Source organism: Lasioglossum baleicum, chromosome 9, assembly GCF_051020765.1.
Source record: "Lasioglossum baleicum chromosome 9, iyLasBale1, whole genome shotgun sequence".
In the NCBI taxonomy this organism is placed as follows: domain Eukaryota; kingdom Metazoa; phylum Arthropoda; class Insecta; order Hymenoptera; family Halictidae; genus Lasioglossum; species Lasioglossum baleicum.
The window spans coordinates 265,657-409,835 of NC_134937.1; the positions used below are offsets into that span (position 1 = coordinate 265,657).

The window sequence follows — 144,179 nt, forward strand, 5'->3', positions numbered from 1 at the left end:
TTCCGAATCTGTCCTTAATTTTGCTCCTATACGCACAGTTTTTGAAAAACATGGCTTTGAAAAAAAATATATTTTTCAACTTTAAACAAATATTGTGATGGTATTATAAAAGATATGGAATTGTTCTTTACAGCAAAAGATTCTGTAGACTTTCCCGAATACAATGATATCCAATATTAATACATTATGATTGTTTAAACATGTTTAAACAATGATTAAAGACGGAGAGACGCCACTTTTGCACCAATTTTTGAGGATATTTTTCAATTTATCTCAAAAAATTAGGGTCCAGCGGAAAATCGAACTATACCACGCGATAGAGCAGACTTTTATCTTGAAAAACCCCCGTTTAAAGTTTGCGACATCGACGTTTTTTTCGAACCAGAAAGCAAAATATCTTCGCCCGACATGAGTTTCCGCCAGTGGCGCTCGGGACAGGATACGGCGCAGCGACGGGATACGGAGCGGCGAACGACCGTTCTGGTGGTGAGCGCCACTGGTGACAACTCATGTCGGGCGAAGATATTTTGCTTTCTGGTTCGAAAAAAACGTCGATGTCGCAAACTTCAAACGGGGGTTTTTCAAGATAAAAGTCTGCTCTACCGCGTGGTATAGTTCGATTTTCCGCTGGACCTTAATTTTTTTAGATAAATTGAAAAATATCCTCAAAAATTGGTGCAAAAGTGGCGTCTCTCCGTCTTTAATCATTGTTTAAACATGTTTAAACAATCATAATGTATTAATATTGGATATCATTGTTGTTATGTTGCTAATAATTAGGTGAACACCGCTTCAAGTTAATAACTAGTATATTGTATACATATGATGAAAGGAGTACATGAATAGACTGGTGGTACAACACGCGTGCCTTGCTTACGGCGATATCAGCGCGACTGACGCGCCCGGTGATGATCATCCGCATACACATACATACCCACTGATACCACAACTCTCCCGCTCTTTTAATTGTTGAGCAACCGTGGAGAACGCCGCAAGGAAGGCATTAGATTTTTACTGCTCACGATCTGATCATAATGCCTTTTCTGCGTTACATTATCTTCATCGCGTACAATAAATGTCGATGGTAAGACTTGTTTCTCTACTACACCTTGAATACGCTTGTCGCCTCTCACCTTATGATTGTCGATCATGACTTCATCGCCAACATCGACATCTATTTGACGCTTGCCGTTTCTCGCTACAATTTGCGCCCGTTGTTTCTTGTCTACTATTTCAGACACGCTTGGTCTAAGTGTATTAAATCTTGTCCTTATTTCGCGGCCGAACATTAACGATGCTGGGCTTCTACCAGTGGTGCAGTGTGGAGTACTACGATAATCGAATAAAAACTTATTAATCGCATTTTCTACTGACTCTCCCCCCTTTACAATTTTTTTTACTTTGTTTTTGAAACATTGTACGAAATTTTCTGCAGCTCCATTCGTTGCAGGGTGGTACGTAGGGGAGAAACTGCACATTACCCCGTTTTTATGTAAAAAATTAGTAAACTCTACGCTTCTGAATTGCGGCCCGTTGTCTAAGACGATATGAAGCGGCAATCCATACTGTGCGAATAATCTGCTGAAGACATCAACGAGTTTGGAAGCTTTTATATTTTTCTTACAATTTACAACTTCCGGCCACTTTGAGTGAGCATCTATGATCACTAGGTACATGTCGTCGAAAAATGGCCCTGCGAAATCGCAATGGACTCTATTCCACGCACGCGATGGCCACGGCCATGTAGATAATGGAGTTTTGCTGGGTTTTTTGCGTTCGATTAGGCAAATTTTGCATTCTTTCACTAGATGTTCAATATCGCTATCTAATCCCGGCCACCATACGTACGATCTTGCTAGCATCTTTATTTTGACAATTCCCATGTGGGAAGCACGAAGTTCCTTTAAAATCAAGTGCCGCATCGCTTCTGGGATGCATGCGCGAAAACCCCAAAACAAATACCCCTTATCTACGGTTAATTCTATTCTTTTAGTATGAAACATTTTCTCTACCTCAGATAATTCTCTCGGATTTGGTCATTCACTTGAAACATATTTGATAATGGATCGTAACGTAGGATCTTTTTTACTTTCATTAGCTAACATTTTGCTATCAAAGGTGGTCGTGCCTTCTTCAAAGTAAAGAATGTGTGAGAAATCGGTTTCCGGTAATTCGGTGCAATCATCTATGGGTAGCGTCGCAGTTGGCGTTTGCTTTTGACTTGATATGTTCTATTTTGTATCTGAACCCGGACAAAAAGTACGCGTAGCGTTGTAATCTATTATAAGCGGTAACGGGTATACCTTTATTTGGACCTAATATGTGTTGCAATGCTTTATTGTCTGTTCTTAAAATTATCTCTCTGCCAAACACGAATTGGTAGAATCTGCTAAATCCAAAAACTATTGCCATTGCCTCCTTATCAACAATTGCTCTTTTAAGTTCACTTTTAGGTATCTTTTTAGATGCATAAGCAATTGGTCGTTCCGTGTTATTTTTATTATATATTTATGAGAAAGAATTGCGGACAGCCCGTAATCTGACGCATCGCACGACAGGACTACTTGTTCTTTTGGATCAATTAACGCGAGTACTCGGTCTGAAGTCAATTCAATTTTTACTAGGTTAAATGCGTTTTCACATTTGGTTGTCCATTTAAATTCTCTCTCGTTAAGTAAGTCGTATAGTGGTTTCAATTTAACCGAACGGTCTTCTAAGAACCGAGCATAAAAATTTACGAGGCCCAAAAACGAGGCAAGCTCCTTAGAATTTTGAGGCCTCGGCGCATCCACCATTGCCTTGACTTTAGACTCGGCCTTATGCAACCCAGACTTGTCTATTACATAACCGAGGACTTCGATTCTGTCTTGCATGTACTTGCATTTTGCTTGGTTTAACCGTAATCCACATTTTTGTAGTTTTGCGTAGACTCTTTCTAAATTTTCCTTATGTTCTTCATCTGTCTTACCCGTAACATAAATATTATCTAGGTACGCAATTACATGATCTATTCCTCGTAGACATTCGTCTAATTTCTGTTGAATATCGGAAGGTGCAGGCGAAACTCCTTCCGGAACTTTTGTATAACGAAATAATCCCTTGTGTGTAACTATCGTTAGTAGTTCCCGACAGTCTTCCGCGAAAAAGAGAAAATTTTGCCTCGCCGGTCATGTCGCTATCTTCGCTTTGTTCGGTAGCGATCGAGTCGGGCTTGATCTCGCCAAGTTTCCTTAGTTCACTTCTCAATAGTTCTCTCAAATTTTCGAACGTATCATTTTGTCGAATTCTACACCGCACTCGCATAAACCCTGTATGCATCTATCTTCATTGAATCCTTTTTGATTCAGTTCCTTTAGGCTGACTCTGCTGGACATTCGCGTTACGTAATATCGACAGCTCTTCACTTGCAAATGGCGCCGTCCTTTCCTCACACGTGCATGCACTTATCACTTCCTTGGAGAGGCACTTGAGTTCGTAAAATCCTCGTCGCCAAGTTTGTTATGTTGCTAATAATTAGGTGAACACCGCTTCAAGTTAATAACTAGTATATTGTATACATATGATGAAAGGAGTACATGAATAGACTGGTGATACAACACGCGTGCCTTGCTTACTGCGATATCAGCGAGACTGACGCGCCCGGTGATGATCATCCGCATACACATACATACACATACATACCCACGGACATCACAACTGTATTCGGGAAAGTCTACAGAATCTTCTGCTGTAAAGAACAATTCAATATCTTTTATAATAACATCACAATATTTGTTTAAAGTTGAAAAATATGTTTTTTTTCAAAGCCATGTTTTCCAAAAACTGTGCGTATAGGAGAAAAATTAAGGACAGATTCGGAATCAGCGCAAAAAACTCTATAAGAAGGACCCAACGAGAGGCCTTCGATGGCGCACAAGACGATGGCGCACAGCTCTTTGGCGCACACGGCTGTTTGGCGCACAGCGGGATTGCACACTACAGAATACGAATTGCGCACATGTAGAATTGGACACAAAATGGATTGCGCACAGAACGAGAATTCAGCTGTTGTTTACCATCGTGAGTTGTGCTGGGTGATTAGTTTATGGTTATATTTCCTAGTTATATTTTCTATATACAGAATTTTTCAGTGATGTTAGTTTTACAGGTTATTGTGTAAGATGTTATAAATTATAATATTATAAATTAAAAGAGATATATACAGATAACTCCCTAAAAAAAGTATGAGCGAAACAAATATTAAATTTTCAAATTTGGATATATTTTATGTGTTGCAGAAATAATTTTTGACGCTACCTGTCATTATTGGAAAAACTTGTAAGTACACAAGGTGTATTATCTAATTTATTTTAGAAATTCTTAAGTGATTTAATGTTATTTATACAACATTAAAAGTAAATAATGCTTTCTTGTTTCACGTATTACTTACCATTTTACTAATTTTTGGTTTTGGAACGGGTCCTGTGTATTTGTAATATATTTTAAAATAATTATATTGTTATATCCAACTATATTTATATACATAATATAATAATTACGTACATTAATTCTTGAAAAATTGTTTTAGGTCATCGTGTCGTCACTAAGATATGCTGCGACTTTTCTTCCGCCAAAAATGCTGGTCCAGTCTAGTCCAGGACGTATTAGTACATATATATCGGCAACATGTTCAAGAGAATATGAGACGAAAATCAAGAAAAAAAATGGTGATATTTGTTTTCAATGGATGAAAATCATCAATATGATGTTAAAATCTGATTCAAATATTTTAGATAAGTAAATTCTGTCTATGAAAAGTTAGTTCAAAAGTAATGGACACGATACTTTGTGATTTCTTTAATTATATTTTACAGACGATGCAATCTGTGCCAATTACAATTATCTGATATTGGAATGCTGGAAAAAATTAAAATTCGGAAAGATGGTGCAAACTTGTTGCATAAAGAATTGTAAGGAATCACAAAACCGTGTTGACGATCCTCGTATGTTAAGAAATATCTCGTAAGTACAGGCAAAGTAAACACAATCTATCTTCCGTATTATTCAGCTTTAAATCTGCTGCTCCGCACCTATTCAGGCTACATTTAATATTTGCCTATAATATTGTAATAAAGCGTTTATAAATTAACTTCATATATATATTATATAACATTTTTTTCGTATTTTCACTTGTAGATCATGCTCCTACAATCTTGCCGGAAAAGTACCTTGTATATTAGGATGCTTCTTTAATTTTTGACCAACGAATTAAATGCACCGCACCTCCCCGAATTGTTCCTTTAGGTGAGATAAAAATTTGTGCAAAGTTTGAGATCGATCGGATAAAAGGATCACCCCAAAGCGATTGAAAATTTTGAAAATTTTGAAATTCACCTCAACTATGGAACATGGCACATCGTTGGATTTTGTCTTTTTTCTGAATAGGAATATGGAAAAATTATATGACTTCCTTTAAATAAAAATAACAATGACCTTGAAATTTCGAAAATATGATTTCCACAAAATTTTTTTATTTTGCCATTATATTTACTTTATTGAACAGTACAAATTTCTCCTCTGACATTTTTTCGTACAATCACAAATAACAGAGATATTTAAACATTTTCATGTGTTACATTTTATTTATAAATACCTGTACTGAAACAAGACTTTAAGAAGCCTAAAGTGACAGAGGAGAAATTTCTACTGTTCAATAAAGTAAATATAATGGCAAAATAAAAAAATTTTTTGGAAATCATATTTTCGAAATTTCGAGGTCATTGTTATTTTTATTTAAAGGAGGTCATATAATTTTTCCATATTCCTATTCAGAAAAAAAAGACAAATCCAACGATGTGCCATGTTCCATAGTTGAGGTGAATTTCAAAATTTTCAATAGCTTTGGGGCACGTGATCACGTGATCCTTTTATCCGATCGATCTCAAACTTTGCACAAATTTTTTTCTCACCTAAAGGAACAATTCTGGGGGGGGGGTGCGGTGCATTGTATCTCGATAAAAAATTTTCACAGGTATAGCTTAGAAGCACCCTAATGCATACTTTGGTTCTCATTTGGGGTCCCAGCGGGATGAAAATGTTTAATAAATCGTTGGACGACATTGAACCTACCTACTCGTTAAAATCCACAAGGGCATTTCTAATATCCGCCCTATGGAATTATCGAGTAGAAGGGGTCAATGCCCTTTCACTTCTAAATTGTTCTCACACATATCCACAAATCCTTATCCTCCACTATAATTGTTCGTAACACCATACATAAAATGTATCCATTAGGTCCGTAAATGTTGAACAAATTCCTCACAAATGCAAGTATCCACAAAAATGCACATGCGTACCGGAATCGTTCACAGCTATGTATTTAATTCACGTTTGATGCGCGTCAATTTGACTTTCGCACACGAAAAATAAAATATCAGTGAAATTAATGTGAAGTACATCCACTTAATTAACATCCTAATTCAACGTTTTAAGAAAATGCATTTGTGCAAGAAGAATCGTACGTAAATACACGCTTGCTTGATAAAACAAATGAAGATCTACAGCAAACTCGCTCTCAAACATCGCGCGTTGCTATACCAATACATTGTCTATTTATCCTGTTTTCACGAATTTGGCGATTCTTTATCATTCTGTACGTAATCGATAAATATCTCATGTGTGTGAGATTGATCACATCAGCTGTCTCGAATCAGGGTGTATACGGATGCTAAATAGTTTGTACGGACGATTCTTCGTCAAATTGACGTGCATCAAACGTGAATTATTTACATATTTAGCTGTGAACGATTCCGGTACGCATGTGCATTTTTATGGATACTTGCATTTGTGAGAAATTTATTCAACATTTATGGACCTAATTAATGGATACAATTTTATAGTGGTTTGTACCAGTGTATTATGTATGGTGTTACGAACAATTATAGTGCAGGATAAGGATTTGTGTGAGAACAATTTAAAAGTGAAAGGGCATTGACCCCTTCCACTTGATAATTCCATAGGGTGGATATTAGAAATGCCCTTGTGGATTTTAACGAGTTCAATGTCGTCCAACGATTTATTAAACATTTTCATCGCGCTGGGACCCCAAATGAGAACCAAGGTATGCATCAGTATGCATGCATCTGTCACTTGTGATCAGTGCAATGAACTTGTGATACATGACTGTCATACTATGACATGACGACTATGACGTTCGCAATGTACACCTCTGTTGGTCGCGTTGCAGCATGTTACGTGGATTTTTAATTGTTAATAACTAAATAACAAAGCCGAAACCGCATTTTTTTTATACTTCATTTTTGTCTCATATTATCGGCGAGAACCACCCCTTAAATTTTCTCCCACCTGTAGTCGAACACCCTGTATATATAGGCTACTTTTCCGGCAAGATTGTAGGAGCATGATCTACAAGTGAAAATACGAAAAAAATGTTATATAATATATACAGGGTGTCCCAAAACTCGTGAAAATCCCGAAAGGGGGTGGTTCCTGAGACCATTCTAAGAGACATTTTCCTTTGCACCAATGTCAACTGCGGCTTTGTTTAGGAGTTATTAACGAAAAACACGGACCAATCAGAGCGCGCCCTGGTCCGGAGCGCCACGCCGCGCCGGCAAGCGAGTGTCGGTGGTACGCCGCGACATCGCAACGAACAAGAGTTTCTCGATAATGTGAACCCTCTCCGATTTCGATGAGCTTTGGATATGTTGTCAAGACCATGATTCTGAACAACATTTCTCTTTAGACTTTTTGGCGATCGGCTTTAGTTTACGAGATAAGTAACTTGTAATTGTAAATCGATCGATGTACTATCTGAACTATCTCCTCTACGATTTCGATGAGCTTTAGATACGTTGTCAAGACCATGATTCTGAACAACATTTCTCTTTGGACTTTTTGGCGACCGGCTTTAGTTTACGAGATAATCGTAAAAAAAGAGAAGAAGCAGAAACTGATTGAATTAAAAACTCACGTATTCAGCCGTAAAACCATTTGCTGCTTCGAAATGTGTGTCACTGGGTCACTCGGTGACGAACTGCACAGATGTCTTCAGGTATACGGCAGTACCGAAAGTCAAGGGACGTACGGCCAGGTCGACGAACTGCACAGCCGGTGGTAGAAGGCCTAAGGGATGCGCGGTCAAGTCGACGATCCAGAATTTCACTTTCACTTTCGAATCGATAAATAATTCGTATGTTTATTTCAAACAGATGCCTTGAAATTTTTCCACACTCACAATCACTGTTCACATTTGTCAACACATAGTTATGCACTAATAATAATTGCCATATCCCTTGTACTGCTTCACAAATCACAACAATCAGGTAATGCAATCACTAGACTGCGGATTTCATGCGTTTGTAGCAAACATGAGTAGGTGCATTTTAAGACAGTAGAGAGATTAAAATAATTTCAAAGCACCAATGTATTATTTTCAAATTCTTAAAATGATCACAGTAAGAATCAAATATCTGTGTGGCTCCCCTGTCCCTTGTAATAGCGGCAGCCAACATTCATTTTGCATAAAGATTCGCAGTCTAGTGATTAGTTTAAATATCACTATCAAAAACACAGCTAATAGCAACCGTTAGCTTTGAATTGACAAGTCTTTGGAGATGTTCTCTCTACCGCGGCTCGAACGACACTGATTTTCCGCAAGATTTTTCTAAAGAATTTAGGAAGGGCATTTAGAGTGTCGAAATTCGAAATGCACGCTGTAGCACGAGAACGACGGGACGGTTGGACGAAAAACAGAATGCGAGAAGGACCGCTGTAAGCTTTGTGGCATTCACATGTTTAGTTTTTCCTGTAGATTGGTACGCAGAGTCGATGGGTAACCGTTCGAAAACGTCGTCTGTCCTTCTTTTAGAAAGTTTCTTAAGGAAGGTATAGGACAATAGGGATGCTCTACGCTGACCTGACATTTTTACCCTTTGCTGGGTAAAAGGACAGATGACGTTTTCGAACAGTTACCCATCGACTCTGCGTACCAACCTGCAGGAAAAACTAAACATGTGTTTGCCACAAAGCTTACAGCGGTCCTTCTCGCATTCTGTTTTTCGTCCAACCGTCCCGTCGTTCTCGTACTACAGCGTGCATTTCGAATTTCGACACTCTAAATGCCCTTCCTAAATTCTATAGAAAAATCTTGCGGAAAATCAGTGTCGTTCGAGCCGCGGTAGAGAGAACATCTCCAAAGACTTGTCAATTCAAAGCTAACGGTTGCTATTAGCTGTGTTTTTGATAGTGATATTTAAACTAATCACTAGACTGCGAATCTTTATGCAAAATTAATGTTGGCTGCCGCTATTACAAGGGACAGGGGAGCCAGACAGATATTTGATTCTTACTGTGATCATTTTAAGAATTTGAAAATAATACATTGGTGCTTTGAAATTATTTTAATCTCTCTACTGTCTTAAAATGCACCTACTCATGTTTGCTACAAACGCATGAAATCCGCAGTCTAGTGATTGCATTACCTGATTGTTGTGATTTGTGAAGCAGTACAAGGGATATGGCAATTGTTATTAGTGCATAACTATGTGTTGACAAATGTGAACAGTGATTGTGAGTGTGGAAAAATTTCAAGGCATCTGTTTGAAATAAACATACGAATTATTTATCGATTCGAAAGTGAAAGTGAAATTCTGGATCGTCGACTTGACCGCGCATCCCTTAGGCCTTCTACCACCGGCTGTGCAGTTCGTCGACCTGGCCGTACGTCCCTTGACTTTCGGTACTGCCGTATACCTGAAGACATCTGTGCAGTTCGTCACCGAGTGACCCAGTGACACACATTTCGAAGCAGCAAATGGATTTACGGCTGAATACGTGAGTTTTTAATTCAATCAGTTTCTGCTTCTTCTCTTTTTTTACGATTATCTCGTAAACTAAAGCCGATCGCCAAAAAGTCTAAAGAGAAATGTTGTTCAGAATCATTGTCTTGACAACATATCCAAAGCTCATCGAAATCGGAGAGGGTTCACATTATCGAGAAACTCTTGTTCGTTGCGATGTCGCGGCGTACCACCGACACTCGCTTGCCGGCGCGGCGTGGCGCGCCGGACCAGGGCGCGCTCTTATTGGTCCGTGTTTTTCGTTAATAACTCCTAAACAAAGCCGCAGTTGACATTGGTGCAAAGGAAAATGTCTCTTAGAATGGTCTCAGGAACCACCCCCTTTCGGGATTTTCACGAGTTTTGGGACACCCTGTATATATGAAGTTAATTTATAAACGCTTTATTACAATATTATAGGCAAATATTAAATGTAGCCTGAATAGGTGCGGAGCAGCAGATTTAAAGCTGAATAATACGGAAGATAGATTGTGTTTACTTTGCCTGTACTTACGAGATATTTCTTAACATACGAGGATCGTCAACACGGTTTTGTGATTCCTTACAATTCTTTATGCAACAAGTTTGCACCATCTTTCCGAATTTTAATTTTTTCCAGCATTCCAATATCAGATAATTGTAATTGGCACAGATTGCATCGTCTGTAAAATATAATTAAAGAAATCACAAAGTATCGTGTCCATTACTTTTGAACTAACTTTTCATAGACAGAATTTACTTATCTAAAATATTTGAATCAGATTTTAACATCATATTGATGATTTTCATCCATTGAAAACAAATATCACCATTTTTTTTCTTGATTTTCGTCTCATATTCTCTTGAACATGTTGCCGATATATATGTACTAATACGTCCTGGACTAGACTGGACCAGCATTTTTGGCGGAAGAAAAGTCGCAGCATATCTTAGTGACGACACGATGACCTAAAACAATTTTTCAAGAATTAATGTACGTAATTATTATATTATGTATATAAATATAGTTGGATATAACAATATAATTATTTTAAAATATATTACAAATACACAGGACCCGTTCCAAAACCAAAAATTAGTAAAATGGTAAGTAATACGTGAAACAAGAAAGCATTATTTACTTTTAATGTTGTATAAATAACATTAAATCACTTAAGAATTTCTAAAATAAATTAGATAATACACCTTGTGTACTTACAAGTTTTTCCAATAATGACAGGTAGCGTCAAAAATTATTTCTGCAACACATAAAATATATCCAAATTTGAAAAGGGTATAGCCGGATAAGGTAGTCAAAACTGCCCTTGAACCGAATTTTATCGACGATGTGCCATTCGATAGAGCACCAAGAAAAAACATACTGTGGAAAATTTCTACCCTGTATCTCGATCGGAAGGGTAGTTATGGGGTAAAATCGAAAAATCAGTTTTTGGCCTATTTTCCCTAATTAATGACGTTTAGAAATTCTGAAAAAAATCTGACACATGTCAAGAACCCAAATACATACTTTGCAAATAGTTTCAGATTTTTAAAATGGAAATCCTCCTTGTAAAAAATCAAAAACCTCAAAAAAATCGAAAAAATACAGATTTCACATGCAAGTTCTCGAGTGTCCACTTTTATATTTTTACAGTAGCAGTATATTGTTATAAGTATTGTTCATGAATTTTTTCAGATTTTTCGGTTTGGTGCGCCGTTGTTAAAAAAAATAAAAACCGATTTTTTCGACGTTTTTTCCGCGAAGAACTAAGCTAACCTTAAAATTGTTACGTTCTATTTATTCTGTAAGTCTATCAGGCTCTGATAAACCTTGAGCATTCTACAGAAGTAATTAAAAAATGAAATCAACTTAATTAATATTTCTACAGTATAATCATTACATCTAGAAATATAAATCACGTTTCCAACAATTCAGTTGGCTCAGTGCGTTAGGCGTTCGATTGTGGACCGGCCTATGCTAGGTTCGCTCCCTGCATAGGTATACATTTTTTTTACTTGATTAATTCTTTTTTTTTATGTCTGACTATATAATAATCAATGGTGTGTTTGTAGATTTCTTTTAGAAGCAATATCTACATATTCAAAAAAAATATTATAGGTGAAATTCGCAAAAAAATTATAATACATAGCTTGTGCGGATCTTAATTATCTCAGATTCATTTTATCGTGTTTTCTGTAAAGCATATTTTATTTTATCGATGAATTGAAAGATTTATTTATGTTGAAAATTGGAGGAACTTCTGGCAGTACTCGACATTTTCAGCAGTAATTCCATTTATGTGTCTTCGAGTTTTAAACACTTTGTTATAGAGAAAAGAAAGAAATTCAAGTTGTAGAAATGGCTCTATTGTTGTTTACTGCTTTGGCATTCAATTTGGTACCTCGTCTCTTATGCGGAACAGCAATTGTTGTGTATGTACTACTCAGGGTTGCTAATGATATATTTCACAGTGAAAGCAGATGTTCCGATACTTGTCAAAGTAAACTAACGAATCTATAAAAGCATATTTAGAATGACAAACTTTTGATGTTTCATTAACTTTTATCTTTGTTTACTTTTATACGTTTACCTTTTCTTTTCTTTACTCGCCTTACGACTCTGTTAGACACAACTACTATATTGGTGTATTTTACCTTAAAATACTTTTTAAATATTTCAATATTGCTTTTAAAAGAATTCTACAAAAATATCCTTGACTAGTGTGAAGTTAGATATAAAAAAAGAAGAGAATTGATGAAATAAAAAAAATAGACCTACGACGGGCGCGAACATAGCATAGGCCGGTCCACAATCGAACGCCTAACGCACTGAGCCAACTGAATTGTTGGAAACGTGATTTATATTTCTAGATGTAATGATTATACTGTAGAAATATTAATTAAGTTGATTTCATTTTTTAATTACTTCTGTAGAATGCTCAAGGTTTATCAGAGCCTGATAGACTTACAGAATAAATAGAACGTAACAATTTTAAGGTTAGCTTAGTTCTTCGCGGAAAAAACGTCGAAAAAATCGGTTTTTATTTTTTTTAACAACGGCGCACCAAACCGAAAAATCTGAAAAAATTCATGAACAATACTTATAACAATATACTGCTACTGTAAAAATATAAAAGTGGACACTCGAGAACTTGCATGTGAAATCTGCATTTTTTCGATTTTTTTGAGGTTTTTGATTTTTTACAAGCAGGATTTCCATTTTAAAAATCTGAAACTAATTGCAAAGTATGTATTTCGGTTCTTGACATGTGTCAGATTTTTTTCAGAATTTCTAAACGTCATTAATTAGGGAAAATAGGCCAAACACTGATTTTTCGATTTTACCCCATAACTACCCTCCCGATCGAGATACAGGGTAGAAATTTTGCACAGTATGTTTTTTCTTGGTGCTCTATCGAATGGCACATCGTCGATAAAATTCGGTTCAAGGGCATTTTTGACTACCTTATCCGGCTATACCCTTTAATATTTGTTTCGCTCATACTTTTTTTAGGGAGTTATCTGTATATATCTCTTTTAATTTATAATATTATAATTTATAACATCTTACACAATAACCTGTAAAACTAACATCACTGAAAAATTCTGTATATAGAAAATATAACTACGAAATATAACCATAAACTAATCACCCAGCACAACTCACGATGGTAAACAACAGCTGAATTCTCGTTCTGTGCGCAATCCATTTTGTGTCCAATTCTACATGTGCGCAATTCGTATTCTGTGGTGTGCAATCCCGCTGTGCGCCAAACAGCCGTGTGCGCCAAAGAGCTGTGTCCAATTGAGCGTGCGCCAAAGAGCTGTGCGTCATCGTCTTGTGCGCCATAGAGCCACCCCCGTCCCGGCCCACCATTTGTTTACATTTTGCTTGTAAACACGCTGCGGAGATGAGAGAAAAAACAGGATCTCACTCTGACCATACATATATAGGGTGAACTTTCAGTTTTGAAAGACTACTCCTACATTTTCGTATGCGTGGTCGCTCTCCGCCCCCCCCCCTCCACCTATCCCTAACTAATTCTGATCTCATGATTTCTCCATTACTAGTTCAAATTCTGTATGACGGTTACAGTAATTCTTCCATCGAAGTCCTGGGTCGCCTGTACTATCGAAGTCCAGTGCCTACTCACTCCACTGTATATATGTATGGTCAGAGTGAGACCCTGTTTTTTCTCTCATCTCCGCAGCGTGTTTACAAGCAAAATGTAAACAAATCGTGGGCCGGGACAGGCTTACGTTGCCGCAGAGCATGCAGAAATACGAAAAATTCAATACAGTATTAGCGATAATTTTTCGCAAATATCTCGAAAACTAAAATCGAGCGGCGCTAACATGTATAGGAAAAAGTTGTTCAGAATGATGAGTTTGACAACATATTCAAATTTCATCAAAATCGGTGAGGAAGCCCTGAAAGTAAATAATTACAATTAAATTTAAGGCATATGGAGGTCAATACATTTCTACTCAGAATTCGAGTCTATCGATTCATGATACAAAAGGTAGATCTTTCGTTTTAAAAAAATCATGGTGACCTTGAGATTTCCTCTATGCCTCTGTTACGAGCCAGGGCCGCGAGTAGCATGAGTGGCCGGCGAAGGGTTATAAACCCAGGAATATGGTATCAATTTGTTAGTTAAGGTACGCGGACGAACCCAATGCGAAATTGGGGAGCCGCTAGGAATGTAGACAGTGAGGACGAACCTGACGCGAAGTCAGGGAGCCTCTAGGAATGGAATCAGACGCAGACGAACCTGATGCGAAATCAGGGAGCTGCTGGGAAGGCGAAACTTCGTGAACGAACCCAATGCGAAATTGGGGAGTCATTAGGAAATGACGCGCAGACGATCCCGATGCGAAACCGGGGAGCTGCTAGGAGGTTGTAGAACAGCGCGGACGAACCCAATGTGAGATTGGGGAGCCGCTGGGAGGTTGGATAAAAGCACAGACGAACCTGATGCGAAATCAGGGAGCTGTTAGGATGCGGACGAACCTGACGCGAAATCAGGAAGCCGCTAGGATGGTATAGTTTTCGTGGACGAACCCAATGCGAAATCGGGGAGCCACTAGGTAGGAAAAATCTCTATTTGGATAATTGGTAAGGCGCGAACGAACCTGATGCGAAATCAGGGATTCGCTAGGATAGTTAGTAGGCCTCGTAACTAATATAATCTAAATGATACAACCCGAGCGGTAAGGTTGTATCGTGTGGGAACGTTCAATTACTATATAAGGATTTTGGACGATAATTATAGGTTCAATGAATTTGCTCTAACTTACCCCTACAATGAATGGAATACTTTGTTCATTATCTAATCGCGCTTAGAGATTAGGGCTTAGGGCCAGACTCTCATTTTTGTCACTTCTAACGAAATCGGAGCCAGAGCTCGGTCCTAAATCAAAGGGTTCGAAAGGTTATCTAGGACGCTTCCCGCCAGAGACGATCTGGAAGAGATTCCTGTGAGAAAACGAACGGAATATATTCTCTATCCGTAACACCTCCACCCACGCAGAAAATGTTTATGTCACAACATGTCCCCCTCTATACCGCGCAAATTTTGTCCATAACATTTTTTCATATTGTTAAAAATAAAGGCAATATCCCAACTAGAAATTCAGTTAGGCATGCCTAACGACGAACGTGGGCCTAATGCGGAAAGCATTGGTGTACGCCTAAGTTAGGCATTCCTAACAGTTGCCATATGTGGACCTAATGCGGAAAGCATTGGTGTACGCTTAAGTTAGGAATTCCTAACAGTTGCCATACGTGGTCCAAATGGGGATGGTCGTGTGCATGCCTAAGTTAGGCATTCCTAACAGGTGCCATGCATGGTCCAAATGGGGATGACCGAGTGCTCGCCTAAGTTAGGCATTCCTAACAGTTGCCATACGGGGTCCAAATGGAGATGGTCGTGTACATGACTAAGTTAGGCATTCCTAACAGGTGCCATACGTGGTCAAAATGGGGATGGTCGAGTGCACGCCTAAGTTAGGCATTCTTAACAGGTGCCATACGTGATCCAAATGGGGATGGTCGAGTGCATGCCTAAGTTAGGCATTCCTAACAGGTGCCATACGAGGGGTCCTAGGCTCTGTGGCGCCGACAGTGGAGACTCTGATCCACTGTCGGTCCGTTCTCCCTATTTGAGGGATGTCACAGAGCTAAATCCTCTCGCTCCACCTCCTCGTGGTGGACCCTGGGGCACGGCACTGATGTATACCAGTGTCGTGTGCGAACGGAGCGAGGGGTGAGTGGGTGCACTGACGGATCTCTGTATGGCAGTAGAAAAACGAACGCAGTGCACCCCAGTGACGGATTATTGTATGACGACTGAAAGGGCACGTAGGAGAGTTTGTTTAAATGACACCGCCTAAGTTCCCTTTGAAACAAGTTTACGGTGCAGGGGAGGGATACCCCAGTACCGGCGGTGGGGACGTTGCGCGAGCGTCCCCGGCGTCGTCATCCGGCAATCGCGAGCTCGGGTTGGTGGACCACTTGGCCACCCGAGAAGTAATGGCGACAAGCGATGCCTCCGTGAGCGGAGTTGCCTCCCATGCTCTGAGCGTGGGAGAGGTCCCAGAGGTGGGAGTGGCATCTGCCAGTGCCACCCCATCTCTGGACGTGGATAAGGCAGGAGGTTCGACGGGATCGGCGGGCCGTGTTACTCGCCAATCGTCGAAACCTGCAGGGATTGGCGGGCCAATGGGAGACCTGGGGTATATCATCATCGACGACCCCGAAGACGTCCCCGAAGACCCTGAACACGATCTGCCGTGGCTGGGTGGCGCTGGTCACTTGCTGACGGGTGGAGGGCCAGACAAAACGTCAATGTCCGGAAGATCCCACAAGAGGAGGCGGGAGTTCACGGACAGCAACGACGAGCAGACCCAGGGGGACAATAATAAGCAGAACCGGGGGAACCAGAAGACCAAGCCCTCCAAGTCCTCCAAGAAAAAGGACTCCACCCCGGCGGTGGAGGAGATGGCGGGGAGGATCAGCGGCCTCTCCACGGGCGACATAATACAGGAATTCTTGGAGAGGGTTCGCCTCGTGGAGTGGACCGCCCTTAAGAGTGGAAACCTTAAGGGGACGTACGTGCGGGACCTTAAGTGGTTCGCACGGTACGCGGAGGCGGCGCTGTTAGAAGTAGTGCAGAGAGGGGAAGAAGATCCGGCCCCCCCCAGCGCCGCCCTGCCCGTTGCCGCCACCTTCCCTCCCACGCAGGATGCAGAAGCTTGAATACTATCTCTGCAAAAGCAGAACGAACACCTGCGGGGGAAGTTGGCGAAACTTGAGGCCACTATCGAGGCCTACAGGGAGGAGATGATGGCGATGAAAAGGATGAGGGTTGCAACACAACTCCTCCCCCCTCCCCAGTCGTCGTCATCATCTCCCCCCCGGGAGGGACGCACTCAGGAGGGCCCTCCTCCTCCGCCACCGGAGACTGGGTCCGGCTCGACGGGGCTGCTTGAGCAGCTTGGCGCCCTATTGAACGCCAAGCTTGCCCCGATCAAGAGGGTGCAGGCGGACCTCAGTAAGGCGGTTTTTGGAACCGCCCGCTCGTCCCCTGCCCCTCCGCGTCGCTGCGGAGCGCCGGCGGATCCCACGCCCTCCCGCCCTTTTCCTCTGCCCGACGCCCAGGAAAAGGAAAAGAAGGGCAAGAAAAAGGAAAAGAAGAAAGGGCAACAGGCAGCGGCAGCCCTTATGCCCCCCCTCCACCCCCCGCCCCCAAGGATCAGCCGACGAAGTCGGCCCCGGCCAGCAGTGAGCCGGCCTGGGCAGAGGTAGTGGGCCGGAAGGCCAAGGTAGCGGGAAAAAAGGCCGCAAACCCTCCCCCCAACCCAACCCCCTCAAAGGCCCCCCTAGGGACCCCAAGGGGAAGAGGAAGGGAGGAAAGGTGCCGCCCAGAGTGCCCCCCCCCCTCCGAAGATGGCGGCGATTTCGCTGACCATTCCGGAGGGGTGCAAGACCACCCTAGCGGAGGCCATGGCGGCGGCCAAGGCCGCCATCAAGCTGGGGGAATTGGGAGTGGCGGAGATCCGCACTAAACGGGCGGTGACTGGGGGTCTCCTGTTGCAGATCTCCGGGCCCGAGGGGACTGCAAAGGCGGATGCCTTGGCGTCCAAGATGGCCGCTGCGCTAAGCGGTCTGGGGGTGCGGGTCAACAGGCCCCTGAAGACGGCAGATCTCCGTCTGAGAGGCCTGGATGACTCCGTCACCCCCGAGGAGGTAAAGGCGGCGGTGGCTGAGGCCACGGGGTGCCCACCCGACACTATCAAGGTAGGGGACATTAAGTCTCCGACCACGGGGTTGGGCACCACGTGGCTGAAATGCCCCGCCGCGGCCGTCCGCCAACTGGCGAGCGCGGGTAGGATAAGCGTGGCTGGTCCACCGCGAAAGTCGAGGCACTGGCCGCGAGGCCGTTGCAGTGCTTCCGCTGTCTGGCTGTGGGACATGTCAGGCAGCGGTGCACTAGCGCGGTCGACCGGAGCGGCCAGTGCTACAAGTACGGTGAGACCGGCCACCGGGCTAATGCGTGCTCGGCCGCCCCCCGGTACCCAATATGCACCGAGCTGGAAAAACCGGCCGGGCACATGGCGGGGAGCGGCTTATGCCCTCCGCTACCGAGGAAGGGGCGAACAAATGGGGGAAAGCCCCCTAAGGTTCCGACCGTACCGGTGAAGGGGGGACCAGCACGTCCCCCTCCCGCCCCTACGAGGAACCAGGAGGATATGGAGGCGGACCCTCCACCCCCAGAGCCACCCGACCCTGAGGTGGCCGAGCCGGGAGCGTCTACCGCACCATAATGACCATGACGCTCCCGGTCGTGCAGACCAACCTGAACCACTCCCGCCGGGCCCAGGACTTGTTCGTCCATGGCCTGGCCGAGAGACAGGTCGGGTTGGTCGTTGTCACGGAGCCCTACAGCGTCCCCGACTCCTCCCCTTGGGTAGGGGACGACGAGGGCTCCGTGGCAATATGGGCCCGAAAGGGCGGGGACTTCCCCCCCCCGGCACCGTGGTCGAGCGGAGCCGAGGGGTAGTGGTGTATAAGTGGGGAAGGTTTCTGGTCGCGGGATGCTACTTCTCGCCCAACTGCGGCCTCGCAGAGTTCGAGGCATTTTTGGACCGGCTGAAGGTGATGATCACACCACACCTAGCCGGTCCAATGCTGGTCCTGGGGGACTTCAATGCGAAGTCCACAGGTTGGAGAAACCCCAGGACCACCTCTCGTGGCGAGGCCCTTGAGGTTTGGGCGGGGGGCATGGAGCTCCTGTTGGTGAACCGGGGCTTCGTACCCACGTGCGTACGGTGGAACGGGTGGTCAATAGTCGATCTGACTTGGGCCACCCCCGCTGCAGTACGCCGTGTGTCCGCCTGGCGGGTGGCCACTGAGTGGGAATCACTCTCGGACCACCTCCATATCATCATGGAGGTGGAGGCCACCCAGCAACAACAGGCGGACTTGCTCCCCCCACCCCCCACGTAGCACCCACGCAGCGCCTGTGAGATGGGCACTGCAGCGACTGGACGAGGATGTCCTGAGAGCCACAGCTCTCGCCTTCTCCTGGATCGAACCCAAGGAGCGCGGAACTGACGAGGGGGTGTCATGGTTCCGGGGCGTAATGAAGTCGATATGCTTCGCTTTGATGCCCCGGGCCGAGAGACACCCCCCGAAAAAGTCAGCGTACTGGTGGTCGGGCGAAATTGCGGACGTGAGGGACACGTGCGTCCGCGCCCGACGCCAGTACACCCGCGCACGTCGACGCCACCCAATTGGAGGCCGCCCAGTGGCCGCCCTTTATTCGGAGTATAGGGCGGCCCGAATGGCTCTCCAGCGAGCAATTGCCGCTGCAAAGGCCGCGGCCTGGGATGAGCTCTCCTTGGAACCCTGGATAGGGATCCATGGGGGGGGGGCGCCTACAAAGCGGTGCTCAATAAGCTCCGCCCATAGGCGCCCCCCATTACAGAGGACTTAGACCCCGAGTTCCTGGGGCGGGTCCTAAGCACACTCTTCCCCCCTTCGGAGGGAACGAGAGAGAACCCGCCCCCCTCGGTCCATACCAACTGGACCGACGAACTCGGGGTCACAGAGAGTGAGCTCTCCCGAGCCGTCCAGAGGATCCGGGAAGGGGGCAAGAAGGCCCCCGGTCCCGACGGGGACCCTGGACGGGTATTGGCTGGGGCCCTGGACGTCCTCGCCCCGGTCTTCATACAGACGCTAAACTCCTGTATGAGCCGGGGAGTCTTCCCCAGTGAATGGAAAGTCGCCAGGCTGGTCCTCCTCCGCAAGGCAGGAAAGCCCGCGGACACTCCCTCCGCGTACCGGCCCTTGTGTCTCCTCGACGAGGCGGGTAAGATCTACGAAAAGATCATAGCCGACCGCCTCGTCGAGCACCTGTCCCAGCATGGTGGTCCCGATCTGAGTGACAGCCAGTTCGGTTTCCGGAGGGGGCGATCGACGGTAAATGCCGTCGGTCGCCTCGCCTCCATTAGGAAAGAGGCTGTCGCTCAGGGCAGGGTGTTGTTGGCGGTGAGCCTTGATATCACCAACGCCTTCAACACCCTGCCATGGGATGAGGTAGTGAGGGCCCTGGATTACTACCAGGTGCCCTCCTACCTCAAGGAAGTCATCCGGGACTACCTGAGGGACAGGTGGTTTGAATATCCGGGCCGGGACGGAAACATCCGGAGGGAGGAGATGCACCGCGGAGTGCCACAGGGGTCAATCCTTGGACCGCTCCTGTGGCTACTCGCATATGACACGGTGCTGCGGGCTCACCTTCCCCTCGGCGTCCGCCTGATCTGCTATGCGGATGATACTCTGGTGGTCGTCGAGGGGGGGACGTGGAGGAGGACGCTGAGCCTGGCGCAAGCAGCGGTGGGCTGCGTCGTCGGTGGGATCCGGAGGTTGGGGCTGGAGATTTCTGCAGGCAAAACCGAGGCAATGTGGCTACACGCGTTGCCTCGGAGCCAGCAGCCACCCCAACTCTGGATCCGGGTAGGTGATGCCTCTGTCGAGGTGCAAGGCGAGATGAGTTACCTCGGCCTAACCCTCGACAGCCGCTGGTGCTTTGAACAGCACTTCGACCGTATGGCCCCCCGAGTCGATGGGGTGGCGGCCGTTATAGGACGGCTGCTGCCCAATATCGGGGGGCCCGATGATCGGATACGTCGCCTCTACTCGGGGGTGGTGCATGCTAAGTTCCTTTATGGAGCCCCCGTGTGGTCCGAACAGCTACTGGCCAGCCGGCGTAACATGTTGCTCGCAAACCGCGTGCAACCACGGCTGGCCATTCGGACCATACGGGGCTATCGCACCATCTCCGGGGAGGCGGCGTGCCTCGTCGAGGGTATGACTCTCCTACATCTCAGGGCGGTGGAGCAGGCAACTACTTACCAAATTGCCTGCTCTCTCCGCCGTGGGGAGTTATGCCCGGAGGGGGAGGAGGTCGAAGTGCTGAGGTGCCAGGCCCGACAGGACATCCTGGTCCGGTGGCGGGAGGAATTCGCTTCCGCCGACTCGGACCGGCCAATTGTCCGGGCACTCCTGCCCGTTCTGGAGGAATGGTGCAGGAGTTGGGTAAGGCTCACCTACCATGTGACGCAGATGCTCTCCGGGCACGGATGCTTCGGGGAGTACCTGTGTCGCATCGGGAAGGAACCGACGCCGCAGTGCCACCACTGCGAGGAGGCCCAGGACTCTGCGCGGCATACGCTGGAAGAATGTCCAGCGTGGTCGGCGCCGCACAGGGTCCTTAGGGGCGTAATGGGGATGGACCTCTCGTTGCCGGTCGTGGTCGACCACATGATCGGCAGCGAGAGGTCAAGAGCAGCGTTTGCCTCCTTCTGCGAGATTGTGATAACGCAGAAGGAGGCAGCGGAGAGGGAGAGGGAAGCCGACCCCCTCTCCGCCAGGAGGCTAGCCTCGGCGGGGCAACCCCGACGAGGCCGACGGCCCCCTGTACGGGGCCGCAGACGTAATGGCGGCGGTGGGACTACTTAGTACTTCCACCGCCGCCAAGGGGAGCTGGCCGTTAAGGCGCCCCCGGGGTGGGCAGGTCGCTGGGGGCGAGGTGGAGCAATAATCCCCTCCCCCCGCCACAACTAGCGGCCAGCCGGTCGAACGACCTCCTTTTTATTTTATTATATTTTATTCTATTTTATATTTTATTCTAAATTATATATTTTATCTATTTTATCTTTTATTCCCCTTTATTTTGCCCCCCCTTCTTATGTTTGTTGTGTTTTTGTCCATTTTATTTACTTACTTATTATTTATTTATTTATTGACTTTTATTAACTTCCCGATTATATAGGGAAATTATTGTAATGACCCCGAAAATCGAAAATCGATTTTTTAGCAGATCTTCACGTTTCATGGTCATTGGGGTCATTTTAGACTATTTTTATCAAAATGTTCGTGTGTGTGTGCGCGCGCGTATGTCTGTTTCTATGGTATCAAATTTTTCGTTAACGTTTTCTGAAAAAGTAACAACGCCATCAGAATGATGAATGATGCAATCGATGTGCCCCGTCGTAACTTAGAGCTGATTAGATTTTGGTCCATTTTGGTCCAGTAGTTTTTTAGTTTTTTTATTTTTTTTCGAAAGGAGTTCATTCAAGAATGCAATTTATACGAGAGAACGGAAAGTTTCCACCGAAGAAACAAACGTAATTACACAAAAAATTTTTTTTTCATTTCTTCAAAATTAAAAAAAAAATTTTTTTTTTGTACCTTACGCTAATGTTTCCGCTTACAATAATCGAAAATTATCCCAATGCAAGACTGAGTTAATCATCTCTACTCCCAAGAATACATTTTCAAAGAATATCGATGAAAGTACAAAAAAAATTTATATTACAATCTTTAAAAAAACAATCAGTTCAAAACGAATTATTAACTGAGATTAAATTGAAAATTAATATAAACAATATGATAATTATTAATAACATTAATGTTGAAAACGGATTGGTTAATGGAGCACACATGCGGAATATTAAAATTTATTACTTTACAAGAAAATACTAAAATTCCGTCTATATTGTGGTTAGATTTTCAATTGCCCAGATTACGAGTGAAAGTAAGATCTCGTTATCGTGATTGTTACGGATGACGAACAGGTGTTCAATATCATCTCTGGCAGGAACCGTCCTAGATAAACGAACAGAGTTTTTCCCTAGATAAATCTACATAATTGTTTAGGTTAGTTTAGGGCCCAAACGTACGCACGACCAACTGGTCGTTGACAAAATACGAATGTTCACTTGAAGGGTACTGACAAGTACCACCCGTCATTGCAGGGCTATATAAGCCCTTACATTTCTACTCTCGGGGGCTAGTACTGTCGTAATCACGAATAGTGTCGCGTCGTGCTGCATCTCGGAAGTCAACTACCAGTGAGATCGGACGTTCGTTCCTTTTGAATCAAAGTTTAACCGTACAGATTCCGCGAGTTCGGTCTAAAATCTGTTAGGCAGTGACAAGGTTGCTCCGAGTCCCCCGCATTGCCAGTGCGTCAACACCGTGCGTCTTAGCTTAGGTAATATCACCTTTCAATTTCTTTCCTATTCTAAATTCAGTTCATTCGCGACACAAGTACACTTGTAGAACGAAACTCTATAGTAAGAATATATTTGTCTTCTTTGATAATTAACTCAAATTCATTAAACCCATAATTATCGTCCAATATCCTAACCAAGTAATTGAACGTCCCCACATGATACAATCTTACCGCTCGGATTGTATCAATTAAATTATACTAGTTACGAGGCTTACTAATTATCCTAGCAACTCCCTGATTAACCATCAGGTTCTTTCGCGACATTCCAATTGTCCGAACAGAGATTTATCCAACCTAGCGGCTCCCCAATTTCTCATTGGGTTCGTCCGCATCCTAACAGCTCCCTGATTTCGCATCAGGTTCGTCTGTGCTATTATACAACCTCCTAGCAGCTCCCCGGTTTTGCATCGGGTTCGTCTGCGTTTGACTCCATTCCTAGAGGCTCCCTGACTTCGCGTCAGGTTCGTCCTCGCTGTCAATAATCCTAGCGGCTCCCCAATTTCGCATTGGGTTCGTCCGCGTTCCTTAACTAACAAATTTATATCATATTCCTAGGGTAATAACCCTTCGCCGGCCACTCGTGCTGCTCGCGGCCCTGGCTCGTAACAGAACTGGTGACAGCGGTGGGATAGTTCAATTATTTTAGGATCACTTTAATTTTGGGTTTACTACGTTAAATTACTCGTACCTGAGTATTGACAATATACTAGTTTTCCTAGTTACGTCTCAATATTATTAGCAATATACTAGTTTTCGCTAGTCACGCTTTTATACCAATAATATACTAGTTTTCCTAGTTAAAAGGTTTCGATAATATACTAGTTTTCTCTAGTTACATTCATTAAAAATGCCGAATTCAGCTGCAAATATTTCTTTCGTTGACATAATGAACTTGACGGTTTCGCTTGCAAACTCTATGTCGCTGTTGACGCAAAAGACATGCTTACAGAATGTTACTTCGACAATTCCGACCTTTAACGGGGAAGACCCCTCTTTGATTCGTTTCGCGCAAACTTTAGAGGACGGGTTAACTTTGATTCCGGAGGGTACGGAAACCGAGTATCTGGCAATTGTTCTTACTAAGCTCGTCGGGCCAGCACGTAGATGCACATTAGAGCACAAGTTTACTACCGTAAAAGCGTTAATTCAACATTTGAAGAAACGGTTCGCTCCCGGCAAGAGCCTATCATATTATCAAGTGGAAATCGCGAAACTACATATTCGCGAAGGAGAGAGCCTACGACAATACATCGATAGGACAGGCCACTTGGTCTACTGTACGCGCGGAGCCATGAGGGAAAAATACGAGGCACATGCTGAAGGATTTATCAAATTGATGGAAAAGGACGTCATTGAAAACTTCATCGATGGATTACCGGATCGGATTTCCCTGAAGGTGTCGGCTATCTTGAAGGATATAAAAAATCTGGAGGATGCTTACGACGCCGTGCTACAGATAGATAAAAGATTAAGGAATCGACGACAGTCGCCTCGGAGTGAATCACCATCAAGGTGGTCCCGCCGAGATTCATATGACCAGGACTCTCGCTACCGCGATCGTGAAGTGTCATATCCCTTATCTCCAAGCAGATATGACCGACACAGGGATCAACGCACGAGACCATCTGGTTTTGAGGAGGAGAGAGAAGGACGAGCGTCTGCCTGGACCTTGCGTCACAGGAGCCCCTCCGGTTCCCCCTCCAACCGTTCGGATTCGTCAATTGTGAGAGACGGAGAGAAACGGTATACAATTTTAAAAAATTCCGATAGGAATCGCATGTCAAAATCGTATTGTTGGCATTGCGGAACATCCGGACACGATGGAAAATTCTGCAAGAATCGACCGCGTAGTCCGCGATTCCAAAGAGATTCGCGAGATTCGTCCGTGGAATCGAACAAATCTTTAAACTTCGATCGCGCTCACCGTACAGGCGACACGATGAGCGAAAACAAAGAAGTTCGCCAAAGAACTGTCCGCTTCGAGGAAAAACCCTCATCAAGGAAGCTCCAGCACCACGAATCAAAATCAAAATCCCAGAACTGGAATCAGGCACGGGAGAATTTCTAATTGATGGTGGAGCATCCGTAAATTTAGTCGTTCTTGACGTTTTAGGAGAAGGAGCAGAAATTGTTTCACGCGAAGAAATTGAAATAACTGGTCTTACTACAAATCCAATTCGCACTCTAGGAACTACGATACTTCACATACACGAAGCTCCTGCGTTTTTCTACGTAGTGAAGCGCCTTGCAATAGAAGCAGATGGACTTATAGGAAGCCCATTTTTAAAACAGGAAGAAGCAGAAATTTCTTATTACCATGGGACACTGGTATTAAAAAATAAGCCCATCAGGCCTATTCGATTTTCAAATTACCAGCAGGACTCAGATGTACGGACCAAACATCGCATCGATGCCCGAACATCTCAACAGATTGCCATAAGAATAGCTAATCCAAGGATAAAAGAAGGCTATTTACCACGCATAAAAACGCACAAACAACTCTACATAGGAGAAGCCGCCGTCCTGAACGACGGAGGAAAATGTCATGTTATGGCAACCAACACTAGCGAGGAAGCCATAGACGTAGAAATAGAGCCACAAATCGTGGAACCTTACGACATTTTGAGCACATCAGATGAAGATATTTATTCAGAGGTACGTCAACATTGTAATTTCAAAAATAGAGAAGATAGGATACAGGGAATCTCCGAAACGCTAAATTTGAGTCACCTGAACAAAGAAGAACGGTGTAGCATCACCGCATTGATAAAGGAATTTCCCGATCGATTTTATCTCCCCGGAGATAAATTAGGGAAGGCATCTGATTTCAAGCACTCCTTACATACAACTGATGAGATTCCGATTAACACGAGACAGTATCGCTACCCTCCTGTACACCAAGAGGAAATAAAAAAGCAAATCAATGGCTTATTATCCGATGGTATTATTACTCCGTCGAAATCTCCGTACAATTCACCCTTGTGGATTGTACCCAAAAAACCAGATGCGCAAGGAAACAAACGTTGGCGCATGGTAATAGATTTTCGTGCGCTTAACGAGAAGACCATTTCCGATAAATATCCACTGCCTCAAATTACGGAAATATTGGATCGTCTCGGAGGAGCCAAATACTTCTCCGTTTTCGATCTTGCCAGTGGGTTCCACCAAATAGAAATGGATCCGAAAGACAGACAGAAGACAGCTTTCACCACCCCTAATGGACATTATGAATTTTCACGAATGCCGTTTGGTTTGAAAAATGCACCACCTACTTTTCAACGCCTCATGGATCAGGTATTAACTGGACTCCAGGGAACGGACGTTTTCATTTACCTGGATGATATCGTGGTTTACGCTGCGTCATTACACGAACACAACATTAAAGTCAGGAAATTATTAAACCGTTTGCGAGAACATGGTTTAACTCTTCAAACCAATAAATGCGAATTCTTACGAAAAGAAGTTGCATACCTTGGACATATTATTTCAAGACAGGGAGTAAAACCTGATCCCCGAAAATTAAAGGCTGTCAAGGATTTCCCAACGCCTACCTCACAGAAAAATATACAACAGTTTTTGGGTTTAGTAGAATATTACCGAAGATTCGTACCAGATTTCACTACAAAAGCAAAATCTTTAATTGACCTTCTAGGAAAGGGCAGAAAATTCAAATGGACTGAAGAACAGGAAAACAGTTTCAAGCAGTTACGTGAAGAACTCTGTCGAGAGCCTATTTTACAATATCCAGATTTCAGCAAACCATTCGTCGTTACAACAGACGCCTCCGAATATGCCGTTGGAGCCGTGCTTAGTCAAGGCGAAATAGGAAATGATCTGCCGATCGCTTATGCATCGCGCAGCCTCAACAAAGCAGAGAGAAATTATTCAGCCACGGAAAAAGAATGTTTAGCAATGGTATACGCCGTCAAATATTTCCGACCGTATGTGTACGGAACAAAATTCACATTGGTTACAGATCATCGACCATTAGTTTGGCTGCATTCTGTGAAAGATCCGACATCAAGACTCATGAAATGGAAGCTCCGACTATTAGAATATGATTATCAGGTTGTCCATAAATCTGGAAAAACAAATAAGAATGCTGATGCATTATCACGTAATCCTACTTCCACCTGTTTACCACTCATCCCGAGGGAAGTCAAAGACCCCGATTTTAAAATCCAAATACCGAAAACAGCTGTCGACGCTGTTTCAATAGGACAACGCGTCAGACAACTACATCGAGACCGAGAAAAACGGCCGAAATATCAACAAACAAGCAGCAGTTCAGATGAGACGGAACAACCCGCCCTGGGGAAGGTTCAACACTCACCAATTATTAACATAAATAGAACTCTTCCGAGTTTATCTAAAGAGATAGTGATGCCAGACGAAGATCAGGACAACGCACGCCATTTTTTGCCCGCAGCAAACTCCACAGAAATTTTTTCTACGGATAAGAATACGACCTTATCTGGTGATTTAATTTCGTTTGAGGAGCCACTGGAAAACACCGTTATAGAGAATAGGAACAATTTACAGCAGGATGTACCCTACATACCGCAGGTACCATTTCCTGAAATAGGTGGAATTTTGCAACCCAACGTAATTCGATTTCCAAACAATATAATACGCAAAGCAAGGACGCGGCAACTACCTGATCGCACAGCCGACCCTTACCCATTCTTTGACGCCGATACCGATGGTTCTTCTACCGAAACTGACCTGGAAGCGCCGCCGGAACCGAAACAGAGGATTAGCATTTCTTCAAACACCCTTACCGCAAAGGAAGACCATTATGTACATTTCATATCAGCTGATCGCAACCTAATAACCCCCGTAGGAAAACTGTTACTGGACACGGGATTGATAAATAAGCAAGAACTTTTAGCTGCACGACCGAAAAAGGGACAGGTCATAATTTCAAACAATGGGTTATTTAAAACCTTCAGCATTGTAATTTCCGATAACTTCTATGATAAACCAAAAGGATTGGATATAATTAATGGATTGAAAACTCTTCAATCTGCTTTAGAACAAAATAGGAGCAAATCTTTTCGAATATCCGCCACCGGAGATCATCATAAATCATCGCCTGATGAACTTTTCAAAGCATTAAAAGAAGTCTTTACAGATTCAACTTATCAAATTACAATATGTAACTGTGTTATTACTACACCTTCCGTAGAAGACAGGCAAGAAATCATCCATGAAGCACATGATAGCCTAATAGGAGGGCATAAAGGAGTTACAAAAACCTACAATCGCATTCGATCAAGATTTCATTGGCCGCACATGCGCAACGAAATTCAGGATTACATCCGAAAATGTAAAAGTTGTCAGGAGCAAAAATTAGTCAGAACGAAAACTCGACAACCTATGTTGATCACCGACACACCGTTGGACGCATTTGAAAAAATTTCATTAGATACCGTTGGACCATTACCAATTACACCTGGAGGGAACCGATACATTCTCACCATGCAGGACAATCTAACCAAATATTGTATTGCAGTAGCGATACCTAATATCCGAGCCACTACCATCGCAGATGCTTTTGCACGGCATTTTATTGCAATATATGGGACACCTCGAGCCATACTCACGGATAAGGGAACCAGCTTTATTGGAACTCTTATGACAAATCTGTCAGAAATATTCAAGATTAAACAAATCACCACCTCCGGATACCGACCACAAACTAATGGATCATTGGAGCGAAGCCATATTGTTCTTACAGAATACCTCAAACACTATATGGAGAACTACGAGGATTGGGATTTATTAATTCCGTTTGCAATGTTTTCTTATAACACGTCTGTTCATGAAGCTACCAACTTCACACCATATGAATTAATTTTTGGTAAACAGGCTCGAGAGCCAACCTCATTTCCAACCGGTACAATTTTGAAGACATATGGAGACTATTTATCGGAACTAATAACAAATATAGTCCGAATCCGTAATATAGCAGCAAATGGAAACCATGCATAACGATCTTCTAAGGAGCAGGACTACCTCCACCGACAGCAGTCTCTACCTGAGCACCACCTAGCAATAAGTACACTTACACCTACACTACACTCGTTAAAAATTTTTTCTCTTCAGTTTATTTTTTTTTCTCTCCGCTTTTTTCTTTTTTTTCTTAAAGTCTATTGTATCTAGGACGTTTCCTTCCTGATGAGAAAGCATCACGGGAACCGCGATGTTTCTTCTTGGTGGGGAGATGTTACGGATGACGAACAGGTGTTCAATATCATCTCTGGCAGGAACCGTCCTAGATAAACGAACAGAGTTTTTCCCTAGATAAATCTACATAATTGTTTAGGTTAGTTTAGGGCCCAAACGTACGCACGACCAACTGGTCGTTGACAAAATACGAATGTTCACTTGAAGGGTACTGACAAGTACCACCCGTCATTGCAGGGCTATATAAGCCCTTACATTTCTACTCTCGGGGGCTAGTACTGTCGTAATCACGAATAGTGTCGCGTCGTGCTGCATCTCGGAAGTCAACTACCAGTGAGATCGGACGTTCGTTCCTTTTGAATCAAAGTTTAACCGTACAGATTCCGCGAGTTCGGTCTAAAATCTGTTAGGCAGTGACAAGGTTGCTCCGAGTCCCCCGCATTGCCAGTGCGTCAACACCGTGCGTCTTAGCTTAGGTAATATCACCTTTCAATTTCTTTCCTATTCTAAATTCAGTTCATTCGCGACACAAGTACACTTGTAGAACGAAACTCTATAGTAAGAATATATTTGTCTTCTTTGATAATTAACTCAAATTCATTAAACCCATAATTATCGTCCAATATCCTAACCAAGTAATTGAACGTCCCCACATGATACAATCTTACCGCTCGGATTGTATCAATTAAATTATACTAGTTACGAGGCTTACTAATTATCCTAGCAACTCCCTGATTAACCATCAGGTTCTTTCGCGACATTCCAATTGTCCGAACAGAGATTTATCCAACCTAGCGGCTCCCCAATTTCTCATTGGGTTCGTCCGCATCCTAACAGCTCCCTGATTTCGCATCAGGTTCGTCTGTGCTATTATACAACCTCCTAGCAGCTCCCCGGTTTTGCATCGGGTTCGTCTGCGTTTGACTCCATTCCTAGAGGCTCCCTGACTTCGCGTCAGGTTCGTCCTCGCTGTCAATAATCCTAGCGGCTCCCCAATTTCGCATTGGGTTCGTCCGCGTTCCTTAACTAACAAATTTATATCATATTCCTAGGGTAATAACCCTTCGCCGGCCACTCGTGCTGCTCGCGGCCCTGGCTCGTAACATGATTATATGAAAAATGCAAATATTCATAAAAATTTAACACCAAGAATAAAAATATCGAATCAAGTAAATATGTCGAGTGAGGAAAAATATCAAATCACACGTAGTCAATTTCCAGTGGTTCCTGCTGAAGCGATTACGATTCATAAAAATCAGGGACAAACATACGAGAAAAGTATGTTTGAATTTTAAAACATCAGAAAAACGAACTTTACAAATGTTGTATGTAGCACTGAGCAGAGTTTCAAAATTAAGCGCGGTTTATATATTTTGGGACAATTTAAATTAACAGTATCGCAGAAAACCAAGATCAATACTGCAAACCCGGATAATGAGGAGTTGTATCGTTTGCGAAAAACTAATTAAGACAATTTATTTTGCAACATCAGTACGCTATAACAAGTAACCAAGCGAGCAACGAGCCTGCGATGTTCGTTTAATGCGACGCCATATAGCAAACATTTTGATAAGTAGAAAACTATTGAATTTCCCTGAAAACGTATAATCTTCTTAAAACGTACACTAAATAATGATAATAATATACTGCAACTAACGAATCGGGAAGTTCTTTGTGTGGCTCGTGGAGAGTCACACACCAAATCAAAAAACATTAATAGCTATAGGTACCACTAGCCATGCGTACCACTAACCCTTTCGCAAAAACATCCCTACTCGTGAGCGAGCGAAGCGAGCGAGCAACAATAGCCCTCTAGTTTTATTTTATTTTTATCATATTTTTAAGTTTTACGGGGGACGACCAGGGGGGTGGAACAGGGGGAGGGGACGGACGCGAGCCGGAACTCGCCTCTGTCCCCTCCTTGTCTCGTGCGGAAACCTCCCTCCTCGGCCGGGTGGGAACCCCTTTTGGGTTCTCTTCCCCGAGCGAGGAGGGGGGTCTCCGGGGGTCGCGGATGTCTCGAGCTGGGGCTCGGGGTACCCAGCCGAGTAACCCCAGGGATGGGGGACACCGTGTGGGTGACCCGCATGGGCTCCATATAGCATTAGGTTTTTGATTGGGGGGAGCTTCACTCCCCCCGGGATAGGGGCATTAAGCCGGGACTGGAGGTGGTCGGTCGCATTCGATCTCGAGATCCCGACCACCTCCAATTTAGCTCAGGGAGGTCACCGTAGGTTTTTTAGTAGATAGGTCTGGCCCTTCTGGACAGACAAGCCCCATATAACCCCGTCTTTCCCCCAGGAGGACGGGGTATGCGTAAAGCAATTTTCCTACGTTAAAAAAAAAAAAAAAGGTGCCATACGAGGTTCAACTGGGGATGGTCTCCATCTGATGTCCCATTGGGCAGGCATGCGGAATGTAACGCGGAATTTGCTCACTGCCTGATTGGGAAAGCCGTATGAGGCCCGCATTAGGAAACCCGCGTTAGGGCCACATTAGGTTTTCCCAAAGACTATCCAAAGCGGCACACCGCATTAGGCCCACATTATGTTTTCCCAATGACTATCCAATAGGATGAATTTTACTTAAAACCCAGGAATGTTGTTAACAGGACATTTGCAGGGCGTTTATAGAACATTTAAATTTAATTTTAATTTAAATTGATTCAAAATTTCATATATTACAAACACATTAGGTACATAGTATAATACAATATATTTATATATATTTATAACAATATACTTATCTATATGTATATTTATAACAATATATGTATTTGTATAATTATAAAATATAAATTCTAAATTTTAATATTAAAAATCTCTTGAAACTGTTTTGTTTCTTTCCACGGTCCTCCGCTAATGTAAGCCACATCTGTATGGAAACACTTGTTTCTTCCTGATGAATAGATGTTTTTGATATCTTTGCTGCATCTGCAAATTAGAATTTCTTGGTGAAAAGCATTGTCCAATAAACGGGAAGATTTTTTAGCATGAATATATTAGGCTGGAGAGAAAGTTATATCGTATTTTAAATAAAAAGGTAATTTTGCTTATAAATAAAAAACACATTTTAACTAGCGAGTCATTGGAAAACAGGAATTGACAGGTTATCTGAAAAATGGCAACATATTGTTACAAATAATGGAAATTATACCATTGAATAATATTAAACATGTATTTCTATAAATTGATTCAAATGTTTTCTTTAACGCTAAACCTACCGTGTCTAAAAAGTAACTGGTACACATGTTCCCTTATAAAAATGACAAGATTGATTTTATTTAGACTTTGTGCGGCTCCTATTGTAATATGTGCACTGTGCACTACTAAAGATATCTATACATTCGTTTCTTATGAAGTCAATATTATTACTTATCCAATTGCAAAATATGAACCTGGAACTGGTCATTTTGACCGGAGTTGATAGGATTAGTGTTAAAATATGATAGAATCTTCTCTCCAACCAAATAATATTTTTGTATTTTCCTTTTGCCAGTAATGTTTCAATGACTGAAAATAAATATAAAATAAAAAAACTTACCTGAAATGGCAGTGAAAAGTTTCACCAAGACAATACCAAGTCATCGGAAACCAGGAATTGATAGGTTACCTGAAAAATGGCAACATATTGTTACAAATAATGGAAATTATATCATTGAATAATATTAAACATGTATTTTTATAAATTCACTCAAATGTTTTCTTTAAAAGACGATAGAATTTTCCCTCCAAGCTAATAATATTTTTGTATTTTTCTTTTTCCAGTAATGTTTTACGATGACTAAAAATAAATATAAAATAAAAACTTACCTGAAATGGCAGTGACAAGTTTCACCAACACAATTGCGTGACAAGTGGCTGAAGTTAGCGAATCACTCACACACGCTTTTTTTACTTGGAATACTCTTTACTCTAATGCAAACACGTGCACAAGCATGTGCTAAACTAACCTCACTTCACGTAAATGCACGGCGCACGGAGTGGTATTTGGGCTGAAAACCTGGCCAAAAATCAAAATTGGAAAAATTTACATAGAAAGTTGTGGTTGTGTCCCAAAATAGATAAATGAATATGCCATCACGTGGTGCACTCCATAGCTGTGTTTACCTCAACAGTCACCCGTGCCTGCACTTAGAACATAGCACTTGTTCGATACACACGTCTTTGATCGCAGCATTCCATTCGTACGCAACCTTTTTCCTGTGATAATTTTTATCTTGGAAGTGATCTTTCTGGTGAACTATGTGACGGATATTGTTACAGAAGGAATGTACATTACATTAATCATATTTTTGTCAATGTTAAAATTGTTTTTGTACGTGTTTTTACCGATCTACAAGTCTGACTAATTGTAAGAGCCTTAAGATTTTCATGACTTTTGCATAAATTATTGTTTTTAAACATATGCAACTCATCGCAACGGCATAAAAGTTACGTGGTGTTAAAATTTAAATAAAAAAAATTTTTAATAATTATTTAAATAAAAAAAATTATTTTTTAAAATATACCACGTTTTTAAGACGGACTAAAAAGTATAATTTAACAAAAAAAAATTCTTTTTCAAAATACCACGTTTTTAAGACGGACTAAAAAGTATAAAATAATTTTTCCTAGCCCCATACAGATAGTCCTGAAAATTTGTCATTGTAAATTTTTAATAGCTATTAAAATACTTGTAATATTTAATTCGTTTTAAATCTTTGTTATTTATTTTTAAAGAGGTTCATTCTTCAACTTTTAATATTTTCTTCGAGTTTTTATGGTTTTATTTATAACAAATACACAATTTTCTATTGCATTTAAAAAGTTTTTTTTTATTCGTAGCTGCCTATATAAATTTTGGCAGCCTTGACGCTGCCCTACGCCTTAGTTTGTAACAGACCTGTACAGGGCAGGCCTGTTACTAGTAGAAACGGGTATCAAGGCGCGCCGAATCGAACCGAACCGAGCCGAACTAGACCGAACCGAACCGTCGCGCACCACCGATACGCGCCCCGCGCCGCGCGACCACCGCGCCACGAAGCGAATACCGTGTGACGTGGCAGTTTTGCCAACGTCACCCGATGCGTTTATCGGAAGACCGGGTCACCCTCTGGCAGCCTAATACACGAGAGGCGCCGTGGCGAGCGCTCGCCCTGGGTGCGAACGAGACCCATGGGCGAGTTCTAATATTTTTGAGCGTCGCGCCAATTGCGTGACGCGTATCTGCAGGACCGTAGTCGGACCCCGAGGGGGGACCCGAAGCACCTCTCCCGCCGAGGAAGGCACAGAGACCGGCGCCGGCGACAATTGCAACACCGCGAGGAAAGAGGAATCGACGTGGCACAGGAAAATCAACCTGGAGGCGCCGACAAGGACGGACGATGCCAAGCAAGGAATCTCAGCTGTCTTGCCGTCGCCTCATCCGGAGAGATACCGGATCGCTACCGGATCGCTACCGGATTGGCTCCCGTCGATCACCTCTGCGGGAAGCAGCCAATACACACGCGTCGCTGCCGGAGAGCCACCGAATCGCCGAGCGCCAGGGACCGTCACGCAGGGCTAGGCCCTGTCCGAAAATCTATCCGCGATAGGTCGAACTGCGTGCGGGGGGATTAGAGCGGCAAGGGGGGGACGCTTCTCTTCCGCGTTCCCGAGAGACGCCGCGAAGGATCACTTCTTCGTTGACTCGAATATAGAGTAGTCGTGCGTAGAATCTGAACCATTGTATAATCGATTAGTGTTGTAAATCGTGCTAAGAAAAGCTGCCGGAAACGAGGGACGAGGAAGCGAACATCAACCGTTACCCTGGGTAAGCTTTTGCCAGTTCTCTTTTCGTTAAAGTGATTCTTCTCGCGTTGGCTCGGTAGTGTGTCGTGTCCGCGATCGCGTTGTAGAAGCACCGACGGGAATTCGTAGCTGCCGGTGTTCGAGACGGGTTCAAAGTAATCCGCGAACGGCGAGAATCCGTCGGAGATCAAGAGCGCGAGGAATTTCGCGGGTGCTAGTGCCAGAGGTCGGTTAGCGAGGATCCGAGTATAGTTGACCTCGCTATACGAGGTGAAGGAGGTTTTTCGAGTGCTAGGCGCCATTTCTTTTCGAGGATCCGCGTATCTTGATCGTTTAAATTCGAACCTCGAGTCGTCCCACGGTGCGACGCCGCCACGTGCTCTCGTCGTATTTCCGCGACTTGTTCCGCCGACGAGAAGCTAATGATAACGCGTATTCCATCCGAATTCGGGCGTAGAACGCGAAAATCGTGAACGCCGACAATAAAATCACGTTGCTGCCGGATTCGTAGCGAACAGAAACGGACCAGGAAAGGTCGAAGCGCGCGTACGACGAGCTCTCGTTGCCGAACACCTGTTACGCGCCGGTTAACCTCAAAACGCTGCCGGTCGCTGCCGGCTGCGTCATTATAACATCGAAACAATAAATTGTGTTAACCAAGATAGTACGAGAGTGTTTATTGCGTGAGAAACCTTCCCGCCGCGGGGAATGCCTCGTGTTCGACCCGCGTAGAATCCTGCGACCATTCGTGAACATCTTCGCGTAATTTCGATTGTCGCAGGCTCGTATGTCGGCCTCTCTCTCTCTCTCTCTCTCGCGGTGATTATTAGCGGATTTCGCGTGGCACCTTCTGTGCCTGGCGCCCGAGCTTCACGTAAGATATCTTGAGAGACGACGAGCCTGCGTACAATTTTTTGTCCCGAGTGGACCACGTTTCGCGCGGCCGAACGTGGCCCGGCGGAAACGCCTGTAAATACTCGGTGTCGCTATCGTTTCGTGAGAAACGAGAAACGACGTGACAAATTTGGCGCCCGAACAGGGACCTCTCGCTGAAAAAGCGACTTGTAAAAGGGCTGATTCGAAAAGAGATACGCGGAACGACGCGAGGCTCTCACGTAGTATTCGACTTTTTCAATTTGCTTCTCGTCGAACGAACAAAGTCGGTACGCGAGCGAGGCCGTACAGGCGTCGAAAGACAAACACCCGTTCCGACCGTGAAACGTTTACGACCTTCGCAGAGCCAACGAAGCGAGCACATTTCTTATGTTACCTTGTCCTCACTGGAATTTATTTGATTTGTTGTGGTGGTGATTGAATTTAATTTCGGATGTAAATTTCCGAAATTGATTTCAACTACAGCTGCCGGTTTTGATTGTGTATTGTTGCATCTGATTATTTAATTGAATTCATTTATTATGTGATATTTGAAATATTTTCTTTTGCGGTGTAATTTTGCTATGGAACGCACATCGAGCTGAGAATAACTAGCAACGCGATCAGTTGTCTCATGCGCAATTCTGCTCAAGGAGAATGGTAAACTGTTCTCTGTAAGAGGAGATTGGGCATGCGACTTCGGTGGAGTGTTTCTAGTATATTCCATGAGGTTCGGTGTGGAAATGAACAATTTTGATTACAAATGAATATCTGCCATTTTGATTAATTCGGTCTTCCCCGTGCTATTTATTTATCGTTCAATCATTTCTTTAACTTTGATATTTATTCTTCCGTAGTTGTTCTTATTATTTATTTGATCGGGTGTTGTCTTTATTTATTGTTGGAAAATTTTTTTTTCTCTCGTACATTCGAGTTTAAATTGTAAATATCAATTGTAAATAATTTTGAATTTTCGGGTGAGAATAGCGACCACTCTTCTTTACTCTCTCTATTGCTTCTCTCTCTTTCTCATTTCATACTTCTGTTCTCTTCTCACTCTTCTCTTTCCTTTTCTCTACTTTTCTTTTCTCTTCTTCGCCTACTTGCTTATTCTTCACACTCTCTGACTTTCGCGCTATTCTCCTCATTAGAATCTAGCTTTGTTTTCTGTAATATCTAATTTATTTCGTGTGATCTATTTATTTGTTTTAATATTTATGTCGTGGTCGGTCTTAATTTATTGAATTTTTTTTTTACTGCGGCTCCGACGCGTTCGGACCCCAGTATAGCACCGAGGAGACCCCCATATTTCGTGAACATTTGCAAATTATCGTTGAACTTTGTGTATATTTTTTTTGTGTGGGTGGTTCCTCTGATACGGAGGAACCCGATATAAACTGTGGTGATGGACGGGGCGTGTTAGGAAGCTGTGCCGTCGTAGAAAGTAACGTCACGTGTCGTTTTGTGATTATCGTTCGAAAATCTTACGCTCACCAGAATATAATTCTTTTGCGATACGGGCTATTAGCTGCCGGAAGGAGCGGCCCTTTGCGATCACCTAAGGGTGATAAAATTATTTGCGGAACGATATTTTGCTGCCGGTTTGGAAAGCTGCCGGGCAGAAACGTTCATTAGCGAGATCGTTGAACGATCACCACTTTTGGATTTACGAGAGACTTTTGCGAGTTACATCGGTACGGTTTTGTGAGAATTGCTGGAGAAGTTGCGATTTGTCGAGAGAAAATATTCACGCTGCCGGGATAGGAAAGCATTTAGGCCACCCGGTGTAGTACTATCGGAATTCGAGAATTTTTTTTTGAAGCGCGTGTTGTTAGCGAGACGCGGTCGAGACTGGGTTCCTTTTGTTCGCGCGTTGGGAAGCGAGACCTTCGAGAGGGATTATCTCACCCGAGTACAACCGACACTATAAACACGCCGTGTTTATTGCCGGGGCAGATTAGGACGAGGTTAGGAAGTCGAACGGTCAAGGGTTTTGCGCTGCCGGGAAACCATGTTGGAACCGGGCCGACCGGAGGGGGACGAATACGACTACTTTTCCCAGAACGAAGAGGGCGCGGACGGGGATGATAATCCGGACGCGGTAGCCTCGGACTTGGAGCGGGCCGAGGAGGGGAGGTCGCCACCGCGCAACTTCAATCTACCGGTACCGCTCTTCGATAGAAAAACACCACAACCCTCGTATTCCCCTCCGCGGGATACCGAAGAACGGAGGCCGGAAACTTTCCCTAGAACCTCGACGCAACCCTCCCCGGGTATCAGCGGGGAAATGTATTGCCGGGGGACTCCGTTAACGGAGGTCATGCGGCGGTGGCGTACAAAATTTTCCGGGGCGCCCGGGGAAGACTCTGCAGCCTTCCTCGAACGCCTCGAGGATCACCGGAGAAACAGCAACATCCCGGATAGATATTTGCTCCGCTGCCTGACCGTCTGTTTGGAGAGTACGGCATTACACTGGTACAAGAGGAGGGCCGCGGAAATAGATACGTGGACCGAGTTCGTACACGAGTTCTGGGATTATTTCGGCGACCCGGAATACCAGGACACCTTAACGCGAAACATTAAAGATCGTTCGCAAGGGGAACATGAACCCGTTCGCGACTACCTCACGAGCATGGGAGGGATGTTCGATAGATTAGTACCACCGTGGCCGGAGGATAAGAAGGTGAATCGGACATACTGGGGAGCGAAGCCGCTCATTAGAAACGCGATTTCGTTAGCCAATATCACCAAATTCCCTCAGCTGGAGAAGGCGTTAATAGTGGCTGAACGCGAATCCGATAGTCAGGAATTAAAACGTAATCCGAAGCCATCAGAGATGGCCCATCCGATATTCGCGTATGACCCCAACCGCCACGCCTCTCATAAACAACCGGGGAGAGGGAGGAACGTGCAATTCGAATACGCAAACGCGATAGCTGCCGGAAGTGGCGAAACGAGTAACTGATCACCCAAACCCGAATACGGAAAATCCCGTCTCGGACCGGGTAAACGGGACTCTTTAGCGCCGTGCGCGAAAAATTTTTCAGCTGCCGGGCGAAGGGAATCGGGCTACCGGTCAGAGTCGAGGGACCAATCGTATAGAACCCCACCCAGGAAACCGGGAGAAACCGCGAACACCGAGCGGCGAACGGGACCGACGCGCGACAGACAACGCGCCACCGGAGATTCGTCGTTCGAGTGCTGGAACTGTCGGAAGATAGGACATAGGTCGCGGGATTGCCGGGAAGCCCCGCAAATACATTGCTACGGGTGTGGAGCGCCGGGCATAACAAGACAGAAATGCCGGAAATGCGAGACGTCAGCGGGAAATGGGGGGAGGAGTCACTCGAGGGGGCCGGAGGGACTTCGCCGGAATTAGTATCGGCCCGAGTATTAACGTTCGGAAAGAAGAGACCGCCACTATTAACTGTCGGGACACTGATCGGAACGCTGCCGGTTCGCGCCCTAGTGGATTCGGGGTCGTCGATCACTTTCGTTAGTAGGGAAGTATTAGAGCAGGTTGACGACGGCGTAGTAGCCATAGAAGATACAGAAAAGCCGTGTTACTTCCTCCTGGCCACGGGGACAATCGATCGAGCCGTCGAGCGGGCCCGTTTCGTATTGAAAATTGGAAAAAAGGAACACCAGATCTCGGCGCGCGTTTTGGAGCGTCTCGTGACCCCTCTCCTGTTGGGTACCGATTCGATTGCACTCTTCGGGATTGTTGCAGAGTTTCATAAGGCAATCTGGTATTTTGCGTCTCACCCGGATGAGAAATTTCCCTTCGATGACGCTTCGCCAGCCGCCGTATGTTGTGGGTTACAGATCTTGAGTGATGCGGAACAAGATCAGTTAACGAAATTCCTCGAGACCGAGCTACCGGAGTTTAAAAAGATCAAGGGATTGACCGACTTGATCAGCCACCGAATAGACGTGGACGGTCACCCACCCATTAAACAGCGCTATTATGCCGTCTCTCCGAAGATTCAGGAGGCAATTTACGCCGAAGTTGACACCTTACTGGCGGACGGCATAATAGAGCCGTCACAGAGTGGCTGGTCAAGCCCAATAGTCATGGTTAAGAAGCCCAACGGGAAATATCGTTTCTGTTTGGACTTTAGAAAGGTGAACGAGGTCTCGAGGAAAGACGCGTACCCCTTACCGCTCATGACTCAGATATTGGATAAACTGCGATCCGCAAAATACATCTCGACCCTCGATCTCAGTCAGGCCTACTTTCAGATCCCGTTGGAATCGAACAGTCGCGAGATAACCGCGTTTACGGTGCCGGGTAAAGGTCTTTTTCAATTCCGTAGAATGCCGTATGGGCTGACAGGAGCCCCGGCTACATTTCAACGATTACTAGACCGTCTGATTGGGCCTGAAATGGAACCCCACGCGTTTTCCTATTTAGATGACGTAATCATCGTCACAAAAACGTTCGAGGAACACCTAGTCTGGTTGAAACGCGTGTTAGACCGAATAAAAGCTGCCGGTTTGATAATTAACCCAGAAAAGTGCGAGTTTTGCCGCGCTGAGGTCCGGTATTTGGGTTTCGTAGTCAGCAGGAATGGCTTAACAGTAGATCCGGATAAAATCCAGCCGATCGTGTCGTATCCAGCCCCGAAGAACGTGAAGCAAGTGAGGCGTTTCTTAGGGATGGCTTCCTGGTATAGGAGGTTCATCCCGGGATTCGCTACACTTGCGGAGCCGTTAAACCAACTGCTTCGGAAGGATTGCGAGTGGGTTTGGAAGGACGGACAGCAATCCGCCTTCGAAACCCTCCGCGAAATGATAGCTACCGCACCGACACTATCCTGTCCGGACTTCGAAATACCATTTACGGTACAAACCGACGCGAGTACTGTCGGGTTAGGCGCTGTGCTGACACAGGAGATCGACGGTACTGAGAAAGTAATTGCATTCGCGAGTCGCGCTCTTACGCAGCCGGAAAGAAAGTATTCGGCCACGGAGTTGGAATGCTTAGCGATAGTCTGGGCGGTACAGAAATTTAGGCCGTATCTGGAGGGGTATAAATTCACGGTGATCACGGATCACAATAGCTTACGGTGGCTGCGCAAATTACAAAACCCCTCGGGGAGGTTGGCGCGATGGGCTTTACAACTCCTCGAATACGACTTCGAAGTCGTATATCGGCAGGGGGCCCTCAACCGAGTGCCGGATGCACTCTCGCGAGCGTATGAGGGTAGGGAGGTCATCGAGGGAGAAGTAGAGATTGCAGCTGCCGTGCGTGCGAGGTGGTACGAGAGCAAGTTCGCGGAGGTAGAGGGGAACCCTCAAAAATTTAAGGACTGGTCGATTCGGAATGGGGAATTATTTTGCCGGAGAACCGACCCCCTGATCGCGGAGACCTTAGGTCGAGATGGGGACGAGTGGAAATTGGTGGTCCCCGAGGAGCGCAGGACCGAGATCTTGCAGGAGGCACATGATGGTCCCCAAGCCGGACACTTAGGTATCGAGAAGACATACCACCGCGTCGCGACCAGATACTACTGGCCGGGCATGTAGCGAACAACGGTGGAATACGTAAGACGCTGTACCACTTGCCAGCTGACGAAGGTGGAGCAGTCGCTCCCTTCAGGGCTGATGGGTCGGCGCCGTATCGACATGCCCTGGTGAGTAGTCGCTGCCGATATCATGGGACCATTCCCTCCTAGCAAGTCCGGTCATGCATACCTCCTCGTGATGCAGGACCTATTTACCAAGTGGATTGAGTGCGCCCCACTCCGAAGAGCGACCGGTCCTAAAATTGCGGAGGCCCTCGAAAGCCTCATTTTTTCGCGGTGGGGGACACCGGATGTGCTCCTCACCGATAACGGGACGGAATTCGCAAACAAATGTTTGCACGAGTTAGCGAGAGAATACGGCATTCGTATTACTACGACCCCTCCGTACCACCCGCAGGCAAACCCCGTAGAAAGAGTCAATCGAATCTTAAAAACCATGATGGTGGCGTACATCGGGAGGGATCACCGAGCGTGGGATGTCCACATAGACAAATTCAGATTCGCGTACAACACGGCGCATCATTCGGTTCTAAAGACTTCTCCAGCATTTTTAAATTTCGGGCGAGAGCCGAGGCCAGCGAAATGCTTGCGGGCGAGCAGCGAGCAGCCACTAGATTTAGATTTAGCGCCCACAGAGCAGTGGAAAGGTAGGGTGGCTCAACTGCAAACGTTACGCAGTTGGGTTGTAGAAAATTTAGAAGACGCGTATAATAATCAGGCGCGTTATTATAATGACAAGCATAGGGACGTGGAATTCGAGGTCGGGGATAAGGTTATGAAGCGGCAAAGAATTCTTTCATCTGCGGCACAGCACGTCGCAGCGAAATTAGCCCCCAAATACACCGGCCCTGTCGTGATAACGCGAAAGTTATCACCGGTGGTATACGGGTTGTCGACCGAAGACGGCAGAGATTTGGGGAAGGCACACGTCAGCGACCTTAAAGCGTACCGTCCATCATACGCACCAGAAACTAGTAGCTGACCGTTTGAGATTTCCCCACAGAATTCACAAACATCGCTGCCGGACGAAAAATGGCTGCCGGGAAAATGACACCAATCGGGCAACTGTGTGCGGCGCTCGAAAATATACAGGACACCGAGGACTGGGGAGCTGTGAGGGGGCTCCTCCAGGAGTATCTCGCGAAAGGTCATCAGAGGACGGTGGCTACCCAGACTCCGCCACAAAAGCTGCCGGAGTCAGAAATGACCAAAACCTCAGTATACCGGTCAGCCGACGATCGGCCAGAATCAGACCAATGGAAGGAGGTGGAGGTAGAAGAGCTCGAAACAACCCTCGACGACATCGAGGAGTTGCCGCTAGACTCCACAACGGAAAAAACATCGCAGCCGGAAGAGCTCACCGAGGAGGAGGTCGCGCAGTTGCCGGAAGAGCCCTCAGAGGAGGTACACACACCGCTACAGGAGGGACTAATAAGCCAGAAAGACGCACCGCTGTCGGGACAACCCGCCGAGGAGAGGTCGAGCCCCGGCAGTACTGTTGCGCAGGAGAAAGGTACATCAGGGGCTACAGTTGCAACAGAAGCTGCCGGAACCGCGGAGACAACGGGACCCGCGGAGGACACTGTCCACGCAACGGATGCCGGGGTTCAACAGCGAAAAAGGTCACAGGACCCACAACCGGAAGACGGCAACGATTTCGCCTGGGTGCACAGGCACGGGCTCGCCCGGCTAAGGCTTGAGAAGGCGAGGGCGGAAGTGTTGGAGAGGGCGCAAACTGCTGCCGGAGTCCCTTCGAATGAAGGCGAGGTGACGAAGCCGAAGACGGAGACGCCCAACGACAAGGCGAAGAAAGCTGCCGGAGGACCGAAGGGGGCAACCCCCGTGTGGGTGTATGCGAAGGGCTCTACCACACCCACGCTCGAATGGTTCGTGCCCACCGCCGAGCCCAGAGAGGAGGCGACGAAGGGGGCAAGAGACAAGTCGGTCGCCAAGGGGAGAACTGAGCCGCCCCAGAAGACAACCCGCAAGGCAGGACCGGGTAGGAGGTATGAAGAAGAGGAGCTAAGGACAAGGCAGGAGGGATGTTGGAGCTGCGGCTCCAGGGACCACCGACAACGTAACTGCCGGAACCCAAGGAGCGATTACTGCTTCAGGTGTGGTCGCCCTGGGTTCTCAGTCAAGACATGCCCCTTGTGTGGACCCCGATGGAAGGTGGGGGGTCCCCACAATCCATGGTGATGCCGGTGGACAGAGGGTGATATTAGGGATAAGTTTAGTTTCTTAAGAAGACAGAAAGACTGATTTTTTTTTGTTCTGGTCAATAATTATAAAAGACTCGATGCGTTACATTTTTTTTTGGCCCCAAAATAGCCCGGGGCAGAATAAATGGGGCAAAAGCTGCCGGTTAGAAAGACAATCGTTCATATTTTTCTTTACTGTACACCCCAACATTAAGCGGGGAGTTAATAAAAAAGCTGCCGGTTAGAAAGACAATCGTTCATATTTTTCTTTGCTGTACACCCCAACATTAAGCGGGGAGTTAATAAATAAGCTGCCGGTTGAGAGGCGACAAAGTACCTCTTGTCATTTTCACTCCCGAAACCCCACCTCGAACCCGTTTACGTGACTTTAGCGATATTAAGCGAGCGTTTCAGATAGCTGTCGGTAGGATAGGAGGCCTCGTCCGAAACACGGTACATGTGAGCGTAAGTATTTGTTTTTGTTATCGTCTGGGTACTGGTGCACGGGTATTGTGTTTGTCGAAATACCGAGGAACGACCGAGGTCGAGCGTTCGCTACCGAGCCTACCAGAGATCTGGCGGAGGTTTCCCACGGGTATGACCCGGTCTCTCCCAGGGGGGGAGGAGTTGTGACGTGGCAGTTTTGCCAACGTCACCCGATGCGTTTATCGGAAGACCGGGTCACCCTCTGGCAGCCTAATACACGAGAGGCGCCGTGGCGAGCGCTCGCCCTGGGTGCGAACGAGACCCATGGGCGAGTTCTAATATTTTTCAGCGTCGCGCCAATTGCGTGACGCGTATCTGCAGGACCGTAGTCGGGCCCCGAGGGGGGACCCGAAGCACCTCTCCCGCCGAGGAAGGCACAGAGACCGGCGCCGGCGACAATTGCAACACCGCGAGGAAAGAGGAATCGACGTGGCACAGGAAAATCAACCTGGAGGCGCCGACAAGGACGGACGATGCCAAGCAAGGAATCTCAGCTGTCTTGCCGTCGCCTCATCCGGAGAGATACCGGATCGCTACCGGATCGCTACCGGATTGGCTCCCGTCGATCACCTCTGCGGGAAGCAGCCAATACACACGCGTCGCTGCCGGAGAGCCACCGAATCGCCGAGCGCCAGGGACCGTCACGCAGGGCTAGGCCCTGTCCGAAAATCTATCCGCGATAGGTCGAACTGCGTGCGGGGGGATTAGAGCGGCAAGGGGGGGACGCTTCTCTTCCGCGTTCCCGAGAGACGCCGCGAAGGATCACTTCTTCGTTGGCTCGAATATAGAGTAGTCGTGCGTAGAATCTGAACCATTGTATAATCGATTAGTGTTGTAAATCGTGCTAAGAAAAGCTGCCGGAAACGAGGGACGAGGAAGCGAACATCAACCGTTACCCTGGGTAAGCTTTTGCCAGTTCTCTTTTCGTTAAAGTGATTCTTCTCGCGTTGGCTCGGTAGTGTGTCGTGTCCGCGATCGCGTTGTAGAAGCACCGACGGGAATTCGTAGCTGCCGGTGTTCGAGACGGGTTCAAAGTAATCCGCGAACGGCGAGAATCCGTCGGAGATCAAGAGCGCGAGGAATTTCGCGGGTGCTAGTGCCAGAGGACGGTTAGCGAGGATCCGAGTATAGTTGACCTCGCTATACGAGGTGAAGGAGGTTTTTCGAGTGCTAGGCGCCATTTCTTTTCGAGGATCCGCGTATCTTGATCGTTTAAATTCGAACCTCGAGTCGTCTCACGGTGCGACGCCGCCACGTGCTCTCGTCGTATTTCCGCGACTTGTTCCGCCGACGAGAAGCTAATGATAACGCGTATTCCATTCGAATTCGGGCGTAGAACGCGAAAATCGTGAACGCCGACAATAAAATCACGTTGCTGCCGGATTCGTAGCGAACAGAAACGGACCAGGAAAGGTCGAAGCGCGCGTACGACGAGCTCTCGTTGCCGAACACCTGTTACGCGCCGGTTAACCTCAAAACGCTGCCGGTCGCTGCCGGCTGCGTCATTATAACATCGAAACAATAAATTGTGTTAACCAAGATAGTACGAGAGTGTTTATTGCGTGAGAAACCTTCCCGCCGCGGGGAATGCCTCGTGTTCGACCCGCGTAGAATCCTGCGACCATTCGTGAACATCTTCGCGTAATTTCGATTGTCGCAGGCTCGTATGTCGGCCTCTCTCTCTCTCTCGCGGTGATTATTAGCGGATTTCGCGTGGCACCTTCTGTGCCTGGCGCCCGAGCTTCACGTAAGATATCTTGAGAGACGACGAGCCTGCGTACAATTTTTTGTCCCGAGTGGACCACGTTTCGCGCGGCCGAACGTGGCCCGGCGGAAACGCCTGTAAATACTCGGTGTCGCTATCGTTTCGTGAGAAACGAGAAACGACGTGACAACCGATGGGAACGAGTCGACAGTTGTTCCCACGCGCGTGAGAAACATCGAGAACATTTGCGAAGTCCAGCACCGCACCGTCGCCCGACCCACCAAACGAACAGCTATAAAAGCTGCTACGCAACCGCGGGAGCGCCTTCTTAACTGAGACACGACTCAGATCGGATCGGTCCTGTTAATACCCTCTGTAAGTATCCTTTCCGGTGACGAACTACGTTCCACCAAGCGAAATACGGCGCACCGCCATTTTGTTAACCCGTATTCCTGTTCCATGGGAGCATTCCACCGATGACGAACTACGTTCCACCGAAGTAGAGTAAGGCGTACCGCCACTCTGAAAGGCCAAAGTGTACCACTAGCCTCCTCGTCAAGGCGTACCGTCCACGAGAACGACCGACGACCACGATGAACCATCACTCGTCGCCGTAGAACCACCTGAGAGGATTTAGACGCACGGTGAACCACCACGTTGAAATCCGACCGACACGACTCAAGCAGGGAACCCTCCTTCCTTCCCGAAAACGTCCCGTTCCTGTATCACACCCAGAGCACGACGTACCGTCACTCTCTTTTCGCCAAGGAGTACCACCAGCGATCTTGTTAAGGCGTACCGCCGACAAGAACGAACGACGAGCACGATGAACCATCACTCGTCGCCGTAGAACCGCCCGAGAGGATTATGGCGTATGGCGAACCGCCACGTCGAATATCCGACCGACCTGACTCGCGCGCGGGCAGGGATTTCCCTACCGTCCTAGTTATTCGTTTACCTGTCTCGAAACACGTTCGCGCCGCGTTCGAGAAAGTTACGCGTATCCGTACCTGAAAACCGCGATCTGCGCGTCCGAGAAAGTTACGCGGCACCGTAGCCGAAAGTCGCGATCACCGGGTGAACATTCGCGAAGACCGAAACCCGAAAGCCGCGTTCGCGCACTCGCTGGCAGCGAGCATGTCAGTGAAATCGCCTGTGTCGTTATTTCAAAACCCGCGTACCACGTCCAGTTCCCCATCGACATTTTTCCTCTCGTCGAACATCGAACTCTGGATCGGCGAGCTATAAGGACGAAGAGGAAGTCTCCGACGTGACAAGGAGGAAACCAGGTTGTTACATGGCGCCCGAACAGAGACCTGGCGTGCGTAAGAACATAGTGAAAACGACGAACACGTGGTGAAAGGGACAGAGTGAGGTTAACCGACCGTTGCTCGGTAAAAGTGAAAAGTGCGACATCTCGTGACACCGGATCGCGAGCGAACCGCGGACCGGCCGCCAGAGAGTACCGCGCGCGACATCTCTCGGGAAAGTGAGACACTACGCGATGTCGACGCGCCGATTCAAAGAGTACGGTGGGCATGCGGAAATTTTCGTTACGGCCGACTAAACGACGGATCACCACCGAACTCTGGAGACGAGATTTACCGATCCCAGACAGACCGAGTGGACTTCAGAGAAGCTGGGACGAAATCATCCGAGAGCAGACCGAACAATTATTCGACATGGCGAACGACAAAGAAAATCCCACACCGGGCACGTCGAAAACCGATAAACCCCGCGACCTGGACACGGCCGATGAAAGTTTCGGTGCAATTCAGAGGCGTAAATCAGGATGCACTACCGACGGAAAGGATCCGTACGCGTTTCTGGAACGCGTGAGCGAACTTCGGAAGACGTTCCGCTTGTCGGACCAGGATCTACTTCTGGGCATACCCGAACTCTTACGGGGGGACGCACAAGACTGGTACCGGAACAACGAGGACCAGATCACGTCGTGGGCCACGTTCGCGGAAAAATTTCTGGCCTTTTTCACGCCGCTCCAGACCCGGTTACAAAAGGAGCGCGAGGCGCGGTCGCGAACACAACGCCCCGGGGAACCATTCCATCTGTTTCTAAACGCGCTGCTCACGAAACTGCGACGAGCCCAGATTCCGGCCGACCAACACCTGGAAACCGCGTACGTAAATATGCTGCCTGATTACGCAATGCTAATCAACAGCGACCATCTCACCGACCTGGATGACTTGCTGCGACAAGTGCAGCGAATCGAGATGGCGATGGAACGGAAGACCAAGATGGAGCGAACAAGCGCAAACCCCGTGGCCACCACTACGTTCAGGTCAACCGGAATAACACCAGAGGCCCATTGCACCCAGAATACGACTCTGTCGACCGCGACCACGGATGCACCAGACTCCGACAACCTCGGAGAACCCCGGTGATTACAGCCCAGTCACGCATTGTTGGCGCTGTAAGCAACGGGGACACGTAAGTTTTGAGTGCCGGAACAAGTACCGGAAATTCTGCTCGCGCTGCGGACGCGACGGTGTGCTCACCCGCGAATGTCACCCGCCGGGAAACGGAATGCGGGGCCCCCAACCGATGGGCGAATACCGGCCCCGCAATAAAGTGTACACCACGCCCGTTACTACCGATACTGATTTGCGGTCGGGAAATTGACGCTCTGCTCGACACCGGATCCCAGATTTCCTGCATCAACGCCGAAGTGTTAGATTGGGCGGTACAGCAAGGCCGTCGATCCGTAACACCGGCCAACGACATCAGCTTAGCGGACGGTTCCGAAATGCAACCCACCGGCGTCATTCAGCTACCGTTCTGTACCATGGGCTACGAGTGGTTGCAGGACTTCACAGTGCTGCCGAATATGGGCCCCCCGGTGTTACTGGGCATACAATCCATCGCAGCACTCCAACTAGAACTAAAACCACCAATCGACGTCGAAAACAAGTGCTATCGCACAGTTCCCAGCGCCGAAAACGATACGCGAAGTACGACGCTTCCACGGAATGGCGTCCTGGTACCGGCGGTTCGTGCCCAACTTCGCTGAAATCATGGAACTGATCTCGCAGCTCACCCGGAAGAACGCAAAATGGAAGTGGACAGAAGTCGAGGAAAAAGCGTTCCAAACGATGAAAAGGAAGCTGGTCACCGCGCCGGTACTCGCATGCCCGGACTTCACGCGACCGTTCACGCTGCAAACGGACGCCAGTGACCACGGCCTGGGCGCCATACTCACGCAGGGCGACGACACCGAAGAACGGGTCATTGCGTACGCCAGTCACACGATGAACAAACCAGAGCGGAACTACAGCGCCACTGAAAAAGGGTGCCTCGCAGTGGTCTGGGGCATCCGTAAGATGAAACCGTACCTCGAGGGATACCATTTCACCGTCGTCACCGATCACCAGGCACTCCGATGGATGCAACAAATTGATAATCCGACGGGACGACTAGCGAGATGGGCCCTCGAATTACAGCAATATGACTTCGACGTCAGGTACCGCCCGGGAAAGATGAACCATATGCCGACGCCCTATCCAGAATCGAGCACGCACCTGGGGTTAGCCTGCTTGGGCCAAGACCACGGAGGCACACATGGTACACGAAAAAGGTCGAGGAGTTAAAAAGGAACCCCGCCGCTGTGCCAGAATTCCAGATCCGAGAGGGGAAACTATACCGCCGAATACTGCACCAGTTGGACTACAATGAACCGGAACCCGGCAACGCATGGAGACTGTGTGTACCGACAGAAGAACGGGAAGCAATCCTCAGGAAATTCCACGACGACCCGACCGCGGGACACTTGGGACTGGGCAAGACGATAGTACGGATCGCCAAATACTTTTATTGGCCGGGAATGTTCAGGGAAGTCGCACGTTACGTGCGAAACTGCAACAACTGCCAGCGATATAAGACCCCGCCGAAACCGCCGCCAGGACGCCTACACGCGAACCCCGGAACACAACCGTGGCACACGGTGTTGGTCGACTTGGTCGGCCCACTCCCAAGGTCACGCCAAGGCCACATCTGGCTGCTGGTCGCACTCGACAGGTTCACGAAGTGGGTAGAACTCACGGCGCTCCGAAAAGCCACCAGTACCGCAGTCGCCGCACAGTGGTCCAAATCGAGAAATTCAGTGACATTCTGCCAAAAATCAACATTCTCATATTAATATCTGATCGACATGTATCTCTTCTTAAATGTTCATAGATTTCGAAAATGAAGGAAATAAATCAAATATCATTCAGATTTAAATGATACAAACACTTAAATTTGCACATTTTAAAATTAGAATCTTTTACGCGGGAAAACTATTCTGTTTCTTCGTGGTGTCCTGAGGAGCTCAGTTAGTATTTGGTTTCGATCTTTTTTTTGGTTTTGAAGAGCATTCTTTTGAGATAAGAAATCGTGCACGTCATTAATAATTATTGTATATAATGTCTTTTAAACATAATGTTGAATGAAATAAAGAAAAGTCTCAAAATGCTTTACAGTTGACAAGGTGTATCTTTTTTGTCTCGGGGGATCGCGCATTGTAACAAAATAGAATATCTTCAGTAGATCTTCCCCTATAAGATCGTGTAAAAATCATTTCCCATGCTATCCCAGTGTTAAAGTTATTATAGTTTAATCCATCCGCGGCACGTCATCTTATGCGTATACGTTTGGATCCAGCGCCGAAACTCCGCAACGAACTAATGTAAGACATTTGAAAGATTTGTTTAGATTTTTTTTTTTACGGAAGAAGCTTTTTTAGAAAGCAGACACAAAGATTTTAAAAAATTTAGATTGAAAAATACAAGAAAATTTTCCAGATTGATTACGAATGAAGATTTATTTTATAGACTTCTCTGTTAACACCTGATCCGTATGTATCCACTGCACGAATAACCTTGAAGAAAGAACATAAACAATTAGACGCGGAAGCTATAAAATTAATTATTAAATAGCTTCAAAAGATATGCAGTTAAATAAAATGAATATTTGTTATTGTTTTTTTTTGTTACACATATTGTTTTTTTTTTATATTTCATGTTATTCGTTGTATGCTATTATTGTTATACTATAAAACCGTTATTGCTATCACATTTTTATAACAAAAGATCTACAAAAATGTTACTAAATCATTATATATATTAAAAAATATCTTTTATATATAAGAATTATATATAAAAAATATCTTTTGACACAGTTATGAGGCGTTTTTGCCTTCTTGGTACTTTTTGTATACGTTGATTAAGAACAGATTCCTCAAATTTACATTTTACCCATTCCATGAAACATTGTATGTGTAAAACATAAATATAAAATACCCACTTAGGAAGAAAAAAGGGTTTGGAAGATTGTATTTAAATGATTTTTTTTTTAGTGAAAAATATGAATGAAAATTAATTAAAAATTATTGTTTAACAAATGAAAAAAATATTCATTTGTCTATAGTTCAAATTGACTATTTTCTTGATGAATTTTAGTGCAAATTTCATCTCGATATCTCTTATGGTTCAAAAGTTATAATAAAAAGTCACTAAATCTCTCGATTTGGACCACTGTGCGCCGCCGCCGTACAGAAGGACGTCATATTGCGCCACGGTGCACCGAGAGTCATCATCTCGGACAACGGCCGACAATTCATAGGCGAACCGTTTACGGCACTCCTGCGTGCAGCAGGCACCGAACACCGAAGAACACCGCCACACGCCCCACACTGCAACCCAGTAGAGAGGGCAAACAAAGTGGTGAAAACGATGCTGGCACAGTACACCGGAAACCACCACAACCGGTGGGACGAGAAGCTGGACGAGGCCCGGTTCGCCATCAACACTGCCCGACACGAGGCCACCGGCTACAGTCCAGCGTACCTGAACCAGGGACGAGAATTGCGGATCCCAGGACAACCGGCACCCGACGAAACATCGACACCGCCGCAACAACGCTGGAAGAACCTTCGGGACGCACAGGAGCTACCAAGGCTACACCTGGCGCAAGCATTCGGCAGGCAGGAACATTACTATAACCTGCGCCGACGGGACTGGAGACCGGCGGTCGGAGACACCGTGTGGAAAAAGGAGCACACTCTGTCCGATAAAGGAGCGGGTATTGCAGCCAAGCTAACGCTGAAATACAGCGGCCCTTATACAGCCGGCCGGATCGTATCACCAGTAATCGTTGACCTACGTGACACAAGTCGGCGCTGGATCCGGCACATACATGTGCAGGACCTCAAGCCCGAAACTGAACCCAGTGAGGGCTAAGAAGGTCACGATGGGGGAGCCGATGATAGCTCACCGTCACCTGCCTCCGCGGAGCAGAACAGGGTGCCGACGGATATCACCACGGCCACCCCGACCACACGTCGACGCGGTCGACCGAGGAAAGTAATAGGGAGTGTTGATTTTTGTCCTAGGCCAGCATACGGAAGGACGAAGCAGCCAAACGTCATGGAGGACGACTTTTATGCGGAACTGCACACGCTGTATGCCGTCATGGGTGACGACGACAACCGTCCACGGACGCCAGCCACCCCGGAACACCTGGCTCCGCAGCCAATGCTGCTGGACGACGCCGTGGCGCCGCCGGATGCTGCCCAGAGGTCACCGGTCGCAACCCCGACACCGCCGGCCGTGGCCCTGCCGCTACCGGACTTGGCCCAGACGACACCCGAGGCAACGCCGATACCGCCGGTTCCAGAACAGACACCACCCGATGCGGCCGCAGTAGCACCACTGGGGGCACCAGTGATACCGGACGTGACCCCGACACTGCCAGTCGTGGTCGCGACGCCGTTAGAAGCAGCGACGATAACCGCACCAGCCACACCGACCACCGGCACCGAGACACCAACCCTGGAAATGGTGACGACCAGGAACGCCACACGGCCAAGGCCGGTCGTAACCTCGGGACGACCGCAGGGAGGCAGCGTCACGGCGACGGTCGGTTTCACCGGCACGTCGGGCGACGACCAGGCCATGGAGACGGACGACACCCAGGTGATACGGCCAGTTACCTGGTGGCCGACGGAGGTACGAGAGCAGATCCGGCCACGGTCGGGCTCCGACGCAAGCAGCTCGTCCGTGGGGTCGGACAAAACCCTAACAATAGAGGAGCACAGGGTCCTAGCAGGGCACGAACCGTTTGTGACCCTACCAGCACCACCGACCACGTCGTCATGGTGGCCACCAGTCGAGACCCCGAAGAAGAGGAAGCCGAACACGAGGCCGGCGAAGAGGAGCCGCACCTCCGCACCACCGCCACTGACGCATTGGTCGGAGGACACGCCGGGCAGCACGACCATCGCCATGGCACCGCCGCCGCCACCACCAGCACCCCCGGTCGAGGCACCACCACCGACTCGAGAGGGCCCGTTGTTCGGGGCACGCGACAACCGACCAGCACCGATCCGTACACGACCGGACCCGCGGAAGTTGCCACCGGGCCCACTAGACCTCCCGATCCCGATCTGGCGCGAACTGGAGCGTCTCTCCATCGCGCCCAGGATGCCACCGCTCCGCCACCCCCGCCAGGCGTACAGGCCGAATCCAGAAAAGTGGCCTGTCTCAGAATGGCGACGGAAAGCGGCATTGCCACCACCAACGCCGCTGGAGGCCACCGCCGCACCAAGTAGCGGTAGGAGAGATACGCGGAGGAGCCGACACTACCAGCCGCCAGCCGGAACCACCTTCCCGGAGGTTCCGACGGAGGAGAGGCCAGGGAACAATGGCCACCCGGTGACACCCTGGCAACGGGCACCGAGGGCCCTACCGCCCATCCGTTATCAAGGCCGCCACAGGGACGGAGAGATGCGGTGGTTCCAGCTGCCGACAGGACGCCGGGTGGAGGTGCCAGTGGCACTCATCGCCACCAAACAATTCCTTGCGGAGCTGGGGGAGGAGCGGTGGAAGCTGCACTTCGACCGGACCGGACAACTGCGGAGATGCCAACGGCGAACACCAGCACCGACCAGACCAGGAAGCACGTAAGAGGTAACGCGCACCGCGACCCCTAACCCCGTACCGGGACACGCAGACGCACAGAGAGGTAACGCGTACCGCGGCCTCGAAAACCCGTACCGGAATGCGCCAGGCCAGAGGAAGGCACCGCGTACCGCGGCCTTACAAACCCGTACCGGGACGCGCCTACTGGAAGAAGGGGTAACGCGCACCGCGGCCCTAAACCCCGTACCGGGATGCGATAGGATAAGGACGTTAGGTTAGATTTTTTTTTCACTGACGCGTAAGGTATAAGTTAGTAGTTTAGGGTAGACTCTCATGAAGTTCACACACTGTGTTTTTTTTCACGCCATCGCGAACATCGTATAGACCGGAAAAAATCATGTTAATTTTCGTTGTTCGTGAAGCGGGGACACTTCCCCTGCAATCAAGTCTCTGCCATACACACGTTGTACGCGGATTTTCTTTTCCTCTTTTGCCTTCGCGGCGTTGTTCTGTCACTTACTAGCAATAGGGTAGTACTTAACTTAGGGAATAGTTCAGCTAGGGACACCGTAGACCATGAACCAAAGAGTATTTTTGTACGTAAACTGTAAGTTAAACAATAACGTTATTGTTACAAACGGGTACCTGTGGAAAGTATATACCAATAAGATGGTTTGTTAAGTTGTATAATTGCCAGTGCAGTATTTTTTTGATTAATAAAAAAGTCTCGCTGCCGTGCGCTCGCCTTTTCCGAAGAAGGAGGGGGGTGTAACAGACCTGCACCGGGCAGGCCTGTTACTAGTAGAACCGGGTATCAAGGCGCGCCGAATCGAACCGAACCGAGCCGAACTAGACCGAACCGAACCGTCGCGCACCACCGATACGCGCCCCGCGCCGCGCGACCACCGCGCCAAGAAGCGAATACCGATGGGAACGAGTCGACAGTTTTTGCGGACCACTCTGTGCGGCGTGGCGCGACTTGGCGATGCACCGCGACACAGTCGTGTTAAATCTGACACTGCTCACCTGTCACATAAGCTAATTTGTGCGGTCCCCAATATGTACATAAATTAATATATTGTTATAAATATATATAAGTATATACTGTGACGTGGCAGCCTTGCTGACGTCTATCCGAACCCTTTAACCGAGACCGGGTCACCTGCGAGCCGATGCGAATCGAGGCGAGCGTAGCGATCGATCTCCCTGGAGACAACCGGTTTCCAGCGGCGGAAAATTTATCGCGTTTGAATGTCGCGCCGCTGGGCGCGACACGAAGTTTCAGGACCTGCTCCCTTGCAAGGGGAGCCGACACCTAGCCGCAGCTGCTAATTGGCGAAAGCCATTACGAGAAGACGCCCGGCCGACCTATCGCGTAACGGCGCTGACGAAGAAGACAACGGGGATTGGACCGAGCTCGGATCCGCCAACCCGGAGATTCCGACGAGGAAATTACTTCGTAGGGACGATCACCTACCCAACCTTGCCGACTCTCGTCCGGGAACAGCCATGAGAGCTCACCCGGAATAGCTCGGGTCCATCCCGTCGCCCCCGCAACGTTATCGGACGCGGTCCCGAGAAAGTGAACAATTGTCGGAGGCCCAGGTACGAATTCACTGAATTCGGCCCTGCAGCGAGGAGCCACGCGATAGGTCCAGCCGTCGTGCAGCGAGGATAGATGAGGAAGTAGCGGGGGACGCCCCGTTTCCGCGTTCCGAGCCGACACGAAGTAGGTCACTAGGACGCAGGACTGCGAGTTAGAAGCACGCTAGTTTATAATCGCGCTAACGACTAAGTTCCGTGATCGACAGCGAGTATCGGGTTCGAATTGTGCCGCTTGGTAAGTACCGGTCATAATACCGTGTTAGGATTTGTGAACGCTCGTGTTGGCTCGGGACGTCGTTTGACAGGTTCTCTAACCTGGTTGCGCGGGCCAAGTGCTTCGGCGTGTCCGACGACCGAGGAACGCTCGCTCGAACAGGGCGCCGAAGGGTTCGGCGTGTCCGACGACCGAGTCGAGCTTTCTCGAACAGGGCGCCGAAGCAGTGCATCGTAGAGATCCCGAGTGGTTTTGCGGGACGTACGATTTTCGATTGCGGCCTTTAGATTCTCGATCCTCGGAAGTTCCACGGTGGGACGACGCGACGCGCCCGCTTCGATCTCGCCACGTGTTTGCCGTCCTCGCCTAGTCTCTTCACATTGCGACGCGTATTCTATCGGGACTCGGCGGAAATCGTGCCTTTCCAGGCTTGTATTATTCACGCGGAATCCTGTGACCGCCGAGGCCGACGCGAACCGGGAATATTACGCGCGATCGACCGAACAACTGTCGAAATCTATCGAGATCGAGCCGGCAGCCATATTGTTTGCCGCCGGTTCTCGCCGGTGGCCTGTAAACGTTTGTTTCCGACGTAATAAACGATCCTTGTCTGCCGTAAACATCTCGGTTCATTCTTCCCTGTGAGAAACGTTCCCGTCGCGGGGAAATGCCCCGTCCTTTCCTCCCACGTGGAATCCTGGACTATTCTGTCGCTATCCCAGGTCGCGCAATCCTCGTGTGTTCGGAAAAGTGATCCCTCGGGTTTGAATCCCGATTGCTTTCGTGTGGCACGTCTACGTGTCTGGCGCCCGTAGGTTTCATTTAGAACTCTCGAGGGTGAACAATTTCGAATACACGAGTGATTGTTTGTCCCGGGAGGACCACGTTTCGCGCGACCGAACGTGGCCCGGCCACCAGGCCATAATTTCCCGAGTCCGGCCACCGATTCTGTCGAGAACCGGTGAACGGCGTGACAATACATAAATAAATATATTGTAATAAATATATATAAGTATATATAGAAATAAATATATTGTAATAAATATTGTGACGTGGCAGTTTTGCCAACGTCACCCGATGTCGTGTATCGGAAGACCGGGTCACCCTCTGGCAGCCTAATACGTGAGAGGCGCCGTGGCGAGCGCTCGCCCTGGGTGCGAACGAGACCCATGGGCGAGTTCTAATACTTTTGAGCGTCGCGCCAATTGCGCGACGCGTATCTGCAGGACCGTAGTCGGGCCCCGAGGGGGGACCCGTAGCACCTCTCCCGCCGAGAAACGGAAAATATCGGCGCCAGCGAGAACTCCAACGACGAGCAAAGCGAGGAATCGACGTGGCACAGGAAAAACAACCTGGAGGCGTCGACGAGGATGGGAGCTGCCAAGCCAGGAATCTCAGTGGACCCGCCGTCGCCTCATCCGGAGAGAAACCGGATCGCTACCGGATTGGCTCGCGTCGATCACCTCCGCGGGAAGCAGTCAATCCACACGCGCCGCTGCCGGAGAACCACCGAGTCGCCGAGCGCCAGGGACCGTCACGCAGGGCGAAGCCCTGTCCGAAAATCTATCCGCGATAGGTCGAACTGCGTGCGGGGGGATCAGAGCGGCAAGGGGGGGACGCTTCTCTTCCGCGTTCCCGAGACACGCAGCGAAGGATCACTTCTTCGTTGGCTCGTAGAACAATCAGTCGTGCGTTAGAAATCTTAATTATTGCGTAAGAAACTGTAGAGTACTTTGTGCTACTGCGAAGCGAAGCTGCCGGTCTGAGGGACGAACACGGTCGACGATCCATCGTTACCCTGGGTAAGCTTTTGCCAGTTCTAATTTCGATAAAGTGATCTTTCTCGCGTTGGCTCGGTAGTGTGTCGTGTCCGCGATCGCGTCGTCGAATCACCAACGTGGCTTTGTAGCTGCCGGTATTTGTGACGGATCCGAGTACATTCGCGAACGGGAGAAACCCGTCGGTCCACGGGCGTGCGAAGAAACTATGTTTAACGGGCGTTAATAGTCTCAACAGAGGTCAGACGTAGGGATCCGCGATATCCGGACCTCGATAGTCGCGGTGACGGTGTTAGCGGAGACGAGCCATATTTCTTTTCGCGAACTTCGCACGTCGTTGTTGTTTCGAATCGAACCTCGAATCGTCCCACGGTGCGACGCCGCCACGTGCTCCCGTCGTATCTCCGCAACTTGTTCTGCCGACGAGAAGCTTATAATAACGCGTATTCCATCCGAATTCGGGCGTAGAACGCGAAGATCGTGAGCGCCGACGTTAAAATCACGTTGCTGCCGGATTCACTGCGTACAGAAAAGGACCAGGAAAGGTCGAAGAGCGCGTACAACGCGTGGTCGTTGCCGAACACCTGTTACGCGTCGGTTAACCTCGAAACGCTGCCGGTCGCTGCCGGCTGCGTTATTGTAACATCGGACTAATAAACAGTGTTAACCCAGATCGTACGAGAGTGTTTATTGCGTGAGAAACCTTCCCGCCGCGGGGAATGCCTCGTGTTCGACCCGCGTAGAATCCTGCGACCATTCGTATCTCATCTTCGCGTAATATCGATTGTCGCGGGCTCGTATGGTTGTCTCTCAGCGTGTGTATTAGCGAATTTAGCGTGGCATCTTCTGTGCCTGGCGCCCGAACTTTACGTAAGAGATCCCGAGAGACGACGGGCCTGCGTACAATTTTTGTCCCGGGTGGACCACGTTTCGCGCGGCCGAACGTGGCCCGGCGGTATCGCTTGTAAATACCCGAAGTCGCTATCGTTTCGCTAAGAAACGAGAAACGACGTGACAAATTTGGCGCCCGAACAGGGACCTCTCGCTGAAAGAGCGACTTGTATAAGGGCTGTTTCGAAAGAGATACGCGGAACGACGCGAGGCTCTCACGTAATATCCATTTTTCTTAAACTGCTTCTCGTTGAACGAACAAGGACGGGACGCGAGCGAGGCCGTACAGGCGTCGAAAAACAAACACCCGTTCCGACCGTGAAACGTTTACGACCTTCGCAGAGCCAACGAAGCGAGCCCAGTTCTTATGTCGCTTTGTCGTAGTGGAATTTAATAAATTTAATAAATGGAATCAAATAAATTTGATTTGTTGTGGCCGTGATCGAATTTAATTTCGGATGTGAATTTCCGAAATTGATTTCGGATCAAGCTGCCGGTATTGATGGCATATGGTCGCATTTAATTATTTGTTGAGATTTATAGATGCAATTATTCTGGACATATTTATTTTTTTTTTTTGTGCGATTTGCTGTGGAACGCACCCCGCGCTGAGAATAGCTGGAAACGTGATCAGTTGTCTCATGCGCAATTCTGCTTGAGGAGAATGTTAAATTGTTCTCTAGAAAGGAGATTGTACATGCGACTTCGGTGAAATGTTTCTAGTTTATTCCATGATGTTCGGTGTGGAAATGAACAATATTGATTTCAAATTACTGTGTGCCATTTTAATTGATACTGTCTTCCCCGTGCTATTTATTTATTTATCGTTCGATTATTTATTCGACTTTAATATTTATTTCTCGTTATTTATTTTTGGTATTTATTTATGCTGGTCATTGTCCTTATTTATTACCATCGTATACTACCGCAAATTCTTGTCTAAATTGTAAATAGCACCAATTGTAAATACTTTTGAATTTTCGGGTGAGAATAGCGACTACTCTTCTTTACTTTCTCCCATGCTTCTCTCTCTCTTTCTCGTTTCTTACTTCTGTTTTCTCCTCACTCTCCTCTTTCAATTTCTCTACTTTTCTTTTCTCTTCTTCTCTTACTAGTTTATTCTACACTATCTCTGACTTTCTCGCTATTCTCCCCATTACAATCTAGTCTAGGGTAACTTTTCGTAATTATTTAGTACAGTTTAACTTATTCGTGATCGGTCATAATTTATGAAAATTTTTTTTCTAACACTGCGGCTCTGACGCGTTCGGACCCCAGTATAGCACCGAGGAGACCCCATATTATATGAACACTTGAAAATTATTGTTGAATTCTGTGTATATTTTTTTTTTGTGTGCGGTTCCTCTGTTACGGAGGAACCCGATATAAACTGTGGTGATGGACGGGGCGTGTTAAGGAGCTGTGCCGTCGTAGAAAGTAACGTCACGTGTCGTTTTGTTATCATCTTTAGAAAATACGCTCTAGAAATTACGCTCAACAAATTAGAATTCTTTTGCGAAACGGGCTAATAGCTGCCGGGAGGAGCGGCCCTTTGCGATCACCGAAGGGAGATAAAATTATTTGCGGAACGATATTTTGCTGCCGGTTTGGGAAGCCGCCGGGCGGAAACGTTCATTAGCGAGATCGTTGAACGATCATCAATTTCGAGTTGCGATAGACGTTTGCGGGTTACAACGGTACGGTTTTGTGAGAATTGCTGGAGAAGTTGCGATTTGTCGAGAGAACACATTCAAGCTGCCGGGAAGGGAAATCGTTTAGGCCACCCGGTGTAGTACTAGAGGAAGTCGAGAATTTTTTTTTGGAAGCGCGTGTTGTTAGCGAAACGCGGTCGAGACCGGGTTCCTTTTGTTCGCGCGTCGAGAAGCGAGACCTTCGAGAGGGATTATCTCACCCGAGTACAACCGACACTATAAACACGCCGTGTTTATTGCCGAGGCGGATTAGGACGAGGTTAGGAAGTCGAACGGTCAAGGGTTTTGGCGCTGCCGGGAAATCATGTTGGAACCGGGCCGACCGGAGGGGGACGAATACGAATACTTTTCCCAGAACGCGGAGGGCGCGGACGGAAATGATAATCCGGACGCGATAACCTCGGAATTGGAGCGGGCCGAGGAGGGGAGGTCGCCGCCGGGCAACTTCACTCTACCGGTACCGCTCTTCGATAGAAAAGCACCTCAATCCTCGTATTCCCCTCCGCGGAATACCGAAGAAAGGAGGCCGGACACTTTCCCTAGGACCTCGACACGACCCTCCCCGGGTATCAGTGGGGAAATGTATCGCCGGGGAACTCCGTTAACGGAGGTCATGCGGCGGTGGCGAACAAAATTTTCCGGGGCGCCCGGGGAAGACGCAGCAGCCTTCCTCGAACGCCTCGTGGATCACCGGAAAAATAGTAACATCCCGGACCGATATTTGCTCCGCTGCCTGACTGTTTGTTTGGAGAGCACGGCATTACACTGGTACAAGAGGAGGGAAGCGGAAATAGATACGTGGAACGAGTTCGTACACGAGTTCTGGGATTATTTCGGCGACCCGGACTATCAGGACACCTTAACGCGAAACATTAAAGATCGTTCGCAAGGGGAGCATGAACCCGTTCGCGACTACCTCACTAGCATGGGAGGGATGTTCGATAGATTAGTACCACCGTGGCCGGAGGATAAGAAGGTGAATCGGACATACTGGGGAGCGAAGCCGCTCATTAGAAACGCGATTTCGTTAGCCAATATCATCAGATTCCCTCAGTTGGAAAAAGCGTTAATAGTGGCTGAACGCGAATCCGATAGTCAGAAATTAAAACGTAATCCGAAGCCGTCAGAGATGGCCCATCCGATATTCGCGTATGACCCCAACCGCCACGCCTCTCATAAACAACCGGGGAGAGGGAGGAACGTGCAATTCGAATACGCAAACGCGATAGCTGCCGGAAGTGGCGAGACGAGTGACCGATCCCCCACCCCCACATATGGAAACTCCCGTCTCGGACCGGGTAAACGGGACTCTTTAGCGCCGTGCGCGAAAAACTTTTCAGCTGCCGGGCGAAGGGAATCGGGATACCGGGCCGAGTCGAGGGACCCATCATATAGAACCACACCGGGAAAACCGGAAGAAACCGCGAACACCGAGCGGCGAACGGGACCGACGCGCGATAGACAACGCGCGGCCGGGGATTCGTCGTCCGAGTGCTGGAACTGTCGCAAAATGGGACATAGGTCGCGGGATTGCCGGGAAGCGCCGCGGGTACATTGCTACGGGTGTGGAGCGCCGGGCATAACTAGACAGAACTGCCGAAAATGCGAAAGGTCAGCGGGAAACGGGGGGAGGAGTTACTCGAAGGGGTCAGAGGGACTCCGCCGGAATTAGTATCGGCCCGAGTATTACCATTCGGAGAAAAGAGACCGCCACTATTAACTGTCGAAACACTGATCGGAACGCTGCCGGTTCGCGCCCTAGTGGATTCGGGTTCATCTATCACTTTCATGAGTCGAGACATAATAGATCGGGTAGATGACGGGGCAATTTCCATGGAAAATACAGAAAAACCCTGTTACTTCCAACTGGCCAAGGGGACAATCGATCGAGCAGTCGAGCGGGCCCGTTTCGTATTGAAAATCGGGAGGAAGGAACACCGGATCTCGGCGCGCGTATTGGATCATCTCGTGACCCCTCTCCTTTTGGGTACCGATTCGATTGCACTCTTCGGGATTGTTGCAGAGTTTCATAAGGCAATCTGGTATTTTGCGTCTCACCCGAATGAGAAATTCCCCTTCGATGACACTTCGCCAGCCACCGTATGTTGTGGATTACAGATCTTAAGTGATTCGGAGAAAGATCAATTATCGAAATTCCTCGAGACCGAGCTGCCGGAGTTCGACAAAATAGAGGGATTGAGCGACTTGATCAGCCACCGAATAGACGTGGACGGTCACCCACCCATTAAGCAGCGCTATTATGCCGTCTCCCCAAAAATTCAGGAGGCCATTTACGCCGAAGTTGACACCTTATTGGCGAACGGCATAATAGAGCCGTCACAAAGTGGCTGGTCAAGCCCGATAGTCATGGTCAAAAAGCCAAACGGAAAATATCGTTTCTGTTTGGACTTCAGAAAGGTAAACGAGGTCTCGAGGAAAGACGCATACCCCCTACCGCTCATGACTCAGATTTTAGATAAACTACGATCAGCACAATACATTTTAACCCTCGATCTCAGTCAGGCCTACTTTCAGATCCCGTTAGAACCAGAAAGTCGCGAGATTACCGCGTTTACGGTGCCGGGTAAAGGTCTTTTCCACTTCCGTAGAATGCCCTATGGGCTGACAGGAGCCCCGGCTACATTTCAACGATTACTAGACCGTCTGATGGGGCCTGAGATGGAGCCCCACGCGTTCTCTTATTTAGATGACGTAATCATCGTCACAAAAACGTTCGAGGAACACCTAGTATGGTTGAAACGCGTGTTAGACCGAATAAAAGCTGCCGGTTTGATAATTAACCCAGAAAAGTGCGAGTTTTGTCGTGCTGAGGTACGTTATCTGGGTTTTGTTGTCAGCAGAGAAGGCTTAACGGTCGATCCGGATAAAATCCAACCGATAGTGTCGTATCCAGCCCCGAAGAACGTGAAGCAAGTGCGGCGTTTCTTGGGGATGGCTTCCTGGTATAGGAGGTTCATCCCGGGATTCGCTACACTTGCGGAACCGTTAAACCAACTGTTTCGGAAGGACTGCGAGTGGGTTTGGAAGGACGGACAGCAATCCGCCTTCGAAACCCTCCGCGAAATGATAGCTACCGCACCGACACTATCCTGTCCGGACTTCGAAATACCATTTACGGTACAAACCGACGCGAGTACAGTCGGGTTAGGCGCTGTGTTGACACAGGAGATCGAGGGTACTGAGAAAGTAATTGCACTCGCGAGTCGCGCTCTTACGCTGCCAGAACGAAAGTACTCGGCCACGGAGTTGGAGTGCTTGGCGATAGTCTGGGCGGTACAGAAATTTAGGCCGTATCTGGAGGAGTATAAATTCACGGTGATCACGGATCACAATAGCTTACGGTGGCTGCGCAAATTACAAAACCCCTCGGGGAGGTTGGCGCGATGGGCGTTGCAGCTCCTCGAATACGACTTCGAGGTCGTATATCGGCAAGGTGCCCTCAACCGAGTGCCGGATGCACTCTCGCGAGCGTATGAGGGTAGGGAGGTCATCGAGGGAGAAGTTGAGATTGCGGCTGCCGTGCGTGCGAGGTGGTACGAGAGCAAGTTCGCGGAGGTAGAGGGGAACCCCCAAAAATTTGAGGACTGGTCGATTCGGAATGGGGAATTGTTTTGCCGGAGAACCGACCCCCTGATCGCGGAGACCTTAGGTCGAGATGGGGACGAGTGGAAATTGGTGGTCCCCGAGGTGCGTAGGACCGAGATCTTGCAGGAGGCACATGATGGCCCCCAAGCCGGACATTTAGGTATCGAGAAGACATACCACCGCGTCGGGACCAGATACTACTGGCCGGGTATGTACAGAACAACTGTGGAATACGTAAGACGCTGTACCACTTGCCAGCTGACGAAGGTGGAGCAGGCGCTCCCTTCGGGGCTGATGGGTCGGCGCCGTATCGACATGCCCTGATCAGTAGTCGCTGCCGATATCATGGGACCATTCCCTCCTAGCAAGTCCGGTCATGCATACCTCCTCGTGATGCAGGACTTATTTACGAAATGGATTGAGTGCGCCCCACTCCGAAGAGCGACCGGTCCTAAAATTGCGGAGGCCCTCGAAAGCCTCATTTTTTCGCGGTGGGGAACACCAGATGTGCTCCTCACCGATAATGGGACGGAATTTGCAAACAAATGTTTGCAAGAGTTAGCGAGAGAATACGGTATTCGGATTACAACGACCCCTCCGTACCACCCGCAGGCAAACCCCGTAGAAAGAGTCAATCGAATCTTGAAAACCATGATGGTGGCGTACATCGGGAGGGATCACCAAGAATGGGATGTCCATTTAAATAAATTCAGATTCGCGTACAACACGGCGCGTCATTCAGTACTGAAGACTTCTCCAGCATTTTTAAACTTCGGGCGAGAGCCGAGGCCAGCGAAATGCTTGCGGGCGAGCAGCGAGCCGCCACTAGATTTAGATTTAGCGCCCACAGAACAGTGGAAAGGTAGGGTGGCTCAACTGCAAACGTTACGCAGTTGGGTCGTAGAAAATTTAGAAGACGCATATAATAATCAGGCGCGTTATTATAATGAAAAGCATAGGGACGTGGAATTCGAGGTCGGGGATAAGGTTATGAAACGGCAAAGAATTCTTTCCTCTGCGGCACAGCACGTCGCGGCAAAATTAGCCCCCAAATACACCGGTCCCGTCGTGATAACGCGAAAGTTATCACCGGTGGTATATGGGTTGTCGACCGAAGACGGCAAAGATTTGGGGAAAGCGCACGTCAGCGACCTAAAAGCGTACCGTCCATCATACGCAACAGAAACAAGTTGCTGAAAGTTTGAGGTTTTCCCACAGTATTCAGAAGAACCGCTGCCGGAGGGAAGGGATTGCCGGAGTAAGAGGAGCTGCCGGGACCATGACGCCCATTGGAGAGCTGTGCGCCGCCCTAGAGCGGATACACGGCACCGAGGACTGGGGAGCAGTAAGGGGGCTGCTACAGGAGTATTTGGCGAGGGGTCACCAGAGGACGGTGACAACGCAGACCCCACCGCAACGGCTGCCGGAGTCCGAACGGACCAAGACGTCGGTCTACAAATCGGCCGACAACCGGCCGGAATCAGATCAGTGGAGGGTCGAGGTAATAGGCGACCTCGATACGACCCTCGAGGAAATAGAGGATCTACCAGAAGACCTACCGGAGGGCGAACCACTGCCGGGAGTAACAAACGAGGAATGGAGAAACCGCTGCCGGAAGGTCCCGCCAGACCAACCGAACCCCTAGTATGGGCGGATGAATAGGAGGGCTCGGTATCCCACGACCAAGGAACAACGGAGAAAAGTACGTCAGAAGCGACCGAACCAATCGAGGCTGCCGGCGATAAGCAAGAGGACGGGGCCAAGGAAGCTGCCGGAACCGGTGAGGAGACCAAACCTAAGGGGGCGGTCCAACAACCACAGGTTACTGGGTCCAAGGAGGATATTGAACCCACAAAAGTTACCGACACCACGGAGGCGGCCAGTAACAAAACACCGCCGATGGCAGAAAACCAACAGCCGGAGGACGGCAATGACTTTGCTTGGGTCCACCGTAAGGGATTGGCCCGCCTAAGACTGGAAAAGGCAAGGGCCTCGGTAATGGAAAAAGGGGACCCCGCTACCGGGATAACAGGAGCAGAAGAACCACCAAAAGCACCGACACCCCTGACGAGCACCTCCAAACAGGCGAAAGAAGAAGCTGCCGGAAGACCAGACGGGGCAACGCCCGTTTGGGTTTATTCAAAAGGGTCCACAGTCCCAACACTGGAATGGTTTGTACCCACCCCGGAACCTAGAATGGAGGCACCAAAGGTACGGCAGACACATCTAGTACCAAGGGGAAGGGCAGAGGAACCTCGAACAACCGTCCGCAAGGCAGGTCCGGGTTGAAGGTACACCGAAGAGGACCTGAGGGCCAGGCAGGAAGGATGTTGGAGTTGTGGTTCCCTCGAACACCGCCAAAGAAGCTGCCGGAACCCACGGAGCGATTACTGCTTCCGATGTGGACGCCCCGGATTCTCGGTCAAAACGTGCCCCTTGTGCGGGCCACGTTGGAAGGTGGGGGGCCCACACGACCCTTGGTAGTGCCGGGTCGTCAAGAGGGGCAATCGGCGTCGCGAAAAGGAGACGGGGGGGAAAAAGAAGAGATTGTTTTGGGTGGTGGGATTTTTGTTGGCTGCCGGAAACCGGAAGACTGATTAGCCGTAAGAAAAAGTTGTTTATTTTTGTATTACCGAGGAACTATTAAAACGGCCATAGCTGCCGGCAGTAAGAAAGGCGATAAATGGTCTCTTGTCATTTCATTCCCGAAGCCCACCTCGAACCCGTTTACGTGACTTTAGCGACATTAAGCGAGCGTTTCAGATAGCTGCCGGTAGAATAGGAGGCCTCGCCCGAACCTACTGTACAAGTGAGCGTAAGTATTTGTTTCTGTTATTGTCCGGGTAATGGTGAACGGTGATGTTGTTTGTCGAAATACCGGGGAACGACCGAGGTCGAGCGTTCGCTACCGACCCTACCAGAGATCTGGCAGAGGTTTCCCACGGGTATGACCCGGTCTCTCCCAGGGGGGGTTGAGTTGTGACCTGGCAGTTTTGCCAACGTCACCCGATGTCGTGTATCGGAAGACCGGGTCACCCTCTGGCAGCCTAATACGTGAGAGGCGCCGTGGCGAGCGCTCGCCCTGGGTGCGAACGAGACCCATGGGCGAGTTCTAATACTTTTGAGCGTCGCGCCAATTGCGCGACGCGTATCTGCAGGACCGTAGTCGGGCCCCGAGGGGGGACCCGTAGCACCTCTCCCGCCGAGAAACGGAAAATATCGGCGCCAGCGAGAACTCCAACGCCGAGCAAAGCGAGGAATCGACGTGGCACAGGAAAAACAACCTGGAGGCGTCGACGAGGATGGGAGCTGCCAAGCCAGGAATCTCAGCGGACCCGCCGTCGCCTCATCCGGAGAGAAACCGGATCGCTACCGGATTGGCTCACGTCGATCACCTCTGCGGGAAGCAGCCAATCCACACGCGCCGCTGCCGGAGAACCACCGAAAATCTATCCGCGATAGGTCGAACTGCGTGCAGGGGGATCAGAACGGCAAGGGGGGGACGCTTCTCTTCCGCGTTCCCGAGACACGCAGCGAAGGATCACTTCTTCGTTGGCTCGTAGAACAATCAGTCGTGCGTTAGAAATCTTAATTATTGCCTAAGAAACTGTAGAGTACTTTGTGCTACTGCGAAGCGAAGCTGCCGGTCTGAGGGACGAACACGTTCAACGATCCATCGTTACCCTGGGTAAGCTTTTGCCAGTTCTAATTTCAATAAAGTGATCTTTCTCGCGTTGGCTCGGTAGTGTGTCGTGTCCGCGATCGCGTCGTCGAATCACCAACGTGGCTTTGTAGCTGCCGGTATTTGTGACGGATCCGAGTACATTCGCGAACGGGAGAAACCCGTCGGTCCACGGGCGTGCGAAGAAACTATGTTTAACGGGCGTTAATAGTCTCAACAGAGGTCAGACGTAGGGATCCGCGATATCCGGACCTCGATAGTCGCGGTGACGGTGTTAGCGGAGACGAGCCATATTTCTTTTCGCGAACTTCGCACGTCGTTGTTGTTTCGAATCGAACCTCGAATCGTCCCACGCTGCGACGCCGCCACGTGCTCTCGTCGTATCTCCGCAACTTGTTCTGCCGACGAGAAGCTTATAATAACGCGTATTCCATCCGAATTCGGGCGTAGAACGCGAAGATCGTGAGCGCCGACGTTAAAATCACGTTGCTGCCGGATTCACTGCGTACAGAAAAGGACCAGGAAAGGTCGAAGAGCGCGTACAACGCGTGGTCGTTGCCGAACACCTGTTACGCGTCGGTTAACCTCGAAACGCTGCCGGTCGCTGCCGGCTGCGTTATTGTAACATCGGACTAATAAACAGTGTTAACCCAGATCGTACGAGAGTGTTTATTGCGTGAGAAACCTTCCCGCCGCGGGGAATGCCTCGTGTTCGACCCGCGTAGAATCCTGCGACCATTCGTATCTCATCTTCGCGTAATATCGATTGTCGCGGGCTCGTATGGTTGTCTCTCAGCGTGTGTATTAGCGAATTTAGCGTGGCTCTTCTGTGCCTGGCGCCCGAACTTTACGTAAGAAATCCCGAGAGACGACGGGCCTGCGTACAATTTTTGTCCCGGGTGGACCACGTTTCGCGCGGCCGAACGTGGCCCGGCGGTATCGCTTGTAAATACCCGGAGTCGCTATCGTTTCGCTAAGAAACGAGAAACGACGTGACAATATATATATATATACATATATATATATATATATATATATATATATATATATATATATATATATATATATATATATTGTGACGTGGCAATATTGCCTGCGTCACTCTAACCTCTCTAGCGGAAGACCGGGCCATCCTCTGGTCAAGCATCGCGATAAGGGCTGCTGCGAGCGCTCTCCCTGGGCACATGTGAGACACAAAGGCCGATAAGTAATATGTCGCGCCAAATTGCGTGACGAACGTTTACAGAACCGTATCCGGGTCCCAGGCGGGATCCGGAAGTCCACTTTCAACGCAGAAAGCAACGAGCCCTCGAGAATCAGCACCTCGAGGCGGGAAGAAGGCATAACCCGAGACAACGCAACGAGAGATCGGCAAGGCCCAGGACTGTCAACCTGGAGGCGCCGACGAGGGCACCCGGTGCAGAGACGATCAACTACTCTACCCTGTCGTCGCCTCGTCCGGGAAGAAGCTGCACCGCAACCGGATTGGCTGACGTCGATCGTCTCATCGGGAAGCGGCCAATCGGACGTCATCGCTGCCGGATTAGCCGAACGCTGCCGGAAGCCGAGCGCCGTCGCGACGGATTCGCTAAGGCGAAACCCCGCGTTAGCGATAGGCCGAGACGTTGCGCGAAGAAAGCGGAATAAGGAAGTGGGGGACGCTCTGCTTCCGCGTACCCGGGCCACCGCGTGGAGATTCATTGCGTCGTTGGAACTCTTGAGAATAAGTTGTCGCTCTTAACCATTGTTATCGAATAAAGTATTTTGTGTCGGCTGATCAGAGGAATCGTAAATCGCTGCCGTGCGATAAAAGGTAAGCGCCGATCAGGCTTTCGTAAATAATTAGCGAAACTTCGTGTTGACTCAGGTAGTGTGTCGTAAAGGTTCGTTAGCCACTTTGCGCGAAATAACGGTACGAAAGACGAACGGAAGTCGTCAATATTATTTGCGAGGGGCACGAATCCTTCGGATTGTGAAGGATTCCGTCCTCCTAATTAGAATCCGGTCGGATAGCGGGGGCCGCGTGGCCGCATTGTGACGGTTGTACGACGCCAGTTTAAACGCGCAGTCGTGGATTCAATATTTAGCGTTATTGCCGTTATTTCTAAAGATCCTGCTCTCGTTCCACGGTGGGACGCCGTCGCGTGCTCGATTCGTATTCGTGAATCTAGTTCGAACAATGTCAGCTCTATCGATTTCGTATTGAACATCGGAATTCGGTCGGAAAGCAACCTGTAAGGTCTTCCGCGTGGTTAACTTCGTATCGCTGCCGAATTCTCAACGAGGAGAATCTAATATGACCGCAATCAGCGCGTGCGAATAACATCTTTCGCCATATTTACGAAAACGCGCCGGCTGTTGTATTATCCGCTGCCGATCAAATCGGCAGCCTAACATCGTCGTGAAATAAACGAATTAATAGCCGAAACGTTGTACTTTTCTTGTGTGAAAACCTTCCCGCCGCGGGGAACGTCTCGTGTTCTCCCGACGTAGAACCCTGCGCCTTCGCGATAGCCATTCAGGTTTAGTTTGCTACGTCACAGTCTCGCGAGTCACACTTTCGCGTGACACCTTCGGGTGTCTGGCGCCCGAAATTTCGTTGAGTTTGATTACACTGTCCAACACCAAATTTGTTTTCAATATACTGTTGGGTCCTTCTTATAGAGTTTTTTGCGCTGATTCCGAATCTGGCCTTAATTTTTCTCCTATACGCACAGTTTTTGAAAAACATGGCTTTGAAAAAAAACATATTTTTCAACTTTAAACAAATATTGTGATGTTATTATAAAAGATATTGAATTGTTCTTTACAGAAAAAGATTCTGTAGACTTTCCCGAATACAATGATATCCAATATTAATACATTATGATTGTTTAAACATGTTTAAACAATGATTAAAGACGGAGAGACGCCACTTTTGCACCAATTTTAGAGGATATTTTTCAATTTATCTCAAAAAATTAGGGTCCAGCGGAAAATCGAACTATACCACGCGATAGAGCAGACTTTTATCTTGAGAAACCACCCTTTCAAGTTTGTAACGTCGACGTTTTTTTCGAACCAGAAAGCAAAATATCTTCGCCCGACATGAGTTGTCACCAGTGGCGCTCACCACCAGAACGGTCGTTCGCCGCTCCGTATCCCGCCGCTGCGCCGTATCCCGTCCCGACCGTGGGCGCTCCACGCTTTTATTTATTGTCGCTAATGTCTAAAAAAATTATTGGTGGATAGTTCTCTGGAACAATCATCGTTCCCACGAAGATTGTGTCAATATAGTTTAGCGCTCCACGCTTTTATTTATTGTCGCTAATGTGTAAAAAAATTATTTTCTCCTTTTTAGTGCAATTTAATATAAGCGTGGATTTTAAAAAGTTTTTTTATATATTTTTTATTTTCTACTTTTTAGTCTTTACATATCTTGTAATCGATTTTAATTACCACTTCAACCAGTAAATTCAACCATGTTTTGTAAAAGGAAAAATATTGTGTCATGGTGGCTGCAAATCGAAGTTTCCATTCTGTAGGATCAATCGTTCAGGAGCTATTGCAGTGTTTTCGACAGGCAAGGGCGCCGCCATATTGGTTTGCAGTGACGACCGCGAGCCGCTTACCGAGCAGAATCGGCGGTCCTTGTCACCCTCCACCCCGACCTGATCATAACCAACTCAGTAAGTAAACTGAGCTCCTACGATGCGAAGTGGGCCAGTGGAATGGGGATGAGTCGGAGTAGAAACACGTAGTGGAGTAGGTAAGCGCTTGCGCGCGGAGTGGGGGTCGCTGGCCGCGATGAGGGACTACCGAGCGTCGCGCGGGGAGGTGTAATGGTTAAAATTTTAATAGTTTATATCTCCTAAACGCATAGTTTTTTTTAAATTTGTTTTTTAGTATTGCATCGTCACCCAGTTCTGAGCTATGTTTAAAGTTTCAAATCTCTAGCTCATCGGGAAGTGGTTTAAAATTCGATTACTTAATTTGACGCATACAACGACACGGCAAGCTAATATAAGCGTGGTAAAAAATACCTCATTCCATTAAAAAAAATGAAGGTCACCTTCATACCTCTGCAAAAATTACATAAAAACAAAAATTTTTTTGGTATCGTATAAGCCCTGTTTTACCATTCAACTTTGTCCTTCAGACATTTGACGTATCTTTAAAAACAACAAAGATATTTGAGCTGGCAAAATGTGGCGCCCCACCCTGTATAAATATGTCTTATGCATGAGAAGTGAGCATCCTAGTACGTACGAAAGTCCTGACCACGGCTTAGAAAATAGACGTATGTACTTGGGACGTCCAAAATTCGTGAAACACCCTGCAATTTCTAATGTTTTGTAACAGTAAATAACATATTCAAAGTGGACATAGTTATTGCCCCACCCTGCATATTATTTAAATTTCATGTGTATACTGTTTCTTATTTTAATGTATATTGTGTGTTTATTATTATTATTTAGTATTTATTTAAGTTAATAGGAAGATATGGACCGTTTATTTTGAAAGTGGTGTAAGTCCATTTTCTCTTGTTTCAAGAAAATTAAAGGTTAACATAATATGTTAATTAAAAAATTTAGGCAAATTATATGAAGTCTGGCAATGTTTCTACTGTTTTATAAATATGTATTTTGGTTTTTTTTATTTTAATTTTTTTTTTTAATTTCCAGGCCTTCTCTTGACAGTTTCACGTTGAACATTACAATAAAGAAATACATTTTGCTTATTAAAATCACGTATATTCCAGAATTTATCAAAAATTTCTATACGTTGTGTTTCATTAATACGTTCTGTACATTTCTTCGAGCAATTACAACTTTTGGATTCAAATTTTTTTGCTGGAATGAATTTTCCTCTTTTTGTATAGTATTTTCGTCCAGTATTTCGCTTAATTTTGTTTATTTGTTTCATATATTTTCCTTTATTTTGTTCTGCAGAATCTAAGTTTTCAGTAACAATATCCTCATCTGATGAAGATTCTACCTCTATTATTCTTTTTCTCTTTTTACTATTCGTTAAGTTGTTGTTCATAGCGGAATTATCTTCATCCTCTGAGTCTAAGATTATTCTCCTGTTTAAATTCATGGGCTTTATTTCTGTGTGAATTTATTTAAAATTAAATAAAATAAATATTTTCAATTGTCATAAAATAATATTGATTTACCATTTGTTCTTACCTATATCACTATCTGATGTTAATATGAAGTTATCCATTTTAGGAAAAGATAGAATAAGCAACCTAAACTAGTAACTCTTGACACGTAATATAAAACAAATGTAGAATAACAGGCTACTGATCTGATCGGCAACCATCTGCTACGCCACCTACCTCTGCCAATTGGACTTACACCACTTTCATAATCGATAATTATGCAATTTCATTTACCGACCAATTTTAAATTGTACAAAACATGGGAATTTTTTAAGAAATTAAACACGGACTAGTTACACATAAAAAATTTACATTAAATTAAGCATGAATTACGTGATATCTCATTTTTTTCAAAAATGGACTTACACCACTTTCAAAATAAACGGTCCATATAGCGAATGCAAACATGCTGGATGTGAGAAATGCTGCGATTTTCGCGCGCGCGCGCGATGGCCAATTTTTCGTAGATCAACTATAAAACACGGAGTAGCGCGTAGTAGCAGCATTTTTTCTTGCGTCTTAATTAGAAAACTTCAAAGAACACAATGGCACAAAAATGAACACTTAGTCGCACAGAGGCGTATAACAAAGTCATTACCAAAGTCTTAGAATCATAAAGAAAGTGACTGAATCGTTGGTTATCTTTAAATATTAATAACTATAAAAATGTATATAGGGTTAAAGTACGAATGATGTATGTGTATTATATGTATGTACATGTGTGTATTAACAAATAACCCTATATATAGTTAAATTTATAAAATAGAGAATCGGAACGGAAGAATTCTAAATTGTAATTGCCAACGAATTGTAAAAAGAAGATCAGATCAAAACGAGCTTTCGCGAGAAACACATATGTCAACGAATGGTTATCCGCGTGTCATATTTTACAAATAAATACGGCTTATTCCTTACATGTATATAGTACAAAAGTGAATTTCTCTTAAAATTATACCTTATACTTAGCTAAAAAAAACTTCTATAAAACAAAAATCTGTTAGTGTATGTAAATAAGGTAACAATTATACTAATAGGTGAATTCGTTGAGAAATGAAAGCGTGTTAACAGAATTTCAAACTTCCGACTTTCAGTGCGGCGCACAGTGGGCCAAACCGACGAAATCTGTGTCAAAATCAAAGAACTTCCGATAGAAATGAGATAGAGCGATGAAATTTTTTTTAAATGAAAGCTGAAACTTTGCAGAATATGGGATAATTATGTAGATTGTGGTACAAACGTTTTTTAACCTTGAAAAAATTCATTAAACTTGCGCAACTTCAAGAAAATTGTGGTTTTTCCAATAAGGTGAAGTGCCCTATACCTGAACAGCATATTTTTCTATTTTTAATTTTATCACTTTAAATAAACAAAAATAATTTTTTAAGAGTTTTAGCATACAGTTCAGAGTTTGTAAAGTAATTTAAAATAAAAAAAAATCATTGTTTAGGTTAATATCTTAATTGTATTAACAAGAATAATTCAAACCTGTAGTTGGACATATTGAATCCAATCTAAGCTAGTACCTGGACAGAAGTAAACCCTACACCGGGACAAATTGAATTTACATATAATCTGCAACAGACTATAAGTAACTATACAGGGTGTCCCAAAATTCGTGTACTTAATTGAAATGGGAGGTTCCTGAGACCATTCTAAGAGACATTTTCCTTTGCACCAATGTCAACTGCGGCTTTGTTTAGGAGTTATTAACGAAAAACACGGACCAATCAGAGCGCGCCCTGGGCGGCCGTGCCGCGCCGCGCCGACAAGCGAGTGTCGGTGGTACGCCGTGACATCGCAACGAACAAGAGTTTCTCGATTATGTGAATGCTCTCCGATTTCAATGAGCTTTGGATATGTGGTCAAGATCATTATTCTGAACAACATTTCTCTTTAGACTTTTTGGCGATCGGCTTTAGTTTACGAGATTATCGCGAGAAACTTTACTTGTAAATCCATGGGATCGATGTACTACTAGCTTCTATCCGATTTCAATGAGCTTTGGATATGTGGTCAAGACCATTATTCTGAATAACATTTCTCTTTAGACTATTTGGCGGTTGGCTTTAGTTTACGAGATTATCGTAAAAAAAGAGAAGAAGCACAGAAACTGATTGTATTAAAAACTCACGTATTCAGCCGTAAAACCATTTGCTGCTTCGAAATGTGTGTCACTGGGTCACTCGGTGACGAACTGCACAGATGTCTTCAGGTATACGGCAGTACCGAAAGCCAAGGGACGTACGGCCAGGTCGACGAACTGCACTGCCGGTGGTAGAAGGCCTAAGGGATGCGCGGTCAAGTCGACGATCCAGAATTTAACTTTCACTTTCGAATCGATAAATAATTCGTATGTTTATTTCACACAGATGCCTTGAAATTTCTCCACACTCACAATCACTGTTCACATTTGTCAACACATAGTTATGCACTAATAATAATTGCCATATCCCTTGTACTGCTGCACAAATCACAACAATCAGGTAATGCAATCACTAGACTGCGGATTTCATGCGTTTGTAGCAAACATGAGTAGGTGCATTTTAAGACAGTAGAGAGATTAAAATAATTTCAAAGCACCAATGTATTATTTTCAAATTGTTAAAATGATCACAGTAAGAATCAAATATCTGTCTGGCTCCCCTGTCCCTTGTAATAGCGGCAGCCAACATTCATTTTGCATAAAGATTCGCAGTCTAGTGATTAGTTTAAATATCACTATCAAAAACACAGCTAATAGCAACCGTTAGCTTTGAATTGACAAGTCTTTGGAGATGTTCTCTCTACCGCGGCTCGAACGACACTGATTTTCCGCAAGATTTTTCTAAAGAATTTAGGAAGGGCGTTTAGAGTGTCGAAATTCGAAATGCACGCTGTAGCACGTTTACGAAAACGACGGGACGGTTAGACGAAAAACAGAACGCGAGAAGGACCGCTGTAAGATTTACGGCAAACACATGTTTAGTTTTTCCTGCAGATTGGTACGCAGAGTCAATGGGTAACCGCGCGTTCGAAAACGTCATCCGTCCTTTTACCCAGCAAGGGGTAAAAATGTCAGGTCAGCGTACCATCCCTATTGTCCTATACCTTCCTTAAGAAACTTTCTAAAAGAAGGACAGACGACGTTTTCGAACGATTACCCATCGACTCTGCGTACCAATCTGCAGGAAAAACTGAACATGTGATTGCCATAAATCTTTAAGCGGTCCTTCTCGTATCCTATTTTTCATCTAACCGTCCCTTCGTTTTCGTAAACGTGCTACAGCGTGCATTTCGAATTTCGACACTCTAAATGCCCTTCCTAAATTCTTTAGAAAAATCTTGCGGAAAATCAGTGTCGTTCGATTTTCGAGAAACGACGGCGTTATCGATCGCTCAACGATGCGTTACGTTTCTTCTTCTTCGTTTTGCAGCCATTGCGATCGGTCGAGCGGTTAAGGGTGTAGACTCGGCTCGAGCGAGAGTGTGGTGGCACACTCACACACCGCTAGGCACTGTATACGTACACGAGATTGCAAGGGTCCGGCTCTAGATGGTATCCGTCTCGCTAATGCACATTTGGGGCCCGTACGTAGTCACAATCGCTAGATAAAAGATCAATCCAGCGCGCGAGCTCGTAAAAGTGGCCTACTTTTGCGTTTTCGAGGCGTAATTTGCATTATTCGGCAGCATGTAGCGGAGCCGCGAAAAGCATTGGGCGGCGCGATAGTGCTGCCACTGTCAAGAGACACATATTTTCTTAAATATCGAGAGAAGTGGGATCCTTATAGAAACGGTGGGAACCTCGCGCGCTAGCGGGGACACATACAATGTCAATGCAATGTTTATTATGTTAAAACAAACGTATTTAAATCAACCGTTCATCTAGAGCCGAAGCACCGACGTCGGTGGCCGAAGCATACACTCATAAGGGACGGTTCTCTGAAACTACACCTCCGGCATTTTTCCGCTACGAGCGCTGAAGTCTGGTTCTTGTCATTCGGTCACCAGGCAATTCAATCACTGTATCGATAAACCGGGGGTTGAGAAGTGTTGCCGGTAAGTTAGGCTTCGTACGCAAACGTGACGTCACTATACGGCTGACGATGATGCTGCGTTGGTGTGCTCGAATGAGAGTGTGTAGCACAGCTCACCGCTCGGGAAGCGTATGCGTGTGCCTAGACGGATAGCAAGGGTTCAGCTCCCGACGTTATTCGTCTCACTAATGCACCTTTGAGACCCCTACGTAGTCACAATCGCTAGATGAAAGATCAATCTAGTGCGTGAGCTCGCCCAGGTGGCCTACTTTTGAGTTTTCGGGGCGTAATTTACATTATTCTGCCTATTATGTCTGCCCGGGAGGCTCTGTAAGCAGGCCTAGCGGGCAGACATCGCGCTGCCGAATAATGTAAATTACGCCTCGAAAACGCCAAATTAGGCCACTTGGGCGAGCTCACGCGCTAGATTGATATTTTATCTAGCGATTGTGACTACGTAGGGGTCTCAAATGTGCATTAGCGAGACAAATAACGTCCGGAGCCGGACCCTTGCAAAGTTGCAATCCGCCTAGGCACACGTACACGCTGCCCAGGCGTACACGCTTGCTGATGAAGCCTGACTTACCGGCAACATTTATTGATGCAGTGACTGCTGTCACCGCCGAGATGGTATCTCGTTAGCGCTGATGTGCTTCTCGACGATTCAACGAGAGAACATGTACCCAGCTTCCCTACAGGACGGAGCTCAAACTAATTTCGAGGTCACAAACGGATCTACACCCTTAACGAGCTTATCTCACTATTATCCTCCAAATATACTCTGTTTAAATCTTAACAGGTTATGGGCCCAGTAGTTGACGTGTAGTGATATCAGTTTTCATGTTCAAGACGCGTGTAAGTTAAGAAGGGACTACGAGAAAAGAAATTCGAAAAGTAAAGTGGTAACAGACTGACTGTGCCAACACGTGGAATTGTTTTCAAATTGGAACGCTCGACGATTGAAACCATCTCAAGGGTGGAGAAGCTACGATATGCTGAAAACTGGCAGCAGTTTATCATAGAAGTCCTACTGGAGGATGACGATTTATTGATGTGTGTAATGGTACAATTACGAAGCCAAGGACGGGAACGGAGAAATACGAAGAAAAGTTGAAGCAATGGACGAAGTCAGATCGAAAAGCAAAGAAACTACTGGTAACGACGATTGAAAGTGAGCCATTGAGGCTAATAATAAACAGTCAAACCGCGTGTGAAATGTGGCAAAAGTTATGTACGGTTTATGATTTGAAAAGTGAAGAAAGTTTGTCCTTGACATAAAAAAACTTCTTCGATTTCAAATGGGACACGGAAGTTGGTGTTGCAACGAATTTTGCAAGACTCGAACAATTAGTGAACAAAATGAAATCACTAGGTGGTGAGATTTCAGATTCGATGGTAATCTCGCGAATTTTTTCGACATTACCGTCGAGGTATAGCCATTTTCACAGCGCGTGGGACAGTACGGAAAACAAAAAGAAAACGTTAAAAAATCTGATGGCTCGGATCATGACAGAAGAAACGAGTGTTAAAAATGACGAAACGGAAAATGAAACGGTCGCGATGTGGTCAAAAGGAAAAACGAGTGGACAAGTGAAAAGAAACGAGAACGTGAAACATCGGTCACAGTTTTCAGAACCGCGTGACAACAAGAACAAGTTAAGGTCGACGCGGTGTTATTCGTGTGGCAGAACGGGACACATACAAATCAACTGTTATGGTTGCTATACGTGTGGTGAAAAAGGTCATTTTTCGAGAAACTGCCCACGGAAACATACGAAGAGTGAAACGGATCAAAGGAACGACGAAACGAAGCATCTATCGTTTATGGTCAACAAGGACGACAATGAAGGAAATGATCAAGAAGGTGACTCTACGAACGAACATTGGGTGATCGACTCTGGTCCGTCCGATCACATAACTCATCACGACGACTGGTTTGCAGAAACACAACAATTCGAGGTACCTCTACTGATTCGAATCAGCAACGGCGAGCAGCTGATGGCGCTTGGAAAAGGAAGCATAAACATCAGAACAAGAGTCAAAGGAAGGTGGATGTCAGGCACGCTACACGACGTTTTGTATGTGCCAAAAATAAATGTAAACTTATTTTCTGTTAATAAGGTCGCGAAAAAGGGTATAGACTTTTCGATTTCAAATGGAGGAAAAGAATGCGTTTTTAAAAGAAACAGTAGAATAGTAGCGACGGGTTCGGAACACGGTCAACTTTATCGAATTAATATGCAGGTTTTGTTGCCTAAATTCGCGAACGCGGTAGATTCTCTACAATTATGGCATGAGCGACTAGCGCATCAAAACAAACGGCATGTAAAAGATTTCTTAAAAAATCTCGGAATCAACGTAGAAGTAGATAAAGAATTTTTGGACAGAAAGAGAATGAGGCGTGAGCACCAACAGAAAGAGTGTACTCTGATGTTTGCGGTCCGATGGAAACGGATTCGTTGGGTAGAAATAGGTATTACATAGTGTTCAAAGATGAGTATACGGGTTTTCGAGCGGTCCAGTTTATACGAAAAAAATCTGAGGTAATGGAAAAATTAAAAACCTTTTGTAACGAGATTAGGAATCAGTTTGGTAGCGACATTAAAGAGTTAATTACAGATGGAGGGAGAGAATACGTGAACAAAGACGTAACTGATTTCTTGCGAGGGAGGGGGATAACGCATGTCGTGACGGTTCCATATACGCCGGAACAAAACGGTGTTGCCGAAAGAGAGAATCGAATTCTTGTAGAAGCAGGGAGGTCAATTTTGTACGCGAAAAGTGATCTACCGAAGGCATTGTGGGCAGAGGCGATAAATTTCGCAGTATACGTATTAAATAGAAGTGGACCCACAAAAGTTGCATACAAAACACCGTACGAACTATGGTTCAACAAGACTGCATCTGTAGATCATTTCAAAGTTTCGGCACGGAATGCTTTATCCACATACCTAAAGAAAAGAGACGTAAGCTGGACAGGAAAGCAATACGGGGTCTTCTTGTCGGATTCAAAGAAGATTTAAAGGGTTATAGATTATATATACCAGAAAAACATGAAGTAGTTGAGAGTCGAGATGTTGTCTTTAAGGCAGAAAAGTTATTATCTTGCTCTGTAGATATTGAAGGTAGAAAGGGGAACGTTGTAAATACTAAGATGACGGAAAGTGAAATTGAAAATAGGGACGATGAAAATAAAAACAAGGAACGAAGAGAATTACGCGATAGAACAAATATTAAAAAACCGGATCTTTATTAATATCCAATTGTTAATTTTGTAGAAGCAATACCGCGAAACTATAAAGAAGCGGTAAATTCTAGAAGCTCAGATGAATGGCATAGGGCACAATGGAAGAAGAAATGAATTCCTTAAATGAAAACGAAACGTGGTCTCTGGTAAAAAGGCCAGAAAATGTAAAAGTTCTAGATAATAGATGGGTATATAGAATAAAAGAAAACGATGATGATAAAAAGAATACATACAAAGCGCGATTAGTTGTAAAGGGATATGCACAAAGTGAAGGGACCGATTTTTTTTAAACGTTCAGTCCCGTGGTAAGGTACGATACACTCAGAATTATGTTGAGTATCGTAGCACTTAAGAATTTATCTCTACGGCAGTTTGATATAAAAACAGCTTTTTTGTACGAAAATTTAAGCGAAGAAATCTTTATGCGACAACCACAAGGGAAAAGTATGTAAGTTGAGAAAAAGCTTATACGGTCTCAAACAAGCACCAAGGTGCTGGGGAGAGCATTTCTCAAGCTTTTTGCGAAATTGCGGTTTAAGGGAGAGTTCGGCAGACCCTTGTTTGTATTCTCGCATGAAAGATGAAAGTGTCCTGATGTTAGCACTATGGGTTGATGACGGTTTGATAGCTGGATCATGTGTGAATGAAATAGATGTCTTTATAAGCAGGCTGAGTGAGAGATTTAAAGCGAACGTGTATGTAAACATTAAAAGGTATGTTGGTATGGAAATTACGAAAACGCGAGACGGTTTAATTTTTGTAAATCAAGAAAGCTATGCGAAAAAGGTAGTCGAAAGATTTGGATTGAATGAAACGAAGACTGCATCTACACCAATGGAAACTGGATGGAATGCGTTAGATTCGGAAAAGGTTGACGATAGAGTACCATATCGTAAAGCAATAGGAAGTTTAATGTTTCTTCAGACTGTAAGTAGGCCGGTTATAGCGTTTGCAGTAAACGTTGCCTCTAGAGCGCTAGAAAAGCCAACCGTGAACCATTGGAACGCAGTCAAACGAATTATACGATATATAAAGGGTACATATAATTACGGGTTGTTGTACGGTACTAATTCCGATTTAGTGACATTGTCTGATGCCGATTTCGCCGGTGATAGTGAGTCGCGTAAGTCAACAAGTGGTGTGTTCTGTATATTTACGGGCGCGGCAGTAAGCTGGCAAAGTAAAAAGCAACCATGTGTGGCGCTCTCGACAACGGAAGCCGAGTACATTAGCGCAGCTTTAGCAGCAAAAGACAATGTATGGATGATGAGATTATTCAATGATTTAGAGTTTGAAGTCGGAAACAATGTACTGTATTTTAACCGAACTATTATCAACCCCTTTTGATATATGATCGTTATAATCGAATGTAAACAATATCGGAAAGTTGATCGGTGCTGCCGGTAAACACGGGAGCGGCAATCGACTCCGATTTATTCGATCTCCCACCACGGTTCGTGGAAACTCGTACCCAGAGCTGGCAGGGCACAGAAACGTGGCCGTGGCAGCTCTGCACCAGCCCAGTCACCCCAGTGAAATCAAATCTTTCGAGAGTAGAAGGAATTATTAGTTAACAATTCAAACACCGGCTTGGTTACGAAAACCGATGTTAATTTAACGACAGGTTTGTGCCTCCAGGCACTGGATGACGGAAAGTTTGAGACATATATGAATAATTGTTGGGAGACAATATGTTTAAAACCATATATACGCGAGCGAAATATCATTCTAATAGCCGTTAATAGCTCGCCGATTGCTTGAGCCGATATTGTTTCTAAGCGTTCCAGAGATTTCGTCATTCGTGACTGTTGACAGTTTTTGTTACTTGACCCTGCGTCTTTGTCTAAGTGTCGTCTCAGCTCCTGATTGGCGAAATTAAACTGTAACGAATATATGTCGAATTAAGAGAACAGTGAGAGTCTAATCGCCGTATTGAAAACTGCTGTAAGAGAGCTCGTCAGGCTCTCATAATAAACGCAAAGAATATCCGCATACACGACCAGTTATTCAAAAAGTCTCCAAACCACAGTCCTGCGAGCCAGTCCAGAAATACTGTCGTTAACACAATATCTGGTAAAAGTGAGAAATATTCTGTTAAATTTGTATATATGAGAACACCCAGTATTACTACTGTTCCTTGATTTACAGACATATAAAAACGCAAGGTCGGCTACTGTATACGACACGACCACAATACGGTAGAGAGAAACGCGACGACCATAGACAGTAAACAAAGTATTCCCCGCTAGGAATGCGTATAAGAAATTCGTACGGCTTACGCGATCGCGGTTCTCATTCGCCCGAAGTGAGATTTAAACGATCGACGCCCACTCAGCACGCGTCGATTTAATTCTTATATCAATCCTTTCCTTTGCTGTTTATTTTGTGACGTTGCCTCTTTTCGCTCGGCTTTCTGACCGGCGAAAGCGGTCAACCCCGAGAATTTACAGTCGCTGAGGACGCGCCGTGCGCTGCCGCGCGGACACGGTCCTCTCGGGACAAATGTGATTGACGAGAATACTCGAAGGGAACACTAACTGAACAATTGTTCGGGCGCCAGCTACTCGGAAGTACCACACTAAAGAACACCAAAGTCTCCTGTTCGCGGAAGTCGAACACGAGCTTCGACTCTTCTCGCAATCGCCGACGGAATTCTACGACACGAACAGCCAGGAGTTCGGACACAGGGGATAACGGGGACAGCCCTCGCGGCAGGACGGGTCTCGCAGGTCGGAAATGAACTCGAAAGTTTAGGGCTCGAATGAATTTATTCGTGGTCAAGCTGATAAATTACAGGTGGGCGGCCACGTGGCCGCAAACCGGAAGCCCGCGCTCCTAATACACTTTTGCGATGGATGTTCGATCGCGGAGCGCGTTGGTCGAGATTTCGCGAATAAGATTAATACGGTACGACGGTACAATGCAAGTCTCGCGAGAGACGAGAATTCGCGGAACGCAGATGTACGGCGCAGTTTCGACGGACTGTCGCGAGATTGACGAGCGCACTGAACGGTACTTTACCGAACTCGCTAATATCGAGATTATCCTTTTCCGACGCGGCTCCTTAAGGAAGACTTCCGACTAATCGAAGGGGAGACTACTCGCCAAGGCTCACAGAGTTCTCTTTGAGAACGCGAGCACTAAGCACGAGGCCAAATGCCTCGGCTATCACCAATGGTTCGAAGACGATACGCACTCGCCTCGTCCTCGCACTAAATATCGAGCCAACACGAAAATGCGACCGAGGATCACTTTGTCGACTTACCGTGCTGGAATTCAGCTCGCCGGATTTCCGCAGGGAGGCCGGAGCTTTCGCCTTCGATCGGGACTCGTGCTACACGAAATAACGACGCGAAGAACCACCCGCGACGCGTACAATAGTTCGGATCGACGGAACACGGAAGTTTTCTTAAGCGAGAATGCGGAAGTACGACCAATCTACTCGGTAACCAGTGCGACAGTGATCCGCGGATCGCTTCGACGGAGCGCTTCGATTCTCGATCTTCCCACTCCTGTCGTCCTACCGAAATTTACTAGGGGCGCACCCGCAACGCAACTAATACTAGATGCAGGACCGAACTCTCGGAACAGGTCTTCGGACCCCCGACCTTTATCACCAATTCACGATCGCCGTCGGCGACCGGGGAGGCCAAGTCCTCCCAGGCACTCCTCCGCACCACCTTCGCCGGGGTCAAATCTAGGCGGGATGAGACGACGGCGGGACCACCAAAATGCCCGATGTTCTGCAATTGTGACCCCTTCGTCCCACATCGTCGCCTCCGAGTTTCTTTGCTCGTGTGCGGCGGTGCCCTTTGCTACCTCTCCGGATCCGGCATGTTTTTGATTCTGGCCAATAGTTCGTCCGGTTGATCCTTTGGTGTGGGGCGCCCTTACGGTGACAGTCGCTCCCTAGGCACGCTCCTGAAAGTGGCCACTCTCGGCGCGTGCAACAGATGGCATTAGGAGCGATCTTTGATCTTAATAACTTCCTTAAGGTGCGCTCAATCTTGCGGGTGGTTTTCGCTATCACTAACGGTCGGTCCGGTCCACTCCCGATACGGTTATTTGACCGTTTCTCAAACGGAGAAGTGACGTCGCAGGCTTGCAACGTCACAATTTAATGTAATGATTCAGGTGAATTTACGATAGGCACAAGTAGTCGACACCGATCAGCGCTGCCGGGATACCACGGAGACGGCGATCGGTCTCTACTTGCCCCGTAATTCATCTCGTTGTATGGCGCGGTACAGGAGACTGGGCAGAGCACAGATTCGTGGCCGTGGCGCCTCCTTACCGCCCAAACAACAACGTGCTCTTAGCAAGATACACAGGAACAAACCCAGTTCAAAATCAGCTAGTGACACTCAGGCAAACGATCGGTCTTACCGGATTATCCCGGGAAGGACAATCGGCTCCTGTACACTAGACAATAATAAACTTGGTGGGGAAAAATTACGGATATCTCTGCTGTTCGTTCTGAGCAAAGCACACTGTGTATCTCGCGAAATCACGATATACACAGTAATGTAAATGTGCAATGTCTGATCTTGTTCGATCAGATTTGAGAGAATGCGAAGGGATGAAAGGCTTTGCGTGTGTGACCGAAAAGTGATCTCTAAGAGAAAGAGTTGAGGAGAACTATTGCGGATGAATGTATGAGTGTAACGGTACGATTTGAAAGTGAGACGAGTGGACTGAATGTTGAATTAAATGGAAAGGAGTCGGATCTACAATAAATCAATTGTATTTTGCACTATTGTTCACAAAGATTGTCAGATGTTGAAAGAACTAATAAACGATTGAAAAGTAACAATGAAAATATACTGTGGTTTGACACTTGTTGCGTAATGATCAGCTGAGCTGTTTGTCGCAGAGAGAGAGAGCGCGGTGGTGCTCTCTCACTTTTATTGTCTCGATCCTTCTGGAAGTTCGTCATGCTCCGATGATTCCGGTTGGGCATTCGAGAACATTCCAGAAGAATCGAGACTGGATTTAGCCAATCACGTTCTTGGCCTTTCGCCCGCGCGAGCCTCGATGGCAGACGCCGTTTTATCGCATTCAAGCGAAATCACGCGGGGCGCGTCGTGATTCGCTGTCGACCGGCCGAGATCGTCGGGCATCATGGCGCTCGCGCGCGCCAATCTCGAACAGTAAATAAAGAAATAATGGATCGCTGCTACCGCTTTTTCGGCGAATGAGACGTTTACAACCTCGCTTACCGACGTGAGAGAGCGGCTCTCTACGAAGAATCTCTTTCGCTAAATTCTTCGGAACGCGTGGCTTGGACCGCCCGTCGGACGGGCGACAAGCAATATAACAAAATCTCAATTAAATTTTTATAAACTAGGTTGCTGACATGCAACTCATAAATGTGATCAATTTCACTGCAAGAATTGAATATAATCAAATAGTTCGCCTTTTCGACGCAATTTAATCAATAAATCAAATGGAGCTTCAATGCTCAAATAAACATATCTTCCAACAAGACTTTACTTGAAGTATAGAAAATTATCTTCGTAACTCGCAATGCGACAAGAAATGCCCTTTTTGCAGGGCTTTGAGCACAGTAAATATTTTTGTCTTATTGGCGATTCTCAAACGATCTTCTCAACAAATAGATTTCGCAATCTGACAAATTTATATTCGCAAATATTATTGCAAAATCTTATACGCTTCGCGACTCGAGACGCCCATTAGCCGGGCTAGCAACTAAATAGAAAATTATCTGCCTTATTGGCAATTCGTAAATGATAATTTTAACTCTTCAAGATTCTCAATTTTACGCGGAACGCAAATTGACTCATACGTGCTTAATGAATCGAGCCCAGACGTAGAGTGATCAATCTGCTGCTCGCATCGACCTCCTTCGATAGCAATGGAGAGGGGATCGATGCGCCCGCATCCTCTTATCTATATCGATCGCTCCTGCGATATTTGTCTATGGCGAAATGACACATGACGTCACAGCCGTCGCAGTAGGGATCGATATCGATTCACGCGATGTTTCGATGTGTAAGCAGTACGGTTACAGTATGTGGATAATCAAAGTGCGTTAAGGCTAGTAAAGAACCCGGAGTTCCATCAACGTAGTAAGCACATTGACGTGAAATTCAATTTCGTGCGTGATCTGTATCAGAAAGGAATGATTGATGTAAAGTATATTCGCACTGAAAAACAGCTGGCTGATATACTAACGAAACCTTAAAATAAGAGTAGGTTTGAATTCCTTCGAGAACAGATTGGAGTAGTTTGTAAGACAAGTGTTGTTTAAAATTGCACCCTTCAGGGAGAGTGTTAAGGTTGTTACGAGCCGGGGCCGCGAGCAGCACGAGTGGCCGGCGAAGGGTTATTACCCTAGGAATATGATATAAATTTGTTAGTCAAGGGGGGAACGCGGACGAACCCAATGCGAAATTGGGGAGCCGCTAGGATTATTGACAGCGAGGACGAACCCGATGCAAAACCGGGGAGCTGCTAGGAGGTTGTATAATAGCACAGACGAACCTGATGCGAAATCAGGGAGCTGTTAGGATGCGGACGAACCCAATGCAAAACTGGGGAGCCGCTAGGTTGGATAAATCTCTGTTTGGACAATTGGAATGCCGCGAAAGAACCTGATGCTTAATCAGGGAATCGCTAGGATAATTAGTAAGCCTCGTAACTAGTATAATTTAATTGATACAATCCGAGCGGTAAGATTGTATCATGTGGGGACGTTCAATTACTTGGTTAGGATATTGGACGATAATTATGGGTTTAATGAATTTGAGTTAATTATCAAAGAAAACAAATATATTCTTACTATAGAATTTCGTATTACAAGTGTGTTTGTGTCGCGAATGGACTGAATTTAGAATATAAAGAAATTGAAATGTGATATTACCTAAGCTAAGATGCACGGTGTTGACGCACTGGCAATGCGGGGGACTCGGAGCAACCTTGTCACTGCCTAACAGATTTTACACCGAACTCACGGAATCTGTACGGACAAACTTCAATTCAAAAGGAACGAACGTCCGATCTCACTGTTAGTTGACTTCCGAGATGCAGCACGACGCGACACTATTCGTGACTACGACAGTACTAGCCCACGAGAGTAGAAATGTAAGGGCTTATATAGCCCTGCAATGACGGGTGGTACTTGTCAGTACCCTTCAAGTGAACATTCGTATTTTGTCAACGACCAGTTGGTCGTGCGTACGTTTGGGCCCTAAACTAACCTAAACAGTTATGTAGATTTATCTAGGGTAGCTCTGTTCGTTTATCTAGGACGGTTCCTGCCAGAGATGATATTGAACACCTGTTCGTCATCCGTAACAAGGTAAATGAGTGAAGGGCTGATGTAGAGGCGACCCCTAGTATTGTAAAGATTTATGGTAGTACCTGGTCGTACGTGACGTCTTGAATAAGGAGGCGTGAAAATAAACAGAACCATCGTCGGGCGATAGCAGGTGGGCACTTTGGTCTATTCAGCTATTGTTCGGGAAGGTCATGTTATGAGGTTGTAATGAGTGAGACTTTGTTCGAAAAGGATCTGGCCACGGAGTGGGGAAGGCAGGGTGCCTTTTGGTGAGAGGACTGTGTCAGACCCCACGGCACTCACAAATAATATCCTTAGATTTTATGTACACTTTTGGCTTTCTTTTACTTTAATCTGTTTTTTTATGATACTTATTAATTACTTTTTTCGACTGGAATCAAAAGTTTTGTTTCTAGTGATGGCCATTATCAAATTTAATTTTTAAAGCAAGTTTACAATCTGAAAAAAAACATTTTTTATGAACTATATCGACATGAATAATTAATTTTTGAGGTTAGGTATTACTACTGTTAGATTTATATGACATAAAAATTAAGTATTATTAACGTCACAACCGGAACACATTTTCTACATTCGTTATACAAGCTAATAGAAGACTACTTATACATACATTTAGTTAAATAATTTGCAAACAATGCGTTGATTTTATTCACAAACATGTGTCCAGCTTCAGGCGTAAGCACATTGCGTATAAGCTTAGAATGGGACAGGTACTGTCATCGCGTCCCAGTATGGAGTAGTTATATTTGAAAACAATCCTAATCTTGGACATCTAATATTTGGATTAATAATTATTATTTACGTTAAGTTTGATTGCCAATTTATTTTAAAATATCAATATTATTATGCGTGATAATTGGACTTCCGCTTCCGGTTGAGAGTGAGTGTGAAGAGCGTAGAGAACGGTGCGAATAATTGTGTGAGAGAGTGGAGGTTGCTAGGCGTGAGTGGAGTGAGAGTGGCGGTGAAGCGTGAGTGAGGTGCAGGGGAATAAAGAAAATAGAAGGGAAAGGGCGGGAAGGAGGGTTAGAGAGAGATAGTGCAAAGCAAAGGGAGCGAGAGAGTTAGGTTAGGACGGCGGCAGATAGAGGGGCCGAGGCGGGAAGCGCACGAAGGAGTAGTAGGTGGCGCAGCCTAGCGAGGGATAAAGTGACTAGGGAAGGCGGGAAAATACGAATAGGAGCTAGGGTCGAAAGGAGGTGTTAGAAGAAAGAAAGATAGAGGGATAGAAGAAGCATGAGCGACAGAGGGAAAGAAAGCAGGGCAGAGGGGAAGGGAGAGAAAGGAAAAGTAGGGAGACTCGGGAACGCGAGTAGGTTAGGAAAAATAGGAGGGGAGGGTACAGGAAGCCTGGATAGTTCATGGAAGAAAAGGGAAAGAGAGATAGGAGAAGAAGGGGGGTTAGAAGATGAGGAGGGGGGGATTTTTAAGAAAACGGCTTTAACAATAAGATTTCCAGAGGGGGGAGGTAGGGGAAGTTTGGGAAGAAACAGTAGTGAGTTAGGAGGAGGGACAAGGGGACTGATAGAGGATATAAAAAAGTTAAGGGAGGAGGTGGGGGAAGATAGAAGGGAAAAGGGGAGGATGATAGAAGAGATGCGGGAGGAGTGGAAGAGGGAGAGGGAGATGTGGGCAGAGAAGAGAAGGGCAGAAAATTTGTGAAGGGAAAAGCTAGAGAGAAGAGTAGAAGCGCTAGAAGGTAGAGTAGAGAAAGCAGAAGAGAGGGAGAGGGAAAAGGATAGAAGAGAAAAAGGGGGGAGGGAAGTTATAGGGGGCAGAAATGGAGGAGCAAAGAAGGAGAATTAGGAAGGTAAAGCTAGTGCAGGACAGAAAAGAAAGGGGGGAAAGGAGAAATAACATAATAATAAAGGGGGCGCAATTGGAGGGAAAAGATGTGAAGGAGGTAGTAAAAGAGATATGGGAGAGGATGGGGACAAATATGGAGGGAATAAGGGAAATAGGGAAAATAGGGAAGATAGGGAGAGGGGGCTAGGGATGGTGTTAGTTAAGATGACGGATAGAGATAAAAAAGGAGGGTAATGGAGGGAAAGAGAAAACTGGGGGGGAGAAAAGAAAGAATAGAGGACGATTTAACAGAGGAGGAGAGGAGAGCAAAGTGGAAAATAGGAAGGGAGGCAGAAGAAGAGAGGAGGAAAGGGAAAAACGTGCAGATAGGGTATATGAAAATGTGGGTAAATGGTAAATTGAAAAGATGGAACGAAATTGGGGAAAACTGGATGGAAGAGCAGGGAAACGAGTAGGGGAGGGAAAGGGGGGAAGGGGACAGAAGGGAAGATGACAGGGAATAAAATTGGGTTCTGAAATGTGGCAGGGTTGAGCAATAAGGACAACGAGTTCTGGGAAGGGTTAGTAGAGTGGGATGTCATCATTCTTATAGAGACATGGGTAGAAGAGAAGGGATGGAGCAGGGTCAGGGAAAAACTGCCGAAGGGGTATTATTGGGAGACGAAATGGGCGAAAAGGGAGGAAAAGAAGGGGAGGGCAATGGGGGGATGGTACTTGGGGTGAGGAAAGAGCTAGTTATAGAAAGAGAAGAAGCAGTAGGGAAAGAGGGAATAATGATGATGAAAATAAAGATAGGGGTGGGTTGGTGGAGGGTGATAGGGGTATACGTTAACAGGGATCTGGAGAGAAAATTGGAGGAGTTAGGGGAATGGATAGAGGGGAAGGAGAAAGGGATAAGGGTGATAATAGGGGGGGATTTTAACGCAAGAACGGGACGAGAAGGGGGGGAGGTGGTCGAGGAGGAGGAGGGAGGGGGAAGGGGGAGTAGAAGATCTAAGGACGAGAAAGTGAATACTGAAGGGAGGAGGCTATGCGGGTTTTTGTGTGAGAGGGGTTGGGAAATACTAAACGGAAACATGAAGGGGGACGAAGAAGGGGAGTGGACGCACGCGGGAGGGAGAGGGAACTCGGTCATAGACTACATTCTAGGAAATGAGGAAACAAGGGAAGGGGTAGAGAAGATGGAGGTAGGTGAGAGAATAGATTCGGATCACGCACTACTGACGGTCTGGGTTAAAGGGGAAAGGAAGGAAAAGGGTAGGAGGGCTGGGGGAGGGAAGGGGCTAGGGGTAGGAAACTGGTCGGAGGAAGGGATAAAGGATTTCAGGGAAAAATTTGGGAGGGGAAAGGTAGGGGAAGTGGGGGTAGAAGAAGACTGGAAAGGTCTGAAAGAAAAGATAAAGAAAGTGTTAGGGAATGCGGGGAAAAAAGAAAAAGGGAGGAGGATAGGGTGGTGGGATGAGGAATGTAGAGAGGAAAAAAGGAAAGTGAGGGGGGAGCTGATGAGATGGAGGAAAGAGGGAGGGGAGGGACTAGAATATAGGGCAAAGAAGATGAGGTATAGGCTGATGTGCGAGGGGAAAAAGAAAGAGGAGAGAGAAAAATGGGAAAGGGAACTGGAGGGGGTTAAAACGGAGAGGCAAGTTTGGAACATAGTGAATAGGGAAAGGAAAAAGCGAAATAGAGTAGATGAGGGAATAAAGATGGAAGAATGGGATGAACACTTTAGAGGGATTCTGGAACGGGTAGAGTGGAGGGTGAGGAAAGGGGGAGAAAGTAAAAGGAGGGAGGAGGGGGAGAGGGATATAGAAAAATGGGAGGTGACAAGGGTTCTAAAGGGGCTGAAGGAGAAAAAAGCGGCGGGAGGGATGAGATCAGGAACGAGGTTTGGAAGTACGGGGGGAGCGAGGTCGAGGAGTAGCTGTGGAGGGTGTGTAATAGGGTATGGAGGGGGGAGGGATGGATAGGGGAGTGGTCGGAGGGGATAGTAGTTCCAATAGCGAAGAAGGGGGACAGTAAGAAGGCAGAAAATTACAGAGGGGTCACGCTGCTACAAACGGCATACAAAGTTTACGCGGCAATTCTAGCGGAAAGTTTGAGGGAGGAAGTGGAGGGGAAAGGACTGTTGCCCGAGAGCCAAACGGGATTTAGGAAGGGGATGGGGTGCGTGGACAATATTTACGTGCTGAACTATCTAATAAACAGACAGGTGAAGAGAAAGAACATGAAGATGATAATTTTCTTTGTGAATTTAAAGGCAGCATTCGATTCGGTGGACAGGGAAGTATTAGTAAGGGCAATGAGAGCTAGGGGGGTAAGAGAAGGGTTGGGTGAGAGGTGCGAGGAAATACTAAGGGAGACAAAAAATAAGGTTAGAGTGGGGGAAGAGGAAGGGGAAAGCTTTTGGACAGCAAGGGGGGTGAGACAGGGGTGTCCGCTAAGCCCGTTGCTGTTTACGCTGTTGCTGGCGGACATAGACGAGGTGCTAGAAAATGGTGGCTGGGGGGGAATGTTACTAGGGGGCAGGAAAGTGTACACGCTGGCATACGCGGACGACCTGGCATTGCTAGCGGAGAAAGAAGAGGGGATGAGAGGGCAGATAAGGGGGCTGGAAAAATATTTGGGGGAAAGAAAACTGCAGCTAAATGTGGGAAAGTAAAAGATTATGAGGTGTAGAAGGGGGGGAGGTAGATGGAAAAAGATAAACTGGAGATGGAATGGAAAGGCGCTCGAGGAAGTAAGCGAGTTTAAGTATCTAGGTTATGTAATCTCGAGAGATGGGGGACAGAAGAAACACGTAGAAGACAGGATTAGAAAGGGGGCGGCGTTAATGGGGCAGGTGTGGGGGATGGGGAAGAGAAGGTTTAGGAACGACTGGGGAAGGAGGATTTGGCTATTCTACAAGCTAGTTTGGCCGGTGATAAGTTACGGGGTGGAAATATGGGGATGGAAAGAAAGGGAAGGGATGGAAAGAATGCAGGAGAGGTACCTGAGATGGGTGTTAGAGGTAGAGAGATGTACGCCGGGGTACATGGTGAGGGAAGAACTGCAGAGGGAGCTGTTAAGGGGGAAAGCGGGGTTAAGGGCATGGGGTTTTGAAAAGAAATTGAGGGAGGGCAAAGAGGGGGAGTTGGCAAGATTGTGCTGGGAGGAGGTAAGGGGAAGGGGAAGGAGGGGTTCGGGTATGGATGGGTGGGAAAGGGAGAGACAGGGTTTCTGGGAAGAGAGGGGATGGACAGCAGAGGAGGCAGAAGAAATGATGGAGGAAAGGAGGGAGGTCGTGAGTGGGGAGATCGTGAAAAGGGAGAGGGATAGGCAAAGGGCTGAGAGATGGGAAAGGATAGGAAAGGCTAGGTATAACAAATGGTATGGAACAGTGAAGGGGGAGGGAGTGCCAGGGTATTTAAGGAAAGGGTGGGGGGAGAGCAGGTGGCAAAGGGTAGCCAGGTACAGGCTGGGAAACGGGATGAAAAGGGGGAAATACTGGATGGAGGATGATTTGAAAACATGCAGGGTATGTGGGTGGGACTAGGAAATGTGGGAACACGTATGGGAGATGTGTATGGGAGGGGATGATGCAAGGGGCTGGCAGGAGATGGTAGGGGAAGTATTAGGGGATGGGGGGAGGGGAAGAGGGGCTGAGGAAGGTGGATGAATGGAGGGAGAGAATGAACAAAGAAAATGAGCAAAGTCCACGATCGACCGGAAGAGGGGGTCCAAGAGGCTAGGGATGAGGGGTGCGGGTGTGGGTCTGGAACAAGGGGAAAGGAATGCGCGGAGGGTGGGGAGCGAGCGAGCGAGAGTAATAGCGAGCGCGCGGGAGAGAGAGGACGGCGAGCGCGCGGGAGAGAGAGGACGGCGAGCGAGCGTTTGATGGCGAGCGTGCGAGAGAGCGTGCGGCGGCGAGCGGGCGAGAGGAAGTATGTGGCGGCGAGCGGGCGAGAGGAAGCATGTGGCGGCGAGCGGGCAAGGGAGCGTGCGGCGGTGATTATGCGGGGGAGCGTGCGGTGGCGGATGGGCGAGGGAGCCCACTAGTTTGAAGGAATATTGTATTCTCATATATAAAACACATTAAAAATAATCATAAAATAATCATACAGCGTGACTGTAATGCATTACAGTCACGCATAGCCTACAAGAAGTGCCAGCGACAATCGCAGCGATACGTCAAGTGATCGTTCGTCAAGTGATGTATGTTAAGTAAACGTTCAAATACTTCATTAGGATTATTTTTAATGTATTTTATATATGAGAATACAATATTCCTTCAAACTAGTGGGTTAGCAATTCATTTCAACGAAAAAATGATTTCATAAGTTGTGCTCACAAAAATCAAATTTTTGCAAAATCCTGAGGTTGTAGACAAATTTTGAAACCAGATTAGAATTCAGCGTGAAAAAATCTACGGGAAATGATATGTAATAGCATGTAAAAAAAATTGTTTCTGCCCGTGGTAACGGAGAAACCACATTTTCTTGAAATTGTGGAAGTTTAACGAATTCTTTCAAGGTTAAAAAACGTTCGTACCACAATCTCCATAATCATCCCATATTCTGCAAAGTTTCAACTTTCATTTAAAAAAAATTTCATCGCTCTATCTCATTTCTATCGAAAGTTATTTGATTTTGACACACAGATTTCGTCGTCTGAGCGCCACTGGCGGCAACTCATGTCGGGCGAAGATATTTTGCTTTCTGGTTCGAAAAAAACGTCGACCACACAAACTTGAAAGGGTGGTTTCTCAAGATAAAAGTCTGCTCTTTCGCGTGGTGTAGTTCGATTTTCCGCTAGAACCTTATTTTTTGAGATAAATTCAAAAATATCGTCAAAAATTGTCTTTAATGATCGTTTAAACATATTTAAACAATGATAATGTATTAGTATTGGGTATCTCTGGATTCGGGAAAGTCTCTTTTATAATAACATCACCAGTGCCGTAACGAGAGTATGAAGCGCCTGTGGCAAGTGTCTAACTTGCACCTCCCCGTAACCCAATAATGACAAGAAAATTAAAAATTTTAATTTAACAAGTTAAATTTTTTACTAAATGCAATATATTAAATACTATTAACCTCATCAGAATGAGTTACCTGTATAATGTATTTGGGGTCATTCCATGCCAAATCGATCACTTTTTGCGGGCACCATCGTCGATTTTGTTCTAAATGAAATATATTATAACGATACCCCATCTTTTTCAAGGGCTCATTTTAAAGGGGAAACTTCAAGGAATATTACCATATCTTTTTCAAAATTTAAATCACTGAGCCCCATCATCGAGAAAAACGTAAAAAAAGAATTTGTTTAAATTTTTCGACATTATAAAGTTGATTGTCGGGTTTGAAAAAATTATTTTGTAATAGCTCAGTCCTTTTCGAATAAAACAAAAAAAATGTAGCTCAATCGGACAAATAGTTCCTGAGATAAAAATTCGTAAGTGAGGTACGTTTTCGCCGAAACGGACAAAAATTGGAACCTTTGAAGGCCTGGCATTTCTAAAAAAATTCGAAACCGGCAAAATGATGACTTAAACCGCCCCCCCCTAATTTCACACATGAACTACAATATATTTCATTTAGAACAAAATCGACGATGGTGCCTGCAAAAAGTGATCGATTTGGCATGGAATGACCCTTTGTCAAGGTATTTGTCTGAATATGAATAAATAATCTATAACCTAAATAAGAACAAATTTTTATTCATATTCAATGACAACAAAATAAAAGAAATACAAAACATAGGTATATGTTAAAATAATATAATAAAAACATAAAACAGTTCAGCATAATTTATAAAGTAATTTTTCTCGTTTTTTCATTTGCAAACACATCTATTATATCGTCATAATTTAATGTTTTGGCAACATCTTTCTCCATTGATATTATAGACATGTTTGTTCATCGCTCTTGTCCAATAAAAGAACGAAGGTACGTGTAAGACTCCGAATTAGTTTATTTATTATAAAACAAAGTACTTGGTACAGATCGTCGGTATTAAATGCGAGTTTACGCGTTGCTCCGCAAATGAGACGAAACGCGTGCGGTTGAATGACGTAACAGCGGGTAATCGTTTATTTCTGTTCTCCGAAGAGTTCGGTGTCGCGATCAAGACAAGACTGTCGAATTACCGTATTCGCTCGTTCTCGCGAGCGATGAGAACGTGCCCGCGGGTCTAGCTAGCATACAAGACGGCGCGGATTATAAAATAAGCGAAACGGCCTCAACAATTTTACAAAATTTGCTAAACAAACGTTTGCAGGGAGCTGTTGTTACAGGCATTGTTATGAAAATCCTTAATTCTATGTCTAGATTTGGATACGTGTTTTGTAATGAGAGTTCGTGATTTTTTTGCAAGATTTGAAAAGCGTCGAAGCGACCCTTAACCGGATCGGTATTCTTTGTTTTGCGCCCCAAACCCAGTTGCGCCCGTGGCGGGCGCCTCTTTCGCCACGCCCCACGGTGGTCGATTTACTCCAAAACGTGGCCAAAAATCAAATCTTTCTTTGATTTATACGAAACTAGGTATCTCGGGGTTTTCGAGGTCGCTGATTACGAATCTAAAATCAAAATCGCAAAAAAGTAAAATGGCGGCTGTAAAATCGAGATTGAACCTATGAAAACTGTCAGAATGGGGCAAAACTTGGTGTTTTGGGGTTCCCGAAGTCGTTAATTATGAAACTGAAATTAAAAGAACAGAAAACAAAATGGCGGAACCAATATGGCGGATGTACGTAGAAAGAAAGTATCAAATACAGCTGAAACTTGATACCTCAGGATTTTTTGTCTTGTTAAATGTGAATCTAATATCAAATTATATAAAGAACACAAGTAGCCGGCTAATTACCAAATTGTAGAAGAAGAAATTCTTGTTTTAAATATGTGTTTTGAAGAATGGAAGGTTATAAATTAGATCAAATGTAAGGGAACCGTTCAGCCGTTGGTCGAACTGTTGGTAAAATCTTACTTCAGTTCTGTTAACTTTCACAACCACTTTTTCCTGAATACATATATCAAATTTTAATTAATTTTTTTAATTAATTGATAAGAACTTCTAAATTTCTTAGATAATAGTGCTTCAATAACTAAAAATATTATTTGGAACTCGCCGTGTAAATGATCCTTTATTAAAACAAAAAAAGTTCCTTCCTGGAAATTTCTACAACTCTGACACCGGAAGCTGAAGAGTAGAAAAGAGACAGAAATGACAATACGGAAGGCCAGAAATAGAATTTGAAAACAAAAGAGATCAACGTAGAAAGATGGATACAGAAACAGAAAACGTCGAAGCTGAAATGACAAAGAAACTAGCAGCAAATGCTTGAAATCGTTAAAATACCGGTTTCGGTATAACCGATATTCTACCGACATCGTAATAAATATCGGTACTTTCTCGGTTTTTCCAATGCAATGGATGCCTCAAGAAGCACGGTCACTTAAACTAGCTAAATATACACAATAGAAATACGGTCCGTCGTAAAACCCTCCGTGCGAAGGAACAAGCGCGATACCGGTATTTTTACAAGTTTTTACAAATATGTTTGATCTGACAAGAAAATGTTTCCAATAAAAGTTGATCAGTATTCACTTTTCTACAAATTCTAATATAAAAAATTTTAAAAAAAATCATTTTTTATTAAAAAAAAAGGTCACTTCAAATTTTTAAATATTAACATATATTTTTTACTTTATAATATTGTAACTGGTATCGAGACCAATTCAACGACCTATAATAATATTACTTTAAACCATGAAATAAGGTCTAAATCACAAAAAGCGGGTTTCCAGCCCATGCAGTACATTACAAAAATAGCAAAAAAATCGGGGGGGGGGGGCACATCGGGGCAGCCGTTTTTTGTTGATCCTACTAGGTGATAATGTAAACTAAAGGTGTGTACAAGTCACATAGTTCAGATCGATGTAGATCATAACTATTTTCCTAGGTTTCCAAAATTTTCGTATGAAATTTTGTCATATTTGATATATTACATTATCCATTGTTACTTGCATTTTATATAATATATAAACATGATTTACTTATCTCCAGGGACACCCTCTATATTGTAGAATAAAAATTAGTAGGATATAATACAAATATATTCACTTCTGGGCACTTTTCTCACTCAACGATTTACTGTGCGTAGCTGCAAGTTGAACGATGGTCACTTTCAGACTGAATTTCTCGCTCAGGTGGAAAGGTCAGGCCCTTTTTCCATTAACCATCCAATAGCCCAACTATCAGGGTAGCCAACCCACGTATACAAAACTCTTGATTTGAAAATTCATTTTTTTAATTTTCGGCCACGTTTTGGAGTAAATCGACCACTGTGCGCCCTCGTTACGGCACTGAACATCACAATATTTGTTCAAAGTTCAAAAATATGTCTTCTTTTAAAACTCAATTTTCTCAAAAACTGTACGTCTAGGAGAAAAATTAAGGACAGATTCGGAATCAGCGCGAAAAACTCTATAAGAATCGCATGGTGAGAATCGAAATACAAAATAAAAAGTTGAAATTTGTTGGACCGTGTTATTCGTCTGTTTGGACTTAATTCTTCAGAAAATCTACAGATAAATCAATGAAAGCTTAAAATCGTCCAGTGTTAACTTGAAGACATAAAGAGAGAGACATTATACATTATATGTATAGTGGATAACAAAAGTAAAGTTAATACTCATATTTTCAATAATGAAATCACGATAACAGTAATATTTATTCACTTATAAAAATAAACAAGTTGATTACATATTTAATGGTAATGTTGAAAACAAAATTTATCACGATAATCACAGTGATCTGAAGATTTATCAAGATATTGATCTTTCTATACTAAATATACAAAGTTTGGTGTGCCAAAAGTAAGTTAAAGTATCGTTTAATAACACTGTCCAACACCAAATTTGTTCCACAATTACATTTTGATGGTGGTACTTATAGAGTTTTATGCGCTGATTCCGAATGTGCTTTTAATTTTTCTCCTAGACGAACAGTTCTTGAGAAACAAGGCTTCGAAAAAAAAAATATATTTTTCAACTTTCAACAAGTATTGTGATGGTATTATAAAAGATATTGAATTGCTCTTTACAGCAAAAGATTCTGTAAACTTTCCCGAATACAGTGATATCTAATACTAATACATTATGAATGTTTAAACATGTTTAAACAATCATTAAAGCGGAGAGACACCACTTTTGCAGCAACTTCTCAGGATATTTTTGAATTTATCTCAAAAAATAAGGGTGTAACGGTTCTGCTTCCGACGGAAATGTCGTCGCGGCGTCGTACCATCTCGTGCTGTAATAGCTCGTCGCGCCAGGGCCGTGAGTCGGCGAGAGAATCGACGGAAGCTGAAAATGGACGAAGTGCGCGGGGCGTGAAATAACGACAACGGATTTACGTATCTTCGGGCTCACTGCACGTACGTTCGCGGACTCATGGGACTAGCGAACCGTGTTACCGATCCGTGCTTCTACTGGTGATTCTGGTGTAAACGTTTACCGCGGCGCGACGCGTACACGCGGACCTGGTGATTGATACCGGCGACTGGGTTCAGGAGGAACGGGCAGGAAACCCGGCCACGAGTTGGGAAATTCCCCGTGGCGGTTCTACGGTAAATGAAGAGGATGCTGCCCCTTCATTTAATTGTCTCCGGTAGCTGTCGGAGTTCTCGGGATGCTGCCCGAGAATGGTGTTCGGGGTGCTGCCCGAACGGCAGAGAAGGATGCTGCCCTCTCTGTGTGGCGTGTTTGCTGTCACGCCGGTAGGAAACGCCGATGTCGAGGAGGCCGATGCTGCGGAAAACTCGACGTCGAGAGCGTGGGAAAACAGGAAAGTACCAGTAACACTTACCAGTACTTTGGGATGTGCCCAGGATGCTGCCCAGGCTGGAAAAGAGGCCCGTGCCTCGTTTGCATCGCCTTTTATAGGCGAAGATTGGTGGTGGGGGTTGGTGTGAAGGAAACGGATGTGTGACGTCGAGTTTCCGCCTTCCTCAAGATGGCGGAACCTCGGCGTCCGTTTCCCGCCGAATATAGCTTGGAGCGCGGGATCGTGCATCGTAGCGCGTCGTGTACGGACGGCGCGTTCGGCGATCTTCGGCGTCGCTCGGTTAAGTTCGGCGCGTGCCTCGTAGTGACAGGCCTGCCTCGTACAGGTCTGTTACAAGGGTTCAGCGGAAAATCGAACTACACCACGCGATAGAGCAGACTTTTATCTTGACAAATAACCCTTTCAAGAAGCAAAATATCTGTTCGGCGTTGACCTAAGGTCGGAAGCGCCTGATGCCGGGACCGCTCAGCAATGAGCGCGCGAGGAAAAGGAGATGATGAGGTTCGGTGATGAAGAGTAAATCGAGCTGATATTCACACTGCGCTTTATTAAAAGAAGGTGGTTGTTTAGGTTCGCTTGACGGAATCGGAGATCTTGCGACGTGCTGGCCGTTACCTTTTGAGCGCGACGGACGATCTTGAATGATCCTTTTCACGAGGACCACCGCGAGCGGAGATCTTGAACGCGTGCGATTGGAGATCTTCTCGCGACGCAAAGCACGCAACGCGACGTGATGACAATTGAACCAATGATCGAGAAAAACAAGCAAACTGGTCGTTATTATGAAAGGCGCAGCGATTGTCGTAACCCGGAAGAATTGGTTAGAAGATGCAATAGTGTAAAGCGAGCAAAGATTTTAACTTGTGTGTATGAGGAACTGAACAGTTGTGAACAGACTAGAGAGTCGCTCCGCCAAGGGAGGCCCTTTAAATATTCTCCAAAACGGCAAGCGGGGTCGTACGCTATTGGTTCCGGATCGATCGCATGATCCAGGGAGACGACGCGACGGTTCGAGATTCGAATCGTGGAGATTTGCCGGTGATGGGCGCTGACAAACACACCGTAGCCTCGCGCTACGGTTACGCGTGATCGCTACGCGACTCTAAACACGCTTGAAAAAGAGCAAAACGAACGGACTCGACGGTTGGCGTAACGACCGGCAAATTCACAATTCGAATCCCGAACAATATCTTCACCCGGCATGAGTTGGCAAATTTATGTTGAGATCGCGCTAGTGGTGAGCGCCACTGGCGGCAACTTATTGTTAATGTTGTAATGGCAATGATACTTTGCTTTCTGGTTCGGGAAAAACCGTCGACGTAGCAAACTTCAAAGGGTGATTTCCCAAGATAAAAGTCTGCGTGGTATAGTTCGATTTTCCGCTGAACCCTTATTTTTTGAGATAAATTCAAAAATATCCTGAAACGTTGCTGCAAAAGTGGTGTCTTTCCGCTTTAATGATTGTTCAAACATGTTTAAACATTCATAATGTATTAGTATTAGATATCACTGTGTAACGATTACGTCTTAGGGTAAGATCACAGTGCGTCCTACATCAGACAGACTTGGTGACGTCAGAGCCGTCTGGCAGACACTTCAAATGTGTGGGTAGGCCCAGATAGGCCCGTCTGTGAGACCCTTCTAGTTTCGTCCTGCATCGACCGACAGGACGGCACTCGCGCGATATACAGTCGGTCACGAAAATATTCGGACACCACGATTGTTTTGTCTATTATAGTCCGTACTTCATAAATTTATGGAATAAGAACAAAAAGAAGTTTCACGTATCTTACTATGCAGTGTGTAGTTAACATAAACATAAGAGATATTTATTTACGATAAGTGATTACATAAATAATAAAAGAAAAATGGAAAGTACGCTCCTTTTCATGTCACGAAAATATTCGGACACTTGCTATACTTCTCAAGTTTTCAGGTTCCAGGAACTGACTGAAACAATTTTTGTAAACCTATCATTCATACTATGTACAGAGTATGTTACAGATCGAATATTTGTCAGTCTTGCTCAAAATTTGTGCGAAATGGGTCGGAAAAGTAAGAACACGTCGTTTGATATGCAACAATTAGTAATTTTTCATCGGAAAAAGGGGAAATCGATTCGCAAAATTGCAGATTTATTAAATATTAGTAAGAGCACGGTATGGGATATTGTGCGACGTTACAAGAACGAAGATAGAATTGAATCTATCCCTCAAAGCAGACGCAAACCGATCCTCAATACTCGTGATAAACGCTCCATAATTAGGAGAATCAAATTTGATCCTCGGATAAGTGCTCCAGAGTTAGCAGCTGAATTAAATAATGACCGTGGAATATCAGTGCATCCGGAAAACATAAAAAGAGTGTTACGATCAGAGGGCTATAACGGAAGAATAGCTCGAAAAAAGCCGTATATCAACACGAAGAACAGGATGAAGAGACTGAATTTTGCAAAGAACTATATTTCAGAAAGGAAAGTCAGTGGTGGGAAGACGTAATTTTCGCGGACGAGTCCAAATTTAATATTTATGGAAGCGATGGAAGAATTAAGGTATGGCGGAAATCGAAAGAAGAATTAAATCTGAGACATTTGCAGCCAACTGTGAAACACGGTGGTGGATCTGTGATGGTATGGGGCTGTATTTCGGCCCATGGAGTAGGCGAATTGGTTTTTATCGACGACATCCTCGATAAAAATAGAATTCTGCACATTTTGCAAAACAATTTTTTAAAAAGTGCTAATAATATGGGACTCCAAAGTGGGATAAAATTTTATCAGGATAACGATCCAAAGCACAAATCGAGTATTGTGCAAGAATTCTTATTCTACAGTTGCAAGAATGTCCTCCACCCACCACCGCAATCACCAGATTTGAATCCTATTGAAAATTTATGGGATGAATTAACACAATTAATTTAATTGATATTAGTTTAATTAATAATCACAACGGACGAACTAAAAAGACGTCTGCAAGAAGAATGGCTACGTATTGGACAAGATTATTTAAAAAGAATAATTTATAATATGCCAACGCGATTACGGCACGTCACATAAAACATGTGCGATATTAATTTATAAAAACAAGATTTATATATAGTGTTATAAACTTAGTTTTGATAGTGTCCGAATATTTTCGTGACATGAAAAGGAGCGTACTTTCCATTTTTCTTTTATTATTTATGTAATCACTTATCGTAAATAAATATCTCTTATGTTTATGTTAACTACACACTGCATAGTAAGATACGTGAAACTTCTTTTTGTTCTTATTCCATAAATTTATGAAGTACGGACTATAATAGTCAAAAAAATAGTCGTGTCCGAATATTTTCGTGACCGACTGTATTTCGGTGCAGCGTTCACTTCAAATAATTTTCATGTCGCCAATTTTGAAGTATCCGTATTTTTAAAAACGGGTCCATAAAGAGGACACTTGAGGCTATATTTTATCATAATTTTTATTTTTTCAATTCTCTGGTTATATGATAGCAATGCACCTGTTTAAAACAATTGCAAAATAAACTATGAAAACAAATATTTTCTCAACTGATATCATTTTTATTAAATACTCTTATCGTTTCACTATGATATACTTTAATGAAAAACTTGTGACTTTGGGTATTCGGATAGTGTTTTTATTTTCTTAGTATTAAAAATCTTGAGCTTAATAAATGTGGATTCGAAAATATCGTTTATCTCGCACTTTCTAAAACCATTGTGACCTTATTTGTGGAAAAGCAACAAAGTCGCAAATTTTTGGATTATAAGCAATGTGACGTTGCAAGCGTGCGACGTCACTTCGCCGTTTGAACTCGGTCAAACAGCCGAATTACGTGTGGACCGGACCGACCTTTTTCGGTTACGAAAGCCACCCACAGGACATAAGAGCACTCCGAGAGGAAAATCTTCCGATTTCGTACACCGTACTAATGTCATCTGTTGTGCGTACGGAGTACGAACGTTCCAGGCAAATATCGAAAATCGAGATAGCGTACGAGGCCGGAAAGGTGCAGAGAGATCAACTACCGAATAAAAGGATGGCCATTACAATCAAATCTGGCGCCGGAAGCAGCAAACAAGTCATCACACACGGGCGAACAAACCCGGAGGCACCGTCGTGGGACGAAGAAATCCTATAGCGAACAGCAGCATTCACGAGTCCCGCCGCCGTCTCATCCCGCTCAACTAGGATCTCAGCGTGGGTGGTGTGTCGAATTGGCTGCCGAGGATTATGCGAACCGCTCGCCGACGGCGAGCGGGAATTCAAATGTCGCGGTAAATTAGGTAGTCGCGTAAAGTCTGGGGCCCTAGGACTTTTTCGTAGTTGCGATCCTGCGACAACCTAGTTGCGTTGCGTACGGCACCTATCGGAAAATTCGGCAATACGCTCGGAGTGGGGGGAACCAGGATCGATGCGTTCCGTCGATGCGGATCGAGGAACCACTGTCGCACAGAGCTCCGTAGACAGTACACGTTTCCGTTAATTCCGATCGATACCGAAAATACCGTAGTAGTATCGCGTCGCGGGTGGCTTTCTCTCTGTTTTCGACTCAGCGCGGAGTTCGGAACGAGGGACGATCTCCAACGAGGTACCAGAGGTCCGTTGTGAGCGGCTTGTTAGAATATCGTCAACGGTAAGTCGACTGTGTGATTCCTCGATTCGTTAATCGTGGTGGCTCGTGTTATTCGCGCGAGGACGACACGTGTTCGTCTCGTCCTCTGAGATTTCGTAAGAGCCGAGGCGCAGGGCGCCTCGAGCCGTCGCTCGCGTCCTTTTCAAGGACGCTGTGAGCATTCGCGAAGAGAGTTCCCTTAATCTCGAAAATCGGAAGTCTTCCTCGGGAGTTGTGTCGGTATCGAATAGTCTTCAGTTCGGATAGTCGGCGACGTTAGAAGCGATTCGGTCGAGCAGCGGTAATTTATCGTATTCTCGCGGAGGTCTACGTCTTGTAGCGAAATCGTACGGCCGCGGACTTGTAAGCCGATTTAATCCGTTGTATCTGACCGAAGCGTAGGCGGAATTACGCGTGAACCGCGGCGGGCTACGCGCCTCGAATCCCGCGTACGGCCGTGGATTATCCATCGCACGACGGCAATTTCGTTTCGTCTCAGACTCTCGCGACAGTCTTAGGAATAGCGCCGTTCATCCGCGCCTCGCGGAATCTTGTATCGACGAGGAAATCGTATATTGTACCGTAGTACCGTACGTCCGCGATAAAATCAAGATCGACTAACGCGCTCAGCGAACGACCATCTTCCGCTAAAGTGTACAAGGAGCGCGGGCTCCCGGTTCGCGGCCTCGTGGCCGCTCGCCTGTATCTTTTACTCCAGTGACCATTAAAGAAATAGAGCCAATTTCGTATCGTTGATTCTTGACCTGCGAGATCCGTCCTGCCGTGAGGGCTGTCCCCGTTACCTCCTGCGCTCGAACCATCTGGCCGTTCGCGTCATTGTTTCACACCGCGTTTCGTGGAGGCTTGACTCTCGGACTCGGCTTCACCGAGCCCGAGGTCACCATCGTGTTTCGCGTGGTATTTTCTAATACTTGGCGCCCGAACTGTTATCGCGTCGTTCGTTCAAGCCTCCTCAGAATTCCGCCTTTGCACCGAGAGGACCGTGTCCGCACGGCCGCGCACGGCCTGGTCTCAGAGCCTATAAAATCTCGGGGTTGACCGTTTTTCGTCGGCCATAAGACCGTTCGAAAAAGGGCCAACGTCGCAGCAAATAAAAATCGGTGGCACCCATAGGGTCTCAATAATATGTATACAAAAAAAATTAGTGATTAGCTTTGCATTTTTTATAATTTAAAGTAATGTACTCACCGCACTGAATAATATTTACACTATGAAACTTTTGAAAATCAAGGAGTGCATATACGCAAAAACAACAAAGAAATGAGAAAAAATTTTTTCCTTCAATAGTGTATGTCGCTGTTGTTTCCAATGTCAGTGTTTGTGCTTAGGTTATATTATAATCTCTACGATCGATGCATTATTACTGTAACGTATTAATACTGCAATGTATTTCAATACATATCGATTTTTTAAAATGACATTACCATAATAAACGAATTATTGCCACGTCTTGGGGATTTAGCACCACTGTGCGACGTACGATAGCGTAGCGGCTATCGGCACGTGCAATAAAACATTGGGCATGCAAATGGACGGGTCATTATTGAGCGATCGACGGCGAAGCTATTTTTCAGAAAGCAGTTTTTAGCGCGTCCTTCCAGCTCAATAGTAATGACCTGTCATAAACCTCTCCATAGAGAACAGCCCCGGGAACGGCACATAAACAAATCGAGCCTATCATTGCTAGGTCTGCCTATCCCCACCACAGCCGCGCCCGTAGTCCCAATGTTTTGACTTCCACGTTGCACGCTACATGGTATGTGTGGTCGCTGTAGCCAATGCTTCGACGACAACAGCCGCAAATGCGTGTGAAACGAGGCCTGCCTCCTCCACTCTGACCCAATCGGTCGCGCATTCAAACTTAGACACGTCACCGTACTCCTGCCCTGAGCAGCTTCTTCTCAGGCTCGCATCAATACAATGACACTACATAGTTCGGACCCATACGAGATGGCGCACAATGGTCCGGATCGAAGAAGTTGGTGTCATTTTGTTATAACTTTTGAACTATTAGAGATATCGTAATGAAATTTTCACCAAAAATATTTAAAAAATAGTAATTCTTACCTAGAGATAATTAAATATTTTTTGCATTTGTTAAACAATAATTTTTAATAACTTTTCATTGATATTTTTGATTAAAAAATGAATTGTTCAAATATAGTTTTTCAACCTTTTTTTACTTGTTATGAACAATAATTTTTAGTGTTGGTCTTAATCTTTAACACATAAAAGAATGCTTTCCTGTGTAAAAAAAAGAAATATTTTAAATACATATTGCGACTAAAATAGTACTAACATTATATTCAGTCAATATTACCACAAATAAAAAAGTAAGCTAATAAAATAAACATACCATAATTTGTCTTTCGTGATGATGTATGATGATCGATTGAATTAGTTAATTAATTCTACTGCCTCAGGATTCAGTATTTTAGGATTTCTTTTACATGTTATTCTTAATTGTGACATGTACGGGTCAGATGTTAACAATAATTTCAATCTAAATAGAAGTGACTGTCGAAGTCAATTTATACAGGGTGTCCCACCCGATTTCGACATCTTGATTTTCTCGCTATTGTTACTCGTAGCAAAAAATGTTTCAGCAGAGGCTCGAACGGTATCGAGTGGAGCATATTTTGACGCTATGAGTTTTTTCGTGAGTGGACGCGTAAAGGTCATATAAAGGTCAACTTTGTTTTTTTAAATGGAATGAGATATTTTTTAATACATCAATCGATGCAGCTGGACATTCGTTATAAAAAAGTACTAACCTATGTATGTCGAAAAGTTAGTAGTTCAGGAGATATTTCAATTTAAATAACTCTAAAATACCATTACTGTCGTACTAACAATAAGACGTTACACAAGTAAGTAAACACTAACGTCTTATTGTTAGTACGACAGTAATGCTATTTTAGAGTTATTTAAATTGAAATATCTCCTGATATTTAGTCTCCTGATGGTTAGTACTTTTTTATAACGAATGTCCAGCTGCATCGATTGATGTATTAAAAAATAGCTCATTCCATTAAAAAAAACAAAGTTGACCTTTATATGACCTTTACGCGTCCACTCACGAAAAAACTCATAACATCAAAATATGCTCCACTCGATACCGTTTGAGCCTCTGCTGAAACATTTTTTGCTACGAGTAACAATAGAGAGAAAATCAAGATGTCGAAATCGGGTGGGACACCCTGTATACAGGGTGTCCCAAGACCCCTTCGACTCCGGGAAATGGGAGGTTCCTTAGGTCATTTGAAGCAACATTTTCCTTTGCACCAATATCAGCCGGGGCTTTGTTTAGGAGTTATTAACGAAAAACACGGACCAATCAGAGCGCGACCTAGACGCGCGATGGCACGTTCAGCCCGGCGCGCCGGGAGACGAGCGTGGTGTAACCCCGCGATGCCGTAACGAACAAGAGTTTCTCGAGATTATGTGAATCCTCCCCGATTTGGATGAGCTTTGGATATGTTGTCAAGACCATCATTCTGAACAACATTTCCTTTAGACTTTTTGTCGGTCGCGGAAGAACTTTACTTGTCAATTCATATGGGTGGATCTTTTTACCCGACTTACGGCAACGTTACCCGAACGAGAGAAGAAGCAGAAACTGATTGTATTGAAAACTCACTTATTCAGCCGTAAATCCATTTGCTGCTTCGAAATGCGTGTCACTGGGTCACTCGGTGACGAACTGCACAGATGTCTTCAGGTATACGACAGTACCGAAAGCTAAGGGACGTACGGCCAGGTCGACGAACTGCACAGCCGGTGGTAAAAGGCCTAAGGGATGCGCGGTCAAGTCGACGATCCAGAATTTCACTTTCACTTTCGAATCGATAAATAATTCGTATGTTTATTTCACACAGATGCCTTGAAATTTTTCCACACTCACAATCACTGTTCACATTTGTCAACACATAGTAAGTGAGGTTTTAATACAATCAGTTTCTGCTTTTTCCCTCGTTCGGGTAAAGTTGCCGTAAGTCGGGTAAAGAGATCCACCCATATGAATTGACAAGTAAAGTTCTTCCGACCGACAAAAACTGTAAAGGGTAATGTTGTTCAGAATCATGGTCTTGACAACATATCCAAAGATCATCCAAATCGGGGAAGATTCACATAATCTCGAGAAACTCTTGTTCGTTGCGGCATCGCGGCGTTACACCGCGCTCGTCTCCCGGCGCGCCGGGCTGAACGTGCCATCGCGCGTCTAGGTCGCGCTCTGATTGGTCCGTGTTTTTCGTTAATAACTCCTAAACAAAGCCCCGGCTGACATTGGTGCAAAGGAAAATGTTGCTTCAAATGACCTAAGGAACCTCCCATTTCCCGGAGTCGAAGGGGTCTTGTATGTATATACAGGGTGGGGCAATAATTATTAGCACCTCCGATATCTTCGAAACTATAAGTTTCACAGAAATATTTGCTGAAATGAAATTGCACAGTACGCAGGGGGCCATCCGGTGGCGATAATAGTTTTTTTGCAGATGGAGGTACTTCGGACATTTGAGGGTCACCTTCATTTTTTTAAATGTGTTTAGGATTAAGCGCATAGAAAATAAGTGAGCGTAAGATATCGATGTCGAGCGATACGGCCCTCAGCCGACCCCCCGCGTTACCCGTACCTAAGATTCACGTCTTCCGAATCCTATGTACACAACGCCCGTGTTTTGGCAATTCTCGGTATCGCGTTCGTGATGCGCGATCACGTGACTCCCGAGAACGACCGTTAATCGCTCGCATTACCCGCTCTTTAGACTCGTTCTAACAGCCATCCGATTAACACGTTTTATATCGCGCCCAGTTCTTGGAACTCTGTAAACTGCCATTCGGGATACCTGTCTGTCTTAACTCGATTGTGCACCAGTTATAGTATACGCGATTGCAACGTAATAAATCACGGTTTGTTAACAACGTGCGACGTCTCTCTATATCATTTTCCTTCGTCTACCTCTTCCCGCTCACGCTTCCCACATCCTTTCCCAATCCGGACTCCCTTCTGTGTTTGTACCCGATCCCTTCGTCTTCCATACAGTCCACTCCTAAACCTAAATTAGTCCCGGGTTCCCAAACAAAATGGAATGAGGTATTTTTTAATACATCAATCGATGCAGCTGGACATTCGTTATAAAAAAGTACTAACCTATGTATGTCGAAAAGTTAGTAGTTCAGGAGATATTTTAATTTAAAAAACCCTAAAACACCATTACTGTCGTACTAAGACGTTAGTGTTTACTTACTTATGTAACGTCTTAGTACGACAGTAATGGTATTTTAGGGTTTTTTAAATTGAAATATCTCCTGAACTATTAACTTTTCGACATACATAGGTTAGTACTTTTTTATAACGAATGTCCAGCTGCATCGATTGATGTATTAAAAAATACCTCATTCCATTTAAAAAAATGAAGGTGACCTTCAAATGTCCGAAGTACCTCCATCTGCAAAAAAACTATTATCGCCACCGAATGGCCCCCTGCGTACTGTGCAATTTCATTTTAGCAAATATTTCTGTGAAACTTATATAGTTTCGAAGATATCGGAGGTGCTAATAATTATTGCCCCGCCCTGTATATACTCTATTTATCTCTTATAATGTGTTATTGCAGAAACGTTCATATTTGGAACATTTGATCAGTCATACGAACCTGTTTTACGCAAGCGAAACGCGTCGCGAAGTAACATTGACAGCTTTGAACGTTGATAACTTGCAAGGTAGGACGAGGTAGGACAAGATTTTTGCACGATTATATACGGGAAAGAATACTGAAAATGATCCAATTTGTTATAAACCGTGACTTTTTATGACCCTGTAGATATTCCTTGTCAAATGTAAAAAATGTGGCCAATTTTTTTATTTCATTGAGTATTAACTTTTAACATATTGTGAACAATAACTTTTAGTGTCGATGTTAATTTTGTATCACAAAAGAGTGCTCTTCATTGTAAACAAAAAAAAAATAAGAAATATTAAGTGATGTGAACAGGGCACCTCGAAGAAGAGAAGCAATTTTCTTAGTGAAAAGTACTGTCTCTAAATGTCTACGTTTTAAGTATTCGTCCTAATTACAATTCTTGGTAAACCGAATTAATTTTTTCATTTTCAAGGTTGATAGACATTTAGGAAGCAATACAAATTTGTTAGAAATCGATATGAGAAAGTTGACTTCTTAGCTAAATGGCACCAACTTCTTCGATCCGGACCACTGTGTGGCGCCTTGCCACCCCCTGCAATCGCGTAATAGTGGGCGGTAACGGTATAATCGCTCGTACGGGGCAGTGTATTCGACTGTTGAACATAAACCGATTAAAAATGATTTTTCACTACGTGAAAGGTGTAATTTTAGGACAAACGCTGTAGACCCTTATTTCAGCATGCCTAGAGAATATTCAGCAATTTTATGGACTCAAAATAACAAACAATTCAAATCTAACAGCTGTTTGTAGTTTGCAGGGTGAGTCTGACAACACGACGATCTCAAATAATTCGCAAGCTATTTCTCATGCGACAAAAATGTTCAAACAAATGTTGCATGGTTCCTAGGGGGCATATGTATAGTGCTTCAATCTGATTTTTGTTACTTTGATTCAAGATGAATCATACAAGATGCAAATGGTTTTTCCTCGCAAGACAGCTGTTGCAGACCGCCGGACCTCGTTCAGCGAAGCCTGTTAGAAACTCGGGGTTTATTGCACCAGCATTTGCTGGTGTAGCAAAGTTTTTATTTTTTACAATGACTATTATCATAATGGTTTTAGCGCGTCCAATTCATAATGTTGGACAAAGCATGCTCCGTTCTTTACAATAGTTTGTTTTCGGCTGTACCAGCAAATGCTGGTACAATAAGGAATAGGAGAGGTTCATGACAGGTCATTACTATTGAGCTGGAAGTCGGCACTTTCTCGGACAACACGAGTTGTACTTTACTTAACTCAGTTTGCGACATTTTTAACTTTCCGATAAATAAGGTCACTATCGTTTTGAAAATAGCAAGATAAACGATTTTCTTGAATCCATATTTATTAAGCTTAACATTTTTAAAACTAAGAAAATGGAAACACTATCCGGATGTGGCGTGTTTTAGTTTTTTTCAAAAATCAGACTATCAATGAAATGATAATTAAAATAAACAACAATTAAAGATAATAATTCTGCTTACGATATTGATCTAAAAATCGCAGTATCTTATAATTGTTTTAGTTTTCAATTATTCTCGAGTATCCATACTTCCGTGAACGTTGATCTACATACAATTAATGCACATGTATCATTCCATGCAAAATAGGACTCCTGTTTCGAATTTTGTTCAAATTTGGATATGTTGCAGTCTTTAGTAAAATATGAACGTATCTCAAAGAGAATTCTTTGAAATCTTGAAAATTGATGGTTCTACGCGGACGTGGAATATGAGGTGTCACAACGTTTTCATTAAATTATAACGGCCAAACTAACAAAACAATGACAATTTTAGTTTTGGGTGCACATAGTGAAACCATAAGAGTATTTAATAAAAATTATTTCAGTTGAAAAAATATTTATTTTCAGTTTATTTTGCAATTGTTTTTTAAACAGGCGCATTGCTATCATACCGTCAGGAAATTGGAAAAATAAAAACTAGAGGGTTATTGTTGCTCGATCGCTTCGCTCGCTCGCGAGTAGGGTTGTTTTTGCTCGCTCGCTTCGCTCGATCGTGGGCAGGACTGCTCTTGCGAGAGTGTTAGTGGTACGCATGGCTAGTAGGGCCTGCAGCTATTAATGTTTTTTATTTGGTGTGTGACTCTCCAAGAGCCACGCAAAGAATTTCCCGATTCGTTAGTTGCAGTATATTATTATCATTATTTTTAGTACGTTTTAACAAGATTGTACGTTTTGAGGGAAATTCAATAGTTTTCTACTTATCAAAATGTTTGCTATATAGCGTCGCATCAAACCAACATCGTAGGCTCGTTGCTCTCTTGGTTCCTTGTTATAGCATACTAATGTTGCAAAATAAATTGTCTTAATTAGTTTTTCGCAAACGATACAACTCCTCATTATCCGGGTTTGCAGTATTGATCTTGGTTTTCTTCGATACTGTTAATTTCAATTGTCCCAAAATATATAAACTGCTCAATTTTGAAACTCTGCTCAGTTCTACATACAACATTTGTAAAGTTCATTTTTCTGAAGTTTTAAAATTCAAACATACTTTCTCGTATGTTTGTCCCTGACTTTTATGAATCGTAATCGCTTCAGCAGGAACCACTGGAAATTGACTACGTGTGATTTGATATTTTTCCTCACTCGACATATTTACTTGATTCGATATCTTTATTATTGGTGTTAAATTTTGATGAATATTTGCATTTTTCATATAATCACGATAACGAGTTCTTACTTTCACTCCTACTCTGGCCAATTGAAAATCCAACCACAATATAGACGGAATTTTAGTATTTTCTTGAAAAGTAATAAATTTTAATATTCCGCATGTGTGCTCCATTAACCAATCCGTTTTCAACATTAATATTATTAATAATTATCATATTGTTTATATTAATTTTCAATTTAATCTCAGTTAATAATTCGTTTTGAACTGATTGTTTTTTTAAAGATTGTAATATACATTTTTTTTGTACTTTCATCGATATTCTTTGAAAATGTATTCTTGGGAGTAGAGATGATTAACTCACTCTTGCATCGGCATAATTTTCGATTATTGTAAGCGGAAACATTAGCATAAGGTACAAAAAAAAAATTTGTTTCTAAATAAAAAAATTTTTTGTTTAAATTTTGAAAAAATGAAGAAAAATTTTTTTGTGTAGTTACGTTTGTTTCTTCGGTGGAAACTTTCCGTTCTATCGTATAAATTGCATTGTTGAATAAACTTCTTTCGAAAAAAAATAAAAAAAACTAAAAAACTACTGGACCAAAATGGACCAAAATCTAATCAGCTCTAAGTTACGACGGGGCACATCGATTGCATCATTCATCATTCTGATCGCGTTCTGAATTTGATACCATACACACACACACACACACACACACACACACACACACACACGAACCTTTTCATAAAAATAGTCTAAAATAACTCCAATGACCATGAAACGTAAAGATCTGCTAAAAAATCGATTTTCGATTTTCGGGGTCATTACAATAACTTCCCTATAAAATCGGGAAGTTAATAATGATAATATAGCCCCAACTGTCCTCTTTATGGACCCGTTTTTAAAAATACGGATACTTCAAAATTGGCGACATGAAAATTATTTGAAGTGAACGCTGTTCCGTCCTACATCAGACGAAAATCAAAATCATTTTAACTTCCTCCTACATCGTCCAGCGTCGAGGTCCCATGGGGTTTGTCCATTGTTACCCTCCTCCAAGTACCTGAAAAAGGTTCGGCTCCCCGTGATTTTGACCATTTCGTCCGGTTTCTGGCCCACTGTGAGCACCTTGCTGGACGAAAACGGACGAAAAGACACCAACACATCCCTTCCGAATGCTCGTCGGTGTGGGCTGATGTCTGATGTAGAACGAAAACGGACCCACTGTGATCTTACCCTTAGGCGCGAGACTTCACTTCTGCTCGCGAGCACACATGCCGCGCGACGGTAGTACCGTAGCTGCCGCGAGGTGGCCGCCGCGACACCGTCGGTTTCTCGCGTATGAAACTAGAGCAGGGTAAGGATAAATAGGCTAGCGCGGATATGCAAATTCGAGTCGGAGTTTCCGAGCATTCCGGCGATGCAAATAGGCAACCGAACCGCACCGAAACCGAGACTTCTCTCCGTTCCGTTACCGATTCCTGATTACCGATTCCTGATTACCGATTCCTGATTACCGATTCCGAGGCCTACGTGGCAAACGACCGTAAGAGTCCCTTGCAGCGGGTGGCAAACGACACCGCACCTCCTTAATTCCCGATCCTTAAGGGGGCCGTCTCCTAGCAGATGACGGTCGCGCGTGAACACTCACACACCGCTAGAGTACACTAACACACCGCTAGACCACGTATACGTGCGCGAGAATTGCTAGGATCAGGGAAATGCCTTCTGATTTCTCGATAATGCAAAGACGGGGGTTTTTATTAGTCAAAATCGCGCTAGATGAAAGATCAATCTAGTTCGCTATTTGTCTAAAAAGTCGTTCTTTTACGTTTCCGAGCAATGATTTTGCAATATTCGGCTGCATGTTGCCCGTCGGAGAGGCTAGTACGCCGGCGTGACTGCAGCGCCATCTGACGGGCAACATGCAGCCAAATGTTGCAAAACCATTGCTCGCAAACGTAAAAGAAGGACTTTTGAGGCAAACAGCGCCCAAAAATAGATTGATCTTTCATCTAGCGATTTTGATTACTACAAAAGCCCGTCTTTGCAACTCATGTCGGGCGAAGATATTTTGGTTTCTGGTTCGAAAAAAACGTCGACCATGCAAACTTCAAAGGGGGGTTTCTCAAGATAAAAGTCTGCTCTTTCGCGTGGTATAGTTCAATTTTTCGCTGGACCCTTATTTTTTGAGATAAACTCGAAAATATCCGCAAAAATTGGTGCAAAAGTGGTGTCTCTCCGTCTTTAATCATTGTTTGAACATGTTTAAACAATCATAATGTATTAATATTGGTTATCACTTGTGACGTTGCAAGCCTGCGACGTCACTTCTCCGTTTGAGAAACGGTCAAATAACCGTATCGGGAGTGGACCGGACCGACCGTTAGTGATTACGATAACCACCCGCAATATTGAGCGCTCCTTAAGGAAGATATTCAAATCGAAGATCGCTTCTAATGCCATCGGTTGCACGCGCCGTGAGTGGCTACTTTCAGGAACGTGCCTAGGGAGCGACAAATACCGACAATGCGCCCCGCATCGTAGGATCAGCCGACGACGAACTATTGGCCATAATCAAAAACATTCCGGATTCGGAGAAGTGGCAAGGGGCACCGCTGCACACGAGCTAATAAACTCGGAGGCGACGATCTGGGACAAAGGAGCCGCCACTGCAGGTCAGCAGCTTTTTGGTGGTCCCGCCGTCGTCTCACCCGGCTACAGACGGCTCCGGCAAGGGTGGTGCGGAAGAGCGCCTCGGAGGATTAATCCTCCCCGGACGTCATAAGATGATCGGTATTTGGTGTTGGAAAGGTCGGGGGCCCGACGACCTGTTCTGATAGTCCGATCCTGCGGCTAGTCGTAGTCGCGTTGCGGGTGCGCCCCTAGTAAATTTCGGTAGGACGACAGGAGTGGGGACATCGAGAATCGAAGCGCTCCGTCGAAGCGAATCCGCGGATCACTGTCGCGCTGGTTGTCGAGTAGACGAGTCGTTTTCCATAGATCCATCGTATTTCCGAGTTCCGAATTCCGTAGTACAACGGACAAGCGACGCGGGTGGTTATTTCCGAGCGAGCGTAGGAACCGAAGGCAGAATTACCGGCTTGAAGTAGGAGGTCTGGCGAGCCTACGTCTACCACGGTAAGTCGACAAGTGATCCTCGGTCGTATTTTCGTGTTGGCTCGATATTTAGTGCGAGGACGAGGCGAGTGCGTATCGTCCTCGAACAATTGGTGATAGCCGAGGCATTTGGCCTCGTGCTTAGTGCTCGCGCTCTCTCAGAGAACGCTGTGAGCTTTGGCGAGTAGTCTCCCCTTCGATTAGTCGGAAGTCTTCCTTAAGAAGCCGCGTCGGAAAAGTATAATCTCCATATTAGCGAATTCGGTAAAGTACCGTTCAGTGCGCTCGTCAATCTCGCGACAGTCCGTCGAAACTGCGCCGTACATCTGCGTTCCGCGAATTCTCGTCTCTCGCGAGACTTGCATTGTACCGTCGTACCGTATTAATCTCATTCGCGAAATCTCGACCAACGCGCTCCGCGATCGAACATCCATCGCAAAAGTGTATTAGGAGCGCGGGCTCCCGGTTTGCGGCCACGTATCCGCCCACCTGTAATTTATCAGTTTGACCACGAATAAATTAGTTCGAGCCATAATCGTTTCGAGTTTATTTCCGACCTGCGAGAAATGTCCTGCCGCGAGGGCTGTCCCCGTTATCACCTGTGTCCGAACTTCTGGCTGTTCGTGTCGTAGAATTTCGTCGGCGATTGCGAGAAGAGTCGAAGCTCGTGTTCGACTTCCGCGAACACGAGACTTTGGTGTTCTTTAGTGTGGTACTTCCGACTACCTGGCGCCCGAATTGTTCAGTTAGTGTTCCCTTCGAGTATTCTCATCAATCACATTTGTCCCGAGAGGACCGTGTCCGCGCGGCAGCGCACGGCGCGTCCTCAGCGACTGTAAATTCTCGGGGTTGACCACTTTCGCCGGTCAGAAAGCCGAGCGAAAAGAGGCAACGTCACACACTGTATTCGGGAAAGTCTACAAAATCTTTTGCTGTAAAGAACAATTCAATATCTTTTATAATAACATCACAATATTTGTTTAAAGTTGAAAAATATGTCTTTTTTTCAACTCCATTTTCTCAAAAACTGGACGTATAGGGAAAAAATGAACCAGCGCGGAAAACTATAAGAATCGCATAGTGGGAATCGAAATACTTTTAAAAAGTCGAAATTTGTAGGAGTGTAATAACTCACATGCGGAATCTCTCCAAATCTCTCGCAGGATGGATTCCGATCTGAAAGCGGTATGTTCATAGGCGTTCGAGTAAGCATATGATCCATGAATATAGGAATATATCCATGATATGAACACATATGAGAATTTACGCCTGTGAATATACAACTCTCAGATCGGAATCTATCCTGCGGGAGATCCGGCATGGCCACAGCCAGTGTTCCGATATCGCCCAAGATTTTTCGTGCGAAGTAATATTATCGATAAAATGGGGTACCTTAAGCACCCCGCAGAATTTGAAAAGATTTGTATGATTTGATTCTGAAAAATGAATGTATAACATGTGTATTTGTGTATATTTTGTAACTTGTAGGACACGTCCTAAAGTTTCTTTGTCCGGAACAGATTGTTTCGGTATTTTCGCGCCAATATAACTATCTCAAGGCGCAGGGCGCAGAGCTCCACAACCTCGTCATCATAGATACGTTACTGTTTTTTCCGCGCAGAGCCACCAGCGGCCATCCATCGTACGAAAAATCTTGGAAGATATCGGAACACTGCTTCACGAACTCTTTTTTCTTGATAATAAAAAAATAGAATTTAACAGTTTTATATTGAGTTTATCCATAATATTATGGTACATAGGCATATAAGCGGTATATACAGGGTGTCCCAAAATTCGTGTACTTCCTTGAAATGGGAGGTTCCTGAGACCATTCTAAGAGACATTTTCCTTTGCACCAATGTCAACTGCGGCTTTGTTTAGGAGTTATTAACGAAAAACACGGACCAATCAGAGCGCGCCCTGGGCCGCCGCGCCGCACAGTGTCACGAGCCATTGACAAAAATCGGAAAAGTCACTGGTTCATATCGATTGAAAACCATGTTCATACTATGTCAAAATGTCCAAATAAATCATTTTTTGAAAAAAAAATTCAAAAAATCCAGTAGGAAAGTAATTACAAGCGAATCTGTAAACGAAAATTTGGAAGATGAAATAGTACATCAGTTCATAGCGTAACTTGTTTACGTTGTATTATAAACAAAAGACATTTGTAAGAAATAATATTTTTAGAAAATGATGGGTAAGGGTTGGCTAATTATAATTTATCTTCAAAAATTTTGTAATACTTATGCGCTATTTAATAATTAACCTGAAATGAAACCATTAAATTTTATTGGTTCCCTTAATCTTTAGTAGAGGATAAAAAAAAAAGGTGTCAAAACGTGTCGGCGATTTTTTTGTGTTGTATTGGTAAGATAGTATATTTTGATATCATGTAAGTCTTAATTGCGAAATCTTGCGAAAAACAGAGTTATTTAACAAAATATGTAGCAAGAACTGGTCAGCAGCCGAATACGCGCATATCCACTTGTAGAAATATGAGATTCGACTACGGTTATTGAATAAATAAAAGAATTTTGATATTACATACATTACAGATACGATTAAATAAACAAAAATTAATGTCCTAACAATCATTGACAACTATTAACAAGAAGGTAACACCCTCCGATCTCGCTGATTTTTTAATATGTTGTCCAGGTCATCACTCCGAATAATGCTGTAAATGTTTTACTCGTCGCTAGTTGTTTATAAAAAAAGTCATTAAAAAAAGTTATTAAAAAAGTTAATCTACTTTTTATATATTTTAAAAACACGTTTCACATTTTCTCCTAGGGAGTTAAAGTGTGTAAATTTTCCCGCAATAAAATGAGGGTATTTACGAATTCTGATAGCAGGTATAGGAAGGCGAACCTTAGCCTTCTAAGGATTAATTTTTGGTCCTCTGCCTTTCTTTCTTTTTCACAAGTATATTCCTAACATATAGACAAGGTCTGGAATAAAATTGGGAAAATCCCCGTTCATCCTTCTCCAACGAAAATGCATTTTGGGTACACTGAAGGGGCGACACTTTTTACCTGTATAAGAGCAGAAAACACAGAAGCAGATAGTTATCTAGTGCCAGTCAGAGGTACAAAGTCAGTGTCAGTTATTATTGTAAGAAAATGAGTGTCATACACGGACTCTATTGTATCGGCGCGTACCGATATGTTGTAATGATACGCACGTGTGATGCGTGTCTAATGTCTTTTGTCTTGATGTATCATAACCTTTCTTTTATTACATACAATTATAGTGTCATAATAATACGTTGTATTTATTATCCCGAATCTCCTGACAATTATCAATTAAACAGTGTGTAATTTATACAGTCATAATGAGTAGTGCAATTGTGATTAAAAATCATGACTTATTGGACGCCTTTCTTTCATGCCAAACGTTTTCAAAGAAGAAGTTGGAAGTAAAAAAACGCATTTGTTCACTATTGAACATTGACCACCTTTCCGATTCCTCGGAACAAGAATTAGATACAATTGCGAAGAATGTCTGTCTAAACATGTCTGCATATTGGAAACGCAGTAATCGAAACCGAGTTGTATTAAGGAATCACCATGCAAATTGGTTGCAAAATGAAATAAATATTTCGGGTCTCATAATTGAAGAAGAGGAAATTGTGTCACCCCAACCGCAGTCAGGACCGAGCTGCAATAGAGGAAGACCACAGATTTCATTCAACGACTCATCATCACGTACGAAGAAAAGACGAGTTGAAGATTTGGTATCTTCAAGATCATACGATGAATTAAGTTATGCTGCTGCTACGTTGAAGAAAACAACTCCCGAAATTGGACATGCACTTGTAGAGCCTCATCGGCTACTTGCATTATATTTCGATTTAAATCTTTCGGTAAGAAAATATCGAACCTTTCGCAAATTTGTGAATACCATCCACCAAAACTACGTACCCAACGCGCAGAGTTTACATAAAATGATGCAAGAATTTTTACCAACAAAGACTTCAATTAGTGAAACCACTGCAGAAGTTGATCTCCAAGATCTCTTAAACAAAACTGTCGATAGTATTTTAAAGCTTATAGACATCAAAGAGCATAACAATATAAAACTTATATGCAAGTGGGGTTTTGATGGCAGTGCAAACCACAGTCTCTATAAGCAGCCGTTCTCCGAGAATCCATCCAGCACCGACGAATATATGTTTGTAACTGCATTAGTGCCTTTAAAACTTATTGATGCGGGCAATGATATCGAGTTGTGGAGAAACCCTCGTCCGTCTTCTCCTTTCTTTTGCCGACCGCTGAAATTAATGTATATAAAGGAAAATGCATCATTGGTCATACAACAAAAAGCATTAATCAATGATGCTATTAATAATCTTTCTGATTATAAAATTAATCAAAACAATAGAACCATAAATGTAGAATACAAGTTACATTTTACAATGATAGATGGCAGCATTACGAATATAATATCAGGCACTAACTCTTCAGCGACATGTTATATCTGTGGAGCAAATCCAAAAGAAATGAATTCTAAAACAGTAATGAAAAAATCAGCAACCACGGAACACTATAGTTTTGGATTGTCGACATTGCATTGTTGGATACGATTCTTCGAATGTTTAATACATATCTCGTATCGTCTGCCAATTAAACGTTGGCAAGTAAAAGGTGCCGAGAATAAACAAACGTTCGAGCACAATAAAAGAAGAATTCAAGAAGAATTTAAGTCACGCTTAGGACTTCATGTCGACAAACCCAAGCAAGGATTCGGAACAAGCAACGATGGCAATACCGCAAGAAAGTTCTTCAGCAAGTCTACGATTAGTGCGGAAATCACCGGTATCGACAAAAATCTGATTGACAATTTTCACATAATTTTAAGTGTACTAGCTTCGTGTAATAAGATTAATCTAGAAAAATTTCGCCTATTACTAAGTAGTACCTACGATTTGTATATTAAAAATTACAATTGGTATTATATGCCGGTCACCGTCCATAAAGTATTAATTCACGGATACGAAATAGTAAAATCTTTTGACTTGCCTATAGGTTTTCTCTCCGAGGAAGCTTTGGAGACAACCCATAAAAATATACGAAGAAATAGATTAGCACATACTCGTAAATCACATAGAATACTAACAATGACAGACTTACTAAATAGATTATTATTAACATCCGATCCATTGATATCAAGCTGTAGAGAATCTACATCAAATAATAGAAATAAAAACAATGTAGGAATAGAAAAGTATATTGTACAGGAAACACAGGAAAGATTGACAGAAAATGATAGAATTGATGTAGGTGCGCTTCGTTCACTTTTCGAGTCAAGCCAAGACTCAGATTATGAAGATGAGTAATGCAACTGCACCTGTGACTGTACCATCATGTAATTTTAATTAAATAATTTACAGGAAAAAGTTACTTTTCTTTATATCTATAATTTCTATTATATTTATAAATTAATAGTATACTTATATATTAATAATGATACTTAAAAATAGTAAATACTATGTCCTCGTAAACTTTGATTAAGTATGACTACTCATTTGTTTATAAAAGCGAATTATGATTAAAGAATGTTTAGACCAGAGCGAATAGTCCTACTTTTAGTCAGTTGCGGCAGGCATAGCAGACAAAGAGTGTATGTGTGTCGAGGAGGCGAATGTTATAGGAGTTTAAAACGAAGTTTCAGTTTCGGAAGAACTGAACTGAGAATTCATCTACTGAAAACCAGCAATAAAACAAAATTTTGTTTATAAATATTTTTTTTCAATGTTTAAATAAATTACTATATTTATAATAATATCATGTTCAGATTGCTTTCAATATAAATGAAGAAACCCACTTTGTTTCATGTCTCTATCATAAACAGAACAAAAGTTATTGAATTTTGTCCAAAAAACAGGCTTTTCGTGACACTGTGCGCCGTGCCGCGCCGGCAAGCGGGTGTCGGTGGTACGCCGTGACATCGCAACGAACAAGAGTTTCTCGATTATGTGAATGCTCTCCGATTTCAATGAGCTTTGGATATATGGTCAAGATCATTATACTGAACAACATTTCTCTTTAGACTTTTTGGCGATCGGCTTTAGTTTACGAGATTATCGCGAGAAACTTTACTTGTAAATCCATGGGATCGATGTACTACTTGTAACCGTACCAATTACATATCGAGTGAGAGTGAGAGGGACTATCGCGAATCCCCACCACAGCGTGTCGCGACAAGATCTGCGATCCTTGTCAAAATAAAGGACCGCAGATCATCACCGCTAATTAGGATGCGCGCGTACCGATCCCCACTCGATACAGATCGAAGGAGGTCGATGCGCGAAGCAAATTCATCACTCTACGTCTGGAAGCGGGTCTAGTAACACGCGACTCTAATAGATCCGGCGAAAACCGGTACTCGTTCGAGAAGTCAAACCGACTTCGCATTTCTAGTCAAACCGCCTAGATTGCCTTCGCCTTGTACGCGCCTCAAACCGAGGAGTCACAAGTACAAACCGTACTGTGGCACAGCCGAGATTAAGAACTATTATCGTGTGTAACGATCGTGTCGGCGTAGAGTCAAGTGTAAAGGTAACGTACGAGAAGACGGCAATCTAATAGGAACTGTCGATAGATAGAGTCGTGTGATTATCATTAAAATCATAATTGAACGACAGAAGGATTTAGTACGACCCTTATTTGCGATTCTAGAACCGGAGTGGGATCAGGCTCGCTTAATAGCGCAGACGAATTCACTCTTTCGGTGAAGCCTAGTAAAAGGAGTTTTGTACGTGTCGGCATATATGTACTTCTTCGAGAAATCGGCAGAGTACGTATATGATACGACGGTCGTCATCTGTCCGGGTTTATACGTTCAAATGACAAGAGTGATTATGTACTGTGTCGATTTACTATTCCAGAACCGGAGTGGAATCAGGCTCGCTTAATAGCGCAGAAGGATTCACTCTTTTGGTGTTGCATAGTAAGGAGGCGCATTGTACGTGTTGGCATATAGCCAATCCTTCTCCGAGCAATCGGCAGAGTATCTATGTGTTTCGACAGTCATTAGTTGTCCGGATTGTAAATTATAGAATTGATTAGCACAATACGAGTGACTAGACACTGAACCGGAGTACAAACGGGGTCACCACTTGGTGCAGAAAGAGTGTATTCTTTTGGTGAGGCAAAGGTGACAAGTATTGTGCGTATGATCAGGAACGATACCTCTCCGAAAAGTCGGCAGGGTACGATCGTGTTATAACGATCGAATCAAGCAGTCCAAGTACCTTGAACATCTAAATCCAAATCAATAACGATTGTTGAAACGATTCCAGACGTAGCGTCTCGTGGGTGTACAGGGAGCGTGGCTACAGTTCGAAGTATCGCGTTTGGCGACCGTATTTGTAGTAGGAGTTTTCGGTTAAAAATATATTACCTTGCCCGTGTGCAAGTTTCTTTTGATTTGCGAGCGAAACCGTATTCGTCACGGTTTATACATTTTCATTATAATTTATATAGAACGGTTCCTCTGAGAACTTTTGTATTTCGGAGAAGTAGGGTTACCTCACGGTATTGATTTACAAGACCGAGTATATTAATTGTCGGCGAACGAATGTGAAACATACCAGCGTGTTGACGCGGAGAGTCAATAATCCTGACGGATGATCTCTATATAGAAAAACCTGTATACCAAGATTGGTACAATATACCCTACTTTTACCTCCTAACTGGTTCTCAACTTATTTATCAGATAATCCAAACCTCTCCGCTTCCAGTGTCTGGAGGCACGAACTAATTATATCTTATCTTAGTCAATTATTATCATTAATTATTGATGAAAATAAATTCTATTAAATTCAATCAGTAATAATTTAGGAAGTAACATTAATACGGTTACATACTTTAGACTATTTGGCGGTTGGCTTTAGTTTACGAGATAATCGTAAAAAAAGAGAACAAGCAGAAACTGATTGTATTAAAAACTCACTTATTCAGCCGTAAATCCATTTGCTGCTTCGAAATGTGTGTCACTGGGTCACTCGGTGACGAACTGCACAGATGTCTTCAGGTATACGGCAGTACCGAAAGCCAAGGGACGTACGGCCAGGTCGACGAACTGCACTGCCGGTGGTAGAAGGCCTAGTCGCGGTCAAGTCGACGATCCAGAATTTAACTTTCACTTTCGAATCGATAAATAATTCGTATGTTTATTTCACACAGATGCCTTGAAATTTCTCCACACTCACAATCAGTGTTCACATTTGTCAACACATAGTTATGCACTAATAATAATTGCCATATCCCTTGTACTGCTGCACAAATCACAACAATCAGGTAATGCAATCACTAGACTGCGGATTTCATGCATTTGTAGCAAACATGAGTAGGTGCATTTTAAGGCAGTAGAGAGATTAAAATAATTTCAAAACACCATAGTATTATTTTCAACTTCTTAAAATGATCACATTGAGAATCAAATATCTGTCTGGCTCCTGTCCCTGGTCATAGCGGCAGCCAACTTTCATTTTGCATAAAGATCCGCAGTCTAGTGATTAGTTTAAATATGACAATCAAAAACACAGCTAATAGCAACCATTAGCTTTGAATTGACAAGTCTTTGGAGATGTTCTCTCTACCGCGGCTCGAAACCACACTGATTTTCCGCAAGATTTTTCTAAAGAATTTAGGAAGGGTATTTAGAGTGTCGAAATTCGAAATGCATGCTGTAGCACGTTTACGAAAACGACGGGACGGTTAGACGAAAAACAGGATACGAGAAGGACCGCTTTAAGATTTATGGCAATCACATGTTTAGTTTTTCTTGTAGATTGGTACGCAGAGTCGATGGGTAACCGTTCGGAGACGTCGTCTGTCCTTCATTTAGAAAGTTTCTTAAGGAAGGTATAGGACAATAGGGATGCTCTACGCTGACCTGAGATTTTTACCCCTTGCTGGGTAAAAGGACGGATTACGTTTTCGATCGCGCGGTTACCCATCGACTCTGCGTACCAATCTGCAGGAAAAACTAAACATGTGTTTGCCGTAAATCCTACAGCGGTCCTTCTCGCGTCCTGTTTTTCGTCTAACCGTCCCGTCGTTTTCGTAAACGTGCTACAGCGTGCATTTCGAATTTCGACACTCTAAATGCCCTTCCTAAATTCTTTAGAAAAATCTTGCGGAAAATCAGTGTCGTTCGAGCCGCGGTAGAGAGAACATCTCCAAAGACTTGTCAATTCAGAGCTTTTTTTTTTATTGTTTTACGTATAGGGAGTTTAATCTTTATGACGTGCCCCGGGATCATCACAACCCCGGGGTGTGAGGGGACTCCCTCAGCGATGCCCCTGAAATTAATCAGGTGGCATGTGCAATGCTCAAAGATGCGCCTGTGTGTGGTGGTGCAATACACAGGTCGCACGAGGGCTACCCCACTAAAACTCTCCCTACACGCCGATCCTTAAGGGTGTGGATCCCCAGTTGACCTTGACGACTTTTCGATGGTCACGCCAAAAACGAAAGAGCGGCCGCTAGTAGAACCTAAGTAATAACATTTTCGTCCAGTAGGGGAGCTGGGTACATTGTCTGCCGTCACTGCATCAGTAAATGTTGCCGGTAAGTCAGGAGCAAGCGTGACGTCACACAGTGTCGGTGTGCTCGAGGAGAGTGTGTGGCACACCCTCGACACTTGGGCAGCGTGTACGTGTGCCTAGACGGATCGCAAGGGTTCGGTAACTGACAAACCATTTCTCTATTATATACATTTGGAACCACTACGTAGTCTCAATCGCTAGATAAAAGATCAATCTAATGCGTATGGTGTCTAAGATGGCCAACTTTTGCGTTTTCGAGGCATAATTTTAATTATTCGGCAGCAAGATGTCTGTACCGCGCGGCGCACTTACACACTCGCCGCTCGGGCAGCGTGTACGTGTGCCTAGGCGGATCGCAAGGGTCCGGTTCTAGTAAAAGTACGTCTCGCTAATGCACATTTGGAGCCCCTACGTAGTCTCAATCGCTAGATAAAAGATCAATCTATTGCACATGGTGTCTAAGTTGGCCTAATTTTGCGTTTTCGAAGCGTAATTTTCAATCTTCGACAGCAAGATGTCTGTACCGCGCGGCGCACTTACACACTCGCCGCTCGGGCAGCGTGTACGTGTGCCTAGCCGGATCGCAAGGGTTCGGTAACTGACAAACCATTTCTCTATTATACACATTTGGAACCACTACGTAGTCTCAATCGCTAGATAAAAGATCAATCTATTGCGCACAGTGTCTAAGATGGTCTACTTTTGCGTTTCCGAAGCGTAGTTTTCATTATTCGGCAGCAAGATGTCTATTCGGGAGGCTCTGCAAGCAGGCTTGACTTTGACCAGCCGTACCGCGCGGCGCACTCACACAGTAACCGCTCGGGCAGCGTGTACGTGTGTCTAGGCGGATCGCAAGGTTTCGGGAAGCTTCAAATCATTTTTCGTCCTTCGCCGCCTCCTGCACTAGGTACCTATACTATATCTATATCTATACCATGCAATACCTTCCTATACCTGGTATAGCATAGAGCACTAGGGTCGTTACGGGGAGCTATGGGGAACAATGCTGGCATTGCCGACAACTGCTGCAAACCATTTCTCGTCCTCCGCTGCATCCTCCGCCGTATCTTGGGGTATCATGGGGCCTCGCCGTCTGACGACGTAGGAGGAAAATCAAATAATTTCAATTTTCGTCCGGCGTAGGACGAAACAGCGTTCACTTCAAATAATTGTCATGTCGCCAATTTTGAAGTATCCGTATTTTTAAAAACGGGGCCGTAAAGAGGACACTTGGGGCTATATTATCATTATTTTTATTTTTTTTATTTTCTGGCGGTATGATAGCAATGCGCCTGTTTAAAAAACAATTGCAAAATAAACTATGAAAACAAATATTTTTTCAACTGAAATCATTTTTATTAAATACTCTTATGGTTACACTATGATATAATTTAATGAAAAACTTGTGACTTTGGGTATTCGGATAGTTTTTTCATATTTTCTTAGTTTTAAAAATCTTAATATTAATAAATGTGGATTCGAAATAATCGTTTATCTCGCACTTTCTAAAACCATTGTGACCTTATTTGTGGAAAAGTAACATAAAGTCGCAAATTTTTGGATTATAACCAAATAAAAATCGGTGGCACCATAGGGTCTTAATAATATGTATACAAAAAAAATTAATGATTAGCTTTGCATTTTTTATAATTTAAAGTAATGTACTCACCGCACTGAATAATATCTACACTATGAAACTTTCGAAAATCAAGGAGTGCATATACGCAAAAACAACAAAGAAATGAGACAAAATTTTTTCCTTCAAATGTATGTCACAGTTCTTTCCAATGTCAGTGTTTGGGTTAGGTTCTATTACAATCTATGATCGATGCATTAATACTGTAATGTATTTCAATACACATAGATTTTTAAAAATGACATAATAAACGAATTATTGCCATGTTTTGGGGATTTTGCACCACTGTACGACGTACGATAGCGTAGCGGCTGTAAAACATTGGGCATGCAAATGGTCGGGTCATTATTGGGCGATCGACAGCGAAGCTATTTTCCAGAAAGCTGTTTTTAACGCGTGTTCGGCGTCGACCGACGGTCGGAGGCGCCTGACGCTGGAACCGCTCAGTAATGAGCGCGCGAGGACGGCAATGAAGAGGATCGTGAGAATGAGGGAGGAAAATTACCTTCAGAGTGAAGTTCACACTGCACTTTATTGAAATTGGAGCTATGAACAGTCGTCGACGAATCGCAATTCGGAAATCTTGATCGTGCGAGACGTCTGCCTTTGAATCGCGACGGAAATCTTGTGCGACTCCTTTAAGAGGGCCGCCGCGAACGGAGATCTTCACCGCGTTCGGAGGAAAATCTTGACGCGGGCAGACGCACGAATCGCGACGCGAAAGAAGACAGCTCGAAGGCAACTCCAGACGAACTTCGAAGAAGAGTTGCGATATAGAAAGCGCAGTGATTGTCGCAAACGTAAAGAAGAGAGATTGATAAGCTTGATTCGGAGAACTGAGTCGAACAGACGAGGCGCCGTCGAAGGAGGGCCTTTAAATATTCTACGAAACGGCAGGCGGGGTCGCACGCGATTGGTTCCGGATCGATCGCATGATCCGGTAAGACGCAACGTTAGAGATTCAAACTATGGGATTTACCGGCGATGGGCGCTTACAAACACCTCGCGGCCGTACGCAACGGTAGCGAGCGATCGCTACGCGACTCTAAACATTATGAAAAACAGCCAGAGCAAGTGTAGCTCGACGGTTGGCGTAACGGCCGGCAAATCCCATAATTCGAATCCCGAACAACGCGTCCTACTCATAATGTTTTACTGTAAAGTACTTTTTAATTTAACACAAGTCAACACGTCATGTCCGATAAAGTGTCGACTTCCAGCTCAATAGTAATGACCTGTCATAAACCTCTCCATAGAGAACAGCCTCGGGAACGGCATATAAACAAATCGAGCCTATCATTGCTAGGTCTGCCTATCTGCCACCACAGCCGCGCCCGTAGTCCCAATGTTTTGACTTCGACGCTGCACGCTACATGGTATGTGTGGCCGCTGTAGCCAATATTTCGTCGACAGCCGAAAATGCGTGTGAAACGAGGTCTGCCTCCTCCGCTCTGATCCAATCGGCCGCTCATTCGTTCCTAGAGACACGTCACCGTAGTCCTGCCTGGGACGCTTCTTCTCAGGCTCGCATCAATACAATGTCACCAGTTCGGACCCATACGAGATGGCGCCTTGCCACCCCGACAATCGCGTAGTAGTGGGCGGTAACGGTGTAATATCTTAACCCACTCAGAGTTTTGCTAATTCAATTACAGAATTGAATTACATTGTATTTCAATTATATAGTAATTCGGGCATTGTATTGGACTACTTGTTGGACATAAACAAATTGAAAATGTTTTTTCACTACATGAAAGGTGTCCCGTCTCTACTTGGCCAAAAGTGTCTTCCAAGTGGAAGACAGATAAAAGAGTCACTGCACATGGTGTGCGGGTTTGACGGGAAACCCCAAGATGATTAGCTGCAGCCCATAACTGACCGTGGAAGTCTGCAAGGTTTATAGCACATAATTGCTATTGAGGTATAGGGAGATGTCCGAGTTTTTCTTCGTGGCTCCGACAATAAAGTAATAACGAAGTAAATGGATTTAAGAGAGGTTTTCTCTCAAAAATTGCAATTTGAATTTTTTTGCTTACGATTGATCTATGTAAATCGCAGTTTCTTCTAATTGTTTTAATTTTTAATTATTTTCGAGTATCCATACTTCCATGAGAGTTAATCTACATATACATATACAATTAGTGCACATGAATCTTTCCATGCGAGATAGGACTACTGTTTCGAATTTTGTTCAAATTTGAATATGTTGCAGTCTTTAGCAAAATATAGACGTATCTCGAAGAATTCTTTGAAATCTTGAAAACTGTTGGTTTTACGGACATGTAATATGAGTTGTGTGTCACAAGTTTTTCATTAAATTATAACGGCTAAACTATCAAATTGATGAAACTTAGTTTTGGTTACTCATAGTGAAACCATCAGAGTATTTAATAAAAATTATTTCAGTTCAGAAAATATTTGTTTTCATAGTTTATTTTGCAATTGTTTTAAACAGGTGCATTGCTATGAAAGCACCAGAAAATAAAAAAAATAAAAATAATGATAATATAGCCCCAAGTGTCCTCTTTACGGCCCCGTTTTTAAAAATACGGATACTTCAAAATTGGCGACATAAAAATTATTTGAAGTGAACGCTGCACCGAAATATTGTATGGTGCAAGGGCCGTCCTGTCGGTTGATGCAGGACGAAACTAGAAGGGCCTCTCACAGACGGGCCTACCTGGGCCTACCCACACATTTGAAATGTCTGCCAGACGGCTCTGACGTCCCCATGTCTGTCGGTCGTAGGATGCACTGTAGGCGCACCCTTAGTATTTACTGCAACATTTAAAAGAAAATTAATGATAATAAAAATAACATAAGAGGCCTAGTTGGAACCAGGGATTGAAAACTGGTATGATATCGGTTCCGATTCTCGAAACAGTTACAACACCATTTAGAAATTTAGATTCTTCATAACTGTTTCGAGAACCGGAACCGATATCATAACAGTTTTCAATCCCAGGTCCCAACTAGGTATCCTATGTTATTTTCATTATCATTAACTTTTATTATATGTTGCAGAAAATACTAAGGAGACAGGCACGCGGAAGGAAGTCTTCTAAAAGTTGATGGGTCACGGCCGAGGAGCGCCGTACCATTTTTATTTCTACCAATATAATAATAAATAAAAAGACATAAATTATAAAATGTGTACATTTCAATTACCCACAAGTTCCTTTGAGTTCCCCTGCTATTCCTCTCATTAAATAAATCAATTTTTATAATGTACATGTTATTCTATGAAGGTATGAATAAATATCTTAATTTTATCTTTGAATTTTTATTTAAAAACGCTACGAACTTTCGTTCCAACCTAATAATTTATTGTTAAATTAAGTGTTTAAATTTTTATAATATGTAGAATAATAATAATAATGCGGCGGAAGATACGGCGTAGGATGCGACGGAGGACGAGAAATGGTTTGGAGCATCTCAAAACCTTGCAATCCGGTTAGGGACACGTACACGCTGCCCGAATGGCGGGTGTGTGAGTGCGCCGCGCGGTACGGCTGGTCAAAGTCAAGCCTGCTTACAGAGCCTCCCGAATAGACATCTTGCTGCCGAATAATGGAAACTACGCTTCGAAAACGCAAAAGTAGACCATCTTAGACACCATGCGCAATAGATTGATCTTTTATCTAGCGATTGAGACTACGTAGTGGTTCCAAATGTGTATAGTAGTGAAATGGTTTGTCAGTTACCGAACCCTTGCGATCCGGCTAGGCACACGTACACGCTGCCCGAGCGGCGAGTGTGTAAGTGCGCCGCGCGGTACAGACATCTTGCTGCCGAAGATTGAAAATTACGCTTCGAAAACGCAAAAGTAGGCCAACTTAGACACCATGCGCAATAGACTGATCTTTTATCTAGCGATTGAGACTACGTAGTGGTTTCAAATATGTATAATAGAGAAATGAAGCACACTCTCCCTGAAGCACACTGACGCAGCATCATCGTGAGCCGTATAGTGACGTCACGTTTACGTATGAAGCCTAACTTACCGGGAACATGCTTTTTCTCGTCCACTGTTTTACCGATACAGCAGAAACAGATATTAGCGCCCCGTAGCGAAAAATGCCGGACCTATACTAGTATCCCACCCTCCGTTGAGGGGTATGTTTTCGTACCTAACAAACTGTGTGTTTAAACACGTATGGTTTAACATAATAAACGTTGCATTGGCATTGTATGTGTCCCCGCTATTGCGGATGGTGTATGCTTTTTCTATAAGAACCCTAAATTTCTCGATATTTAAGAAAATGTATGTGTCTTGACAGTGGTAGCACTGTCGCGCCACCCAATTTTTGTCGAACTCCGCTACATGCTGCCGAATAATGAAAATTACGCCTCGAAAACGCAAAAGTAGGCCATTTTAGACACCATCCGCAATTGGTGGGTCTTTTATCTATCGATTGTGACTACGTAGGGGCTCCAAATGTGCATTAGCGAGACGTATTTTGCTGACTACGAAACCCTTGCAATCCTCGTGTACATATACAGTGTCTAGCGGTGTGTGAGGGTGCCACCACACTCTCGCTCAAGCCGCTCGATCCACACCCTTAAGGGGGTAGTATACCCTCGATTTGTAACTAGAAAATAACTAGAATCTTACTAGATTTTTGGTGGAAACATGGGTTTGCTGGTTTTCAGTTAGTGTCCTTATTTGAGCAAATTTTGGGCTGGGTGAGGGCTCATTCGAAAGAGGAAGGTTCACCGCAGGGGGCTCTGGTCATGAGGTTAACGAGAATATGTTTATATCTAATAATATTAGTGTCCAAAGTAGAGTAAAAATCTAGGGAAAAAACCAGCAGATTTCAATGCATTTTTCTGTCTCCAAAAGACTTTTTGACTGATGGGATGACCAGAGCCCCATGCGGTGAACCTTCCTCTTTCGAATGAGCCCTCACCCAGCCCAAAATTTGCTCAAATAAGGACACTAAGTGAAAACCAGGAAACCCATGTTTCGAGCCATTTTTCTAGTAAGATTCTAGTTATTTGCTAGATATTTGCTATTTACTAGGATCTTACTAGATTTTGGGTCGAAAACATGGGTTTCCTGGTTTTCACTTAGTGTCCTTATTTGAGCAAATTTTGGGCTGGGTGAGGGCTCATTCGAAAGAGGAAGGTTCACCGCATGGGGCTCTGGTCATGAGGTTAACGAGAATATGTTTATATCTAATAATATTAGTGTCCAAAGTAGAGTAAAAATCTAGGAAAAAAACCAGCAGATTTCAATGCATTTTTCTGTCTCCAAAAGACTTTTTGACTTATATTATGACCAGACCCGTGTGTGATGAACCATTCTCTTTAGAATGAGCCCTCAGCCAGCCCAAAATCTGCTCAAATAAGGACAAACAACCGATTCGCGCAGACCCACTTTTTCGATCGAAAATCTAGTAAGATTCTAGTTATTTGCTAGATATTTGCTATTTACTAGGATCTTACTAGATTTTGGGTCGAAAACATGGGTTTCCTGGTTTTCACTTAGTGTCCTTATTTGAGCAAATTTTGGGCTGGGTGAGGGCTCATTCGAAAGTGGAAGGTTCACCGCATGGGGCTCTGGTCATCCCATCAGTCAAAAAGTCTTTTGGAGACAGAAAAATGCATTGAAATCTGCTGGTTTTTTCCCTAGATTTTTACTCTACTTTGGACACTAATATTATTAGATATAAACATATTCTCGTTAACCTCGTGACCAGAGCCCCCTGCGGTGAACCTTCCTCTTTCGAATGAGCCCTCACCCAGCCCAAAATTTGCTCAAATAAGGACACTAACTGAAAACCAGGAAGCCCATGTTTCGAGCCATTTTTCTAGTAATATTCTAGGTATTTTCTAGTTACAAATCGAGGGTATACTACCCCCTTAACCCTGGCGGGAATGGCTAAACCGGGACTGTCCGGGGACTTTACTTCGGTTAGTCATTGTCTTCCCTGCTGCTGTCGTTGAAGCTGGAAACTTGTTCTGCATCTTTCCCTCCGGGTAGGTTTCTTTGGATGTTGTCGTTTCCTGTTTGTGTTTTTCCTCTTTTCTTTTCCTTCTCCTTTTTGTCTCTTCTTTTCCGTCGCTTTGTTTTTTGTATCTCTTCTCTGTTTCCTCTTTTCTATATTCCGTATTGTTTGTTTGGTGTGTCCATTTGGATCGTGTTTGTTAGGGTGGTCCCATTTGGCGTGGGGTGGCTCTAGGTCGTGTAGTTTCTATGAGGTTAGGTTGTGTGTCTTCTATGTTTTGCTTGGTTCATGCTTCATGGTTCTTTCCTTGTTGGTTTGTGAACTTGACTATACTATTTCGTCCGCCATCTTGATGGCGTCGCTTAGCCTTACTGAATTCTTCTGCTTCCGCCGCATATTTGGTTGATATTGTTATTGTTCGGAGTTTATAAGGGTTATTACGTAGTTAGTGTAAATTTATTTGGACGTGGTGTAGTGTTTTTCTTCGTGTGAAGTTTTTGTGTAAACGAGTGAAATATTTGTTAGTTGAGGTTATGTGGGTTGTTCCTCGTGGGTATTTTATAATCTTCAGAATAATATACCATGTAACGCGTGTGTGCTTTGTTTAGTACTATTTGTTTGTCTGGGTTCTTCTATTAAGTTGTAAATTTTTCTTCCGTTCTTCTCTCTGTCTTTCGTTTTCTGTTTGTTGTTTTTCTTTGATAATAATATGGCATATATTTTGGAAGTCTTTCCAGGCGTTGTCGGATTTATGTATAACCTCTGAGAAGGATTTAATTGTGTATGGTTGTTTGACATTGTGGGTTTTGCAGAAGGCGTCTCTGATATCGTTCCATTGCTTGCAGTACAGTATCGTATGGCTGGAGGAGTCTGTTACGTTGCATCCATACCAGCACTGGTCAAATTTGCATTTGTTGATCCTGTGTAGGTATTTGGCAAAGATGTCGTGTCCAGTGAGGACTTGGATCGTGTAGTGTGTGATGTTCTGTCGTTTTAGTAAGTGCCATCTGCTTGGTGTTGGTATCCAGTTGTATAATATTTTGTCTGTGTAGTTAGCGTCCCACGTAGCTTGAAGTTGTTCTAGGGTTTTCTTCCTTTCTTTAACTCTTTGATCCTTTCTCTCTATTTTTAGTAGGTCATATCGGTCTTGTTTTGTTGATGTCTCTGTTATTTGTTTGTTAGTGTTTTGGGTTTTGTCGAGGGGATCTGTCTGTATGTTCTCTTGTGAATTTTCATTGTAGTTTATAATCTTCTTGGTTCTGTTGCTTTTCCGAGTTGTAGTTGTTGTGTGGGCTGTTTTGTGTGAAATGTCGGATAGATATGTGAGTTCCCAGTTTGCAAGTGTGTGTCTTTCCTTTATGGTATCGATTATGTTTGGTATACCGGTGATGGCGTTTAGGTAAATCAGTGGTGTTGTCCTGTATGCACGCACTACTCTGGCTAGAGCTAACTTTTGAGTTTGCTGAAGAAGTCTGCGGTTACTGGCTAATTTAATCGCCTGGTGCCATGTTGATGCCGCATATAAGATCATTGACTCATATACGTAGTAGTATAGGAATCTTGCTCGTGAGCCTGGGCCGCCAATATTTGGTGTTAACCGTGCAAGGTAATTAGCCGCTTTTATTGCTGTCGTGGTTGCTGTTTTTATATGTGTAGTATAATTTTTCTTCTCTAGGTGTACTCCCAAGTATCCGAGACTATTGACTGCGGTGAGTTTCACATTTCCCTGAAGTTCAATTTGGAGTGGAGAGGGTATTCTTTTCCTATTTAATGAGACTACTTCTGTTTTTTCCTTGGCTAATTCTAGACCTTTAGTGCTCATCCATTTTTCAATTATTGAGATGGTACTGCTTATATCTGTTGTTAGCTTATCCAGGTTTTTCCCAGTGGCAACGAGTGCCACGTCATCTGCATAGATGATAATATTTATTGATTTTGGTATTTTGAGGTGGAATATTTCATCGTATACTATGTTCCATAACGCGGGTGCCAGTATGGACCCTTGGGGCACTCCACGGTGTATACCCCTATTTATTTCATATGATTTGTTTTGTGGTTCATAGACTAGTGATCTTTTTGTAAGGTAGCTGAATAATATTTTTTCCAAGTGCGGTATGAATTTCCTGTCCTTAATGGCTTTCCTGATGGCTAACCAGGACATTGAATTAAAAGCGTTCTTTACATCCAGAGTGACCAGGAGTACATAGTGCTATTTTCTGGTGGCTTCCCTCCTGATGTTTGTGACTGCTGTGACTGCTTGGACTGTGCCGCAGTTCTTTCGGAAACCAAATTGATTTGTGTGTAGTGGGTTTGTTTCTAGGTGCTCATCGATTCTGTTTTTGATAACACGTTCTAAGATCTTTGACCAGTTGCTTAGTAATGCGAGTGGCCTGTAGCTATTTGGGATTCCATCTGGTTTGTTTGGTTTTTTTATGAGGTACAGTTTCTGTTTTTTCCATTGCGTTGGGAAATATCCCGTTCTCAAGCAAGTGTTAATAATGTTGGTGATAAGTGCTGTGTGTGATTGTACTATCGCTTTACAGATAGGGGTATTTATTCCATCCAGTCCTGGAGCCTTTTTGTTATTCATATCGTTTACTATCTTGGCTATTTCTTTCTCGGTGGTTGGTTTAAATTTGAACAACTCCTGCGTGAGTGTGTTTATGATGTCTCCATTAGGGAGGGTGGTGAAATTTCTCCGTTGGTTTAGCTCCTGTTCTATTAGCTCTGGGTCCATGATGCCTTGGTGTTTTGTTTGTAGTTTTTCTTCAGTTATATCTTTAGGGAACAATACATCTATAGTTTTCATAGCTGTGTCCTTAGTAATGTTTGGTGGTCTTTTCTTTTCCTTTATGAAATTTCTTATTGTTTGGTATGGTTTCCCCCAAGGGTCGTTTCTCAGTTCGTTTATAAAATTATCCCATGCTTTAGCCTTTGATTTCTGGATGATGTACTTGAGATTCCTTCTGGTCATGCGGAGGTTTTCCCATGCCTGGATAGCTTCGGGGTGGTTTTTTTTACCTCTTTTGGATAGTATTTTAGAGTATCTTCTTTTTGCATTGTTGGTCGTTTTCCTTTGAATTTTAATGTCTTCGTTCCACCAGTAATTCTCTTGTTTATTTAGGAAATTCTTAGGTTGTCCCAGTGTTTTATCGCATACCTGGTTTATTGTGGTTTGCAAACATGTAATCTGTTCCTCAATTTTATCGACCGTGTTTTTTATGTTAAGTCTATTGTATGTATGTTCTGTGTTTGTATTATTAATTCCTATTTGTCCCATATTTATCTTGTGGTTTATTTCTTTAGTGAGTTCTTGTATAAATCTGTCCTTGTTTTTCTCCCTTAGTTTCCATAAGGGTTTTCCTTTTTTGATGTGGTTTTCTCGTGTGTGATTCGGGTCTAGATTCATTTTGTATTCTAGATATAAGTGATCTGATTCTGAGTTTTCTTTAAGAACCGTGGCTGTACTGATTTTGTTGTTGATATCTGTAGGTGCAAATGCTATGTCTATCTTTGATTTTTTACCGTTTCTGTGAAATGTGAATGAGCCTGAGGTGAGTATGACTCTATAGTTGTTTTCATGGATTAACGACGACAGATATCTCCCTCGTCTGTCCAATTTCTTGTCTCCCCATTCTGGGGAGTGCGCGTTGAAATCTCCGGTGACAAGGAAATTACTCGCGTTTAGTTCTGTCTGTAGGTGTTCAAACAGTTCGTCAACTATCTCTTTAAATATTGGAAATTTACAGTTCGGTGAGATATACACGTGTAACAGACCTGCACCGGGCAGGCCTGTTACTAACGGAACCAAGTATCAAGGCGCGCCGAGGCAAACCGAATCGGGCCGAACTAGACCGAACAGAACCGCCGCCCACCACCGATGCACGCCCCGCGCCGCGCGACCACCGCGCCACGAAACCGATACCGATGGGGACGAGTCGACCGTTTTTCCCACGCGCGTGAGATCGTTCGGGAACATTCGCGAAGTTCAGTACCGCACCGACACCCGCATCACCGAACGGACAGTTATAAAAGCAGCTACGCAACCGCGGGAGCGCCTTCTTAACTGAGACGAGGCTCAGAACGGATCGTTCCCATTGTCATTCCTGTAAGTAGCCTTTCCGGTGACGAACTACGTTCCACCACACGAATACGGCGTACCGCCATCTTGTCAGCTAGTATTCCTGTCCCATGGAGGCATTCCGCCGGTGACGAACTACGTTCCACCGTGATAGAGTACGGCGTACCGCCACTCTGAAGGGCCAAGGTGTACCACCAGCCACCTTGTCAAGGCGTACCGCCGACAAGAACGAACGACGAACACGATGAACCATCATTCGTCGCCGTAGAACCGCCTGAGAGGACAGAGACGTACGGTGAACCACCACGTCGAAATCCGACTGACAAGACTCAGGCAGGGAGCCCTCCGTCCTTCCTGAAACCATTCTGTTCCCGTAGTATAGTAGAGCACGACGCACCGTCACTCTTTTCGCCAAGGTGTACCATCAGCGATTTTGTCAAGGCGTACCGCCGACAAACACGAGCGACGAGCACGATGAACCATCACTCGTCGCCGTAGAACCGCCCGAGAGGATGATGGCGTATGGCGAACCGCCACGTCGCACATCCGACCGACCTGACTCGGGTAGGGTTCCCTTACCGTCCTGATTTTTCCCGTTTACCTGCCTCGAAATACGTTCGCGTCGCGTCCGAGAAAGTAACGCGTTCCGTACCTGAAAACCGCGACGTGCGCGTCCGAGAAAGATACGCGTAATCGTATCCGAAAGTCGCGGTTACCGAGTGAACATTCGCGAGGAGCGAATCCTGAAAACCGCGTTCGCGAACGCGCCGGTAGCGAGCATTGTCAGTGAAACCGCCTGTGTCGTTATTTCGAAAACCCGCGTATCACGTCCAGTTCCCCATCGACATTTTCCTCTCGTTGAATATCGAACTCTGGATCGGCGAGCTATAAGGACGAAGAGGAAGTCTCCGAACGTGACGACGAAACCAGGCTGTTACATGGCGCCCGAACAGGGACCTGGCGTGTGTAAATCGGACATAGTGAGAATAACGAACACGTGGCAAACGGGACAAAGTGAGGTTAACCGGCCGCTGCCCGGTAACAGTGAAAAGTGAAAAGTGCGACATCTAGTGACACCGGATCGAGAACGGACCGCGGAACGGCCGCCAGAAAGTACCGCGCGCGACATCTCTTGAGAAAGTGAGACACTACGCGATGTCGACGTGCCGATCCGTCAAATACGGCGGGTATGCGGAAATTTTCGTTACGGCCGACTAAACGACGGATCACCGCCGAGCTCCAGAGAAGAAATTTACCGGTCCCGGACAGACAGAGTGGCCTCCAAAGAAGCTGGGACTAGATCATACGTGCACAGACTGAACAATTGTTCGATATGGCAACCGAGAAGAACGACCCCACGCCGGGCACGTCGCGGAAGGACAGAACCCACGATGTGGACACGGCCGGGAAGGAAAGTTTCGGGGCAATCCAGATGCGTAAATCTGGATGCACGACCGACGGAAAGGATCCGTACGCGTTCCTGGAACGCGTGAGCGAACTACGAAGGACGTTTCGCCTATCGGACCGGGACTTGCTGCTGGGCATACCCGAACTCTTGAGAGGAGACGCCCAAGACTGGTACCGGAACAACGAGGACCAGATCGCGTCATGGGCAGTGTTCAGTGAAAAGTTTCTGGCCTTTTTCACGCCGCTGCAGACCCGATTGCAAAAGGAACGCGAGGCACGGGCCCGAACACAACGCCCCGGGGAGCCGTTCCATCTGTTCCTGAATGCACTGTTAACGAAACTGCGGCGAGCCCAGATTCCGAAAGACGAACACCTGGAAACAGCATACGAAAATATGCTGCCGGATTACGCAATGCTGATCAGCAGCGATAGTCTCACCGACCTGGACGATTTATTACGACAGGTACAACGGATCGAGATGGCGCACGGTGGTCGGAAGCAGGAAAAAACCCTAAATTATGAAAGTCGTTATTTCAAATATTGACCACTATTTCCTGATAGGCCATAAACCAATGTATCTTGCTATGAAAATGGATCTATGTTTTTCTCTTTAATAACGGAGAAAAATAGATCTAAAGTAGACCTCTCAGATTCTAGTTGGATTCTTATAGATTTCTAACCACACGCTCGACGTTATTCTTTCATTTTTGAGGACATTTATAACCATATATGCTATATATTATAAATGTATATAGTCTCAGCTTATGCCCGATGTTAATAATTTTCGAAAACTCACAACCAAAATAACAATATAAAGCCCGAAAGTAGGATACGTATAATTTCATATTACAGCTGCTTTTTGTAGCTCTACAAAAAAAGCTACACGTTCCTACATTCTCTGAGTGGCATCTTTTGAAAGAAGACACCATCACACAATAGTCCTGCAAAAATCAGCGCCACGTTTTTCCACGTTTAGCTGATATTAACGTTTAAAGTTTGAGAGCGCATGAAGTTTCAGCAACGAAGCAGGATTCCTGAATAAGTGGGCGGCACTTCGCTAGACGGTTCGAAGGATTATGATCCCTGTACCGAATTGTTATTCTCATAGGAATAAATTCCAACAAAATGATCAATCGCCATGATTATTTCACGTGTATGTAAATACTTTGTAAATATGTAAATACTGTATGTATCCACTTTGTAATTCGAATTAATTTTTAGGATACAGTTACTAATTTTCGAAAGCAAAGTATGGGTATATAAAATAGATACAAAATTTAATTTGAAAACCACTGCGATTACAAAAAATGTAATCATCTAGTGTATTAGAGAAGAATCTGATGTTTTAATGTTCTAACAATAAACGAGTTTTTTGGGATACCAATTTTCTTAGCATATTCTTAGAATATGTTTAAATATTTTCTTGCCGGTTCTACAAGTCTAAGATGTTTAACTTTCTGCGTCTTAGCTGTTTGAAAACCATACAAATTTCATTGGAAGTATTTTTTTCTAAATACGATGGATAGAGATATCCATGCATAGGCACGGATCCCATAGGGGTTCGCTGTCGGAAGAGGCCCAGGAGGGTAGGAATAAACATTACAGATACTATAGAATACACCACACCAGAAAGTGATCTCGTTTAGCAACAAATGAGGACATGTTACACATGCTTTTAATAACTTCGGATCCATACATTAATCTTTTAAGACCAGAACCGAAGACCAAATCACTGCCACTTACTGAACAAGCGCAGTCTCTATTGAAATAGTGTTCATGTATATTATGTAAATATTATTATACTAATATAATACTATTCGTTAATAATATTATTCGTAATATTATGTATACAAAATGATATTAAGCTTTTTGATTAATACTATTTCAAGTTTGTTTGTCTAATACTATTTCTAGTCTGTTTGCTTAATAGTATTTCAAGTATTCAATTTTAGTATGCTGAAATAAGAGTTCGTAATGTAATAAAAAATATTATGTATAAACAATTATATTAAGTTCATTGTTTAATATTTCGTTTGATAATATGAGAAGTTTGAAGATTGAGAAGCAATAAAAAAAAGAATTATTCAAAAATATTAAGAATTGCCGAAGTTATGAAGTTTTTTCCATTTTCCCTATACGTTCCGACCACTGTGTGGCGATCGAACGAAAAACTAAGATGGAGCGTACCGGGACAAACCCCGTAGCCACCGCGACACTCGGGCCAGCCGGAGCAACACCAGAGACCCCAGGCACACGGAATACGAATCGGCCGACCGCAACCATGAACCCAAGGCCCCTGATGCACCAGACCCCGACAAACTCGGAGAACCCCGGCGATTACAGCCCGGTCACGCACTGCTGGCGCTGTAAACAGCGTGGACACGTACGATTCGAGTGCCGGAACAAATACCGGAAATTCTGCTCGCGCTGCGGACGCGACGGCGTGCTCACCCGCGAGTGTCACCCGCCGGGAAACGGAATGCGGGGCCCACAACCGATGGGCGAATACCGGCCCCCGCAATAAAATACACGCCGCGCCCACTACTACCAATACTGATCTGCGGTCGGGAGATCGACGCTCTGCTCGACACCGGGTCCCAGATTTCTTGCATCAACGCCGAGGTGTTAGGTTGGGCCATGCAACAAGGCCGTCGACCCACGACACCGGCCAACGACATCAGCTTGGCAGACGGGTCCGAAATGCAACCCACCGGTGTTATTCAACTGCCGTTCTGTACCAAAGGGTACGAGTGGTTACAAGACTTTACAGTGCTGCCGAACATGGGCCCTCCGGTGTTATTGGGCATCCAGGCAATCGCAGCACTCCAGCTGGAACTGAAGCCACCAATAAACGTTGCCTCGTGGCCCGCCGACTGCAGAGCCGAACCCTGCCAGGAAATGGGCCTCCGTGTTCCCAGGGAAGCGGACAGAAGCGAGTTCGAAAGGTTCCTGGGCACCGAAATGAAACTGTTCAACGATGTCCCGGGCCGCACCACCATGACCGAACACCGGATTAAACTGCTAGACGAGACACCGCTCAAACAGCGGTATCAACCCCGGAACCCGGCGATGCAAGCGGTCATTAACGAGGAGGTCGAGAAGATGCTAGCGGAGGGGGTCATCGAACCCTCCAGTAGTCCCTGGAGCTCACCGGTAGTCGTAGTAAAGAAGAAGGACGGAAAACCACGGTTCTGTGTGGATTTTCGCCGCCTCAACGGGAGAACCGAAAAGGACGCCTACCCGCTACCGCACATACAGGCCACCCTCGATAAACTCCGAGGAGCAAAGTTCCTGACCACATTAGACCTGAAGAGCGGCTACTGGCAGGTGCCATTGGAAGTCACGAGCCGCCCACTCACGGCCTTCACAGTGCCCGGGAAGGGACTGTTCCAGTTCAGGGTCATGCCGTTCGGACTGCATTCCGCTCCCGCGACGATCCAACGATTACTCGACAGCATCATCGGCCCCGAGTTGGAACCGTACGCGTTCGCCTACCTGGACGACATCATTATCGTCAGTGCCACCCTCGAAGAACACCGGGAGCATTTACGAGAAGTGTTCCGTCGGCTCCGCGCTGCCGGGCTGAGACTGAACCCGGAGAAATGCCGGTTTTGCGTCAGCAGCCTGAGGTACCTCGGATACATCGTGGACCAGCAAGGGATTCGTACCGATCCGGAGAAGACAAGTGCCATCGCACAATTCCCAGCGCCGAAGACGATTCGCGAAGTACGACGCTTTCACGGAATGGCGTCCTGGTACCGGCGGTTCGTGCCGAATTTCGCTGAAATCATGGAGCCGATTTCACAGCTCACCCGGAAGAACGCGAAATGGAGATGGACCGAAGTGGAGGAAAGAGCGTTCCAAGCGATGAAGAGAAAGCTGGTCACAGCACCAGTGCTCGCATGCCCAGACTTCACGCGACCGTTCACACTGCAAACGGACGCCAGCGACCACGGCCTGGGCGCCGTACTCACGCAGGGCGACGACACTGAAGAACGGGTCATCGCGTACGCCAGTCACACGATGAACAAGCCAGAACAAAATTACAGCGCCACTGAAAAAGAGTGCCTCGCGGTAGTCTGGGGCATCCGCAAGATGAAGCCGTACCTCGAGGGATACCACTTCACCGTCGTCACCGACCACCAGGCACTTCGGTGGATGCAACAGATTGATAACCCGACGGGACGACTAGCGAGGTGGGCCCTCGAATTACAGCAATACGACTTCGACGTCAAATACCGCCCGGGGAAACTGAACCACGTGGCCGACGCCCTGTCCAGAATCGAGCACGCACCTGGCGTTAGCCTCCTCGGACCGAAGCCACGGAGGGACACGTGGTACACGAAGAAGGTCGAAGAAGTAAAGAGGAACCCCGCCGCCGTACCAGAATTCCAGATCCGAGAGGGGAACCCTACCGCCGAATACTGCACCAGTTGGACTACAACGAGCCGGAACCCGGCGACGCATGGAAACTGTGCGTACCGACAGGAGAACGGGGGGAAATCCTCAAGAAGTTCCACGACGACCCGACCGCGGGACACCTAGGGTTGGCCAAGACAATCGTAAGGGTCGCCAAACACTTTTATTGGCCGGGAATGTTCAGAGAAGTCGCACGCTACGTGCGAAACTGCAACAATTGCCAGCGATATAAGACTCCGCCGAAGCCGCCGCCAGGACGCCTACACGCGAATCCCGGAACACAACCGTGGCACACGGTATCAGTCGACCTGGTCGGACCGCTACCCAGGTCCCGCCAAGGCCACATTTGGCTACTGGTCGCACTGGACAGATTCACGAAGTGGGTGGAACTCACGGCGCTCCGGAAATCCACCAGTACCGCGGTCGCCGCCGCCGTGCAGAAGGACGTCATGTTACGGCACGGCGCACCGAAGGTAATCATCTCGGACAACGGCCGACAGTTCATAGGCGAACCGTTCACAACACTCCTGCGGGCAGCTGGCACCGAACACCGAAGGACACCGCCATACGCCCCACACTGTAACCCAGTCGAGAGGGCGAACAAAGTAGTAAAAACGATGTTGGCACAGTACACCGGAAACTACCACAACCGGTGGGATGAGAAGCTAGACGAGGCCAGGTTCGCAATCAACACCGCCCGACACGAGGCCACCGGCTACAGCCCAGCGTACCTGAACCAGGGACGGGAACTGCGGATCCCAGGCCAACCGACACAAGACGAATCACCACCGCCGCAGCAACGCTGGAAAAACCTCCGAGACGCACAGGAACTAGCAAGGCTACATCTGGCACAAGCATTCGGCCGACAGGAACATTATTATAACCTACGCCGAAGGAACTGGAGACCGGCGGTAGGAGACACGGTGTGGAAAAAGGAACACACTTTGTCCGATAAGGGAGCGGGCATTGCAGCCAAACTGTCGCCGAAATACAGCGGCCCGTATACGGTCGGCCGAATCGTGTCACCGGTAATCGTTGACCTACGCGACACAAGTCGGCGCTGGGTCCGGCACATTCATGTGCAGGACCTCAAGCCCGAAACTGGGCCCGATCGGGACCCAGACGGTCACGAAGGGGGAGCCGGTGATAGCCCAGGGCCTCCCGCCGCCACGGAGCAAAACCGGGCGCCGACGGATGGCACCACGGCCACCCCGACCACACGCAGACGGGGTCGACCGAGGAAAGTAATTGGGAGTGTTGATTTTTGCCCTAGGGTAGCACGAGAAGGGACACAGCAGCCAAAAATCATGGACGATGATTTTTATGCGGAGCTGCACGCGCTGTACGCCGTCATGGGGGACGACGACAACCGCCCGCGGACGCCAGCCACCCCGGAGCACCTAGCTCCACCACCGACGACGCTGGGCGAGAACGCAACACCGCTGGACACCGCCCAGGGGTCACCAACCGCAACCCCGACGCCGCCGGCCGCGGCCCAACCACCGACGGACACGGCCCACACAACGGCCGAGATACCGCCAACACAACCAGCACCCACAGCGTTGGCCCTGAAGGAACCAGTAATGCCGGACGTGACCCCGACGCTGCCAGTCGTGGTCACGACGCCGACAGAGACGGTGACGGTGGCCGCACCGTTCACACCGGCCCCTAGCGCAGAGGCGACATCCCTGGAGACGGGGACGACTAGGAAGGGCACACGGCCAAAACCGGTCACAACGTCAGGCCGACCGCGAAAGAGCGGAGGCGCGGCAACGGTCGGGTTCACCGGCGCGCCGAGCGACAGCCAACCGATGGACGTAGAAAATTCCAGGGTGGTACGACCAGTCACCTGGTGGCCGACGGCGACGAAGGGACAGATCCGGCCACGGACGGACTCAGATGCGAGCAACACGTCCGCTGGGTCAAGCAGGACCCTAACTATAGAGGAGCACCGGGTCCTGGCAGGACACGAACCCTGCCTCACCTTGCCGGCACCACCAAACACGACGTCATGGTGGCCACCGGTGGAAGCCCCGAAGGAAAACAGGCCACGAGCGAGACCGAGCAAGAAGAGCCGCACCTCCGCCCCGCCACCGATGTCGCATTGGTCAGACGTCACGCCGGCCGGCACAG

At 45.3% G+C, this 144,179-nt stretch overlaps 1 protein-coding gene and 1 long non-coding RNA gene across 2 annotated transcripts; both read right to left on the minus strand.

The window, feature by feature from the left end:
- Positions 1-14,868: 14,868 nt before the first annotated feature.
- On the minus strand, positions 14,869-86,504 carry LOC143211962 (uncharacterized). The gene is made up of 2 exons (XR_013009583.1): positions 86,472-86,504; positions 14,869-14,954 (listed from the first exon to the last, which is right to left on the minus strand). It is a non-coding gene; the product is annotated as an uncharacterized LOC143211962 (long non-coding RNA).
- Positions 86,505-132,749: 46,245 nt separating this feature from the next.
- On the minus strand, positions 132,750-136,584 carry LOC143212414 (uncharacterized). Its single transcript, XM_076431214.1, has 5 exons — positions 136,515-136,584; positions 136,135-136,205; positions 134,513-135,833; positions 134,322-134,414; positions 132,750-134,047 (listed from the first exon to the last, which is right to left on the minus strand). The coding sequence occupies exons 1-5, from the start codon at positions 136,582-136,584 to the stop codon at positions 132,750-132,752; spliced, it is 2,853 nt and encodes a 950-aa protein (XP_076287329.1).
- Between the last annotated feature and the right edge of the window lie 7,595 nt (positions 136,585-144,179).

Bases quoted from the DNA above. Each gene is read 5' to 3' on its own strand.
- LOC143212414 (XM_076431214.1), bottom strand. From the start codon at position 136,584: ATGGTTTCAGGAAGGACGGAGGGCTCCCTGCCTGAGTCTTGTCAGTCG. The intron at 136,206-136,514 runs GTACGTCTCTGT...GCCTCGTCTCAG, and splicing joins TTTCGACGTGGTGGTTCACC to TTAAGAAGGCGCTCCCGCGG. The intron at 135,834-136,134 runs GTACTGAACTTC...GAACACCTACAG, and splicing joins GTGATGCGGGTGTCGGTGCG to ACAGAACTAAACGCGAGTAA.